This window comes from Hippopotamus amphibius, chromosome 12 (assembly GCF_030028045.1).
Source record: "Hippopotamus amphibius kiboko isolate mHipAmp2 chromosome 12, mHipAmp2.hap2, whole genome shotgun sequence".
Taxonomy (NCBI): Eukaryota; Metazoa; Chordata; class Mammalia; order Artiodactyla; family Hippopotamidae; genus Hippopotamus; species Hippopotamus amphibius.
The window spans coordinates 37,677,955-37,816,493 of record NC_080197.1 but is presented as its reverse complement, the minus strand read 5'-3'; the positions used below and the strand labels follow the sequence as shown (position 1 = coordinate 37,816,493).

Genomic DNA, 138,539 nt, shown 5'->3' with positions numbered 1-138,539 from the left:
GGCCCCGGGTGGTGCTGATGGCAGCGTGTTGCCCTGGTCCCGCACATCCAGCGGAAGCCTGGGGGTCGGGGCAGCGCCTTTGACTTGGGAGGAGGGGAATGTCCGGCTCGGTTTTGGTTTTGTGACAACACTCTCGGGTGGCCCTGGCCGAGACCAGCGATGCCAGGAGGGCAGACGGGAGGGGTTTGGAGCCAGTGCAGCAGACTGCCTCACTCCAGGGCCTGCCTGTGAATCAGGGCACCCTCCACGGGGGATGTGACGGGAGCTAGCAGGAGTGCCCTTCACCAAGGGAAGCAGCCCGCGGGAAAGTGACCTTCGACCTGCAGACGGGCCCCATCTCGCCCCGAGCCGAGGGGCTGTGCTGGCTGGGCCCCTGGTCCTCTGCTCTGGCTGCAGCCCCGCTTCTCCTGCTCACCTCTCCCCTCCCCTGGCTGATCCGTCCATCTCGGGAGAGGACCCAGATCTTTATCCCACATGCCTCGGAAACAGAAGAGCTTCACATTTCATTCCCGGGGCTGGAGGGGAGCAGCCCTCTGCTGGCCCAGGGCCATCCCGGAGCTCGCAGGTGGCCACCCTGCCCAGCCCCCACACAGGGTGGCCACTGGTGGCCACTCCGCACACTGCCAGTGCCTGGGTCTTGACCCTTTGTCCGTGACTCCTTCGGAGACCCTAGAAATGCACCTACTGGGTCTGAGTGTACAGACCACATAGAAAGGGGACCCCCCCGCCAAGGGGCACATGGGTGATGAGTCTGCACACCCCTATGGCCTCCCAGTCCAGCAGGGCCCAGAAACCAGGCAGTCCCCACACTGGCCCGGGTCACGGCGAGCAGACCTGTGTGGTCAGTGGTGACAGTGCCACAGTGGACATGGCAGAGCTGGGACGGAGCTCACGTCTCTGAGTCCAGGACTGGCCTGTGCTCTCCCCACAGCCCACTGGCCTTTGCCCAGGTTGGAGGCCCTGACCTCCCTGCGTCTGCTGCCCACGTGGTCCCTGGAGCCCCTGCCCCTGGACCTGGCATGCCCTGGCCCCTGGCCTTGTTTCCTGCTGGCCTGAGGGGTCTCCATGGCCCGGCCCAGGACTGAGCTAAATGGATTTCTTATTCTCACAGAGCATGGCCACGCCTGGTCACCAGGTGGAAAGGCCTTGTGTCCCTGCAAGGATGGAGGTAGAGCAAAGAGAGGGTCCCCCAGACCAGTCCTGAGCCTGGGCAGCCTCTGAGGCCACCCGACCTGTCTGGTTGGGCCCCATTTCCTTGATCTCCATGGACTCCTGGGGCCCCATGTTCCTGCGTCCCAGACAGAGGCAGATGGTGCTTGGGTCCAGGGTACACGGGGGCTTCAGCAGAATGGAATGGAGGCTGCAGGTCCGATCTTGGTGGGGCTCCTCCCATCCCTCCTTCCATAGGGGAAGAGACTACGCGTGTGTGTGTGTGTGTGTGTGTGTGTGTGTGTGTGTGTGTGTCTGTGTGAGAGAGAGACAGAGAGAAAACTCCAGCCTGGCATCTTATTTCATGTGGAGAGAAAGAAAGTGAAAAGAAGAGACTTGGAGAGACAGGTTGAAAAGAAGCGAGGTTAGATTAAATTTTTATACAAGTTAACACCCACTTAGAAATAGGCCTGTTTGGGGCATCTCTGTCCACACGGGAGGCAGACCTGTACCAACCCTGGTGGCAGTCACCCTGCCCCTGGCACTGTCCCCTTCTCGCCTGCTACAGACACCTGATTCCTGCAGTTCCCACCCGAAGAAGGAAAGACCATCCCAAGAGGTTGATAGCACAACGCCGTCTTTCCTAAGGTGCCTGCATATGCCTGGCGAGCAGAGGGGACGTGCAGCTGTGGGCTGACCTGGGTATCTGGGGTGTGCGGTGGGTCTGCTGCTCCCGCAGGGGGTGTCCCACCAGGGTGTCTTGGGGGCACTTTTGGATGGAGCCTTCCTGGCCTGAGTAGTTTTTAATCAGGTTAATTGTATTAGGTTAGGTAACATTCAGCCTATTTCAGATCCAAACGCTGGGCCCGTAGTTATGGGAGACTCCTGCGGGTGGGGGCAGAGCAGTGTTGGAGGAGAGCAGGGCACGCGGGGGTGGGCAGGGAAGAGAGACTGGGGGAACCAACCGGGGGGGTGGTTTGGAGGGGGGAAGGCAAGGGCTCTGCAAGGGGAATGTCACTTGTCCGCTGTCACCCTGGGTGGCATGGTGTCCCCAACTGTGAGAACTCAATTTGGAGGAAGACAAAAGAAGTGGCTTTTGAGTCTCGAGGCCTCAGCTGCCTGGGGTGGAAATGCTGAATCCCCAGCACCGCCAGGCCCTGAGCGAAACCCTGACCAGTAGAAACACGGTTTGCCTCCTGAATCGTACCCAACTCACGTTTAAAACAGCCTATTTATGTTAAAAATTTTCATTGTGGTAAGTGTAAATAAACTCTCTTATCTAAACCATTTAAGTGTACAGTTCAGTAGTGTTGAGTACATTCACGATGTCGGAAGGAAAGAGACACAAGCTTTTCATCCTGCAAAACTAAAACTATCCATTAAAGAATCCCCCCCTCACACACACCTATTTTTAATGATTCCTTTCTTTGAGGGAGTTTTATCTCCTGCTTTCATCCCTGTTTGTGTACTTCCTTCTCCCCATTTCCTTCTTCCTTCTCCCATCTCTCCTCCCTCTCTTCACACACACATCTGCATACCCACGCCAGTACACACAAGCACACACACCTACACACTCGTGCACACACATGCGCACACCTACACACACCTGCGCACATACCTGCACAGACCATACACCTGCATACGCACACACAGCTGCACACACCTGTGCACATACCTGCACACACCATGCACCTGCATACACACACATATCTGCACACACCTGCACACACACCTGCTCACACCTATACACCTGCACACACCTCACACACCTATACACCTGCACACACCTCACACACGTGCACCCACAGACACATGTGAACACTACTGCTTTCTCTGACGGCTCTGTTGCCCTCACCCATCTCCATCTGTGACCACTGTTGACATTTACATTAAAAAAAACACAAATTCTCCCAATTCACAGAGACCCCACCGGGGAGGACTGTTGCTTCTACCCGGAGGAGTGGCCCATCCACTCAGGACCCAGGGAGGAAGGAACCTTGGGCCAAAGCAGGCCTCCAGAAGGAACCTGTGACTGAGCACCTGCTGCGTGCAGCCCTCTGGAGAGAGAGGGGGTTACCTGCTCAAAAAGGGATTCCCTCCCAGGGATGCGGTGGGAAATGCAGTCAGACCTCACCCCACCCTTCGTGCTCAGCGACAAACGTTCCTGGTGGCAGGCCATCACGCTGGCCAAAGGCCAGCAGCCTCCTGTGAGGCCAGGAAGGAGGACTTGGTCCTGTCCATCTTTCGTTACCACCTGATATAAAACTAGAAAGAAGAACAGCAAGCAGGGAGACGCACGAGGAAAGCGTGTTGGTAACGGCTCACAGGCCATGGCTTTTTCACAGACAGAGGAAGGGGCGGCGGTGGGGACTCCAGAGCCCCTAGGCGTCTACACACTGCTTCTTCATCACGGTGAAATTGCCGTGCCACGGGAGCGCGCCCACCAAAAAGGTGCACTTTCGTCTCTGAAAAAGACCACAGCAAAAATCAGCAGTGGGCCAAGAGGAAGGGGAAAAGTGGCTCCGTGGCCAGGTGTCAGCTTAGGATGCTAAGGGTCAGCTTAGGAATATGCTGGAAGACGGGTCGTCACCCATCAAGGGATGCCCCCGGGAATCTGCTGGCTGGAGGCTGCAGACCTTGTAGCCACCAGCAGGTGCCTGGAGGAGTGCCTGTCCATCCCACCCACTGAGAGACAGCAAATACTAATAATCATCATATTCTGGTGGGAGATCAGATGTAAACTTGATTTTATTTTTAATTCTCTTTAATATTTTCTACAATATAAATTGTATGTAATTCTATGCCAGGTTTAAACTAATATAGGTCATCTTAATAATCAAATAATGCCCTTTGTGCTAATAACAAATGTCAGGATAATAGCAATTTAGAGGGTTCTAGGACCTAACATATCTTTTATCCCAAAGACCCATTCCCTCCCTTTCAAAATGCCATTGACAAAGGAGAAATGGTTATAAGGTCTGGCGCCAGTATCATAAAACAAGGTAAAGTAGAGTTGGTTTGGAGTTGGAAGGCAAATAATTGATAACTGCTACACTGATTGAGGAAATTTATTTTGATTCTAGTTTGCTGAGAATATATACCAAGAGTGGGGGCTGAATATTGTCAGATGTCTTTCCCTCATATTTTTGTTCATTGTGACCTTTTTTTTCTGTTAAGCTGTTATAATAGCTGCTCTATTATTTTTTTATTAAAATATATGTGATTTACAATATTGTGTTAATTTCTGCTGTACAGTGAATTGATTCAGTTATACATATACTTTTTTTTAATCTTCTTTTCCATTGTGGTTTAGCATAGGATATTTAATATAGTTCTCTGTGCAAAAAAATGTCACTGAAATGACAAATGAAATAGTCTATGTGTGGGTGATAGATGGATGAGTCAGGAGAGAGGTGGAGAGGTAGATGGACTGGCAGGTAGCAGTCCTGGAAAAAAAGCAACAAGCATCTTCAATAATTGACTGGAAACACTGGCGCATTTCAGGAGCAAAGAGGCAAATGGTGTCAGAGAGAAGGGCGTTAGGTCTCTGCTGAGTTCTGGACACACGCAAAGCAGGATTGTGGGTGCCTCGTTCCCCACAAACACACAAAATACCAAGTCAAGATGTTTTTATAGGCAAAGTACATCAAGCCTTGGGAACCCAAAGCTCTTTTGGTCTCTAAACTGATCTAATTACGTAAAAAGATGGAAAACCCTCATTCTCATAACCCCAGACCACAGAAATCCTGAAACCAAAATATAACTGAGAAATAACCCAAACTTACTTACTAAATATCCTTTAAAAAAAATACCAGCAAATTAAAGGCAGCTGCATATTAAACAGTTACTGTCCCTAATGTAGTGCTTTTCAGGGTCCCTGTGACATGAAGTGTGTGGGGTGTCATTACCAGCCATTCTGATTCAGTAGGTTTGGGATGAGGCCGGGGAACGTGTGTGTGCACCACACACTCCACGTCATTCTCTAGGGAAATTTGAGAGTACTTACTATACAAAAGCAAAATTCCTAAATGAAAAGTGGCACATCAACCCCTCTGTATTCTACGAGACAGGTGCGGACACCACCCACACCACCACTCCCTTCCAGCCTGGGCCCTGCAGAACGGCTCCACACAGGGAGGTGACAGGAAGAAGGGGCCGCCCTGTCATCAACGAGGTGGTGACCAGAGAACAGCCCACCCATGTGCACAAGCACGTCCATGGAGTGGCCTTCAGGAATCGCACCCCTGCACTCAGAGAGACCTGGAAATTTGCTATAAAAGAGGTGGGGATGCCAGGTGTGTCTGTGCTGATCAGGTCAGAGGAATAAGGACAGTCGCCTGCTGTGTCCATGTGCCATTGTCCAGAAACCTTGCTGAAGATGCAGATTCACCCCACAAGCCTGCACACTGGTGTCTGTCACCACTTTCTGTCAGTGCGGATGAGAACTAACCACGCCATTCAAAGAAAGTTATGGAAACAATCAAAAAAAGACATGTGCTGCATATTCCAGACACACAAGGATGACTCAATATTAGGGAATCTATTATTTGAATTTATTATAGTAATGGGTCAAAGAAGAAAAAAAATATTCGATGCATTTGGTAGACAGTGAGTGAATGGACTGGTAAGTAAATGAACTTCCTGTTGATAGAGGCTTCTAACTGATAGAAGAAGTTCTTAATTTAAAAAGTAACCCTTGGACTTCCTAGGTGGCGCAGTGGTAAAGAATCTGCCTGCCAATGCAGGGGACACAAGTTCGAGCCCTCCTCTGGGAAGATTCCACATGTCATGGAGCAACTAAGCCTGTGCGCCACAACTATTGAGCCTGTATGCCGCAACTATTGAAGCCCACATGCCTAGGGCCCGTGCTCCACAACAAGAGAAGCCACGGCAATGAGGAGCCTGTGCACCACAATAAGGAGTAGCCCCTGCTCTCAGCAAGTAGACAAAGCCCGTGTGCAGCAACGAAGACCCAATGCAGCCAATAAACAAATAAATAAATTTATTTTTTTTAAAAAAAGCCTAATTAAAAAAAAAAAGTAACTCTTGGTAAAGAGAAATTTGGAGGAACTTCAGAAATGAACAGTTGATAGAATATTTGGTAATAAGGTATAAATACTGAAAAGAATCCCAGCAAATCCCGCAGGAATAAGAGAGACTGCCCAGCATGACTCCTCTTCAACACTATTCCAAACACGTGGAAAGAAAGGAACAAAGTTTTCCTTATCGATGAATGCGCGCTTAAAAACGTGTGCTTTAAAACTGATGGGCCATGGAAAGCTTACACAGAATAAAAGAACTTCCTGAAGACAAGTTTCCTTAATTCTCTTTAAAAATTTCTACAAACTGGTAAAAAGAAACTGGTAAAAAGCAAACTGGTAAAAAGCCTTTACCCACAAGGCTCTCAGTAGAAAAGAAAAACTTCAGCCAACCATACTTGCACTACCAGGAAAAGATAAAGCTAACATAAAAGATCAGATGGCATCAGACACGCTCCCTGCTTGAATGTCCTCATGGGCCTCTGCTCTGCTGGAAATGATGGGATTTGTTCACCGTGAGCTCACAAAGGCAGCGTTAGGCTCCTGTCAGTGGGCCCTTGTGTTTCCCGCTCAGTGGCCGCACGGAGCGGCGATTCTAGTCCCAAGGCCAGAGCAGCCCCAGCCCCCGACCCCGGGAGCTCGCAAGGAATGCCAGTTCTTGGATTCCTCTCCAGACCTACTGAATCAGACTCTGCCTGGGGAAACCCCGCCATCCAGGTGTGTCAAGGCCGCCACATGATTCTGACGTGGCTCACGTGGAGGACCACAGGTGTGAAGGAAGGGGCCCACCTGCAGAGAGCCTGGGGCCTTCACCAACCTCAGAGGAAGCCCTCAGATGGCCCCGGGCAACCCCACCGCGAGTCAGAAATACAAGCTTGAGACCAAAAGCCCCTGAGCCACGTCAGCCCTCTGCTGGGAGCCTGGGGCTCTTCCCTGACCTTCCTGGAAACTGTGGCTGAGCCTGGGAGGGTGGGGACACCACCTGGCCTGGTCACTGCTTAATCTCCAACACCCAGAATAGCGCCAGGTGCCAAGTAAGCTTTGATGACAAGCAGCTGAGTGAGTGAACAGACTTCCTGTTGTGCCTCCACGAGGATGGGCAGCTGTGAGGCTGGCAGCAGCTGGGTGGTGCATTCGGGTCCAAGAGGGAGAACCCCCAGTGAATGTGTGTTAGAAAGTTTTCCTGCACCAGGAGCGTGGAGGGATGGCGTTCTTGCAGCGAGAGTCATCTTGACAGCATCCTGCCCCAGGACAGGGGGTCCTCCACATTCTGCTGCCACGCAGTCTCTGCTCTGGAGGCCACAGGGCTGACCACTTCTGGGGCTAAACACTGGGACTGATGACGACCTCGACAGGGTCTGGGTACCCCAAGTTCTGCCTGAGGCTCAGAGCAGCCAAGGCCACCACAGACAGTTGGTTTGTCACCTACCTTTTCCAGTTTGAAGTTTTCCTTAACTATGCAGTTTTCACTACTGTTTGGAAGCTTTCTGCAGTTGGTGCGGGCAATTTCAGCATCAATAAAGTATTCCAGACAATCTGTGACCTGTTGATTAGCAATCAGGCAATTTTGTTCAAAAAAGCTTTATTCTACTTTCTAAAGATTTTAGCAAACCCTGAAAAACACTCTCATTCTCTCTCCCTATCTCCTCTTCCCCTCATCCCCTCCTCCTCTCTAAACATATCTTTAGGGGACAGCCTATGGTGCCCACCACACGTTGGTACCACCACCTGGAGCTGGATGCTCCGGGAAGGCTCCATCCTGCGTGGGGCCTTCTTGAAGGCAAGATCTTCTACTTCCAGAACCATTGGCTCTCCTGGGCCAGGGATGTTACCAGTTCACACGGATCAGATGGAAACAGGCCCCTTAGCCACATAGGATCCCCTCCCTAAGTCCCTTGCCACACACACCCCCCTCAGATCCTGTCATCTCAAATCCCCCACCCTTGGGAGCTTCCCCACCCAAGGCCCCTCCCATCATCCCAGGCCCCTCCCGCCACCCCAGGGGCCCGTGTGGCTGGGTTTGTCTTCCTGTTCTCTGAGTATTGAGGAAGCAGAGCAACAGTGATTGACAGAATTAGCTAACAATTGAGTGAGGTGAAGGCTGTTCATATTTAAATCTGTTCCTGTCTGGTTCTAAAAGATGACAGCAGGATTTAGAGATAGCCAAGCCCGCCATCCAGAAAATGCTTCTCCCATCAGCTCTTGGAATCACAGCAGGAATAAGGGCTGTCCTTCCACAGTGGTGTTCTGGGCCTTCGCAGGTGGGGTCCCTGTACCAGCAGCAGCAGCATCACTGGGGAATTTGATGGAAATGCAGTTCTTTGACCTCCTGAGTCAGAAACTCCAGGGGTGGGCCCCACAGTCTGTGTCTGAACACGCCTCCAGGTGATTCTAAAGACCAGTGAAGTCAAAGAAAGATGACAGCGGGAGACAAAGGTGTCTGCAGCTGGGATCCAGGTTCACCTGGACTCACCCTTTTCTGCCAGGCCTTCCCTCAGTGCTAACTCCAGCCTTTAACAAGGTCATGCGATGTCTTAGCTTTGTTCCAAAGAACTAACAAGGGCGACTGGGCTGTTGTGGGAGAAGCTGGTTAGCCAGCTGGTGGCCGACCCACGGTTGAGACGGGGGCATCGGGCATGAGAACATGCACCCCTAATCACCATCCCTGCTCCTCGCGTGGTCGTAGCCTCTGCTCATCCGGCCACAGGAAGGCAGAGGATGGCCGTGTGCTGATCCCAGGGAAATGGGAAACTGAATGCTCACACCCCTTTCTGGAGGTGAGTTAACCAGAGTGACAGATTCAAAGCTCACATCTGATCACGTGGATTCCCAAAACTCCCCGACCTAATGCTTCTCTGGCTTTTCATCCTAAGATAGCCTGAATTCTTGCCCACAGCCTGAGGCTCAGCCTGGCCTAGTCACTGCCCGCCCCTCTGGCCGCTCACACTGGCTCCTTAGGGTTGCTGAGATGGGCCACGCTCCTGCTTCCCCTCCCCCACACCCCTAAGCCCTCCCGGCTCCCCGCCTGCAGCAGATGCTGTGGGTGGGGCTCCAGGCTCCCACCCACACTGCCGCTTGCTTCCCGGGGGCTCCCCGCCACCAGCAGGGGCCAGGGGCTCTTGGAGCAGCTCTCAGCCAATGACGGGCAAGAGCTGGTGGTTGAGGAGCCCAGCTCCTCTCCTGCAGGGGGCCCGGCTCTGCACAGGTGCTGCACCCTCCCCCTGAGGCCACAGGGACACTGAGCCCCGATGCCCTTGGTGGTCACCTGCTCAGTGACTCCCTTGCACTGACCAGTTCCCTGCTCCCTCTCGATCCCCTCTGGCTGCCTGGTGCTTCCTGGATGGCCTCTGAAATAAACCCCTTCACTGGAATGCTAGCACTAGGGTCCATTTCTGGGAAGCCCCCCAAAAAACACTGCCCACCAGCCTCCTTCCCCTGTATCTTGTTTGCCCTCAGGCTGCACCTTCATCTCTCCCCAGGGAGGAAGTGCTCAGCCATGACTGTGCAAGGGACCCAGGTCCCACCCAGAGATTCTCACTTAATCGGTGGAGGTGCAGCTGGAGTAGGAGGAGACTCGCCAGCTGTCTAAGGAAGCCCCCTGATGCCCGGCCCTGAGCAGCACACCACAGACAGTGTCCTAGCTCTCAGGCCTGTCTTAACGGCTTGTCTACTAATTGGTCCCCTGGCTCCCTAAAGGCTGTGATCACTTGTGTCTATCTCAACCCCATCTACGGCGGCTGGCACAGAAGGGCTGGATGCCCATGCTGCGTCGGTACCAAAGGAGAAAACCATGAAGGGGGTGTGGACGTTACAGGACCTGGGAGGCTTTCCTTCAAAGGGCAGCGGGGGTACCCCCATTGGAGTGTGCAGTCATCAGCCTTGTGTGCTGGGAACACCATGCGGATGGCTCCCGTGTTCCCAGAGACATGTATAGACTGGCCCCGATCCTGCCAGCAGAGGCAGCGTGGAGTCCAATAACTGGGGTGAGTCTGTGGCAACAGCCTGTCTGCCGAGTGTCTTTATAACTCATCCCTGCAAACCTCGTGTGCATTTACACCCAGCCACACCCCAACCACCAAACTGAGGCTCGGAATCAGTGGAATTCCAACACCAAGGGCCCCATCTTGGACTTGGCAGGCGGGGCCGCGCAGAGCATCATCCACACGGGAATTGAGTGAGCAATGCCTTAGCCCTGCGAGGAGGGGTTCTGTGGACAGAATGTCTCCAATGCCACTAAAGAAATGTAGGACTGAAAGAATGAAGGAATCTGGGAGGAGGCACTTTACGAGCCTATCTATTCAATATCAATCCACATTCCATGGGACGTGGATAGATTGAATGTCGCCCGGGGCCACGTTATTGCAAAATATTCATGGAGTTCCACTTATCTCCCAACCTTAGCAAACACAGATCACGAATATGTGATTTGCAGTTTGGGGTTTAACTGAGTTCAGAGATTGGGGCCTCTAGGACAGAGGTCACAGCGTGTGGAGAAAGGATGCTGGGCGTGGGGTCCGGAGCTCGCGTGTCCGGGACCACTGGGTCCCAGCGATACTCACACACCCTCTCTCAGCCTGGCTTCAGTCTGTGCTGCCGGCACAAATATGCAAATTGGGAGAAAGCATCCTTACCTGCAGCTGGACCTGCAACACCTTGAACACCTGGAAGAGGAACTTGTCCTTGCTCTCCTTGTTGTATTCGTGCATGGCAAACCACAGACACTGCTTCACGTTGCCACTTGAGGCGCTGATGTTCCTTAATTCCCTCAACACCTTGCTGTTGTTCTTGTTCAGGAATGTGCTGTCCACCAGGGCCACCAGGATGGTGAGCAGGAGCAGGCAGGACCCCCAGAGTCTGGTCATGGTCCCTTCTTCTGGGGGCACAGGTGAACGTCCTTGAACTCCCAGGGCTGGAGCTGTGGGTGGGGTGGGGTGACCGCTGCTGCTACTGCAGGTCCAGAGATCTTACCCTGAGAGCATGAGCCCAGCTGGATCAAGACAGAAACGTCACAGTCACCTGGTGGGGCTCCCCCGTCCTCCAAGGAACCCCGCCCATGAGAAGCCAGTTCAGGAGTCCCGACCAGCCTCCCACCCTGCTCCTCCTGGGTAGCTCTGCAGCTCCAGGGAGAGGGCTTAGACCTGGCGGGCCCACACCTACCTTGGGCACCTCACCGCCCACTCCTGCTTCTGCGTCTCAGGCCTGTAAGATGTGGCCGTGAAGGGTGTGGCTGCGCCGAGGTCTCCTGCTCTGGCCCCGTTTCCAGCCCGCTCCCCTTCCTGTGGAGTTGGGTGCTGACCCACCCCAGCCCAGGGTTCTCCTGCGAACCCAGCACTTTCAGCTGCATCTACACCCTGGCCTGATGCCTCCTCGCTCCTTGATCCCTGGTCTGTGGTCACCTTCTGAGTCCATGCCCTGCAGGGAGGTCCCACTTTGTGATGTAATCCCACACCTGTGACCCTGCCTCAGTGAGGGCACCTCCCCCCTGCCGGCCACTGGCCCTCGGTCCCGGCAGGCAAGCCCCTCCTGCTTCTGACCTTGGGGTGGAGGGCCCACTCAAGCTGTGGCCCCAGCTTCCTAAGTGCCTGGCCTCTGCCTCCCTCCTCTGGGGCCCCAGCACTGCCCTTTGCTGTCCCGTCCTCCAGGGAGAGGGGGCCATAGCCCACCCTGCGGCCCAAGGCTTACATCTTATTGGGAGGGAGTGCATGCACCCCCAGGGTTCTTGGACATTCCTGGGGGTCCAGAGAGGTGGCCATTGGTCCCAGGGTGTGAAGGTTGATGGGCTCCTGACACTGGGCCACGTATGGGAAACGAGAGCCCGGCCATGTACATTGGGCGACTGGAACCATTGCTGGGTGGGAACCCTTCCTCCATATTGTATTTAAACTGTTGTTGGAGGTTTGGTTGTTTCTCATTTTCAGCTGCTGCAAACAGTGCTGTGGTGGACAACACTTTTCCAATATCTTTGCAAAATTATGCAAGTATTTCTGATAATAAAACACCAGAGAGAGAATTGATGCAAAAGCTTTACATGAATTTAAATTTAGTATACATGGCCAATTGCTGGTCACTTCCTAGTACAGTTGACTCTTGAACAACACAGAGGTGAAGGGCACCGAACCCCAATACAGCTGAAAATCCACTTATAACATTTGACTCCCCCGAAACTTAACTGCTAATAGCCTACGTTTGACCAGAAGCCTTACTGACAACCTAAACGGGTAATTGACACATATGTTGCACACTCAATGTGTCAGTTACTGTATTCTTGCAGTAAAGTAAGCCAGAGAAAAGAAAATGTTATTAAGAAAATCATAAAAAAGAGGACATTCATTTACAGTCCATATATGTACTTATTGAAAAAACAAATCCATTTATAAGTGGACCCGCCCAATTTAAGCCCCTGTTGTCCTGAGGTCAACACTAATACATTCATGATTGTTAAATTTTGCTGCATATGAGAAGCACCAGGGGAGTTTTAAGAGGTTCCCACCTTTAGTAAATATACAAAAGCGTTATCATATGAATAAAAGGAGCCTATTACGTTGACTGTGCAATGTCAACGATGTTGCAAAATGCTTATAAGAAAAGTTATGCAAGAAACGCCAAACATTAAATATGATCCAATTTTTCATAAATAAAAACGTGTCATGAAAAAATGTAGGAGAATGTTGATCGCACTTCCATCGTGTGTGCTGCCTCTTCACCCGTGTCCCTGGCAGCCTCTCCCACCGCACTGAGCACCAGGCTGGAGCCTCACCTGCCCCGCAGGGCACAGCCTCCTCTCGGGACTTGGGGGTCCCTCCCTCACCTCCACACAGCCGCTCACCCCGGCTCATCCCCCTGCAGGTCTCAACACAGACTGCCCACAAATCGCAAGTGCCTCTCCTGGCTCTGGTTTTCATCCTGGTTCCTGCCTGTCACGTATCATAACCTGCAGTTAGTTCCTGGTGAACATCTTTCTTGCCTGTCTTTCCCCAGGAGAAATCAAACGCACTTTCTAAGGACAGGGAATCCTTCCTGTCACTCATCTTGATGCCCCCAGAGCCTGGGGCTGGACCAGGCATGGAGAACGTGTCAATATTTGTGGAGTGAGTGAGCGGTGCTTTTGCTTTGATGAAAAAAATTCATTTCTGATTTTTCTTTATATTCTTTCAAGTTTTTCTATATTATATATGCATTGCTTCAAGAATCAGGAAAAAAAGAAAGGGAAGATAACTTTAGCAGTGGTATGGTGGTATGTAAATAAAAAAGGGGTTAGACCAAAGGGCAGTTCCTGGGCTCATGGAAGAAGATGGAAGAGGAGCTGGGCCTGAGGACTGACAATTTGTCACCTCCAGGGCTTCAGCCATACACACCCCTCTGCCCCTGCCACCCACCCCTTCGGGAGACCTCAGGCACCATAGCACAAGGTCTGACCCAGGGGAGCCCCAGCTCCGGGCGCAGATTAAGCTCCAGAGCCTACAGCAGCCTCTTCCTTGGGCCTCCACGTGCCTCCTGGGATGGGGTCACCTGGTCCCACGCTCAGTTCTGTCATGACTGAGAGTGTAAAGACAGGCCTTCTCTTAGGCTCGATGGTTCCTAGGACCCAGGGAAACCGGGGTGAGCAAGAACTCTTGGGAGGGGAGCCTGTGCAGGCTGGGAGGCGCCCGAGGCCCTACTGGGCCCCCTTAGGCTAGGGGGTCATGGAGGGTGAACCCCAAGACCCAGCCTGGCAGACGCAGAGCCCGCTTCAAGGGTCATCAGTGCAGGGAGTCCCCCCACCCCTGCGGCATCCAAGGCTGGTCTGATGGAGGCCCCAGCGGCTTCTCAGCCCTTTCCCCATTAACTACCAAGTTCAAAGCACATGCTGGATTTTTTCCCCAACTCCAGGGCGCATTTGAGGGTTTCGTTTGCTTGCCTTTTTCTTTTCTTATGAGCCCTAGTTGCCCAGAATTGGCTTAAACGTCATCTGTCTTGGTTTGTGGCACTCCTGGCACTGGTCCACGCATGGCTGTAGGACACGATGGACACCCATGAAGCCATCACCCAAATGGAGAGCTGGAATGTTATCAGTCTCTGGCATGTGCTCCTCCGCTGCCCAGTGACTCCACCCTGGATGTTGCATTTCTCACCCCTGCCTTTACTCAGAGCTTAGTCACCGGTGTCCGCACCCCTGACGTGCCCAGCTCTGCTGGGTTTCGTACTTTGGGAAAGGACAGATAACCATCACAGCACATGCAGCGCTGGGACCTGGCTAGTCCGCTCAAGGTGATGGTACCAAGTGTTGCACATGAAGCATCACTGTGGTGCTTGAGCCCCCCTGATTTAGACTAGCTCATCTGCACCCTTTGCCCTGACCTCCCAGCCCCCTGTGGTGGTGGGCCTGGCACATGGCTGGTTTCCGCCTGTGCCATGGAGGCAAAGTTGACAGCAGAAGGACAAGACATGAAGATTCTTCCTACTCTCGGGTGGTCTCCCAAGGTGAGGGGTGTCCTGGGGGTACCTAGCCTGAGAATACATGGTGTGGGAGCTCCTAGCATCAGGTAACCTGGTCTGGGAACTATTTAAGGTCCAACTGTTTGGAAACACCTCGTCGGGGCCCCAGAACAGGTGGAGAAGGCTTGCCCCAACCCTGGGTTGAGCCCAGCTGTGCTGACCTAAAGGGAAGATGCACAGCTATGCCTCCTGGTCAGCCTCAGACCCATGACCTGATAATGGACTCTTGCTGTGACTCACTGCTGAGGTCAAAGTGGGGGTTGTAGCATTCCTGTGCCAAGAGCTGACTATTACAATAAAATTCACCAAATGGAAGCAGTATTTCTAGGGTTTGGATATTTTGTAGAAATATGTGGTTACTGTTGTTGATTTTGTAAAAGAACCAAAATTTATGCCCCTAATACTCTCATAATCCTTTGAACTTCATAAGCATGTGGAAACACACACACCATCAGCATGTTGATATCACCTAGAAAAGTTTAATTCTGGGTGGCTCTGAACATAATTAGAGATGGTCCTCTATTCTGCACACCTGTCAGGAAGGAGTAACTCTTACTGCCACATATAACTGATATTTTGAGGCTGCTTCTTATGCAGCAAGAGCTAATTGATACAAAAATCTTTGTATTGTGTCTTTCTTTAATTTTGGAAAATGTATCTCCATTATTTCGTCAAATATTTCTATCTTTTTACTTTTCTCTTCTTCTGGGGTTCCCAGGTTCGCAGTTCTACAGATGTTTGTACTACTACGTTGTCCTTAAATCACCTGACTTTTCTCTCTCTTACCCCCTCATCCTTTCCTGCTGCCTCTGCACACATTTCCCAGTGATGAGACTTGGATTAAGGAGGCGTTCTCAGCATGTATATCCCAAAGGCCCTGCTTCTCCAAACCAGGTAATCCCAGAAAACATTCTGGGTTTCATGGAAATCAAGAATTTCTGAAATCTGTGTCCATTTTTCTATCGTGTGCTTGTGCTGTGTATAATTTCACTCCCTATTGATCTGGGACAACTAGTGACTAGGCTGAATCTGGAGAGGTTCCTCCAGGACACGGTGACATGCGACAGGCCACTCCTGGTTGTGACTGACCTTAGGGAGTGAGCCTCATCCACACCTGCTGATGGACACTCACCGATGAGCACGGCAGTGGGCATGGAACTCACCAGCCTCACCAAGACCCTCATGCAGCCCGTGAGCCTGCGCCACCGCTCAGGGAATGGTTTTAAGCCCATATTCGCAGAGAGCTGGAGCCAGAGGCAAGACTCAGGGCATGAACAAAACACCCTCACTGTGCTTCTCACATCTCTAAACACTGGCCTTCCTTAGAAAGCATTTCCCAACCTTGGGCACAAGTGCCAACCCCCTGAGGACTTTGTGTATTTCTGATGTCAGGCTGCAGAGATGGGGGAGTGGGTCTCTAGGAGATGAGTGAAATGAAGCCACTGGGGTTTCCAAGGTAGAAAATGACTGATGTAATGAAACAGAGCAGATACCAGGCCTTCCCCAGGGGGATGGGGGCTGAGCTGAGGATGCTCACCGCCAGCCCTCAGGGCAGGGCAAACTGTCCTGGGCCAACGCAGGGCCCGGAGCAATGACCCTCAGAACCAAGAGCTTGAAGCCAAGCGTGGGCAACAGGCCAGCTCTGCTGACCACAAGACTCACCCTGTCAGTGCGTACATGCCCCTATCAGAGTGTGAAGATGTTTCAGCCTCTACACACAGGCTGGACAAGGAGCCAAAGCTGACCCAGGCTGCTGTCTTTGTGACCTGCCCAGTGGAGCTGTCCTCAGTGTCCTGGGGAATGCTGTCCCATCAGCACGGGTGACCGCTTCATGAGAACCAATTGGCCAGGAAAGGAACAGACTAATGACCATGGACAAGCGAACCAGACCCCTGGACTCAAAGGTGGAGGGAAGACCCCTCAGCCCCACTGCCTCTGAAGTCCACCTCCAGATGGCATCCCACCACCTCTCTGTCCCAGTCGGGGCCGAAAGCCCCCATCCCTCACCCCTCCAGGTGTGCCCAAACCAGGACCCGGGAAGAGAAAGGTGCTCAGGATTGAGGGGAGTCTGTTACTTCAGGGCCTATCCCAGGGCTAGAGATCAGTGTTGATGGCTGTGGAGGCCAGGCTGGGCGCCAATGGGGGAACACAGAGGTCAGGGAGCAGGAGGGGCGGGGGTGACTGGAGCTGCTATCTACTGAGCCATCAGAGGCCCTGAGTAGATTTCTCATTAGTCAGGCAGCTCTGGGGCAGACGCCCTGATGGGGGTCCACAGAGGACAGAGCCTTCTGTCCTCTTACTCACCTACCTACCACCCCTGTGCCTGGGAACCCCCCCTCCCCACTGCAGAAGAGCCACCCACTGTGAATCTGGCCTCAGAGATGGACTCAGAAGGGACACAGGTGGCTGTCACCTGCCAAAACTGTCCAGGTTCCTTTTGAGTGGAATGGATGGGGGCTGGAAAGGTTGGAGGATGAATGAACAAAGGAATGGAAGAGTGGATGCATGGATGATGGGTGGAAACATGGATGATGGAAGGAAGGACGGATGGATGATCGACGGATGCCTGGATGGACAGATGATGGACAAATGGAGACTACATGAATGAATGAATGAGTACACACGCCAACCGTGAGGACCCTGAGAGAACCAGGAAGGGCACCCTCCCAAGAGCTGAGGAGTTGACTGACTCAGCACTCTGCACCTGCAGCCACGGTGAGAAGAACAGTGATAAACTCTCCATCATTTGTCACTGGCAGCAACATCCATGGAAACAAACCATCAGGGAGAATGCAAAACTGACAGGGACCCAGAACGTGCTCTGAGATGCCTTTAATTGCTCTGGTGCCATGCAGCCCTAGGACTCCAGACCCTCATGCTCCAGGGGAAAAGGAACTGCTGTGGGAGTTGTGAGCTCCTTCTCCCATGTCTGCTGGCAGGTGCTGTTCAGGAGGGTGAACTGGGTAAACCACGGCCGTGAGTCCACAATGAAAGTGCAGCTCACCTGAAAAAGGTAATTCTAGGTAAGACAGAAAATCACAACAATGAAACAATGAGAGTGCCTAGCAAGAAGGACTTAACAGGCACTCAAGGTGCATTAAAAACTAAAGAGGAAAGAAAAGCAGAATCAAACAGTGGCCTGGGGCCGGCCTCCAGAGCTCAAGTCTTAGCCATTAAGGCAGGGGCTCCAGAGAGGGGGCCTGGTGGGGCCATCACCTGCCCCTCAGGGTCCCCCCGCCCAGGACACGTGATGCTGCCTGCAGGGTCTCTGCCCTGTGAGCTCTGGGGGAGCCAGCAGGCTGCTCAGCAGATGGCCCAGATGGCACCCACCCAACCAGCAGCAGCTACAAACCCACCCTGAGGAGAGGCCGCCCCAAGGCTGGGGTCTGGGAGGACCCCAGCCCCACTGAGGGCATCTGCCTGATGGAGGCCCATCCCCAAGGTTTCAGTCCAATGGACCAGATGTCAGCTCACAGGGCGAGGACACAAGGACTGACAGACAGGACTCGTCCTTGCCGCCAAGGGGACCAAAGGGAGGAGTGGGGTGACCAGCAAACTAAACAGTCCTCCTGGTCCAGAGGAACCGAGGCAAAGGAAGGAGAGGCCCTCGGGGAGAACAGCGTCTGCCGGAACCTGAGGTCTCAGGAAGCTGGAGGCTGGCACCCAGGGAAGCTCCATCCAGGCGGAAAGGACCCGTGGGGGTCTGTGGGGGTCTCTGGTGGGCCAGCCGGGCTGTGAGCACAGGGCCCAGCTTGCTGCTGTGCTGGGAGCATCTGCGTCCAGGGGGAGCCCTGGGACCTGGCGGGGAGGGGCCGGGACCTGTCGTTCTGCCCCACAGTCATCCCTGAGGACTTCCAAGCCTCCTCTCCTTCTTCACATTATTTTTCATTCTCTGAAGATTTGTGATGCTTGGGGTTGATTTTACTCTCAAACCTTTTTCGCTTCTGGGCCTTCTTGCAACGGGCAGTTGTCAGTGTCTTCGTCGTGCTTTTTACAAATTGTGCGGCCCAGGTCCAGGTCCATTAAATATATCCAACTATACTTCTGTCAAGGAGAGATTGCAGGAACTTCTGTAAAATACTTGCTTTGCAGTAATGAGAAAAACACAGAGAGCCAAGTAGAAAATGGGCAAACGGGGTGAACGTGCATGGGTGTATAAATTGGGACAAACCTCGGTGCATTTTTCTTACATTTTCTTATTTTTAATTTATGCATTATTTCACTTTTTCATTTTAATTCTTTACTCTTCTTACAAAAAGATGTCCCTGAGTGCAGTTCCAGCAGTCTGGAATGGCAGCTCTCTGCTGTCACCATCCTCCTGACGGCTGGTCCCAGGAACCACGGCACCAGTACGTGGCAGTGGGGGAGAGGGGTGGTCACAGGAGGGAGGGCCCAGCACTGAGAGCACACACACAGCACACCTGACACGAGACCCAGCTCTCAGTTGCATCAGCCACACACACGGAGGGCATCGCTCGGCTGCTTAGGAGGGGGACAGGGATGCTCGTCCACTGAGCCGCCGTCAGAGCGGCCCTGTCCCTCAGGGGGCAGCATCCAGACCAGGATGGGAGCCTGGGGGCTGGACGCTCTGTCTCTCCTGGGGCAGCTGCGGCACCAAAGGGCTCACCTGGCAAACCTTCATCCAGGTGGATGTCTGTGAACCGGCTGCTGCTCTGTGTGTGCCTCAGCTTCTCTAAGAAGTTATCGCAAGAGAGGATTTCATCCCCTACAGAGAGGTCGTGAAAACTCGGAAGAACTCAAACACAGAGAGGCATGTAGCCAGAAACCTCCATGGGGAGGAGCACAGCTCTGACCTGGAATTGTCTAGAAAGCTGGCTTCCTTGGGGGCTCAGGAATGCCTGCAGCTGACACCACCAGCCACACCACACACACACACACACACACACACACACACACACACAAACACAGCCTGAGCCCCTTGCACCTTGGTCAGACCCTGGGCGAGGACAGGCTTGGGGTGGGGCGTAGGGGGCGCAGCTGAGTCCACAGCGATGCTCCAGGGGCCTTCGGCCTCCCCAGGTCCAGGGCTGGGACACAGCCCAGTGAAAGGCCAGCTGGTCAGGAAGTGAGGGCCTATGAGGGAAGCCGGGGCCGTCTGAGCAGGGAGGGGGCCAACCTCCAGCCCCTTCAGGTGTCTGTGCAGCAGGGGAGCCTCACACCAGAGCCCCGCTGCCCCGGGCTGGCTCGGGGCTGGCCATCCAGGGCCAAGGTTGGGTCTGGGCTCAGGACTGCTGGACAACAGTTAATTCAGCCAAAGGATCTGGGGCAGGGGAGATATGAGTGTCAGCAGGAAAGCGCTGCACAGCCAGGTGCTAAGGACACCCACACTCCCATAGGGCTGCCCTCTTCCCACCCTGAGGCTCTGTAACTCACAGCCTTCCTGACCTTCCCAGGGCTGCCTCGAGCATACTGACTGTGACAGCCATCTTCCTGTCTCCCCAGCCCCTCACTCTGCTCTCTGCCCACCTGCTCAGGGCAAAGACCTGGGGTCTGTGCCTGACCCCCCACACACCTCCATCAACCTGCAAGCAGACTCAGAAGCCAGCTCTTCCTCTGCCTCCTAGTGACCAGGGCCCAGCTCCTGCACCCTGGTCTCAGCTTGCCCGCAGGCCGTGGAGTCCACTGCCCCCACAGCGTCCAGAGAGATGCTGGACAAAGCTAAGTGACCTCCTGCCGTGAGCCCCCGCTGCTGCAAAGATAGCATCCTGACCCAGCCCGGCACATCGCTACCCTGCACACCCGCCTCTCCACACCTCCTTCCCTGTGACACAGGTCCACAGACCTCAGGCTGGCCCCGCAGGGCACTCACGGCTCGTCCTGGTTCAGGGCCCTCTCTGGGGCTGCCTGCCCTTCTCGTCCCCAGTCTTGCACGTGGCCAGATCCTTCCAGAAATGCCCGACGTGAAGAGGGCTTCCTGCCCCCCACACGCCCCTCCCAGAGGCCCTGCAGTCCTGCAGTGACCTCTCTTGTCCACATCTCCCACTATCTCACCCGAGAACTTGGGGCCTGTTTGCTTATTGTCACCAGCATAACAGCCCCACAAGAACACACCCTGTCTGCCTCCCGCTAGGCCGGGGCACAAGGTGGCCTTGGGGTCAAGACTGGCCTGCTTCACCAGGGGCCTCAGCCCAGCACCCGGCCCGTGATCCTGGTGGCCGAGGTCTGCAACCTGCTCTGCTCTGGGCGGCCTGTCCTTCCTGGGCTTTGATGTTGGGGCACTGCCTCCCTTCCATCTCCCTCCTCACCTGTCCTCTGCCTCCCTCTCCTTCTCTCCCTGCTCTAAGCGCTAAGCTAACACATCGGGAACTAGGAGCCCTTCTAATGGCACCTTGTGTTTTAAACATCCTTGACCAGATGAAACATCCCTCGCCCTTTCCTTCAGACCACAGAAGCCCCCCCCCCCCAAGCCACCCATCCCAGGTCCCTCCCCCACTCCCATCCCCCTCACCTCGCGCTGGCTCCGCCCCACCCACAGCAGCTTGTAAGCATACTCATCTGGCTCCTGTTGGTTGAAGTGAAACACAGCAAACTCCACACACAAGCCAAAGTATGGCATGCTCTTACTGATGTCCTCAAACTTCAAGCCACAGACGCGGGGCCCCAGAGCAAGAAGCCCGAGGAGCAGAGGCAGCTGCAGGAACATGCTGTGTGGTGTCCCGTGTCAGCTTGGAGGCCAGCAGCACTCGGTGGGCCGCCCTCCCCAGCTCCCTCCCCAGCGCTGCCCCGCCCCGCACAGCCCTGTGCTGCTGAGCAGGCCCTCTGCCCAGCTCCTCCTCTCAGTCCCTCCCATCATCGCAGGATGGGAGGCAGAACGTGGGGGGCGGGGGTGGGGTCCTCGTCACGTAAGCCTTGGCCCAGGGACACACAGGCTCTGCTCCTCCTCATCTCAGCTTCATAGGGCCTGGGTGAGGGTCTAGAGCCCACTGGGGTTGCCCTCATGGCAGGGAATCCCAGGACTGGCAGAATCACAGCAATGCTTAGGAATACTGCTGGGTCCTGAGTCCTGGGAGCCAAGGAGAAAACCAGATCTATCTCTGACCTTGGCTGCAGCTCGTGACCTCTGGGTGCAGCGGGAAGGTCCAGTGAGGGGCAGCACGGGGGGCCGGGGTACCATCCTCTCCACCACCGCCGGCGACTGCTAGCTTGTGTGTGTGCCAGGAGGCCTGGCTGTGCTTGGGGACGGGGAGGGGACAACGGCGAAGCCAGCCAAGGCAGAGGCTCTGCTGCAACGGATGTGAACGGCAGCTACAGGCAAGAAGGGGTCGGGGGCTGTGGAAGGTCAGGCCCTGCCTCACCCCGCCGATGTGCATCCTCACGCAGCTCTGCTGTCTGTGGCACCGTGGCCTCTGTTGTGTGGCCGTATTAGGCTCTTCTCACGGGAACCGAGATACAGGTGTGCCCCGCCTGGGACACACCCCAGGCCGTGGGAGCGAGCAGGCCGGGAGGGTGGCCTGTGCTGGCTGTGGATGTGAGGACGCGCCACCCTGGACGCTGGGGAGGGGACCCTGGTACATTAACGATGATCCCAGAGAGGGTGCGGGGCTTGGGCCATCACCGTGGGGACGGGCTGTAGGACAGGACTGGGGCTGGCCCAGGAAGAGAGGGGACTGTGGACACAGTGGGGACACACTTGTCACCACCCTCACGGTCATGCCTCAGTGGACGGCTGATGGCCTAGGGTCTAAGGGACACGTTGGGCTCCCGTCAGGGCCGTTCCAGTGAGGACGCAGCAACCTGCTCCGAGGTGTGTGCGGTCTGATTATTTCCTCCACAGCGGCCCCCATGCTGGTTCCCCACCCCTGGCAGCAGTGACTGTAGCACCTGTTGTCTTCCGAGATCTGCAGAAGCTGTGAGGAGACCCCATTTTCCTTCCCACTAGGGTCACGACTGCCTTCTCCATGTCTAGACACCTCCCGCCAGGGGAGCAGCCCCGTGAGACTTTGCTAAGGGTCGGCTGTTGAATTCCTCGAGTGTCTCCATCAGGCTCTGTTTTCTCTCTCGTTCCTTCTGCTTCCTTGTGGCAGTTTCCTTCCACTGAGGGAGGGACAGATCACCGGCCAGCGCCCTGCCCACCCTCAGGCGCCTGCAACGTCCAGATCTCATATCCCTTGAACACAGACATCAGCAGCTTCTCATGTATGTTTCAGCTTAAAGTTTTTCATCATTTACTTTAAAAAATACACCCCATCCTGAGAATGGATACAAGCATATGTGTGGCTGAGTCCCTTTGCTGTGTACCTGAAACTGTCACAACATTGTTAATTGGCTATACTCCAACACAAAACTTTAAAAAAAGAAAAAAAAATTTAAAAGAAAAAGAGAAATATACTCCATCTTGAATCAAGAGGGCTTCTCCAGCCCGCTTGTTAGCTAGGGGTGTGTTGCTGAATTTTCAAACATTTTCTTCCTTAATTTCAACCTAAACTTCACTGTGCCCGGAGAACTCGGTGATGTAGGTTCTTCAGAATCCACTGAGATGTGCGTTATGGATCAAAATGTGTTGAATTTGGGTAAATGTTCTATCAGCTCAAAAAGAACACACGTTCTGCAGCTGCTGTGAATGTTCTCCATAATTGTTATTAATCTGTCAAATCAACACTGCGGTGCAGCCCGGGGGCTTGGTGGTGAGTCGTGGCTCAGCAGAGACCACAGAGAAACTGAAACAGAGATGTTTTCTGCTCGCAGGCCCTGGAGGAGGTACCGGCAGGGCCCGTGCAGGGTGGAGGGGGCGGGTCACGGCCCGGGGCCAGACACACAGCAAGAGGCACACAGCTTCAATGGAGGCCTTGGGCTCCCAGCTAAGGTTGGATTGGTCAACTCAAACCAAGAGAGCAGGTTCTAGAAAACTCCGCAGGTGTCTTCTCTAAGTGGGGGCCACAGGGCAGGCCCTGGGGGGCAGGAGAGCCTTTGGGGGAAGTCACACAGGCCTTTCATTTGCTCTCTCGGGCGTGCGCTCATATGAGGGGCTGGTGTCAGTGTGAGGTCCCTGCAGGCCGCCTGGCCACACAAACTGAACGCCCCATGCAGTAGCTTAGTTACACTTTCCACAGGAAGCAACATCAAATTTGTTAAATTAATTCCTACCTTTTTGTAAATATCTTCTGGTTTCCTCCTGGAGGCCTATGTCAGTTATTGAGAAGGTGCTTTCACTCTCTCCTGGGACTGGGAGTCTGATTGTTTCCCCTCTGGTCCTGTCACCAAGTAAAGTGGTGCTTTACTGCTCCGGAGATCAGGAGAGGAGGTGCCCCCACCCCGAGAGACCTGTTGTAACTTCCTTAATCAAGCAAAGCTGTGACCATCGATTCTCCAAAGGCGATGTTTCTGATCCCATGTGCATTTAGAGCCACAACCAGCAGATGGAGGCTGCAGTCAGCGTCGGGCCCCTGCATGTGTACCCGGGTGCCCCACAGGAGGCTCGTGCTCGGCTTAAAATCACCCCGCAGCTAGGTCTGAATGCTCAGGGCCGTGCCGCCAACACAGGGACACGTGCAAAGCCCCCCTGCTGTAGTTAAGGTGCATCTGAGCTCAGACCACAGCAGAACTAAAAAGACCAGGACACAGGCCTTCCGATGGGAAATGGGAGTTGAGGTGAAGGTGGCCGCTGTTGCTCAGGGGGTCTGGCTGGCCTTGGCCAGCACGGGGCCCAGGAACAATGGCTCCACCCCTCTGAGCCCATGTGCCCTCAGAGGAAGCTTGGCTGACCACACAGCCACCATTATCAGTTGGTACTTGCCCTTATCAAATTGTGGGGAAATGTGAGAAACCCCAAACCTGGGTACTAAAGGACCAAAGCCGGCTCAGGCCAGCGCTGCTCGTGGAGCTGCCCAGAGTTGGGGGGAGGGGGACCTGTCTCACTGGGGCTTACAGCCACATCATGGGAATAGGTCGGCCAGGAAAGGGACAGACTGCCAAACACGGGACATGCAAATCAGATCCTGAGCTCAAAATGTGGAGGGAAGACCCCCTAGCCCCTCCCTCTGACGTTCTCCTCCAGAGGCATCCCACAGCCTCTCTGTCCCAGTCAGGCCCTCACAACCTGATCCCCTCCAGGGCTGCCCCCACCAGGACCCGGGAAGAGATAGGTGCTCCTGGGGAGGGAGCGGGTCTGTCACCTCAGGGCCTGTCCCAGGGCGAGCGATCGGTGTTGACGGCCATGGAGGCCAGGCTGGGTGCCAGTGGGGGAAACACAGGGGTCAGGGAGCAGGAGGGGCGGGGGTGACTGGAGCTGCTATCTTCTGAGCCGTCCCAGAGGCCCTGAGAAGATTTCTCATCAGTCAGGCAGCTCTGGGGCAGATGCCCTGATGGGGGTCCACAGAGGACAGAGCCTTCTGTCCTCTTAGTCACCCACCTACCACCCCTGTGCCTGGGAACCCCCCCTCCCCACTGCAGAAGAGCCACCCACTGTGAATCTGGCCTCAGAGATGGACTCAGAAGGGACACAGGTGGCTGTCACCTGCCAAAACTGTCCGGGTTCCTTTTGAGTGGAATGGATGGGGGCTGGAAAGATTGGAGGATGAATGAACAAAGGAATGGAAGAGTGGATGCATGGATGATGGGTGGAAACATGGATGATGGAAGGAAGGATGGATGGATGATAGACGGATACATGGATGGAAGGAAGGATGGATAGATGATAGACAGATGCCTGGATGGACAGATGATGGACAAATGGAGACTACATGAATGAATGAATGTGTACACACGCCAACCGTGAAGGCCCTGAGAGAACCAGGAAGGGCACCCTCCCATGAGCTGAGGAGTTGACTGACTCAGCACTCTGCACCTGCAGCCACGGTGAGAAGAACAGTGATAAACTCTCCATCATTTGTCACTGGCAGCAACATCCATGGAAACAAACCATCAGGGAGAATGCAAAACTGACAGGGACCCAGAACATGCTCTGAGATGCCTTTAATTGCTCTGGTGCCATGCAGCCCTAGGACTCCAGACCCTCATGCTCCAGGGAAAAAGGAACTGCTGTGGGTGCTGGCCTATCATGGCTGGTAGGTGCTGTTCAGGAGGGTGAACTGGGTAAACCACGGCCATGAGTCCACAGTGAAAGTGCAGCTCACCTGAAAAAGTAATTCTAGGTAAGAAAGAAAATCACAACAATGAAACAATGAGAGTGCCTAGCAAGAAGGACTTAACAGGCACTCAGGGTGCATTAAAAACTAAAGAGGTTTCATCAGTACCATTTCTTCAGATTCCATATATATGTGTTAGCATACAGTATTTGTTTTTCTCTTTCTGGCTTCCTTCACTCTGTATGACAGACTCTAGGTCCATCCACCTCATGACATATACTTCAATTTCATTCCTTTTTATGGCTGAGTAATATTCCATTGTATACATGTGCCACATCTTCTTTATCCATTCATCTGTTGATGGGCATCTAGGTTGTTTCCATGTCCTGCCTATTGTAAATAGTGCTGCAGTGAACATTATGGTACATGTTTCTTTTTGGATTATGGTTTTCTCTGGGTATATGCCCAGTAGTGGGATTACTGGGTCATATGGTAGTTCTATTTTTAGTTTTTTAAGGAACCTCCAAACTGTTTTCCATAGTGGCTGTACCAGCTTACAATCCCACCAACAGTGCAGGAGAGTTCCCTTTTTTCCACACCCTCTCCAACATTTATTGTTTCTAGATTTTTTGCTGATGGCCACTTTGGTGTACCTCAGAGACGGGTACAAGAGTGTAAAGCAAATATATTCCAATAAAGAGTTAAAAAAAATAAAAAAAACTAAAGAGGAAAGAAAAGCAGAATCAAACAGTGGCTTGGGGCCGGACTCCAGAGCTCAAGTCTTAGCCATCAAGGCAGGGGCTCCAGAGAGGGGGCCTGGTGGGGCCATCACCTGCCCCTCAGGGTCCCCCCGCCCAGGACACATGATGCTGCCTGCAGGGTCTCTGCCCTGTGAGCTCTGGGGGAGCCAGCAGGCTGCCCAGCAGATGGCCCAGATGGCACCCACCCAGCCAGCAGCAGCTACAAACCCACCCCGAGGAGAGGCCGCCCCAAGGCTGGGGTCTGGGGGGACCCCAGCCCCACTGAGGGCATCTGCCTGATGGAGGCCCATCCCCAAGGTTTCAGTCCAATGGACCAGATGTCAGCTCACAGGGCGAGGACACAAGGACTGACAGACAGGACTCGTCCTTGCCGCCAAGGGGACCAAAGGGAGGAGTGGGGTGACCAGCAAACTAAACAGTCCTCCTGGTCCAGAGGAACTGAGGCAAAGGAAGGAGAGGCCCTTGGGGAGAACAGCGTCTGCCGGAACCTGAGGTCTCAGGAAGCTGGAGGCTGGCACCCAGGGAAGCTCCATCCAGGAGGGAAGGGCCCGTGGGGGTCTGTGGGGGTCTCTGGTGGGCCAGCCGGGCTGTGAGCACAGGGCCCAGCTTGCTGCTGTGCTGGGAGCATCTCCGTCCACGGGTAGACCTGGGACCTGGTGGGGAGGGGCCGGGACCTGTCGTTCTGCCCCACAGTCATCCCTAAAGACTTCCCTAGCCCGCTCCCCTCGGCATGCCATGAGATAAAGAAAATCTGTATATTGGTCTCTGCCCAGATTCCTGGCACAGAGCACCTGGATCCCTTGTAAATTTCTAAGTGATAAGAACACCAGGAGCATGTTTTGTTCTATTGAGGTGACTCTGGATGGGCCCCTGGATGGGGACTGGTCATCAGAAAGACTGATGATAACCAATGACGGGGCTGGAGAGAGTCATGTCTACGTGAGGAAGCCTCCCTAAAATCCCAATAGTGTGGCATTCAGAGCATCCATGTGCGTGAACACATTCACATATTGGACAGGGGAACGGTGTGATGCACCTAGATCCTCAAGTTCCTGTGTGCAGGACCCTCCCCCACTCGCCCTGTGTATCTCTGCATCGGGCTATTCATCTGTTTCCTTTCCCAAATTCTTTAACAAGATGGGAAACATAAGTATTTCCCTGGGTTCTATGAGCCCCTCTAGCAAATTAATCAAACCTGAAGAGAGGGAGACGGGAGCCTCTGGTTTGTGATCAAATTGGACAGAAGTTGTGGGCAACGTGGGGACCTACTCCCTGCCACTGGCATCTGAGTGGGTGGGGTGTCCCAGATAGTTGTTTGGTGGGGAAAAACCCCACACATTTGGTGACCAGGAGGATCAGGAGCGAGGTGTTCTGTGTGGGAAATAAGGAGACACGTGGGAGCTTCGGGTTTTCCTAACACACCCCCCTTGATATGATTTTTCCTTCTCAGATTTGTGATGCTTTGGGTTGATTTTACTCTCAACCCTTTTTCTCTTCCGGGCCTTCTTGCAAGGGGCAGTTGTCAATGTCTTCATCATGTTTTTTACAAATTGTGCGGCCCAGGTCCAGGTCCATTAAAAATATCATTGTCCAGTTCTGTGAAGGAGAAATCAGAAAAAAGAAAGGCAGAGAATTCAGTAGAAAAGTGGGGAAAAGACTACAATATGCATATGAACAGGACACACAAACCATGTGCAATTTCTCTGCAAGCACATAACAACAAAAAGATGTCCCTGAGTGCAGCTCCAGCAGTCTGGAATGGCAGCTCTCTGCTGTCACCATCCTCCTGACGGCTGGTCCCAGGAACCACGGCACCAGTACGTGGCAGTGGGGGAGAGGGGTGGTCACAGGAGGGAGGGCCCAGCACTGAGAGCACACACACAGCACACCTGACACGAGACCCAGCTCTCAGTCGCATCAGCCACACACACGGAGGGCATCGCTCGGCTGCTTAGGAGGGGGACAGGGATGCTCGTCCACTGAGCCGCCGTCAGAGCGGCCCTGTCCCTCAGGGGGCAGCATCCAGACCAGGATGGGAGCCTGGGGGCTGGACGCTCTGTCTCTCCTGGGGCAGCTGCGGCACCAAAGGGCTCACCTGGCAAACCTTCAACCAGGTGGATGTCTGTGAACCGGCTGCTGCTCTGTGTGTGCCTCAGCTTCTCTAAGAAGCTATCACAAGAGAGGATTTCATCCCCTACAGAGAGGTCGTGAAAACTCGGAAGAACTCAAACACAGAGAGGCCTGTAGCCAGAAACCTCCATGGGGAGGAGCACAGCTCTGACCTGGAATTGTCTAGAAAGCTGGCTTCCTTGGGGGCTCAGGAATGCCTGCAGCTGACACCACCAGCCACACCACACACACACACACACACACACACACACATACACCCCCGAGCCCCTTGCACCTTGGCCAGACCCTGGGCGAGGACAGGCTTGGGGTGGGGCATAGGGGGCTCAGCTGAGTCCACAGCGATGCTCGAGGGGCCTTCGGCCTCCCTGAGTCCAGGGCTGGGACACAGCCCAGTGAAAGGCCAGCTGGTCAGGAAGTGAGGGCCTATGAGGGAAGCCGGGGCCGTCTGAGCAGGGAGGGTGCCAGCCTCCAGCCCCTTCAGGAGTCTGAGCAGCAGGGGAGCCTCACACCAGAGCCCTGCTGCCCCGGGCTGGCTCGGGGCTGGCCATCCGGCAGTCTGGGCGCATAACTGCCATTCACCTTTCTCTGGGCTCGCCTGACCTCCAGCAGCTTGTAGGCGTGCTCTTCCTTGTTGCCACTGTTGAACCAAGCCAGGGCGAACTCCACAGACATTGAAAAATAATCGTGGTCCGTACTAATGTCCACGAATTCCTTTTGAATGGTCCAGACATGAATGTCCACGACAGAGAGCCCCAGAAGCAGAGCTGCCTTCAGGAACATGCTGTCTGGTATCAGCATAAAAGACAGGTGGTGGGGGCGAGGAGGGCGTTGCCAGTGAGGGTGGGGTCCTTCCTCCACAGATTACAGCCCACAGCCCACAGCCCACGCAGCCCTACCCCACGCAGCCACGCCACTGCTGGCCTCCTGCTTTGAAGGTGCCTCTGCCCAGCTCCTCCTCTGCATCCCGTCTCTGTCCCTCCTGCTGGAACCAGAGGCAGAGCAGGGGGTCACATCCCACCCCGTCACAGAGAACCTGGATACAGGGACACTCACACAGTAGGGTCTGTCCCCCTCATTTCCAGGGCTTCATCCTGGGAGGGTCCCACTCCTTCAGGGCCCTGACTGCCAGAGTCATGTGATTGCCTGGGAGCTCCAGGAAGCCAAGCCTGCCTACGACCTTGGCTGGAGCCAACACGACCAGCCAGGCCCAGGGGAGTAAGGGGTGTGCAGCCAGCAGTGGGGTGTCTAGGAGGAGCTGTCCTTATCACTGCCCTGATAGGAGTTACTAGCCATAGTTGATTTCCTAATCGTCTTTTCTTTTATCGATGTCCAGTCCACTACAGTCAGAGAACATTCTTTCTCTTCTTTGAAATTTATTGAGATTTGTTTTATGGCTAATATTACACAGCTGCTTCTTCTTCTTCTCCTTCTCCTTCTCCTTCTTCTCCTTCTTCTTGATGTGGACCATTTTTAAAGTCTTTGTTTTATTTGTTGCAATATTGCTTCTCTTTTGTGTTTTGGTTTTTTGGCCACAAGGTATGTGGGATCTTAACTCCCCAGCCAGGGACTGAACCTGCACTCCCCGCATTGGAAGGCAAAGTCTTAACCACTGGACTGCCAATGAAGTCCCCACAAGTTCTTGAAAAGACTGTATGTTCTGCATTTTTCAGGTGCAGAATTAAGTATTGACGTATCTCAGGTCACCCATGTGACCAAACCTTCCACATGTTGACTCTCTTTACTTTGTTTCGTTTTATTGAGTTTTATTTGGTTTGGGTTTGGGTTTTGGTCTGTTTTACTGTTCGTTACTGAGAAATGTGTTAAAATCTCTCACTGTGATTATGATTGTGGATTTTAGTCTTTTCTCATAATTCTTGCTGTATTCATTTGAGACTCTGTCATTAAGTGCTTGTACAAACAGAACTGTTAGGTCATTTTATCCTCATCAATGATACCTTTGCATCCAAGTGATGCTCTTGCTCTGGAGTCAGCTTTGTCTGACATCAGAGTAGCCATATCAGCAACGTTCTCATTAGCGTTTTCATTTAGTATCTTTATCCATCTTTTTACTTGCAGATGGTATCTTAATAATTAAGATGTGTCTTTGTAAACAGCGTGTAGGTTTTTAAATCAATCTAACATTCTTTTATTTGGAGAATTTATCCCATTTGTGATGACTCTTACTACTGATCATTATCAGTATATTCGGGTTCAAATCTACCATTTTACTGTGTGTTTTCTCTTCATCTCAGGTGTCTCTGTTCCTTCTTTTCTCCTTTCTTTCATTCTCTTGGATTATTCATGGTCTTTTCATTGTTCCATTTTTTCCTCTCAATGGCTATATTTGCCCTTATTTCTCTTCGCTCAGTGGTAACTCAAGGGGTTGTAATGAGCACCACTGACTTAATTGAATCTACTGTAGATTCAGTTTCAAGGATGGTGGGAACACTGTTGCTCTTAACCTCACTTCTGCCTTGTGTGTTATTGTTGTCATATTTGGAAGTCCGTAAGACAATATAATTGTTTCTTGCACAGTCACTATTTACTTGGACTTAGCAACATCCATACTCTTCTGTTGGACTTCACTCCCTCAACATAACTTTTCTTCCACAGAGCTCATTTCCCCTCCCACTAAAGAACTCCCTTAAGGATTTTGGGGGAGGGGGGGTGGCTATTGTTTTAGCTTATGGAAAAAGCTGTCTTCTCACTAAACAATTCTATTTCCATGGAAGCCCCTTGTTCTAGGGGTTCAGCCAAGTCTCCTTCCTCTCTCCTCCCATTATTTTGAGTATATGAATTTTAAGACCATAAGTTTTCCTCTAAGCCCTGCTTTGGCTGCATCTCAAAAGATTTGCTATGTCATATGCTCACTATCCTTCAATTCAAAGTATTTTCTTATTTCCTATATGATTTCTTCTTTAATCCCTGGATTATTTAGAATTCTACTGCTACATTTATGGGCAGCTAGAGGTTTTCACATTAAGTTTTTTTTGAAGTTGTCTACTGTGAACAGAGAACATACTACGAACCATGTCAATCTTTCAAAATTTTTGAGATTTCTTTCCTTTGTGGTTGTCTGAAAGGTTTTTACTTTGCATTCAATTTTGAAGAATATTTTTGCTGGCTATAGAATTCTAGGTTGTTACCTATTTGATTTCAGTTCTTTGAAAATTCAAAGTGGGGCTTCTGAGAATGATCTATTTCCAGTTGAAATCCTTTTGTTCATAGGATGCAGCCCTTCATGATCTCAACTGAAATCCTGGGATATTTACCACAACCCTTCTCCTTGGCAGGTTCTGAACCCCAAGTTTTGTTCCTCCAGTTAAAGCAAAGAAGATGCCTTTTCTCCAGTGGCATTTCTCCCCAGCATCTGGCAAAATTCCATTGTGAACATCATAGGGAAACTTGCTGAAAGAGAACATGGTGGATAGAAAAGACAGAGTTGCTGGCTAAGGCTGTTCAAAAACCCGAGGAGCAGACCAAGGCCAGCAGGCCTCTGCTTTCCTGCCTCATCCTATACCTCGGACCTTGTCCCTGGGATGATTGACCTGTGACTAAATATGCGACTACAGGACATGCCTAGTCCTTAACCCTCAGCGGGTCTGATTGTAACTATTTCAGAAGTTGGGAGGAAACAGGACAGCTGGCCAACAACCTGCTGGAAGAACAGAGCTGCTGTTTCTCGGGGCAGCAGGGCTGGTAGGGGGCCTTGGGCAATGTCGGGGGGTGCAGGATGAGAGGGTGCACTCACTGAGGCCAGTGGGCACAGACAGGAGAGATGCACAGACCACCCTCTGCCCTGAGAGAGCACAGGCCATGGTGCCAGGCTACTGTGCACATTAGGGAAACACAAATTTAGGGAAACTCTACAAAATAATGACCCTTCAAAAACATCAAGGGGACTTCCTTGGTGGCGCAGTGGTTAAGAATCCGCCTGCCAATGCAGGGGACACAGGTTCGATCCCTGGTCCGGGAAGATCTCATGTGCTGCGGAGCGACGAGGCCCTCAAGCCACAACTACTGAGCCCACATGCCTAGAGCCCGTGCTCTGCAACAAGAGAGGTCACCGCAATGAGAAGACCATGCACCATAACAAAGAGAAGCTCCCGCTTGCCACAACTAGAGAAAGCCTGCGTGCAGAAATGAAGACCCAACGCAGCGAAAAAAATAAATAAATACAAATTAAAAAATTAAACAAACAGAACCCCCCCCCAAAAAAATCGCCAGCATCCAGGTCATGCAGTCAATGAAAGACTGACCGTTCCAGATGGAAGACGATCAGTACATCTTTTTCTACAGGAACTTTTGACAGGAAAGGTGCTTCCATGTCCTGGTGCTCAGTCACTGGCTGAGGTGGGGGGTATGTATGTCCCCTGATACCAGATGGGTCTGAGGACCAGCAGGGGGATCCCCTGGCTGCACTGTGGTTGGAGAGGAGGACCCACCTGTGTATGGGCCTCACTCACTAACACGCTGGGGGTGATGGGCATCACATTGGCAGCTTCCTCTCCGACATCTCAGGGGAAACACTTCCTCGCATTATAATTACAGCATTTCCCTAAGTTTGAGATTCTTTTAAAATGAAACCTATTTTTCAAAACACAGCAGGACTGGGGCCTATCAGTCCCTTCGGTGCGCGGAGATGGATCAGAAGGGGGAGATGCGCCCAGCAGGATGGGGTTGTCCCTGCCCTGGGAGACCCCAGCTGCATCAGGGGTGTGCCTGGGTCATCCTGGGACCACCATCCCTGATCCAGCAATGGGAACGTACCTTGCTGCTCCTGACACAGAATCACATGTTGTTGTGGCTGGAGGTGCCTTAAGTACAGACCAGTGCTACCTCCACGGAAAGGGGAGCAGAGCTCCGTGAGGGCATTTCTGGCCGGAGTCCCCAGGCCATCAGAGGTGCCCCTGAGCAGAGCTTCAGGCCAGCCTTCTTCAAGCAGGTGGAAGCCCCACAGTGCTGGTGGCGCTCAGGGCTCACGGTGAGAGTGGGAGAGGGAAGCCAGTCCAGGGATGCTGGTGAGCAGGTGACACTGGCGACAGAGGCTCCTGGGACACAATGTGGAGCATGTGCCTCTAGGGGGCCCACCTGAGGGGGGTACTGAGTCCCCAGCTCCTGTCTGTCGTGTATAGAGGCTACTTTCACCGCCTGCTGCTTTGGCCAGTCCCACTGGTGGCAACGTGTGCCCTGGGGCCAGAGAAACCTCAGGCAAAGCACAGGCACATGTTAGGAGGCCCGGGGAGCACCTGGTTCTGCTGGAAGGCACGGCGAGTCGCTCTCGCTCTGCTGCTCTGTCCCCCACGGGCAGGCCCTGTCCCTCGCCTGGCACTGCTCTGTCCTCCGGGGGCTGGCCCTGTCCCTTGTCTGGCAATGTCCTGGGGCAGGATGGCTGCACAGGCCCAGCCTCTGGCCCTTGCTCCTCTCCCTGTGGGGGGAGAATGGGGGCTTCTTGGAAGTGTTCAGGGGAGGGCAGGCACACACCTCCCGATGCCCCATCACAGCCTGGGGGTGGGGCAGGCGTGCCCGTCCCCATGTATGTAGCCGGGGCTGAGCTGACAGGTCCGGGAGAAGCCCTCCAGGAGTAGGATGGGGAGCTCGCAAGCCCAGGGACGGGGGACAAGTTCTGTCTTTTTTCCCCTTAGTCCTCTCCCACCCCAGCCCCCGTGAGGTCCGTGGTGGTAGCACTGACAGCAGAGCAGGGACGGCAGACACTTCAGACACATAAATATTGAGTGGGGGGAGCCTCTGTCCCTGATCAGAGCAGCCGTGGTTCTGAGACGGGGGGACAAACCTATATTGCTTTTTCCTGTCTCTGTTCTCCTGCTCTGTGGCCCCAGAATTGGGTGTAGATGTGGGCCTGCAAAGTTGAGCAAGGTGGGGAAGTTCCAGGGAACCAGAAAGGACCAGAGGGATGGTGGGAGCTCAGGAAAGTGAACCTGAACAGCACGAGTGCGGGTCTTACCCTAATGGCACCCGGAAGACGTGAACTGAAGGAAGAGACAGGCCACCACCCAGCTAGCCCAGCCGCTGGAAGACACACATGTGCAGACCCAAACAGCCCTGCAGAGGGCTGACACAGAGCTGACCTGACGCTGAAACCACAACCCACAGAAGGCTGATCAGAATTTGCACCCTGGACGCAGCTGGGTGAACCACCAGCTGAAACAAAAATACCAACATTCCCCAAAGAACATAAATAAGATACAGAGCCTCATAACACAATTTTCAAAATGCCAGGGATACAACCCAAGATTACTCAACATGTGAAGAATCAAGAAAATTTCAGCTTTTCTGGGAAAAAAACAATCAATAGATGCCGATGCTGAGATAACTCGGTTGTTGGAAATATCTGACAAAGACTTTAAAGCAGCTATTATCTAGAGGCTCCATGCAGGGTAAGCACCCTTCAAAGACTGGAAAGATAGGAACTATTAGTAAGAAATAGACAATACCCACAAAAACCAAATGGGAATTTTACTGATAACCTGGAAAAATACAAAAACCAAGATAAAAATCTCATTGGATGAACTCAAGAGCAGACTGAAGATGTCAGAGAAAAGGACCTGTGAACTTGAAGATAGATCAATAGAAATTATCCATTGTGAACACTAAAGAGGAAGAAAACATTAAAAAGCATGAGTAGAGCTTCAGCAGCCTATTGGACAATATCAAAAAGTCTTTCATGTCATTGGACTCCCAGAGGGAGAGGAGAAAGTGTTGTGGCAAAGAAGGAGAAGGAGAAGAAGGTGAAGAAGCAGGAGAAGCAGAAGCAGGAGAAGCAGGAGAAGAAGCAGAAGCAGAAGAAGAAAAAGAAGAAGAAGGGGGGAAGGGGAGGAGGAGGAGAGAGAATGGCTGAGACTTTCCCAAATTTATCAAAGACACAGATTTAAGAAGCTCAGTGAACCCCAAAACAAATAAGTTTCAAGAAATTCACATCAGGGAACATCATAATCAAACTGCTGAAAATGAAAGACAAAGGAAAAAACCTGAGAGCCATTAGAGAAAAGACATAATTTACAGAATAATAAAGATTTGAATGACTGCAGATTTCTCACCAGCAACACAGAGGCTAGAAGGAAGTAGAACAGGATTTTGAATTGTGAAAGATAAGAATGGCCAAACTGAAATTCCATATTCAGGGAAAATATATTTTAGGAATCATAGTGACATAAAGATGTTATCAGATGAGGAAAGATTAAGGTATTTCATTGCCAACAGACCGGCTATAAAAGAAGGACTAAGGGGAACTTTACTGGTGGTGCTAGTGGTTAAGAATCTGCCTGCCAATGCAGGGGACATGGGTTCCATCCCTGGTCCGGGAAGATCCCACATGCCGCGGAGCAACTAAGCCCGTGTGCCACAACTACTGAGCACTTGTGCCAAAACTACTATAGCCCGGGCGACTAGAGCCCGTGCTCTGCAACCAGAGAAGCCACTGCAATGATAAGCCCTCACACCACAACAAAGAGTAGCCCCCACTCTTGGCAACTAGAGAAAGCCTGCGCAGAGCAACAACACCCAACACAGCCAAAACATACATACATACATACATAGATACATACATAAATACATATTTAAAAATAAATAAATAAAATAAAAGAAGGGCTAAGGGAATTCTTCAACAGAGAGAAATTTTCTTGGTTCTTTACAGGCTGAGTAATCTTGGATTGTATCCTGGGCACTTGAAAATTGTATTATGAGACTATCCTATTTACGTCCCATGGCGAATGTTGATATTTTTGTTTGGGAGGATGAAGGAGGGGTCTCCAGGCTGAGAAATGCAGGGGCGTCTGGAAGGAGTGCAGCCCTGCCCACACCGTGATTTTAGGACCTCCGCCCTCCAGAGCTGTGAGGTGGTAAATGTGTGTCGTCTTAAGCCACTGTTGATGGTCACTTGTCACCACAGCCACAGGAAACTAACCAGCTGCCAAGAGAGGAGAGGTCACTGCCGTGGAGGCTGGGGGAGAAGCAGCAAGGGACCCGCGCAGCAGTCAGCTCCCCGCAGAATCCCGCCAGGGTGGCAGCCCTGCAGCCAGAGCTTCCCAGTCTCTCCCCTTCCTCTCCTCGTCCAGACCAGGAAGGTCTAGGACCTGCAGGTGGGGAGACGGGAGGCAGGGCAGACAGAGGGCAGGGGAGAAAGATAGAAAAGCTGTCTCTCCCTCCCCCAGGCAGGACTCTGGGATAGAGGAGGGCAGCTCCAAGTGCCTTGCAGGCTCTGGGCATCTGAAGGCCCTGGCCCCTTCGTGCTGGACCGAGGCTGCTTGTGTGGTCCGTGTGCCACAGAGGGTCACAGCGATGGATAGTGCAGCCGGCCCATCCACAGGGACAGCAGGATGTGAACACAGAGCCACGTTGTGACCATGCCCGCAAGCGTCCCATACGGGACACACCCTCTGTTTTCTGGGGAGCATCAGCTTCTCCGAGGAGGCCCAGGTACCTCCCACAGTTGAGAAATATTAGCAGGAGGAAGACGCCAAGGCTTGGGTTTGTGGGGCAGCTTGCATCCCGGGCAGCCCAGGGAGTAGGGAGGGGACGACCAGAGGAAAGTCCGAGGAGGATCACGGGGACAGGAGGACGCAGTGTTCAGGGCTCCGTCTCACTCCACTGCCCTGGGAGCCAGCTCCCCCGCATCCCCGTTGCTTCCTGCCGCTCCAGGCCTCCCACCGCCCGGCTGGGCTGAGCTCTGTGAACTGAAACCCCCAGCCTGGCTCCCACCCAGAGATGCTCGGGCAGCAGGAGGGTCTGTGCTGCTGAGAGAGCAGCACCCCCACCCCAGCAAAGAGAGGGGAGGTTCAGTGGGTGTGTGCATGTGAGACGCAGAGGCCTGCGAGGAGGACGCGAGTCTGCCCTGCTGTCCCGGCAGGCTCGGCTGCACATCACCAGGAAGGAGGACACGCGTGGGTGTCCCCTGGCCGCCTTAAATCCGGCTGGGCAGAGTGGCCCTGGCAGGACAAGCCACAATGGCCAGACCCCGGCAGGGCCCCCGGCTGCTGCTGGCCATTGTGGGGGCCCTGGTGGCCCTCACCTACCAAACAAGGAAGAAAACCTTCATACGTGTCCAAGAGGTGCCCGTGTCAGATCCTACCGTGGAGAACACCCTGGACTTTGTGACCGAGGACTTCAACAAGAAGAGCAAAGACACCTACAACTTCCGGATCGTGCGTGTCCTCAAGGTCCTGGAGAGGGTCAGTGTCCCCCTCCCCCTACACAACCCCCCCCCTTCCCCGCCGGGCTTGGGGCAACCACACACGTGAACTCAGCCTTGTTTAGTCTAAAGTGGGTGTTTTAAGAGAAGCAGAAATCCCCTGGAGAGGATGAAGTGGAGCCGCTTAACCGATACCCAGGACCAGGGCTCCACATCCTGGCCCGAGGAACCAAGTCACCTGAGGCCCCCGGGTGAGGGGTCTCCTGGGCGACAGGGGCACCACACGCGGGCATGTCAGGGGGCTGTTTCCACATGGGGCGGCAGGGCCAGGATCCACAGCTGAGACGGGCTGGCCCTCAGAGCCTAGGCTGCTGCTCTCTGCCCTTTACAAACCATTAGCATCATGTGGGTCACTCAAGGGTGACTTTGCCCACAGAGTGGCTTCTGGGGAATTCTGCTCAAATGGCAGACAGGGAGGTGAGGGGGAGCCCTCGGGTCTGTGCAGGGTGGGCCCTTGACCTGGGGTGCCACTCAAGGAGTTCCCACCCCTAGAAGCTGCAGAGAAGGGAGAAGAGGTCCTTTATCCCCTGTCCTTGCCTCCCACAGCTGACCGACCACATGGAGTATCACGTAACCCTGGAGATGCAGCGGACGGTCTGCCTCAGGATGGAGGCAAACAACTGCTCCTTCCAGGAAGGGGAGCTCTACAAGGTACTGGGCACGTCACCCAGGAAGAGCTCACTGCTCCGTGCTCTGCTCCTTTGTCACTGGAAGAATGATGGGGAGGTTGGGGGGTGCAGAGGGAAAAGCAGAGGTGGCTGAGCTGCAGGGTTGGGGGGTGGGGGTGCCCTCTGGGCCCAAGGGAGGTAGCTGATTATAATAATACTCTAGCAGCCCAGGGGACCTCGCTGGTGCACCCACTGAATATCTGAATGTGAACACACAATCACTGGGCTACAAACTCTATTGCTCTCACCCAGCCGTGTTTAGGCAAAAAGGAGGAGGAGATGGGAAAACGGGCTCAGAAATAGTTCAGCCAGTGGTGGGGTGGGTCAGGGAGGGGACAAGCCTGTAGGCACGTGACCCAATGAGGAACCACCTCCCCAGCAGGGGCGTGGCCCCCACCCAGTGCTGTCACATCGGGGAGGGTGTCTGGGCCATCATCAGTGCAGGTGGTGGACCATCACACACACCCACACACGTACCTCGGGAGGGACCATGTGCTCAGGGGCCTTGAAGATCTCAGGTCCTACAGCCCCTGCAAATAGCTGCTGTTTACCCACAGGAACTAACATGAGGGTGATCACATGACCCACCTTGCCTGGAACAGTCCTGATTCGTGCCCAGGGTCTCAACGTCATTGTTAATAGCAAGCCCATCTGCTTACAACGTATCCTGGTTTTGTTCATAGATTCCGTGGCCACCCTAGTGCTAATGGCCTGGGTGTTCTCAACACAAACACATGTCCATCCCTGGGCTCCCCCCTCCATGGAGAAGTCTTCAAAACCTAGCATGTTAGACTTTTTTTGGTTCTTCCCTGAAGAAGATCATGAAATCTATGAAAAGAATAATTGATGATAACAGTAAAGCAAACTTAGAGAGTCTCATCACTGTGAGATATTAAATTGTGGAGTCAGTACTCTGAATTCTACTTTAGGAGAAATGTTAATACTTATCCTCCCACCTTACCCCTGCCCTGGGCTTTCCAATGAAGAGCAGGAGAGCAAAATCACACTATAAAATGATAATACTGTGCAAACCATGTTGATTGATCTTTCATCGTGAGAGAAGAGGGAGGTGGAAAAGAAAGGGGTCTTGGGAGAGAACAGGGAGGGGGAGGAGAGGATGTGATGACGGGTGGACGGAAGAGAGGGAAGGAAGGAAGGAAAGAAGGAAGGAAGGAAGGATGGGAGGAGGGAAGGAGAGGTGATGGATTGGGTGGGAGGAAGGTGAAAGAAAGCAGGAGGGATGAGGTGGGAGAGTGGGAGGAGGGAGAGAGGGAGGGAGCCAAGTGAGGGTAAGTGTGATGTGAATAGCACAGGTGTAGAAAAGAAGAGGAAGAGTCAGTCGTTCCCACGGTGATGCGGGCGGGGGCGGGGGGGGCGCTTGACTTCCAGTCTCCAATTTTAACCATGAGCAGAAGGACATTTTGTGGGGTGGTTTCAGCAGTGACATTATCACATCATTGAAACCAAAATACAGGTGGACCCACATGTGTACTGGAGGCAGGTGAGGCAGGGTCATTTTCCCCATCCACATGTCTTACACCTTCTTCTTTCCCCTTCAAAATTTTCACCCTGCATGTTGATCTGTTTTTACATTTTGTTTTGTTGTGTTTTTCAGAAAATCGATTGCTTCTTCTCAGTATTTGTTATTCCCTGGTTTGAAAAGTATAAAATTCTGACCAAAAACTGCACGGATGGCTAGGTGTCCCAGAGTGCAGCCTGCATGCAATCACTGTGTGTGAAACTGGAGCTCTCAATATAGAAAATAAATGTTGGTCAGCCTATGCTCTTAATGCTCCGAGTGTTTATGATTCCACTCTTTTTTCCCCCAAAATTCTTCAGCTCATAATAATATGATCTGAAGGTCTTCCAGGCTAGGGCAGTTTGGGGATCCAAATGAGGTGACACGTATAATTATTGGCCTTATAGTCGATACCTGCAGGATAGCAGACCTTCAACATCATCCTCATATCAAGTAGGATTCTTTAGATTTTAAAATAAGGAGATGAGAAAAGGGAGAAGGAGAACGAGGGAAGATGCTCTACTTAACTGAACAGCTAAGAGATATTGGCAAGAATGCCTGTGATGACATCTCTGAGGGGCCCGATGAATCTTCCTTGCCTAAAGTGGGAAACAAGGGGAGACAAGGAGAAATAATGCAAGTAGTTGAAAAGAGGAGGGCCTCTGTTGCTGGTAAGAGCTAGGTTGGGAGACATGATACCAAACTCCAGAATTAGACCCACACCCCCAGCATCAGTAACATTGGCCCAGAGAAGGTCTCTTCCCAGAGGGATTCCTTTCCCAGAATTGGCAAGGAAAACGTGGGCACCTGTAGGAGGAGGAGGACGTGGATAGAACGCCCCGTTTATTCTTCCCAAACAGACCCATCTGATGAATTCCTCCAGGAGGGGAATGACCAAGGGCAGAGAGAAAGCAGGAATGCCGCGTTCAAGGGGCGGCCTTTACACAGAGGTCACGTGAGCAATGAGGAGAAAGCATCCCCTGCCCATCAGCTTGATTCAGGGGTTCAAATAATGTCATCAGGCTCCGCTCTCCACTTGACTTCCTCCATGTGGTCTGAAGTGCCAGCAGTTCACTGGGTCACCTCTGTCCTCGTTCATATCCAGTACAGAAAGGACGAGCCCATCCCCAAGAGTGCGGGCAAAAGCCTTGGGGTTTAATATCGCAGGGGAATTCTAGGGACTCTGTGGCCAACACACAGGCACACACAGCATCTGTTGACTATCAGAGAGAGGGAGTTGGTGCCTTTATCTCCAGTTACAGGCTGCAGGGCAGCTCCTGAGGGGCATTAATTCCCTGGAACCTCAAGGGCACAGCAAGCAGCCAGAGGTGACGGGGCACAGGTGTTGGCATCTGGAGCTGCTGTGCTCAGAAGGATGAGACGTGAGAGGACACAGGCAGAACACCAATGGGACACTTGGCACAGGTGAATTGTGAGCTAACAGCGGCCACCCGTGTCCCCACTAGCTGGAGAAGGCTGGAGTTTTGAAAGAACAATGTCTTTGAACTTCCACTCTCCCTTTGAAAGTTCTGGAATCCTCAGGACCCTGCTTCATGTGGGGCCCAGATGAGAGTCCCCTCCCCCAACTGTCTGGGAAAATGCTAACCTACAACTTCCTCATCTTTAAACGAGAATGACAGTACCTATTTCTTGGAATAGTTGCAAAGATTAATGATGATAATGCATGCAAGTTGCTTGACACAATGCCTAACACAAAGCAAATATTCACACAAACAGTGATTTGTAAGAATACAGGCAGTAACAGCACGATTTAATGTTAATCAGCCATGCAACTCTCTTCTGGCACTTTGGTTACTTTGTCTGGAGGTGGGCAGGAGCGGGGAGAATAAAGGAAAGGTAAGACATTTGTGCTCGTTGATCCTGGATTTCTCAGCCCAGTGGGTTTTGGAAATTTTTATTTTGAAATAATTGTCGATTCACGGGAAGTTACAAAGCGTACAGCGCGGTCTCTGGTCCCCTTCATCTAGTTTCCCCTCATGGTTACATCTTTCGTAACTACATAAAAATATCTCAAGCAGGAAATTGACACCATGCAGTGTGTATGTGTGTCATTTTGTCATATGCGTAGATTTGTGTGGCCACCACCATGAAGACATTCCGCACTAATCCCTCTGTAGTCACACCTTTCCTTCACCATCTCAAACTCCCAGTAACGAGTAACTTCTCCATCTTTATTATTGTGGCAATTCAAACATGCGTAAATGGAGTCAGACAGTGTGTGCCCTTTGGAGACTGGTCACAATGCCCTTGGGATCCATCCAAGGTGTTTCATGCCTCAGTAGTGTGTGCCTTTTAACTGCTGAGTGGTACTCCATGACACGCTCAGCACCACGGTTAACTATTCACCTATTGTAGGTGTGTCAGTTGTTTTCAAGTTTTGGGCTATTACAAAAGAAGCATCTGTGTAAGAGCACGTAAGGTTTATGTGTGGACCTAAGTTTTCGTTTCTCCAGTGCCCAGGAATGCAATTGTTGTGTTGTATGCTAAAGTATATTTTAGGATATTTTTTTAAAAGAAACTGCTGAACTTTTCCAGGGTGGATGTATCATAATGTTCCTCTCTATCCCTGGTGATGGTCTTTGCCCGAGGTCACCTTCATCTGATATTAATGCAGGGTCTCCTATTTTCAATGAATGTTTGCATAATGTAACCTTTTTCACCTTTTTACTTTCAACTTACCTATTGTTATATTTAAAGTAAGTTTCTCGTAGACAGCCTACAGTTGGGTCACTTTTTTAATTCACTCTGTATCAATCTCTGTCTTTTAATTGGCTTGTTTAGACAATTTACATGTGGTTTGTATGTGCCATGCATGTAATTATTAATATGTCAGGGCTTACGTCTATTTTACTGTGAGGGTGAGTCAAAAATTATCTGCCCTCTGGCTGTTGAATTTATAGAAGTTTTAATATAACCAGAGTTATATTAAATATAAATGTAGATAATTTTTGACTCACCCTCGTATTTGTTCTATCTTCTCTGTCCTTTTTATTTCTGTTTTCTTTATTCTTCTTGTGAGTTTCTTGTACATTTTTTTTGAGAATTCCACTTGTACGTATCTATATGGTTTTCGAGTGTGCCTCTGCATATCATTTTTAGTGGTTGCTCTAGATGTTACATTATGGGTATATAATTTGGTCCACAGGTGTCAATATTCTACCAGTTTGAGGGAACGTGTACCTCCCTTTACATTCCATTTCTAGAAGTTCAGCGAACAGGCCAGCCTCGGCTGGGGTGTTAGGATCTGGACGGAGGTTCCTTTGGAGGCGCCTGGCCTGTGATGTGGGGGTAAGCTGCCATTTCACAGGGCTGTCAGCTATGCTAGTGAGGGCAGCAGGCAGCGCCAGGACCCTGGGAAGCCCCCCGGAGATGTCAGATTTGCAAAACCAGATGCTTCCAGATGCCCCCTTTGTGGCACAAGAATTTCACCACCTTTAACCCTTTACCTCCACCCTCCCCTCTGTCTCAGGCCCCTCTGCCAAATGTGGGTTTCTGGCTTGTGTGTTTACTCTTCCCCTTTGGAAACCCTCTCTCTTGAGTTGCCATTATGCCTATGCTGGCAGGACCGCTCCCTGGGAGGAGACCAGCTGGTCCGGGGGCAGCTCTCCTCCCACAGCTGCTCCCTGTGTGTGGTCCAGGGCGCATCTTCTCTGCTCGCCTGTGAGTCACATGACGGAAGATACTGTGGGTCTCACTCCACCAGCAGTGAGCCTGTGAGTGGCTTGAGAATGCTCTGTCCAGAGAACATCCCACGGCCAGCCCAAGACACGGGGTCCTTGAAAAGGCCTGCTTGCAAAGTCGGCCTTGGCTGGAGCCTGGGAACTTGGATGGTAAACCGTTCCCAGTGCTGATACAAAACTTTCCCTAAATGATAAGAGGGCCTCACTAGGTCTACAGTGTTTATACAAACAATGGAATTTATGCTGAGCACCTGCCGTCTTTCTGGGAATCTGAAATTTCAGTACATGCTGGGCAGAGGCTGCCTATGTGAGCAGCTCCAGTGAAATCCCAGGGCACGGAGTCCCCAGGGAGCTTCCCTGGCACACATTTCATTTAATTCCTGGAGGAATGAGGCACGTCCTGTGTGGCTGCCCCAGAGGGGACCCTGGAACCAGTGCCTGGTTTCAGGGACTTCTCCCCACAAGCCTCTTCCCTTTGCTGGTTTTGTCCTGTGTCCTTCGCTGTAAAAATCACAGCCCTGAGTATGACTGGATGCCTGCCAGGTCCTGGGAGTCCTCCTAGTGAATTCCTGAGCCCGGGGGTGGGCGTGGGGACCCCGACACACTCACAAAGACGGGTGTCTGTCACAGAGTTGTGCGTGCATGTGTGGGGCAGAAACCGGGCTCTCCAAGCTCAGGCCAGAGTCAGGATGTGCCTGACTCGTGAAAAGCCTCAGAGCTGTGGGCTAGAGGAGACACTAAGTTATAAGTTCCCCGCAAAGAGTTAACAACTTTCTGCTCAAACTGCACTGGCCGCCTAAAGACCATTAACCATGTTCATGGCTGTGTGAGTGCATGTGTGTGAGGTTTGGGTGGCTGTGAGTGTGCATGCATGTGTGAGTGTATCCTGAGGCCCTGACTGAGGGATACAGGGGCCTTTCAGGTTCTACAATACAAAGCACACAGCTCGGCCGTCCAAGGTTTCATTGGGGATTGTTGGACAAATGCACCTAGGCATCCAGACAGGAGTTGTTCCAGAGCTGGTAATGGTTCATCCACGGGATAGTGTATACTAAAAAGTCACAAATGAAACTCTGTGGAAGGAGAAAAAAAACAATCAGCTTTCAGGGAAATATTTTTTGAAGGCAACAAAAAGTTTCTGCCCTGCCCCGCCTGCCCTGCCTGAGGAGCCTGGACCAGGCACTGAGGCTGAGGCCCGACACATGGTCGAGCCCAGGGAACAGATGCTGGGGGCAAGGGGGGTGGCCAGGCCGGCACAGGAATGTCACCCGGGGCTCCTCCGCCTAGTCCTCCTGCACCTGCCGGGCACTGGGAGAGACCCTTGGGCCTACCAGCTTGCAGGAGTGGTGCCAGGAGGGAGCAGGAGGAGGAGGTTGGGAGACAAGGTGACTGGATAATGCACTGGGGGTGCAGACGAAGGCAGAACAAGGTCCCCGAGGAAGGTAAAGCCACCTCCACCTGAGGGCCAGGGAGTGGGCCAGGCAGGCGAGGGGTCCGGTGGCCTGGTGGCCCGGGACCAAGGCTGTGCCAGCGAGGGGTGGGGAGACACCCAATCAGAGGGCTTCCCTACCCCCTCTCCCCGCTCCCCCCGGGCACCACCAGTGGCATCAGGCAGCCCTGGGGCTACATAAATCCTCCTTTCTCCATCCCAGCCACACAGCTGCCAGAGCTTCCGACATCCTGTCGTGTTTGCTTGTGAAACGTTTATCCCCCCCTTGATTGCAGCCCCTTCTCAGACCGCTGCCAGCACATACCTTCTGCAGCTTCTTCTTGCTCTGAACGGGGCATGAAAGTCTGTTCGTGTTGTTCCTCTTGCACTTGGTCCGGCTAATCTTCACGGTGACCAGGTACTCCACGCCCGTCGTCAGCTACCAAGAAGCAAAAGCTGTTAGTTTTGACTCCAAGCATTGCTGATGCTCTCCAGGAGGAGCCGGGACAGAAAGTGAAGAGCCGCAGGAGCCTCTGTCCCCGTTCCCAGAGCTCAGCCACCTCCTCTCCCGACTGGAGGATACCCAGTGGCCCCCAGTCAGTGCAGTGTGTGCAGAGCCCGGTCACTGCTCTGTACCAGCTACACTGCTGTAGCCACAGGTGGCTTCTCACCTGTCTCCCTCGCATCCTTGGGACCAGGGAGGCCACTTGGCTGCAGCCCCATCGTACCCCCTGATCTGTGCAACGGTCCTCAGAACGCATGGATCAAGCCGCATCTGGTTCCGCCTTGTCCCAAAGTCAGTGGTCAAACCAGTGAGAAGGCTGAGCATTCTCTAGGGTGGCCCCCGGGAGGACAGCCCCCCAGAAAGCCTCAGGGCAGAGCAGCAGGGGAAGGGACCTGGGGCAGGACCACTGCCCCAGTCCCGGCATCCACTGGAAGGACCTCAGGATGCAGGGCTCCTGGCTCTTCATCAAAGGACGACTCCATTGAGCTTGCAGAGCTGGTGCCAAGAGGCTTCACATGGACCCTCAGCACACCCAGCACGTGAGAAGAAACTAAAACACTGGCCACAAAGTTAACTAACATTTCAGTGTGCACCGTGTTTTCTTATTCATTGCTGAACTGGTTTGTTCAATAATAACAGGAATAATCGTGATGATACAATGTTTTCACAGATGCAGTTTCACTCTTATCCTGCCCATTTTGCAGGTCAGGAAATTGAGGCCTGGAGAGTACGGATGGCACTGGACCAAGACCCCACAATTAGGGGGAGCTGGGCATCAGACCCAGAAGGGGGACCGGTCGCCCAGCAGAGACGGCCGCTGCGTCCCCTCCCTACCTTCCGTGAGGTACACGGACGCAGTCACACAGCAGCACGTGCGGGACTGCCCAGGGGCCTGGGCCCGGGTCACCCGGCTGCCCAGGGGCACACCGCTCTGTCCACAAATCCGGCTGAATGACATCAAAAGATTGCTTGTAAATAATGATCTCAGTTAACTGTTAGTGATAAAGGACCACCTCCACACAAGTAGCCTCCTGGGGTTCCAGCTTCACCCCAGAGACTAATGGGGGAGAAAAGGCCCACTTGGGCAGAATTTGGTGGATGGCCGCCACCTTGTGGCCATGTCACCTCAGTGTCCTGGGCCGCGTGTGCCGCCGTCTCGCAGCAGGAGTGCGTGATGACTCAGGCGGACAGGCTGCTGTGCACGGCCGGTGAGGCCCTCAGGGTCAGGCTAGCACTGCTCGCCCGCCCTGCCCCACCCTTGCTGGCTTCTCTGTTCCCACCGCCCTTCTCTCTGGCCAGAGCTCTTTCCTCCTAGTCAGTTGTTTTTCCCAAATCCAGTTAATTGAACAAAGGGGCATCATTGCCTCTGCCCTAGCTCATACAGTTTACTATCTAACCTGGAGGGTAGGTTAGACCAACAAACGTGGTTTTTAAATGTCTTTTCTTTCCTCTATTATCCTTCAATTGCTGAGCTTCAGAGAAACTTCACATGTAAAACAAAACGAGAGAAGATGTGTAGTTCCAGGTTCCTACAGAACACAGCTAGAGGCCCTCTGGGTCATTCCGGGTTTTGGAAGGACACAGCTAGAACATTCAGACTCAGATTTTACAACCCTGGACAGGGGAAAACGATTGTTGACAGAGCAATAGTGCAAGAGCAATAGTTCTCTTGACAGAGGACACATATTTTGCCAAACGAGAGGAATAATAAAGGAAACAAAACCATCCTCGTTTGCCACCCCTCTGGCAAATTTCTGAATGAAAGCAATTCTTCCCCCAAAAGAGCAGCTGAGAAGCTCCAGGAACAACTCTAAACAAAAGAAAGTAACCTCGGTGCCCAAGCGGTTCCGGGTCCGAGCAGCCCTATGGTGCCCGCTGGTGGGAAGCGCCCCCTGGTCCCCTCTGCAGGGAGACATACCTGTGCCCACCAGGCCCCACCCCCGCGCTCTCACCTGCACCTGACTGCGGAGCAGCTTGTCCATGCGGAACAGGTAGGAGTCATTGCTGTTGTTATTGTAGGTCTCCATGAAGAAGTTGAGGGTGGAGTTCACGTTCTTCAGGCTCATGGACTCCTGGAAGCCATTCCACTGTTGAAACTGACCCAGCCTGGCTGCCAGGGCCAGGGCTGCCAGCAGCAGCAGAGGGTTCCCGCAGCGTCCAGCTCCCATCTCCGCGGCCTCAGGAGCCTCCTTTCCACGGGACCTTCCAGGTAGAAAGATGCCAACCTCGTCCACTCACCCGCTCTCTCCGCAGCCCTCGCCAACGCAGGCTTCCCCAGGAGACGCCTGCCTGCGGTGAAACAGAGACTGAGGCCCCAGTCCCTTCCCTCCAGGGCCTGCCTGGGACTTGACCGGAGGACCTGCCAGGGAAGCCTCCCTGCACAGCTGCCCAACCCACCATCCGCTCGTTCACCTTTCTCACCCCTTGCATTCTTCGGGGATTGAGGCAAGTGTGATTTCTAAACACACACCAAGGTGGGCAAGACCCTCTCACTACCTTCACACCCAGTGAGGAAGAAAGCCCCCGGAACAGACCCCACAGGAAAGAAGGGCTGGTGTATCAGACAGAGAAGGGCCATTTGTGGGGCTCGGGGAAGACCATGGAGAAGGTAATGTTTAAACTGAGATTCAAGGAATCAGGAACACAGAACAGGGTACATTCCATTCACCTACAGTGGGTTCCAGCTGTCCAGCCCAGCATCCACTATTCCGTGCTTCCTCTAGACACTGGTTCTCTGCCACCACTTACCACGGAGTTTGGCTTGCTGGACCCCACTCTACCTGCAGGCCTCAGCGCCAGCTCTTACCATCTTGGTGTGACCCCAGCGGAGCTTTGTGAGGTAACCCCAGCCTTTCTGTGAGGGAGGAATGAGCTGTGGGCCTTATTCAGAAGTTAATCCTGCAGACCCCTGAAGGTTAGGAGTTGCCGTGCAGGGAAGGCAAATTTCCTCTCCGCTCTTTGGGTCTCTGGTTGGGCCTAAGAATTAAACTGAAAGAAGGCAGATGAATAGGAGACAAGTATACAAACTTTATTGACTTTTACATGTAGCTGGGAGCCTTCACAAGAGACTGAAGACCCAGAGAAGGGACCAGAGCAAGGAACTTTCATACCTTGTAGACAAAGGTGGGCTCCTGAATGCTGTTCTGTCCAGAAAAAGACCATTAGGAGGACAACTGATGAGATGTGGATAAAGTCTGTAGAGTAATAGCATAATACTATTGACACAAATAATCAATAACCAATCTATACCAGGAATAGAAAAGAGCTTTATTTGAGCCAAACTGAGGACATTAGCCAGGGACACAACCTCTCAGATAACACTGAGGAACTGCTTCAAAGAAACATGGTTTTCAGCACAGTTTTATTACCTTTTCAGAACAAAGAACATCAAGCAAGTCAGGGATACATTCCTCCAAGGTTTCAAAAAAAAGTGGATCAGACGTACACAGAGTCAGTACAGAAGGGAGTCTTATCATCAAAGGAGTCCCAGTATCGGCTTCCCTGAAAGGGAGGCATTTAGCTCTGTCTTCAGACATTCTTTACTTCTGGACAGCACACCCTTTTCTTTAATGATTAAAGCAGATGCGCAGTGTATGTTTGATGGACCACAAACAGGCTGTTTTAATCAGCAGAAAATTCAAGTCAACTCAGGTACACGCCAGAATGACTACCTCCTATCTCAATATGTGAACATTTCTTCCATTAGTAAGAAGGTTAACTCCCGGGATTCCACTCTTGTACTGGAGTTGCGTAGGATGTCAGCATGCAGGGAAGCGGGGTACAGGGTATTTGAGAACACTACGCTATTCTTGTAACCTTTTTGTAAGTCTGAAATTATTTCAAAATAAAGGTTAAAATGTTCACATATAAATAAATAGGCCCAATCCACAAATGGGCGGAAGACCTAAATAGACATTTCTCCAAAGAAGACATACAGATGGCCAACAAACACATGGAAAGATGCTCAACGTCACTCATCATCAGAGAAATGCAAGTCAAAGCCACAATGAGGTATCACCTCGCACCGATCAGAATGGCCATCATCACAAAATCTGGAAACAACAAATGTTGGAGAGGGTGTGGAAAAACGGGAACTCTCCTGCACTGTTGGTGGGAATGTAAGTTGGTACAGCCACTATGGAAAACAATTTGGAGGTTCCTTAAAAAACTACAAATAGAACTACCATATGATCCAGTAATCCCACTCCTGGGCATATACCCAAAGAAAACCATAATCCCAAAAGAAACATGTACCATAATGTTTATTGCAGCACTATTTACAATAGCCAGGATATGGAAACAACCTAAATGCCCATCAACAAATGAATGGATAAAGAAGATGTGGCATATATATATACAATGGAATATTACTCAGCTATAAAAAGGGATGAGATGGAGCTATATGTCATGAGGTGGATAGACCTAGAATCTGTCATACAGAGTGAAGTAAGTCAGAAAGAGAAAGACAAATATTGTATGCTAACTCACATATGCGGAATCTAAAAATGGTACTGATGAACTCAGTGACAAGACAAGAACAAGGACGCAGATGCAGAGAATGGACTGGAGAACTCGAGGTATGGGGGGGCGGGGGGTGAAGGGGAAGCTGAGACGAAGCGAGAGAGTAGCACAGACATATATATACTACCAACTGTAAAATAGATAGCCAGTGGGAAGTTGTTGTATAACAAAGGGAGTTCAACTCAAGGATGGAAGATGCCTTAGAGGACTGGGACAGGGAGGATGGGGGGGACTCGAGGGAAGGTGGAGGGGGAGTCGAAGGAGGGAGGGAATACGGGAATATGTGTATAAAAACAGATGATTTAACTTGGTGTACCCCCAAAAAAATAATAAATTTAAAAAATAAATGAATAAAAATTAAAAATATAGGCACTAACTAAAAAAATAAATAAATAAATAAATAAATAAATAGGGTCTTGGTTTTTGAGAAGCAGCACGATATTGGGGGTGGGGGGCTGTGCAGCTGCAGCCTGCCTCTCCGGGGTTCTTTGCTAGGCTCTAGGAGAGTTGGTTCATCTCCCCAGGCTCAGTTTCTTCATCTGTAAGATGAGAACAGGGAAAACGACTGATCTCCGATTGAAGTGGAGACCATCAACGCAGGCGAGGAATCTGTTCCCAGACAGGCAAGAACACCCTCCACGTAATTCTGCGATGACTCTGAACCACACGCCGAGGCCCATGGCCTGTCAGACCCCAAGTGTCCTGGAACTCAGACCACCGTCCAGCGTGAAAGTCCTGCTAGGACCTGTCATGGCATCCTCCCTGTCCCCATGGCCTCTTGGGGACGTGTCCAGCTGGGGGAGGTGGCAGCTTTGGCACACGTGAGCTCGGGCGGCAGGAGTGCCATCATGAAACAGGTACAGAAGGATTGCGAGTGACGTGTGAGAGTGCTCGGGCCTGGACCAGCTCAGCTCGCTGCAGATGTCTGGGTGGACAGCCAACCCTGGATGTGCCGTCAGACTATGGACCTGAGGAGGTGGACAGTGACATCCATGTTAGAAAACCCGTGAACATGGGGCTACATACACACCAAATAGATCTGCTTAATAAACGTGGGCCTTGAGCTTTTCTCAAATTAAGAGAAAATGGGATTCTGGTGATTTCCATGGAATGAGAGGAAAATATAGACCCTGGTTATGTCCAAAGAATAAAACTAAAAGAAGTGTAGTCATGTCACTCCTAGAGTTCTTGGGCTTGTGGCAGTGTCACTCCAATTCATGCCTCCATCTTCGCACGGCCTCCCCTGCGTCCCTCAGTCTCAAATCTCTCTCTTCTTCCTCTTATAAGAACATCAGTCTTATATAATCTCATCTTAACATCCTTCACTTCATTAGATCTGTAAAGACTCCGTATCCAAGTAAGTTCCCATTCACAGGCACTAGGGATAAGGATTTGGCTCCATATTTGGGGGAACACAGTTCAACCCACTGAAATGCCCAGGAAATAAGAGGAAAATTGGGAGCACAGGGCCATGTGTATTCATTTCTGTGGCTACTGTAACACAGTGCCACCAACTTGATGGCTTAAAACTACAGAAATGTATTTTCTTGCGGTTCTGGAGGCCAGAAGTCTGAAGTCATTTTCACTGGACCAAAATCAAGGTGCTGGCAGGGTGGGGGCTGTCCTCCCCCAGAGGCTCCAGGGGAGAATCTGTTCCTTGGCTCTTCCAGCCTGTGGGTGCTGCCGGCATCCTTGACTCGTGGCCTCATCCCGCAAGTCTCTGCCTCCATGGTCACGTGGCCTCCCTGCTTCTGTCTGCCCACCTCTTATGAGGACATAGGGGCGGCACTTAGGGCCTGGCTAGAAAATCCAGGATATCTGCCCACCTCAAGATCTGGAACTTAATCACTTCTGCAAAGTCCCTTCTTTACTTTTTTTTTTTTTTTTTTTAAAGTGGCCACACCACCTGGCATGTGGGATTTTAGTTTCCTGACCAGGGATCGAACCTGAGCCCCCTGCATTGGAAAGTGGAGTCTTAACCACTGGACCACCTGGGAAGTCCCAGTCCTTTACTTTTTAAGATCACATTCACAGGTTCCCAGGGTTAGGATGTGACTATCTTGTGGAGGGGAGTTATTTAGCCTATCACGCCATAATTAGAGGAACATGGAAGGCAGATTATGTCCATAGAACAAGGAGAGGACAGGGGCCCTGGTCACTTCCTGGGAAAGGGAGAAGGAGAATGAACACATCTAAGGAAACAGGAGGAAATAGGAGTCCCCATCATAAGGGAAAAACAGGAGTCCTGGTCATGTCTGTGGAATGAGGAAAAAGCAGGGTTGCAGTTCTACCTGGGAGTAAGGCTGCAGGTCATCATCTAAGGGGAAAATGGCATCCTGGTCCCATCCATGGAAGGTGAGGAACAGGGGCCGGATGCCATCTACAGGGCAAGATGAATCAGGCAGCAGTGGTCCATCCGTGAATCAGAGGGAAAATACAGAGGACAGATTGTTTCCATAGTTGAGGGGGAAATTGGGAACTTGGTCATGTCCATATGATAAGTAGAGGATAGAGAGTGGTCACGTCCACAGTAGAAGCGGAAGCAGAGGCTTGGTTAAGATCACAGAATAAGGAAAAATAGCTGGAACACACTGCGGGGAAAGGCAACAACTTAATGTCTGTAAAATAAGGGGAACCTGGGGGCATGTCACGTCCATGAAATACAGTGGAAATAGGGGCCTCTGTCCATAAATTAGGAGAAAAATATTGAGCCCAATAAAATCCATAGAAAGGGAAAGTATGAGGCCTGATTGCTTTGTGGAGTCACGGGACAGTGGAGGCTTTGGTGTCAGGCAGTGAGAAGAAAAGAGAAGAAATGGTCATGTCTGGGGCCTGGGCGAGTCCATGAAGTCAGAGGAAGGGCCCTGATCACGTCCATTGACAGGGCTAACATGGAGCCTGGGCGTGCCCATGGGATTGGGAAAAAGAGGGTCTCCAGACGTTTCCACGGAAAAGGGGAAAATCAGTATAAAGGAAAAGTTCAGCTTTCCACCTTTGTAGGAAAAACCCAGTTCTTCCCTACTGTGTCCTTCTGGCCTCTGAGTCTCCTTTACTACTCCCACACCTTCTGACACCTCTGGTTACCAAATATGTGGGGGTTTTCTCCACAACAAGCAACTCTCTGTGACACTGGCTGGGCGTCCTACAATTCAACTCCATTCTGACATCTACCTGGAGACGGCGTCAGACCCCACAGGGTAAGGGCTCAGTCCTGCAAAACCCACCCCCCCACTTCTAGAATAATCGCAAGTCCAGGTCATCACCTGTGCTTCTGACTGACCTGCTGTAGATTGGAGGTCCCCACAACCCTGTCCTTGGGATCAATTTGCTAGAGAGGCTTACAGAACTCAGGGAAGCATTTACTTAGGTTTACCTGTTTATTATAAAAGGGTATGATACGGCTTCCCTGGTGGCGCCGTGGTTAAGAATCCACCTACCAATGCAGGGGACACAGGTTCGGGCCCTGGGCAGGGAAGATTCCACATGCCGTGGAACAACTAAGCCCATGTGCCACTACTACTGAGCCCACGCACTGCAACTACTGAAACCCGTGCACCTAGAGTCCATGCTCTGCAACAAGAGAAGCTACCACAATGAAAAGCCTGCCCACCGCAATGAAGAGTAGCCCCTGCTCTCCACAACTAGAGAAAACCCGTGTGCAGCAACAAACACACAACACAGCCATAAATAAATAAATAATAAAATAAATCTTAAAAAAGAAGTCTAAGTAGTACTAACACAACAAAAATAACAATAAATATTTTTTAAAAAACGGTGTGATAAAGGGTACGGACAACCATCCAGATGCAAGGGCTGTGCAGGGCAGGTGTGTGTGTAGCGGGCGTGGCGGGGAGCTTCTAGGCCCCGCCCAGGCACCACTCTCCCAGCACCACCACATGTGTGCCAACCCTGACAGCCTCTGAACCACATCCTTCGGGGACTTTATGGCAGATTCACCATGGAGGCATGATCGATGGTAACTCCAATTTCAGCCCTCCTCAAAAGAAAGCAGAGGTAGGGCTAAAAATCCCAAGCTTTCAATCATGGCCTGGTCTTTCTGGTGACCAGCTGCCACCCAGAAGACACCCAGAGTCACATCAATAGAACAGAAGACACTCCTGTCACCCAGAAAGTTACAAGGGTTCCAGGAGCCCTGTGCCAGGGACCGGGGCAGACACAATACATATATTTTCTATTATTTCACAACAGGGAACTTGGTTATGTCCACGAAATTACTAACCTGGAACTAGAGGCCCTGGCTCTGAATCTGCCCCAATCATGTCCACAGAAAAAGGAGAAAATAGAGGACCTGTTTATTTCCATGGAATAATAGGAAAATATGTTGCTTGATTACAGTCATGGGATAAGAGGAAAATAGGGAGCCTGACTATTTCCAAGGAATAGGGGTGCATTCGTTAGTTATGTTCATGAAAAATGAAAAATAGGAACCCAGTTCTTGTCAATAGAAGAAGGGGAAAATAGGGCCTGATTATAGCATGGAACCATAGGAAATACAGGGCCTGCATACATCCACAGAAGAAGGGATGTAAGGGAGGGGATGCAAAGGGGCGTGAGGAAAGTTTGGGGGGTGGATGTGTTCATTGCGTGGACTGTACTGATGATCTCATGGGTGATTCGTATGTCAAAGCTCGTCAAAGTGTGAGTTTAAATATGTGAGTTTACTTTATGTCAATTACACCTCAAAAGAGCAATTTGGATGGACAGATAGATGTATAACCAAAAGTGGGGTCTGGCTGCTTGCCACTCAAAAGGCAATAAAGAGGCCGGGTTGGTGGAAAGGAAAGTTTGTTTTATTTTGGATGCCGGCAGATGACGGGGGGCGGGGGGAGGGCAGACGCCTGTCCAAAGGCCGACTATCCCCCAACCCCCCCCAATCAGGGGGCAAGAGCTTTTATACACAGAGGGAGGGGGCTACATGCAGAACAGCACAGTCAGCTCAGACAGTCATCTTGAAATTGGTCATTGGTGGTCTGACCAGCGTCATCTTGATTGTTTTAGGTACTGTTAATCTTCCGTTCCAGGGTTGGCTTGTTTCCATTTCTTTGAGGCCAGTTCTCAGAATTGTGGCAGCTTATGTCATGGCTACAGCCTGGTCATCATATAGTTAACTTCTTCCACCTGGTGGGGGTTTCAGTATCTACAAGACAGCTCACAGGACATGGCTCAGAATATTATCTATAGACCTTGAGAAGGAACTAAAGGTCCTTGACTATGCTTAATGATTAAGTTATTATTATTTGGTCTCCTTTGACTGTTTTCCTTTGTTTCTGCATTTTCTCTCTTCTCTGATTAAAATTATTCTTTGGCTAAAGTTTTTCCACAGACAAAATGCAGGCTGAGGACATGGCAGGGGTGGGGAGCAAGGACCATAGGGTCCTGCTGTGTTTCAGATGGATGGATGAGTTGGTGGGTGGACAGGTGGACAGAAGGACAGAAGGATAGATAGACGGGTGGATGGAAAGATAAGCAGGTGGATAGACAGGTGGACAAATGGATGAGTGGGTGGCTGGACAGATGGATGGATGGATGGATGAGTGAGGGGGTGGACAGGTGGATGGATGGATAAGATAGGTGGATGAATAGATGGATGGATGGACAGTTGGGTAGATGGGTGGATGGGTGGATGGATGGATGGGTGAAGGATGTGCAAAAATAAGCACAGGGCTTCCTGTGGAACATGCACTTGGCCTGAGGTCCCCCTCCTGCCACCACCCCTTTTCCTGATTGGTACCTGGGGCACTGAGTGGGAAAGGGCTGCCCCTGCATATCCTTGCAGGGGCAAGGATGAGAACAGTGAGGCCTGTACCTTGGCCTCTCCCACCTGCCTGGACCCAGGCTACCTTCTCATCTGCTGCCACACCACCCAGAGGAAGACAATAGTTCGTTCTTAAGAAAGAAGAAGCATCTTTCCCAAGAGTCCAGGAAACCTGACCTCCTGACTAACCAGCTGAACATGGTAGCAGAGCCGCGGCTGCACCAGTCACTGTGTCAGGAGGATGGGATGCATCTTAGATGAGCCGGTGGCTGGCTGTGTGTGGGTCAGCTAGCAGAGGTCCGAGGGGGGCCCTTTGTGAGCTGCACAACTTCCTGGTTTTGCTGTTGCCAACCAGGCTTGGGATTTCTTTATCAGCTGCTTCCGGGGGAGGGGGGAATAGGCAGGAAACGAAACTGCCTTAGCACTCAGCAGAAAGGCTCTGCTTGTGAGGCTGGGGTCTAGACACAAGAGTTTCCTGGCTGTGGCTTTTAACCCACTCCCTGGTCCTACCTTGGCCATTGCTGCAACCCCCCATCCCCCCATGAAGTTCTCAGGCTCCTCCTTAACCTCAGCTCTCTTGGGCCTGCACAGACCACACTGGTCATCATGTTATGCTCTGACTGGATATCTGAAGTGGGGTGCCATTGCTCCCCAAAGTGGGGAGGAACCTGGAGGTCATGTAGCAGATGGGAACCCATGCCCTAGGGTGCCCGGTGTGTTTCAGGACAGGTGTTCCAGGGTGGGTAGTCAGGTAGAGCATCCCCGGCCTGCCCACCCTGGGGTCGGACATCCGTGCCAATCAGTCTGGTCTTACCGTGGAGCCTGGGGTACTGTGAGGGGGGCGGGCCCAGCAGGGGCCAAGAGGGGCAGCCTCGCCACTGTGGTTTGGCCATTGCTTCATCTTCTGAGTCTGTTTCCTGGCCTCTAAAATCAGTATCATAGTAAACACCTTGGAAGACTGTGAAAGTGAAATCATAAAAGGTGCAGAAGTGCCAGCTCGGTGCCTGGGGCAGGGCCTCAGCTGTTTCAATAGGAAGGGGGAGGGGAGGCAGGTGGACTGGCCCTGGGCTCCTGGCCATTGCCTCCCTCCATCCCTCTGCCACTGCTGGCCTAGGCCTGGGACTCTTAGGGACCTGCATCCGCTCCTGAGCCTCTTCTCCTCCCTCTGGGAGAACAAACGAGCCTCTACAAACAGCAGGCTGGCCTCCTCTGGGTTCTTCTCTCCACCATCCTTTTGTTTGATTTTGTTTGTGTTTGTGTTTGTGTTTGATAAGCTCCTCCTTATGCCCTAAATACTCCTGCTCTGGCCTGGCTGTTGACCTGGATGTAACACAGGCAGGAAACCAATCTCTTTGAGGCTGTCAGAAACCCTTCAAAGCGAGCCCAGCAAGGAGCAGCCCCAGGATAGAAGGGTGTCTGCCCAGCAGGCTCCTGGCAGAGGCTGCAGGGGGCATTGCCAGCCGCCAGCGGCAGCCCCGGCCTTTGGGCTGCAGCAGAAGGATGTGGCTGACCCTGGCTGGAGAGGCCCACTGGTCCCCAGGAGCAGGCCGGCAGCAGAGCACCAGCAGTGATAAGGCGGTGCTCCAGATAGCTTGGAGCTGACACGGCCCCAGAAGGCCAAGTGGACGTCTGCTCTTTCCAGACTAAGACACCTGAGAAACAATGGGGCTCAGAAGGTCAGAGAGGTCACAGGGGCTGGATGTTCTGTCTCCACTGGACTTCCATCTGGGGACCGAGGGTGGCGGGTTGGTCACACGTCATTGTCTTTTATCACACTGCCTTTCTGCAAACAGTGTCCATAATCCTGCAGTATTGGCTTACCAGCTCCTAAGCAGGCTACACCACTTCCACAGCCATCAGGCCCCATCCTGAAAGCAAAGAAAAGGCACCCAGGCCCTGCAGGCCACCGGCTGCTGCCTGCTGTCTTTCTGGTTTTCTGTGGACAAACCACCATCCCCCTGAGGCAACGAGCAGCCAAAGCTGGAGAGGACCTAGACTCTGTTGTAACCTCCAGGTCTTCAAGTCCTTTGCCCATATTTTCTATTTGGTTGTTGGTCTCCCATTGATTTGTAGACTTTATCCTCAACAATAATTATTTGGTGGTATATGTGCTGCAAATATCTTTTACTGGGATGTGGTTTTGTCTTTTCGTTTGAGTCATGCTAAGTTGGTGAAAATAAATCTTTAATCTTAATGGAGTGAATGTATCGATTTTTTCTCTTATGGTGTACAGTTTTGATGTCTATTTAGAAAATCAAGGTCATAAAGCTACTTTCCTGTATTTTCACTTGAAACATCTTAAAGTTTTCAAGTTTAGCATTTCACATTTATGTCCATAACCATCAAGATTTTTTTGCAGGGTGTGTTTGCTAATGTTGGTTTAGAATTTTTGTATCCACGTTCCTAAGTGAGACTGGCCCAAAATTGTCCTTTCTCACACTGACCTTTCCTGGTCTGGGTTTTGAGGTTATACCGGCTTCAGACAATGAGCTGGGGAGTGTGTCTGTAAGGGTTTCAGCAGTACACAGGACACACTAGCAATGGGAGGGCTTATTTATGGGGATACCTACAATGCTGCAGGGGCAAGGGAGCCCAGGGCACAGGGACAGTATTTGCTGCAGGATGAGGGGAGCCTCAGCTGCCTGCCTGGTCAGGGGACCAGGGGACAATGCCATGATGTCCCTCACCTTCTGCCCTCCACCTCAGGCTGGGCACCTTTTGGGCCAAACACAATAGGAAGTCAGAGGTCACGGCCCCATTGATGGAGTCCATACAGGTCAGCACTGCAGGTCAGCCAGCATCGCCCAGACGGGTGGTGAGTGGGGCTGAGGGCAACATGATCTGACACACAGAGGTTTCTCTGTCTAAATGAATTCTCAGGAAGTTGCTAGATTTTTTTTACTTTATCCATTTTTTTTTTAGGGAGTGGGAAAGAGAGAATTCCTGACCTGACTTCATTTCTTTGTCTTTATCAGACACCCTCCTGATGTAATCGATTCTCATCACTGGAGGAAGTTCCGTTCTGTAAAGTCAGCACAAAACCTGAATTAACAAAGACCAAACCATCGCCCCACCCAGGGTAACATGTGTTTGCTTCTTGTGAGCGTCTGGCCACCCATCAGTACATCACCTTCCTGTATACGACGTGTATCGTTTTCACATTTCATTGACTCATTAACATGGACTCACAGCAAACAGCCCTGTAACTTGTGCCTGAAGGAAGCTTATCCAACAGACATGTTTTCTCTTGAGGGCACAGCCCAGCCTTCTCCCCTGAGGACACTAGATAGCACTTCAGCATGGTGCTCGGGTAGGGGGTTGGGGCAGTTTAAATAGTGAAATCACCAACAGAAAGTACAAAATATGAAAACGTGGCACTAAATAGACTACGAGAAAGACACTCATTTACAACATGAGAGCAGAGTGTGGACTCGTCCTCATGTGCATAACAGCACGCCCATATCTCCTGTTCCGCAAGTGACCGCAAAAGTGCCCTGGGTGTTGCTTTTGGTCACAAATAAATGTTAGGGAATGGGCACAGCTGCAGGTAGAGAATCCATGGACGGCGAGCATCACACCTGTTTCCCGATCCCGTCACCGGTGCAGAGGGACAGAGTGTGAAGAGGGGCCGGCACCACACCCTAGAGAGGCTGAACCCATGTGACTGCTGCTGGGAAAACCCTTCTTGCATTTGGGGACTGACCTGAGCATTTTGGTAATAGCCAAATGTGATGAAACCCAAATACGCTACAATGGGGAACAGATCCCCACGAACAGTCAATTACAAAGACTTGTAGCAATGTAGAAAATGCTTCTTTCCTAAAAATTCAAATATACACCCTAATAATTCCTGCATATTTGTAGGTTTAAAAGATAAATATTTTAAAATTTTATTTTCTTTATTTTTTAAACTCTTTTATATTGGAGTATAGTGGATTAACAATGTTGTGATAATTTCAGGTGTACAGCAAAGTGATTCAGTTATATAGTTTCCCATTTAGGTTGTTATATAATATTGAGCAGAGTTCCCTGTGCTATACAGTAGGTCCTTGTTGGTTATCCATTTTAACTATAGCAGTGTAAAAGATAAAGATTTGATAGGAAAACACATACATAAAAAAAGAAAACAGTGTCAGGTAAGTAGAAATATCGGTGAAAATTTTTTTCGTAAAATTTCCTTTAATGTGACATTAAATAATAATGTGAAAGGATGTCAGAACTGTCCAGGAAATAAACTACTTTTTCCCTTTAAGCCATTGTGCCTGTAGCTCAGAATTGTAACTTTGAAAAGAATTATATTAAGCCGACATAAAAGAGAGGTCTTAGAATAAATCATATGAATAAAAGTTGTGTCATCTTTGTTTTCATGCTTATTTGCCATATTTAAAAGCATCGTTAATTTCAAAACGTTTTTGAGTTTTATATCAATTAAAAGAACATTAACAACAATACTATTTTTCATGAGTATTAATTTCAACTTAAGATTTTCTGTTTCTTATATTTGTGTATTAAATTAATTTTATTTTTTCTAATTCTTTGTTGTAAATTTTATAATTTCAGTAATATTATTAACAAAGCCGCCTTTGGGAATATTTGAAGAAATTTTGACATGGTGTGAAATGTCTCAAACATACACATACACAAATGTTGTTTTGAAAGGTAGAAAACAGTTGTAATAAAAAACACAGATCTAATGATTCCTCTGAAGCTCCCCATTCAACTGCTCTTGTGTCTTGCAAGTCCATGAGGAAAATGAAAAGAACCACTGGAGAGACTTCCCTGGTAACGCAGTGGTTAAGAATCCTCCTGCCAATGCAGGGGACACATGTTCAAGCCCTGGTCCAGGAAGATCCCACATGCTGCGGAGCAACTAAGCCTGTGCACCACAACTACTGAGCCTGTGCTCTAGAGCCATCGAGCCACAACTACTGAGCCCACATGCCACAACTACTGAAGCCTGTGCACCTAGAGCCTGTGCTCTGCAGCGGGAGAGGCCACCACAATGACAAGGCCCCGCTCGCCTCAATTAGAGAAAGGCCGCGCGCAGCAACAAAGACCCAACGCAGCCAATAAATAAATAAACAAATAAATAATACTAGTTTAAAAAAAAGAACCACTGGAAATAAAGTAATTAAATTCTATCCTTAATGCTGCACCAAGTACAGAAGCCCAACCTCATTGACATGAATGGAGAACATTTGTTCTCATCAATTCAGTACTTTGATGTTTCTGGATGAAGGGCCTTTTGGAATGGCTTCCTTTTTCCCTCTTTCTAAAGGGGAGCAGTGGACAGGGCCTGGCTCTGACTAATTGCCTCTGAGTCACTTGTGCTACAGATGGAAGCGAGGCTGAGATGTCCTTGGAGGAGGCAGCTGAAGATGGGACAGAGCCTCTCGGGGCTTCAGGGCCCTTAGAGGCGAGGGCAGCTCCCAGCCTGGGGGCTCCCACTTCACGGCTTTGTCAGCACAACCAGAGTGGACCAGGGTGGGGACTGGCCCCCTGGAACCTAACTGCGGTGGTTTTAACACATCTGCAAAGACTTCGAGACCCTCCCTTTGAACATGGGTGAGTGATTTCCTTCCAGGAAACGGAAGTGATGCCTGGAAACTTTGGAGACTAGGTTAAAGGTGATGCGGCTGCTGCCTGGGTGCCGCCCCCAGCACCTTTGGAGCCCTGGCCACCACTATGAGTCCAGAGAGAGCCTGCGATGGGCCATGTGAGTCTTCCCACCCCAGGCACCAGACAAGTGGGAAGAGCCAACCGAGGCTCGAGCTACGCCCTCACTGAGAGACCCCGAGGGAGACGCCAGGCATCCCAGGCAGCACCTCAACCACAGGTGATGATAGAGACAAATGGCTGTTGTTGTCTTACACCAAGTTGGAAGTGGGAACTGGAGTCCTGCGTCTGCAGTGACCCACAGGTGAAAAGGCCATTTGATGAACTTGCAATGACCACATGGGCCGGAACACGCGTACTGGTCCTCAGCACATGCTCTCCCTGTTCTGGCTGGTGTCCTCCCAGAAGCAGACCTTGACACAAGAATTCTAGTGAGTGCAGTTTGTGGGGAGGTGACACCAGTAGGAGCGCCAGTAGGGGTGTGCGGACAGGGCGGGGAAGGAAGCCAATGAAGGGCATGGAACAAGCAACCTTCTCCTTTTGGCAGCAGGGCCCTCGGCAGAGAGTGTAGAACATTCCTCAGCTGTCCCACCAGAGCGTTTATCCAACTTCTAAGTTATTGATTGATGGTTGCTCCCGGGAGGCAAAGAGGCATGAATTTCCCTGTTCATGAGCTTAATTACTCCCTCCTCGCCTCCCTCCAGCATCCAAGCAGAGCAGGCTGGAAGGCCAGAGAGAACCATTGGGAGAATTGCAGGTGCTGGCAGTTGGGACCAGCAGGCACAGGAAGATTAAGTGCTAATCACAGTCACAGGTTTCTTACTGACTTTGGAATCAGAGGGTGACACTAGGGGAGCTATACCTGGCAGCTGCTGCCTGGCCACTGAGGAGTGAGGGCACCCTGAGGTAGGTCACACGGGAGCCTGCTGTCCCTCAGATGCTGGCTCCACACGGGACCCCCCACGCTGCAGCCCCTCTGCAAGCACATGCAGACACTGCAACCAGATTCCCACGTGGACCACATCCTGACCTGCCTCTCTCAGAGCTGCAGCTGTCACCGGGCCTGCGTCTGCCTTTGCAGACCACCTCTCAGATGGGTGGGTGGATACGACATTCCATCTACTCCTGTGTGTCCGTCACCTGACCTGCTCACAGGGTTAGGCCTGCAGTTTCTGCCTAGTTCTGCCTCATTTGGGGTGAAGCTCCTCTTTCCCAGCTCCGTCTTCTCAGAAACTCTGAAGCCTCCTTCCTCTTTTCTTCCGAGTGTCCAGAGCTGCCAAAAGGCAAAGCATGTACAGGTCATTGTTGTCCACTGGAACTCTGCAGGGTGATAAAATGGCAGCCACTAGCTACACGTGACTGTTGAGCAGTTGAAATGTGGCTAGTGTGACTGAGGGGTGAAGTTTATATTTTATTTCATATTGTTTGATCTCAGTGTAAGTGGCCATCATCCTGGTTGGCACAGGTGTGGGCCATGGGTCCTTCGGATCTACTCCAGGGCCTCACCGCCTCCCTGGTCCACTCCTCCTCCTCCCTCCTGCTTTGAGGATCCCTCCTCCGTCCCTCTGGTCAGCGCTCATTCTGAGAGGTCTGTCCCTTTGCCCTGCCACCTCCGTTCACCCAGCTGCTGGGAGAAGAAAACATGCACTCCACACAACGAGGCTTTGAAGTTTTCTCCCACTGGGGTGTGGTATGGGGGGAAGGGTGGGAGTGCCTGTGAGAAAGAAAAGAACGAAAAACATCAAAACTGTCCAGATGTCCCCCTGCCACCCGTGGCTGCAAGTTCTAGTTTAGGGAAGGCAGTCCATCCTGCCTCCTTCTCAGCTGCCTGCAGATTTGAGAATCTGGAATTGTATGCTTTAGAATAGTGGTGTTCTTTCTTAAACATACACTTCCTAGAATCCAACTCCAGGAGAGTCTGATACAAAGAGCTACGGGTTTAGGGATCAGTGTTTCTTGAACATTCTTTGGGAACTGCTTTAATCAGCACACTGATGCCGCACTTGAGCTTCCGAGTTGGCCCCTGCACCAAATCCCCACGGACTGCTCTGCTTCTCAAATGCTCACGTCCACTTTGTGCAGTTTTTCTCTTTACTCCCGCATTTACTACTGCCTCTAATTTCCTGCCTCCTTCTTCCCCAATACTACTCCAAATTAGCTTTTTGAAATTAGAATAATGCATGTAGTAAAAGAAAATAAACCCTGCCTGAGAATCTGAGGCTTCCTCCCGTCTCTAGAGTGGCTGCACTGTAGGGACTCTGTGACATACGCTTTAGTGACCTTTCTCTCTAGGAGTTTGGCCCTTCTTGCCTTGCTCTCTCAATTCAGGCTTCATTTCCTTAGATGTATTTTGTGTGCCAGTGCCCACAGTGTATTTATTAATAGTTTGAAACTGTCGCAAGTTCTCATTTGGCAGTGATTTTCATATTTGCTTCACCACCTCCGCTTTAGCATTGCCAAATGTAAATGGTCTAGACTTTGCATTAAAAAATATAACTCCCTCTGGGACAGGTCTGGAAATCGTTGGCACAGGATAGGTCTATCTATGGATACTTCTCCTAGGAGATTAGAAGTCTTCCTGGCAGGCAGAAGTGTGTCCCAGGGGACCCACTCCACTCTATGGCCAGCATTATGTAAAGAATAAGGAGCTCAAAGGCTCACATCCATTGAAAAGAATTCAGTTAATAAAAAGAGTATTATGCACATATGCCATACATGCAAGTCTTCTGTAACCAAGGAAGAGGACGTCGAGAAGTACTGCCCAGAAAGTTACAATATGCGGAGACTGAAAAACAGCTATGAATTTATACTGAGGCCAACGCTCTCTTCTTAAACGCCTTGCTCTGGAGATAAACGTGGTTCCCCCTGTCGCTGGAGCTGGAGGGTGGGTGGGAACCGCAAGGTTAGTGTAGCTGCTTTCCGTGGCCGCCTTACATCGCGTTCGCGGAACTCGCGCGCAGTGGAACTTTCCAGCCTGTCACCCGCCATGTCCTTGTCCACCCCGTTGTCCCCGCGTCCCCGTCCATCCCCTGACCGCGGTCAGTCGTGCTGGGCAGAGACTCCAGATCCAATGTGATGCTCGAGCTTGAGGCGGTCTTCCCTTTAAGCCACCGGCCCTTTTCCGTTCCCCGCCTCATCCTTAAACGATTAATGTTCTCCTTGGCAGAGGGCCCCACAGAGGGTCAGGACCCCGGCCTCGAGGCCTCCGACGCCGGCCGGCTCTGCTGCCTTCTGGGAAGTGTAGTTGACTCCTCGCTCACTCCCGCCGCCGGAGTGCGGCCTGGACTACAACTCCCGATAGGCTGCGCGCCTCGCCGCCGCGAGAGGACGGCCCGGGAGCGGCCTAGACTACAACTCCCGACAGGCCGCGCGCCCCGCCTGCGCGCCCCGCTGCTGAGAGAGGACGGGGAGACGCGGGAGGCGCGTCCTACCCGGGGAGGAGGTTGTGGCGGCGGCCGCGGCGGGCGAAATGGACAACGCGGGGAAGGAGCGAGAGGCGGTGCAGCTGATGGCGGAGGCCGAGAAACGAGTCAAGGCCTCCCACTCCTTCCTCCGAGGGCTCTTTGGGTGAGCGCCGGACCGCCCGTGCCCTGAGGGGGTGGTGGTCTGCGTCCCGGGCCGGCGCCCCCCACTCCTCTCGGGGGTCCCCCAGAACGCCCCAGGGGCCTTCCACCTCCACACGCTCTCCAGAGATTCCCCTAGGGCCCCCGGCGCCGCCTGGAATCCCCAGAAGGCCCCAGGAGCCCCCACATACCCTCCAGGGACCCCCCCCCCCCCAGGACCTCCCGGAGCTCCCCCACGCGGCCCCTGGAACTCCCACGACGCTCCGGGAATCCCCTAGAACCCTCAGAGCCCCCCCCCCCCCCACGCGCACCCTGGAATCCCCGGAACGCTCCAGGGGCCCTCAGCCCCCACACGCCCTCCAAAGATGCCCTAGGACTCTCGGACCCCCCCTCTTCACGCGTGGGTGTACGTGACCCGCCCCGCGGCCGCCACACCGGTTTGTTATTTCGCCCCGAGTTAACCCACGTCGCTTGGCAGACCCTTGTGGGCGTGAGGCGCCGGTGAGGGTCGGGTCCCGGACCCCTCGCCAGCGCCTGGCCCGCGGGTCTGTCGGGGATGTCGGGATTGGGGCCGAGGCGCCCGCATTCCACCAGCCTGAGCCCGTGCGCCTTGCGCCAAGTACACGTTTGATAAATATCCGTGGGAGGAATGAGTACGTTTTCTCAAACTGGTGTCTTTCCTTCCCCGGAGATTGATGTGATACCCAGGGCCTCCTGTTGGATTAGGGATAACGCAGCTTCTCTAAGTCTGCGTCTTTTGGAAATCCCATTCATTTCCTATAATTCTTCTGTGCTCTCCTAGGGAAGGTTTTACGTTCCGACTTCCAAAAAAGCAGAGCCTGCACTGACAGTCCTTGGAAGAATTCTGGGCGGTTGAATATGTGAATGATTCAGCTGTTTAGGATGAGAGGAGCAGAAAATTCGTGGTGGTTTTCTGTTTTTCCTTTTGAAAGTGAAAGGGCTTCAGCCAACTTCCAGAGCATATTTTTATTCTGAGAAGGACCAGGGGTCCATGCTTAACTGTTGCATTATTAGACAGTTCTATTTCTGTGCAAATTCGGTTTGGAATCTGCTAGTTTTGCCACCTTCATTCTTTTGGTAATACTTTACGTTTGTTGATAACCTCCAGGAAATGCTGAAATGCAGGTTTCATGCAGTGCGCCTAGTGCAGGATGCAAAGATGCAGAATGGTAAGGGTTTCTGTCCTCAGGAACCTCTCAGGGCATTTATTCCAGCTGGTTTCTAAATTTCTCATGTGCTGCGTGGTTTAGATTATAGCAGTGAATTGTAAATTTGTTCCCTTTTAAAAGTTACGACAATACATAAGGAGCACTGGTAGTACTTGATGCTAACACCAGACAGAAGCTCCTTTTTCTGGTTCACAACACAATTACAATTTATTTAGATACAATTTAATGTCATAGCGCCTCAGGCTGGGAGGTGATCTTAATGGCACAGCGTTTCAAGTCCGGATGTGCTTCCCTGGAAGAGAATCTGTAATTGGCAGAGGAAAAAAGCCTGACTGCACTTGATGCTCTCTCAGGGGAGTGCTCCTTTCTGTGAAGAGGTGTTGTGTTATTGTTTTTGTGAAACTAGGCCGGATCTTGAAGCAGTAATCCTTGAAGGATTTTAAAAAGGTCTTTTGTCTTTTTCCTTCTTGACTGTTGATCACCTATTCCATTGACAGGCCGTGTAGGGAGACGTCATCCTCGCCCCTCACACTCAGTTTGCATGGAAGCCACTGCACCCTAGGTCTGACCTGGATCCAGCAGGTCAGTTTATTCTTGCTTTGGGACCTGGGGCAAGTTCCTTAGCCCCTCTGTGCCTCAGTCTTCTCTGCTATAAAATGAGAGTAAGAGAAGTATATCGCATAGTGAGTGAGAGTTCTGTGAGTATATGCTTGTAAAATGTTTAGAGTCTTGGAAGCTAGGGATTATGAAATACTAATTAGTATCTTCATCAAAATTGTCAGGCTCAGGTATTTATCAAGAAAGCAGAGAGCCAGACAGATCAAGTGACTGTCAGGATATCAGAGCCAAAGACCTTGTGGACTGCATCATTGGTCTTTTAATGAAATAAAATATTTGAAAGAGCTTTGCACCATGTAAGGGTTATTTATACTATGCGGGACTGTGTTTTTAGTAATACTTGGCTCCAGAAAAGCTTGGGGAAGAAGGGTACACAGAGTTCTGTGAGGTTTAATAGCATTACATAATTCTTTGAAGGCAAAAACCAGGCCTAGTTTCTCTGCCAGTGACAATGGGAAGACAGATTCTGTATCAGTTTTAGGTGTTCAGAATCTTATATTACATCTAGCATCACTCGCACCTATCATCACCCTTCTAGGCTGGGATGCATGTTACCCCACTCTGCCGCGACTCCCTTAGCCAGAGAATTTGCCCATCTACTTGTTTTCCTTTATTTAAACCACAGTGTAATCCATCTTCATGTCAGGCTCCTTAATTAACAAAACATACTCACATGAGTATCCTCAGGATCACGGAACTGGTCTGTTAAGAGCTGACAGTGCTTTAAAGGGGCGGGTCATGCTGTTTGGGGCTGTGGCAGCCATTGCAAGATGCTCAGTGTACTTTACTGCAGATGTTTCACACAGCAGACTCATCCCAACTGCAGGGTAAAACCTGCTAGAAGTTGCTCCCCGTCACTCAGGGTTGATCCACCACCTGCGCTAGTTTTGTGGCAATGCTGTAGTCTCACTACTCTTCTGTAGCTCTTCCTTTTTTATTGCTTTCAATAAAATTAGATGAAGATATGCATTGTATAGTCCCGAGAAAAAGTCAGTCATGCTTTCTTCTGTGTGTAAGGCACAAGTCCAGGCTTGTCTGCGAGATGTCAGTGTTCCTTCCCCGCATCTCACTGCAGGAAAGGAGCAGCTGAGGGATGCAGCTGTCACAAGAAGCCACTGTCGTGGTGGTCTTTCTGCTTGACTGCCAGTTAAACAGTGCTGTGTTTTTGTAGTTGTGGAATTAAATTAAAACTTACTCTTTCTCTGGCTTAGCTTAGTATACAAATATTACCACCAAAAGAGTTGTGTTTTGATTTCATTTGTTTCCGGAGATGAGCTATTGAATTTTGTAGTTAATTTCAAATTTTAATTTAGCATGTTAAGGAACTGCTGGTATGATCCTTAGCTCACCTGAGTCTGACAGCAAGCTAGCTTTGCATTTCTCTTGTTATAGGAGGCCCCATCGGGGTACACTGCCCAGCACACGTGGAGAGAGTGGCTTAAGACTGACCGTGGGAAGATGTTCTGGATGGTTAGTTAACGCTACCTTCTCGGGCTCTTGAATGTTCCCCAGTCTCAAAGCTTGTAAAGGAGCTGTAAATCTGGCAGTGTGGAAGTAAATTTAATGAAGGGCCCTCTGGGGTTATCTTGAAATAATTATGAGTCTATAATTTCTTAGTTGTGAAAATTGGGAATATTTCTTAAGCATTGTAGGCTGTTATTAGTGTTCTTCACCCAGCTTTATTTTGACAAAGTTTGTGTTTAAATTTTGCCAAAATATGGTGGGGACATGTGGTAGCATTCAGGTCTGCCTCAGTTACGGTAGATATTCAAATGCAGATTAAACTTTAAAAAAAAAAGTCATTAAGCTCAGAGTTACAGACAGGTGGTATAGTATAAGAAATATATATATGTATACTTATATATTTATGTAAAAAGAAATAGAGTAACCTGTATATTGAATAATATGTACTTTTATGTGTAAGAAGATATAGTATATATTCTAGTTTACTATCTTGTGACCCTGGCCAAATAAATCATACTTGGAGCTTCTGTTTTTTTCAGCTTTTGAATGGGCAGAGGGAAAGAATTTACTTGTCAGAGTTGTAAGGTTTCAGTGAGGTGTCAGAATTCTTATAAAGCTGCACAGAGTTGTATTACTGTTAATTATGATCACTTACTTTTCTAATTTTAGTGTCAAGTTACAGTTTGTATATCAAATGATAAACTCTCACAAGATTGGCTTTTTTCAGTTTGCATTTTTGCAGTGTTCACCATGTATTCTCTCATTCTAGTGAGCCCTGTCAGGTACAGAGTCCTTTACGAGGGAGGACCATGGTGGCCTGTGGCTCCAGGATGTAAGATCCGGGTTGGGGGGGGGGGGGGTCTGCCTTCTTTTGTGGCTGTGGCCCAGCACCTCCCCCAGCATGTGGCCCTGGCAAGTGCTGGGTAGACTATGGTAAATGTGGATACAGATGTTCATTTGTTTTCTTGTACTTTTTTGTCTGGTTTTAAGAGCAAAGGTAACAAAGTGAAGGGGAGTTCATGTTGCTTTCTTCTGTTTTCTTAAATATATGTTTGTTGTAAATCCACACATGGTACGAAAATGCGAGGAGTACAGAAGGGTTTCAGTTGAAAAGCACAATTTTCCCTGAGTCCTTACTCTCCTAAATCTTACTCAGCAGAAGTAACCATTTAACTTTCTTTTTGATTCTTTTGATGGTTGTTACCATAATTCTAAATAATTTTAGAATACTTCTACCTGATTGATTGATTTTAGATAATATTTGTCGATTCCGCTAAAAATGAAGAAGGTAGCATAGCTTACGTGGCAGTGCACTTTCTCCTTTACCTCTTGATTTTAATTAATTCTCAATCTTTTGCATTATGAAGTGAATTTCTTTATTTCATTTGATACTTTTGAGCCCAAATTCTACCTTGTCTGATGCCAGGGTAGCAATCCCTGCTTTCTTGTTACTTGGGTTTGCCTGTTTTAGGGCTGTGTTAGGTAAGAGGTTTATACCTGATGCCTGTTGCCATGTGGCCTGTGCTGTCTGGCCCCAGGGAGAAGGCAGCTCCCCTCCCAGCTGAGTCCAGGCACGGTGGCCTGAGGCCAGGTGAGGTGGGTGGGAGTGAGAGCAGAAGCTGCAGGGGTTGTCTATGCTTCTGTCATGAGAGGAGTACACCTGATGGGGGCCACATTCCAGAACAGAGAGAAGACCCACAGAGAAGGAGACAGCAGAGCCCCAACCAGCACAAGGTAGAATGAGCGAGAGAGGAGACTTGGGGATATTTGTTGTTGCAGCAGATCTCAAATGCTGGTTGACGTATTTGGTAAACTTCTGACCATCTCTTTATCTTGAGGCTTTCAAAATAGCTTTATTTTAGTTGTGTCTTTTGTATTGAGCACAGAGTTGGGTTTTGTTTTGTGAGCAGGTCTACAGATCTTCAGCACATTTACATTATGGGTGTGACTGGCATATGGATGATTTTTAGTTCTCTCATCATGCCTTGTTATATTTGTTTCGTACAGTTGACCCTTGAACAACATGGGTTTGAACTGCTTGGGTCCACTTATCTGCAGGTTTTTTTCAGTAGTAGATACTGCAGTGCTGCCCAAGCTGTGGATTCCAAGGGTGCAGGCGGGGGACTGTGTGTTCGGAGGGCCGGCTGCACCAGGGTTAGCACCCCAATCTCCCTCACTGTTCAAAGGTCAACTGTATTATGCTTTATTTGCAGTTTTTTCTTCATGTGATCTCTTTTCTTTGCCTTTTATTTAGGAAATTTCATAATTTTATTCTACTGGTTACCTTTATACTATGAATCTTTTTTAATACCCTTCGCTCAGTTTCCTTACTTAGGCAGCTAAGTAATTTGTCTGCCCTGGAAAATACCCATTACCTACCTACGTACCACTCAGTGAGTGTGTTCAACTTACCCTTTATCCAGGGTGTAAGATCTTCCTCCGCTTACAGTGGGGTTATGTCCTGATTAACCCATCGTAAGTTGAAAATGTGTTTAATACACCTAAAACCTAATGTACTGAACATCGTAGCTTAGCCTGGCCTTCCTTAAACATGCTCAGAACACTTCCATTAGCCTACAGTCGGGCAAAACAATCTAGCACAAAGCCTATTTTATAATAGTGTTGAATGTGTCATGTTATTCATTGAATATGGTACCAGCAGTGAAAAGCAGAGTGGGTGTCTGTGTCCAGAATGGTTGTGAGTGTGTCAGTGATCACTTGGCTGACTACGAGCTCAGCTGGTGCCCCTGCCATACCCATTACAAGAGAGGGTCTACTGCCTATCCCTAACCTGGGGAAGGATCAACATTCAAAGTGTGGCTTCTCCTGAATACATGTTCCTTTTGCACCATCTTCTGTTGGTATGTCAGTGCATTTTTTTTGTTTTTTGTTTTTGGATGACTAGGGTCGTGGAGGTGGGTTGGGGCTTGCTGCCGCTCCAGTTCTGCCTCCTCCTCCATTTCCTAATACCCTGAGTTTATTTCTACCTCTGCTTTTTTTCCCTTCACTGCCAAGACTCCTCTCCCCCTCCCTCGCCCAGAAGCACGTCTTCTGGAGTCTGACCCCTATAGCCAAGCCCCCCTTCCAGCCTCCCAGGTGCTCCAGGTCTTATACCTGCCTCCTTGACCCCACTCTGCAGCCTCTCCTTGCCGGGGAACCCTGCCTCACCCCTTCTTGTGTCCAGATGTCCCCTCTTGATTTCTAGCAGGGACTGTTCCCTAGCTCTGTTAGTTTGGGTTTTTTATTTCCCCAGCTTTATTTAAATGAAGTCTTGTTGAATTCTGTCTGCTGGTTTTGCTGTTGAGTGGATTACGGGTGATTGTATCAGCTTCTTGTTGGTCTGTGTGGTTCTGGAGGGTGTGAGGACGCATTTGTATTTAGGCAGCCACCATTGTCCTATAGAAATCAGAAGTCTCAAAGGTTAAATTCAGTTTAAAAATGGAATTTTTATAAAGATTGAAATTAAATATAAACACTTCTCTTGGCAAGTCATGTTGTGTGTGAGTCATTTCTGAGTTTATCCAGTAATTCCTATTCTTGGCTTCCTTGTAATAGTTGTGTCTTGGTTTGTGTTACTAAAAGGTCCAATCTGTACATATCTCCCCTCTTCAAGAAAGGTGACTCCACATATCAAGTCAAGGCATTGGGACTACTACCAAATAAAGTCCAACTAGCTTTCTTTGCTATACCTGTTCTTGTAACTTGATTTCAGCCAGTTGTGCTTAAATGCAGATACTTTTGTCAAGACAGTCCTTAAATGTCTCAGATTGTTTCCTGTGTCTGAGAATTTGTGATTATTTTTTCTTAAATAAATGGCAATAAAGTGAGTTCTCAGAAGATGGAATCCCATGGTCCAAGGCAGAGCACTGACATGTGGTGGTCAAGATCAAGCCCCCTGCTTGGCTTCTGCTGGCTGCTCTGGGGAGCTGCACCTGCTCTTAGGGGAAGGGTGGGCATGATGGATGCCTGCATTTGGTTCGCAGTCCAACTCTGCCTTCGTCCTTGCCAGTACACCTCCTGTTACTGGTTTGTGAAAAAGCCAAGGACTTCAGTCAAGCCGTTACAGGCATTTGGTATAAGAATTCAAATGAGCATTAAGAAAAGTATCTCCCTGGGGCCTCTGCCTTCCACCTGCTGCTTATCTAGGAAACTCACAAGTTTTAGAATCTGGAGATTACAGATATGAAGTATCAGATGAAAATAAATTATTGTAGAAGAGTAAAAAATAGAATAAATAGTCATATATGGCTGTGATGTTGTGATATAATATGAAATACATATTTGTTCTTCACCCTGGGTTCCTGGCACAGAGCTTGTAAAGCCTTGTGAGACCCTGAGTGGTGAGGGTCTTACACTTGTGGTTCATAATAAGCCCCTTTCAACCCTCCTGGGGTATGCTGACGAGGTAACTCCTGGTGGGTCCCTAGAGGGCTTCAGGCTGGCGGCTGGTTGTCAGAGGAAACAGCCAGTGATTAGAGGGCAGGAACTTCCAGCCCCACCCCCGAGGGAGTGCACAGGGGGCTGGGGATTGAGTCAGTCACCAGAGGCCACTGAGTTAATCAGTCCCTCTGCCTTGAGCTTCGTAAAAACCCTACACGATGGGGCTCAGGGAGCTTCCGAGTTGGAGACACCGTGTGTCTCTCTCCCATTTCGCTGTTTCTCACCTGCGTCCTTGTTAAGAAACCAGCAATAGGAACATGTTTCCCTGAGTTCTGTGAGCCCTTCCAGCAAATTATCGAATTTGAGGAGGGAGTCGTGGGAACCCCTGATTTGTAGCCAGTTGGTCAGAAGATTGGGAGGCCCAGCACTTGCAGTGGGTGTCTGAAGTGGGGGGCTCAACCTGTGGGGCCTGCGTGGAACTGAGTTGAATCACAGGACACCCCATGGATGGCTGCAGGGAATTGGAGAGTTACTTGGCATGAAGAACCCACACGTTTGGTGACAGTGTTGTGAATAGAGAAACTGTACGCTTTAATGGTAGAGGTATTTTAAATAGACTTTGAATTTTTTACTTCTTTTCGGGGTACTTTCTATATTTGCTTGTTTCGAGGGACACGTGGGAAAACTTGCAAATCTATGGGTCGTTTCTTCCATGCAAACGCTGTTGCTTCCACGTCTCAACCCCACCCATGCATGTGTTTAGCAGCAGTTTCCCGGTGCCCGGTAGCTCACTCACCAGGAGGAAAATGCAAGACTTGGGATGAGTGAGGATTAATAGGCTTGTCTGTGTGTAGGTGTCATCTGAGCTCTTTGGAATAATGGGCTGTGATTTTCCCCAGGCTGATTTTTTTCCCTCCTAAACATCAGAACAGGAACATGCCGGGGTGGGGGATAGAGAAGAGAGGCAGGCGCTTGCAGGTGGGCTCCCAGGGGGTGGGGTGGGGAGCAGTGTGTGGCTCTCACCCCGTCTCTGTGGAACCTGGGGTGGGGGTGTTGAACACCCTTAGACTTTTCCAGCATTGAAATTAAATATTCTTAGCATTCTGACCTCCTCCTGGGTAAGGACTTCCTTTTCTTAGTGATTTCTGGCAGGTCAGTGGTATGTACTGTTCAGTATCACTTTATAAGATAGACTCCCTCACGGAAACTTGTTTGTGTTTTCGAGGATCTTCTGCCTCACTTATAGGGGCTCTGGATAACAATCCGTTGAATTATTTGAACGTGAATTCTGAATATTTGTCCTTAAAACTTATAAAAATCAATTTTCACAAGTATAGAACACAGTAGGCATTTGGAGTGACTTATAAGTATATTTTTTTCATGAATTATCTTTAAGTTATGTCTGTTTATGACAAGTGAGTTCTCTGGTGCTTTTAGTGTAAGGGTTTTTCTGGTGATTCTTTTTTAGGAGAGGTGAGGCAGGGTTCATTCATTATTTTATAAAAGATCACTGAACCTGACATCAGGTGTCAGCTCCACCACTGACCTTGGCTGGATGACCTTGGGCAAACCATTGACCTCCAGGTACAGTTTTCTCTTCTGTAACATGAAGATGCATCTTTCTTGGTCGTTGTAATAATGAAGATGATGTACGGCATGTGGAAATATGCAGCATAAAACCTAGCATAATGTAGGCGTTCTGTTATTCCTAGCTGAACCTGCTTCTGAAAATACTAGGATAAAGTACATTTTAATTAAGCTAGTTTTATTTGGAAACCTTTAATAAGAATGATTGCACTATAATTACAGTTCAAGATTCCTAGTACATTTTAGAAAAATAAGACAGAAAGTGGCAAGCCTTTGTTAGCTCCAAGGAGCTGTGGCTAAGATTGAAAGCTTTCTCAAGTTAGGAATTTTCCATTGGGATAATGAGTTCATTTTTTTTTTTTAACGTAGCTTTGAAGTGGAGAAAAAGGAACATGAAGGTGTGAGTGAGAGAAGCCTTTGCTTATCCTGCTGCTTCATTTTTGCTGTGGCTTGTTGCCCTCCTGTCACTGGCTGTGTGACATAGCTCCCAGAGGGGTTTTTTTTTAAAGGGGAGGGGTACAGCTTTATTGAGATGTAAGTCACATACCATGCAATTCACCCATTTAAAATGTCCAGTTGAGTCGTTTTTAGCATATGCAACTATCACAACAACCAGTTTTAGAACATTTTCATCACCCCAGAAAGAAACTCTGTACCCTCCCCCCTAATTTTTCTCCAGCACTCCCAGCTCTAGGCAACCACCAGACTGCTTTCTGTGTCCTTAGCCTGGCCTGTTGTAGATGTTTCATGTGAATGGTGTGCTCATCTGGGACTGGCTCTGCACTTCACATGATGTTTTGAAGGCTGGTCTGTGTTGTAGCACGATCAGTACTTGATTCCTTTTTATTGTTGGATCTACTCCATTGTGTGCGCGCCACCTTTATCTATCATTTGATGGATGTTTGGGTTGTTTCCACTTTTGTGTGTTGTGAATAATGCTGCTGTGAGCATTTTGTGTGGACTGTTTTCATCTCTCTTGGGTATGTACCTCGGAGTAGAATTTCTGGGTCATATAGTAACTATGTTTAACCTTTTGAGCAGCTGCCAAACTGTTATCCAAAGTGGCTTTTTATACAATTTGCCACTTGTACCAGCAGTATATGAGGGTTCCAGTTTCCATACGTCCTCCCTAACATCTGTCTTTTGATTCTAGCCACCCTAGTGGGAGTGAAGTGATATCTCCTTTGTGGTTTTGATTGGCGTTTCCCTGATGGCTAATGATGTTGAGTATTGTTTCATGAGCTTATTGGCTATGTCTTTTTTATTTTTTTTTTTAATCTTCTTTGGAGAAATGTCTGTTCAGATCTTTTGCCCATTTTTAATTATTAGTCTTTTGTTATTGAGTTGTGAGAGTTCTTTGTATAGTCTAGATACAAGTCCTTTATGAGGTATACAAATATTCCCCAAACTTTGTATGCCTTTAGCACATGAAACTAATTATAACAGTCATCCTGATTGGGTACCGACACTGGGTCCAGCCCTGCAGTGGCAACTGTGTATGGATTATTTCTTTTAATCTTCATAATAACGCAGAGGCATAATCATATTACCCTCAGTTTACACATGCAAAATCGGAGGCCCAAAGAAGGTAAAGAATTAGCCCTAGGTCAGACAGTTAGTGGTTACTGCCTCAGGTGAAGTCACGCGGGGTCTGTACCTGCCATCTGCTGAGCTTCCGGGAGCAGGCATGTGCCCCCCCCCGCCCCAAGCCTTGGCCTCACCCGTCTCTTAGTCCTTACGTCCATTCTCCACCCTGAGTTCCTCTTGGAGTGTGCTGTGTGCTGTGCACAGTCTGCCTTGTCCTGGTTATTCTCTGGTTCTTCCGTGTTTAGAGCGTGGACACACAAGACAGAGGAACATTGTTTGTAGAGGCCTTAGCTTAGTGTAGTGGAAACAGGGTTGACGTTACAGAGGATTATGTTTGTCCTTATGTAAGAAGACACTCCTAAGCAGCTCAGCCTGTGCCTCAATGGAATAAGCTGTGTGGTGAAGACCTTTCCAGAGTAGTATTTACTCAAGCAGCAGTGAAGTCCCCTCCTCTGGATGTTGTAAAGTGCATTTCCACAGGGGCGGGGGCTATACCCTGTGACTCCTTCGCCATCAGATAATACAGTCCTCGAACAGCCTGGTGCTTTCCTGCTCTGGCTTTGGGTTTTGTTTTTACTTTTAAATCTGAATAAACATTAGTGCTAAACTCTTGGTTGTTAAAAGTGTCAAAAATGTCTTTATCCTAATCTCCTTGGAGAAAATATACTTCTCATTTCTCAGAATGAGTAAAACTTCAGTTTTCATGCATGGAAAGGACTCTGGTTGAGGGTGTAGGTGCTGGGTCCCACCACATGTGTATCTGAGTCTCAGTTCTGTGGCATCCTCGCTGTGTGGCTACTTTCTTATGCCTCAGTTTCCTCATCTGGACAGCAGGGGTAATTGGAGTATCTCCTTTGAGCAGCTGTTAGGTTCTCTAATGCTGGTCTGGCACATAGTAAATGGTCATTAAATGTTCATTATTTGAGGGAGGAGGGAGGATTAGGGTGGTTGTTGTAGTAAAACTTAACTTCATTTTTAAATTTTTCTCAGAGGAAACACAAGAATAGAAGAGGCTTGTGAAATGTATACCAGAGCTGCAAATATGTTCAAGATGGCTAAGAATTGGAGTGGTATGTATAAAGTTTTTGTTTGTTTGCTTTTCAGGCAAATACCTTTAAAATCACTTTGAAGGAGGAAACCACTGTCTGCCTTCCCCTCAGAGAAACTGCTGGCTGTGGAGGGGGAAGGGGGGGCCTTGCTCCAGGGGAACAAAGCTTGAAATCCTGACTGAAGTTTAAGCACAGAGGCCATGTCTGTTTTAGTGTCTGTAAACCTCTTCATACAGTGGGCGTATAGTGATTAAAAAGGCCTAAATTTACTTGGAGTTGAGAAGAGTAATCTTTGCTTCTTACTGATGTGCTTAAATAAATTCAGTACCACAAGGAATGAAAATAGTAGTAAAACTTATTGGAAACAAGTAGGATAAATAGAAGAGCCTGCTTTTCTTTACCTAAACCTTGATGGAGAATTTCTAACCATTCCTTACTCTGATAACTGATTGTGGTCCACTGAGAAATGCAGCAGTGGGGGTGTTATTTCTGTAAACCCTGACAGACTCGTCATTTTCTAACATAATGCTTTTTACCCAGGAAAATTACACAGAATAAAATCAGAATTCTTTGCATTATTCTGAGAGGGGATGGCTCTTTCTAACACTGATTTGAGAAACAAATTCATCCTCTACCCCTGGAAAAAGTTCTGTGCTGGGGTTCTTCTGTAGTGAAGGTGGAGATGGCCTTCAACCGGGCAGGATGTGGGTCTCTGGCCACCCTGAGCCTGCGCGTGACCTGAGGCGGGGCCTTGCCCTCTGCAAGTGCATTTCCCCGTGTGCTTTCCCTGCTTGATCGAGGTGTCAGTGTGACGCGCGGTGTGACACTTTCCCTGCTTGCTTCTAAGGCTGAGACTTTAAAATCATTTCAGTGAAGAAAGTGTTGTTGAACTAGGTGACCCTGGAAGGTCCTTTCTGGCTGTAAAATTCTTTTCATAGGTTTAGTTTTAGGTAAAAAAAGGGTATGTTCTGTTTCCAAAATACATTTACACCTGAATTATAATGTACTTTAAAATGGAGGAGAAAAGTATATTAGCATTCATGTCTTTTGTTTGGTTCAGGTCCTGTAATCATATGTAAAAAGTGATCTTATCTAAAAAGACCTTTTAGTTATTTTATCTGGTGACCAGATGTTCTAACCTTTGGAAACGCCTTTCAGAGGGGCATTACCGGTTCTCTAACTGAGGGGGATGTGTGTGTGTACCCCCACCCCACCCCCACCCCAGTGATCTCTTGCCTGGGCTGGCATCTCCCTACTTGTCTACTGTACTAGTGTGTTTTAATGTAGAAAGCAAAGTAATCCTATTAAATTTTAAGTCAGGTCATGTTATTTCAAATCAGAGCAACAGTCCTTAATGGTGGCCTTCAGGATCTGCCTGATCTCCTGTCCCCTCCTGACTCCAGACGCTTCTCCTGCCCCCTCCCTCCCCCCTTCCCGGCTCTCTGAGCCTATGCCTGTGCTGTGCCCTCCCTCTGGCACTCTTTTCTCCACAATAGGGTGTGGCTGGTCCCTCTTTCCTCCCGGTACTTCTACAAATGTCGTTGTTGTCTTAGGTCTTTCCTGGCTGTCCCTTTTAAAGATAACAGTCCTATCTTCTGGGAGGCCCCTTTCCCTTTTCTCTGATGCCCTTACCATCATCTAGCAAAAATAAGCGGCGTACATTTGTTCATCTGTAGTGTCTACTTTCCTGTGTGCTCTCCCTCACTGGAAAAGGGTGTTTCTGCGCTTTCTCTCTGCTCTGCCTGCAGGGCCTGGACCAGTATGCGCAACACAGTAGATGCTCAGCATATTTGTGTAGTGAATTAATAAGCATTAGGTTCTGTGGATTTGGGATTAATAGATACGCACCACTATATATACAGTAAACAACAAGGACCTATTGTATAGCACAGGAACTATACTCAGTATTTTGTAATAACCTATAATGGAAAAGAATCTGGAAACGAATAGCTATATATATAAAACTGAAACACTTTGCTGTGCACCTGAAACTACCACAGCCCTATAAATCACCTATACTTCAATTTTAAAAAAGGCTAAAAAATGAAATAATAAACTGAAAAAAAAATTAGGTCCTTTGAAATTATTTCCATTTTGCAGTGGTGGTGATCATGACATCGCTGCATCTCTTTGTAGTTTTTTTTTTTTTTTAATAAATTTATTTATTTATTTATTTGCTGTGTTGGGTCTTCATTGCTGTGCACGGGCTTTCTCTAGCTGCGGAGAGTGGGGGCTACTCTTCGTTGTAGTGTGCAGGCTTCTCATTATGGTGGCTCCTCTTGTTGCGGAGCACAGGCTCTAGGCACATGGGCTTCAGTAGTTGTGGCATGTGGGCTCAATAGTTGTGGCTCGCAGACTGTAGAGCACAGGCTCAGTAGTTGTGGCTCACAGGCTTAGTTGCTCCGAGGCATGTGGGATCTTCCCAGCCCAGGGCTTGAACCCGTGTCCCGTGCATTGGCAGGTGGATTCTTAACCATTGTGCCACCAGGGAAGTCCCTATAGTTTTAGAAGTTCTTTTAGGAAGGTTACTAATTTGTCTGCTACTCTGATTTTGAGATCATCCTGGCAAGTGTTGGATGATTACAGTTGAGGAAATTGGGCCTGAGAAAGCGTGTAACTTTGGTTTAATATATGCTCCTTTAAAGACGTCCAGGTTTGGAGAGCTGGAACTGGCGTTTGTTAGTGGTGTTTGGAGAGGGTGCTCAGACTGAAGAAGTGAGCCAACAGCTAGTTTCAGAAGATGTAAGTGTGAAATTGTAAAATCAAAGCTCTTAATACTGTCCGGGGAAGTGGAGCCAGCCAGGGAGAGCCTGGATGCTGTGCTGTTATCCTCAGCCAGGGAGGGATGGACCACAGTCGGTTCTTGGATGGCCAGCATAGATAAACCGTCAAAAATGAAATTGCTGGTGGGAGAGGGAGGATTCAGTTGTAAAGGAAATGATGACATTTAAATATGGCAAAGCACAAGTATGCTCTAAGGACAGATTTACATGTGATAATGAAAATGGCCAACACGTCTGCACGTGCCTGGGGCCAGGCTGTTCTGAGTGCTTTACCTGTGCTGCTGTCAGGGACAAGGCCTTCCCCAGGCGTGGCCCTGGAGCAGGGGCTGCTCTGTGGGGTGCTTGCTCCTGTGTTAACTTAGTCATTTGTCTTCCTCAGCTGCGGGAAATGCATTTTGTCAGGCCGCCAAGCTTCATATGCAGCTGCAGAGCAAACATGACTCGGCCACCAGCTTTGTGGATGCTGGGAACGCCTACAAGAAGGCAGACCCCCAAGGTGAGCTGTGCTCCATCCCGCACCCCCCGGACCTCCTGCAGGCTGTGCTGCTGGAGTGAGATGCTTGCACTTCGGGATGGTGGAGATTTGGGGACTTTTAACTGCAATCCTCTGAAGCTTTTATGAGGAGAAAATCTGTTAAATTTATCCTCTTTAGTTGTCAACACCATTTTCTTAAACTCCATCTGTGCTGCATTGTGGACAGCTTTTTGGAAATTAGCTTTAATTTTATCTAAGTCTTAATTGTGTGAATGTATACATTGCTCACTAAAGGAAACGAGTGTTCCCTCGCTCCCGCATAGTGTGGAGATCCAGTTAACCGGAGGTTGTAAAATCCTAGAGTTAAAAACAACTTACTCACACAGCATTCATCTGATTTTTTTAAAAAGTGTTTTTCAAAGTATTGGTTTTGAGGAAAGAATGATCTCGGGTATTTAAAGTGGTGAAATTTTGCAGGTGCCCTTTCTTTCTGAGTTAGAGGAGTGTACACTTAGCGACTGAAGGCTGATCTCCTCCCTCCACATATGCACTGGTGGCTGTGGAATCTTCCTCGTTTCAGCAGCTTGTTTTAACACAGAAATCTCAACTCTCGTGAATATATCACACTGAAATAGGATATTTCAAGGGCTGTGGTATAAGGATTAGCCATAGTTTATTTCCCAAAGGGAAAAACTAGGCGTAGCCTAAGGGTGCAGTAGAATCACCTCACATCAGTATTTTCAGAGTGTGGTGCTGGCACTAAACCCCTGACTTTAGAGAGTCTCAGTGACCTGGGAAACATTCTCACAGCAGCTGAAGCACCACAGAGAGCCAAAATCTCAAATTCACAAAAAGTCGGTGCTCATAGAAATGCACCCAGAAAACACAGGGAAGAAAAGTGCATTAAGTTCCTAGCTGGGGATTTGAGCAGGATTTTATGGGTAGCTTTTCAATTTTCCTGTCTTCTTAAAGGCATAACAATCTGCAATTCTTATGCAGCTTAGGGGGAAATTGCTTTTATTTTCACTAATATACTTACTTTTCTGATCCTTCAATCAGGCCTTTTTGCTTTGTTGCCTCTTTAGAGCAAAAGCAGTAAACTTAGAACCGCCAACCACGTGCCAGCTTTATAAACGCCACTGTGTGGTGGGGAGCTGTTGGCTCCCTGTTTCAGGAAATCACTGTAATTCATTTAGCACTCTTGTTTATTAAATTTTTTCTTCCTGTTAGTATTTGTTAGCACACCGAAAGTTAGCATCTTTTAACACTGTACAAACAGTACTGTCTTCCAAAATTAACGTATACACATGATACCAGCGAGGAGTGCACTGCATTCAGGTTTTAGTGGATAGATTGACGGGTATGGAAGACAGCTCCACGGTTCTGTCTTTGTGATGTAGGCTTTCCCGTGGGGCCCCCAGGGTCAGGTTAGGAGTAACTGAGACAGCCCTCCTCCCCCCCGCCCCCGCCTCCCACTTTGGCACTGCAGCAGCTGTGAACAGGCTCATGGAGGGGCTGGGTGAGGGCTGACACATTTGTTTCCTGCCAACCATCCCGCCCCACCTCTGCCAAGCAGGGTCCCCCTTAAGGGTCTAGAAGCAATCAGAAGGACAGGCTTGGCAAACCCTCTGACTGAATGGATTTTTCATTGTTTTTCTTGAATGCCTTCGCTTCAGAGGCTATCAACTGCTTAAATGCAGCCATCGACATTTACACAGACATGGTAAGACATTTTCACAGACATGGTAAGACATGCCTTGCTTGAGCGGCCATGGGGTGGCGCCCTCAAGATGGCTCTAGGTTAACGGGGATGTGACTGCTTTGTTTCCTCCCCAGGGAAGGTTCACGATTGCAGCCAAGCACCACATCACCATCGCAGAGATCTACGAGACGGAGCTGGTGGACATCGAGAAGGTGTGTGGACATGGGGGGGAGGTGGGCAGCGGGCAGGGACCCCGGGCGCCCCTGCGGTGGGCTCATGAGGGCCAAGGGGTGTGCGCAGACAGGGTCACATGGAGACCTCAGGCTGGGGCCTTGCCAGATCCCCAGGATGCCTTTGCTCAGACTGGGGACAGCGTTTGTGCAGATCCGAGCGCCACAGGCAGCACCTTCATCCCGTGCCTGCTGCCGCGCTGGACCATTGACACTCTTGTCTCTCTTCCTCTCCTGTTTCACCTCTTCCCTCGGCCTCTGGAGCATGGTCCCTGCCTTGGCTGGTTCCCCCGCTTCTCCCCCCAGGGCTGGGCCCTCGTCCCCTCTCACCACGCTCGCTCCCGTGGTCTTGTCTGTGCTCACGTGGCATCACAGCTTGAAGTGTCCTGTGTGTGCCGGCAGCTCGCCATCCTCGTCAGCAGGAAATCAGATTGTTTCTCCACTGCTTACAACCTTGCAGGTGGCCTCCTGTGCCCCACAGATTGGCCCCTCACCCAGCGCCTCTCAGACTCTCCTCTCTCTCCTCCCCCTTGCTCCCCTGCTCCCCCTGCAGTGGCCACCCTGACCTCTGCTGACCCTCACAGGAGTGCTCTGCCTCAGGGCCTTCGCAGTGCTGTACCCTCTGCCCTGAGCCCTTTCCCCACACGTCAGTTGTCCTTCGGAGCTTTGCTCATTTGTTACCTTTCCCTTGAGAACTATCATAGCCACCTAGTTAAGATTGGACCTCAGCCCTCGCGAGGACACACCGAGCCACCTCCCCCAACTCAGCGGCCCCCTTACAGGCTCACTGATGGCCTGCTCACCGTCCCTGTCTCTCCGTCGCTTCCTCCACTGGAGTGGGTGCCCCACGGCACCCAAGCCTTCCTCTGGTTTACTGATGTGTCTGAGAGCCCAGGCTCTGATGAGTGGGCAGAGGATGCCCTCCCTGTCACACTGCACCTGCCAGAGCTGGTTAGAGTCTCGGGTGGGGAGGCCTCAGTACTGCAGTCGAACAAGCCTTGTTAATAACTTCACCCTCTGACTTCACATTGACACCTCTTGGTCACGCAGCTCAGAACTCGTTGGCTTGTTGTGTGGACTTCACATTGGGCCATTTTTGTCATACTGTACCATGCTCTTCTGAGGCTGCCCTCAGACCTTGACTAAATTAGGGCCATGTGCCCTGTCTTTTTGGGGAGTTTTTTCTGCAGACCCAGGAGGAGGCGATGAGCCCCAGACCTGAGCCCGTCTTTGTTCCCTGGTGCAGTCGATGGTGGAGCGGAAGGAGCCGGTTCTGGGTGGGTGGGATGCTTATTTGGTCAGGGTATCTGGGGTGGGCTCCATGTCTGAACCATCTTGGGGGGATGAGTGCTGGTGGGTGGAGCGTCTCTCCAGCCAAGGCCACTATGTCCTCTCCTGTCCTCGGTGGTCAGTCCTCCGTCTTCCAGGGTCGTCTTGGGCAGCGTCTTCACTATATGTGTCTCGGAAAGGTTCAGGGTGGATTAAAGGACCTTTGGGGAACTCTTGTTTTCCTTCTTCTTAACAACCAGACTTGACGGGTTGTCACGGGAACTTCTGGAGCCTGTCGCCCATGGTGTTCCTGCTGTTCTGCAATTGGCCTGTGGGCGGCGCCTCCGGGCACTGATGTGGGGTGCGTCACGGTGTTTCGTGAGAGCCACATCACTCATCACGCGCGTGGGGTCAGCTCGTCGTGTCCCCTCATGTTTGGTCTCCTGTGTCTAGAAACACCCTCACCCTCTCCTCCCTGGCAGGACTCTCCTGATAGTGTCGGTGACGCGTGATGTTTGTTTGAAAGATGAGTTACACTAAGGCACCTTGTGTCTGATTTACTACAGGTGAGTCTCTTCCCGGTTAATGTGGCTCAGATTTTAGCCGGTGAACAAGGAAGTGTGAAATTCCATAAATCCACGTTACTCCTTTGACTTCAAGTAAAATATTAATATAATAATAATCAGTAATAATCAGTGACCCAGAGGAGCTCTGACTCATGTCTGTCTCAGCCCCTGGAGAACATGATTTTGTGTTGTCTGTTACAGTGTAGAGTAAGTGTCTGTGGCAGGTTCTCAGGGTATAGTTTCTAAAACAGTGATCCTGTCTGAAGGCTGTTTAAGGCTGTTTCACCTGCAAAGTGGACTCCGGAGCTTAACTCTTAGCCGTGGCGTGTGCTTTAAGAGTCTGGTGGTGACCACAGTCCTAGAGCCCAGTCTCTGCCTTCAGGGCCCAGTGTCCTCCAGCACCGTGACGCTCACCAGCCTTTCCAAGGAGGGACATTGTGATTTCCTTTGGAACATTGCTCACATTACAGGCTAATAACTGACTTTTGTGTCTGGGTGTATTGTCACATGTGCTGGTGGTGTTGGCGGCTGTGTCCTGCTCTGGGTGTTTATTATCATCCTGGAAAGTATAAGATACTCTGGGCTGACTTCTAATGTGTAAGGGTCGACTCGTGCCTGGTAAATGTCACCAGATGTTAAAATTCCACACTGCGTCCAGCATCCACAGATAACCCATGCCCAGCCTCTTTCCTCTGAAAATGCTCTGTTAAGCTGCTAGGTAAGGTTTTTTTCCAACTAGTCCGTCGAAACTTGGAAATACCATGAAATTTGATTAGTGGTTTAATTAGCATTATTAAAAACCAAAACTTTAATTTTTTTCTTTTACTGTGATAAGTCTCGCTGTGGTTTACAGCTACAACATCTTGATGGACTAGTGTCGTTATTCACTAAGTGTCAGATTAAACCACATTATCTGCATTTGACCTTTCTTTACCCTCCGAGGTAGCAGTTCAGCCCAGCACCACTCCTTGAGTTTTGGGCAGGAAGAGCCGGGAAGGTGAGTAGTACATATGCTCCCTCCCTGGGAAGAGGTTATACAGCCTGATCCTCTTCACACAGTGATTTGGTCTTGTTTCCCGTACTTACCCTATTTATTACAAGGGGAAAGAGCGCAGAGTACTTTAGAGAATGAGTTCAGAAACAATGTTTGATTAAGTAGAAAGTCATGGGAAACCTTTCTTTGGTGGGCTTTCCACATCTGTCACCACGTTGGCGGTAGTGTCATAGGGACCGTCTGTTAAATGCCGCTGCCTGCGTCCCCTCAGCACCTGTTCGCTGTGCGACAGGCATCACGCTAGGCTCCGGAGCCAAGCCTGCCCGCCCTCAGAGCTCACGGTGTAGTGGGAGAGTAAAGCCCGCGCGCGATCGGGCGTGAGAGAGACAGCTCTGGCCGTGCTCCGAAGGGGTAGATTCCGGGTGTTTCCTCCACGTGTCTGTGTGTTTGTGTATGTTCTTTTACGGCTGTTTTTTAATTTACTATTTCATGAAGAACTTTCCGTATTGACACCTTCTATCATTATTCTTCATCTTAGCACAGTAGCTCGTCATGTTTAACCACTTAAGTTGTTCCCGGTTTTTCTCCTATTATAAATAATGCTCAGAAAACTTGTGTGGGAGCATGTTAGTGAGGGTAGGCTGCCTGGCTGACCAGTAGACCCCAAGCCTCGTGACTCAACACGGAAGTGTGTGTTCTTCACACACTCTCCCTGGTGCCCTGCAGTCCAGGTGAGGCTGCCGTGGCTGCAGAGGTGGCTCTGCTGCCTGTCATGCCACCACCAGGTGCAGCGTGGCCCGCTCTTTGTGTTCCCAGTGACCCCAGCCAGAGGGCTCTTCTGACTGGCTTCCCCTACGTCCCCGCACCCACCCCCCCAGCTCAGTGGGGCTGCCTTGCAGCCACTGAGCTACTGGCCTGAGTGGGGAGGCGGCCTGTAACCTGATGTTCGCGTGAGGGCACGCCTCCCCTCCGCCCCCTGGGAAGACCTGGATATTTAAGGCAGGAGTATGTACACATACCATCTGTTTATGCCCGCAAACTAAGAACAGTCTACATTTTTTAATTGCTGGTGGGAAGAACATTTCATGACACAAAAAGTATATGGGGTTGAAGGCCCACCGTCCTTAAGTCTCTGGGCATAGCCATGCCCATTCATGCACGTGTCCTCTGGTGGCCTCCGTGCTGCCGCGGGAGAGCCAAGGGGGGGCAGCAGATGGAATGGCTCACAAAGCCCGATACGTTTATTATGAGGCCTGCTGCAGACCAGCTTGGTGGGACCCTTGTGGAAAATGCTGTCTAACTTCTCTTGCCATTCGGGGAGTAGAAGATGTTGGCCTTTTTGATCTTATGAGGCACTGTCCTTTTATAATTGCCTACAAACCTGCCGAGTCTTTCCAGAGTTCTTCTCTCTTAGAAAACCTTACTGAAAACCAGGCACTGTCATCTGTCTCTTCCCGTAGAGTGCCCCAGCAGGCATGCGTTCTGCTTTCTGAGTCATCACATGCTTATTTCACTAAGTCTTATGCAATAGCACGACTGGGGCTTCTTGTTTCCAGGCTGCAGTCTCTGTCTCCTGCCCACTTGACCGTTCACAGCACCCCTACCTTAGGTGGAAGGCAATGACCCTGTTCTGGGTGGTCCTCGGTATCCGTGAGGAACATCTGTGCTGCTCCAGCAGGCCATAGCTCTGAATGCAACAGGGCCTCACATGCCTCTGAAATAGCAGTCCACTGTCACCGCTTGGGGTGTGGCAGTAGTGGGGGTACCACTTGGGAATCAGGCTGACAGAAGGCTGCCATCTTCAGTTTGTGGCTCCCGGCATCACTAGATGTGGCCGTTGCCTTCCAGCTCACGGGAAAGGGACAGGCCTGGAGAAGGCTGCAGGGTCAGATGTATGGGCCATGTCTGGAGGTGGGCCAGAACATGTCTGCTTACATCCCATTGAGAACGACAGGTCACGTGGCTGCCCCTGACTGCAGCGGGCCTGGGGAAATGGGGTGGCTGGGCATTTGTCTGGGGTTGGGGGTCGGGAAGAAGAGATTTTGATGGACAGCGAGCCATCTGACACCAGACTTCTGGAAGCACGTGCTTTCTTGTGTTCTCAAAATAAAGCAGGCTGGGTCGTGAAAGATTTCCTGCTGGAAAAGGTTTATTTATAGGAAAAATACCAGTGTAGATGTAGCTTTTAAATGCAACTCTTCAGACAAGTAGTTTGAACAAAATATGTGTGTGTTTTCAGGCTATCGCCCATTACGAACAATCAGCTGATTATTACAAAGGGGAAGAATCCAACAGGCAAGTATTATTTTTCTTGATATAATTAAATGGGTTTTTTTATTTGTTATAAATGACAAACCTTCGCTGTTCTGGGAGCCCCTTGTGTTACACCAAGTTAAGGTGCACTGAGATGTCTTGTCATTTTTCTGTGGGAGTGTTATTCTCTCTGCTCTGGTTCTTGGTTTCAGCTCGGCTAACAAGTGTCTGCTGAAAGTGGCTGCGTATGCTGCCCAGCTGGAGCAGTACCAGAAGGCCATCGAGATCTTCGAGCAGGTGAGGCTGCTGTCTGCGCGGCAGTTGAACCTTCTTTTTAAATTCAACTTTTTATTTAATAATGATTTTTTTTCTTTTTTTTTAAATTCTTTTCTCCATTGAGGTTCCTTGCTTCTTTATTTATTTGGCCACACCACATGGCATGTGGGATCTTAGTTCCTCAACCAGGGATCAAACCAGTGTCCCCTGCATTGGAAGCACAGTGTCTTAACCACTGGACCATCAGGGAAGTCCCTAATAATGATTTTTATTGAGATATAGTTCACATATCATGTAATTCAGCCTCTTAAAGAGTACACGTCAGTGATTTTGAGTATATCCACAAAGTTACGTAACCGGCACCACTGCCTGGTTCTAAAATATTTTCATCATCTCACAAAGAAACCCCTTTCTCCCCCCCTCCCAGTGCTGTGATGTGTGAGTCCATGGATGTGAAACCTCGGAAATGGGGGCCCGACTGTGGGACTTGAGCATCTGCAGGCAGTGGTGTCTCGATGGTCCTGGAACCATTCCCCCTTGGATACCAAGGGGTGATTATAATATTCCACAGTTTGTTTACCCATTTGTCAATTAATGGACATTTGGGCTGTTTTTACTTTGGGGGTATTATGAATAATGCAGCTAAGAATATTTGTGTTCAGGTTTTTGGGGGGCATGTTTGCAGTTCTCTTGTTTATATACCTAGGGATTGCTGGGTCATGTGGCAAGTCCCTTTTTAATTATCTGAGGAACTGCCAAATTGCCCCATTTTACACTCCCACCAGCAATGTACAAGGGTTCCAGGTCTCCACGCTTCACCAACACTTGTTTTCTGTTTTGCTTTGTTTTTAAACAATAGGTACCCTAATGTATGAAGTGATATCTCATTGTGTTTTTGATATCCATTTCCCTAATGATTAGTGATGTTGGGAATCTTTTCATGTGCTTATTGGCTATTTGTATACCTTCATTGGAGAAATATCTCTTGAGTTCTTTTGTCCATTTTTGAGTTGAATTGTTTTTTGATGTTGAGTTTTAGAAGTTCTTTGTATATTCTGAATATTAATCTCTTATTAGATATAATTTTTGTATGTGGTGAAGATAAAGGTCCAGCTCCATCCTTTTGCATGTGCATATCCAGTTTTCCCAGCACTGTTTGTTGAATACACTGTCCTTTTGCCATTGAAGTTTCTTGGCATCCTTGTTGAAAGTCATGTGAGCATGTAAGTCAGGGTTTATTTCTGGGCTTCCTATTCTGTTCTATTGGTTGTCTGTCTTTGTGACAGTACCACACTGTTTTGATTACTGTGGCTTTGTGTAGTAGGTTTTAAAATCAGGAAGTGTAAGTCCTCCAACTTTGTTCTTCTTTTTCAAGATTGGTTTGGCTATTCGGGGTCCCTTGCATTTCCACACGAACTTCGGATCAGCTTGTCAATCTGCTAAAAAGTCAGTTGGGATTTTGATGAGAATTGCATGACTCTGCAGACCAGTTTGGAAAGTATTGTCATTTTAACATTAAGTCTTATAATCTGTGAACTCAGGGTGCTTTTGCATTTATTTAGATCATCATCAATGTTTTAGAGTTTTGTAGTGTGCAAGTCTGGCATTTCTTTGGTTAAATATACTCCTCTAAGTGTTTTATTCTTTTTGATGCTATGTAAATGGAATTGTTTTCTCAATTTTCTTTTCTGATTTTAATTGCTAATTTTATGTACTGCAACTCGTTTACTACTCCTAATGAGTTTTCATGGATTCCTTAAGATTTTCTTTATACGAGATCATGTCATCTGCAAGTAGCAATAATTTTACTTCTCTAATCTGCATACCTTTTACTTCATTTTCCTGTCATTTGCTCTGGCTAGACCCTCCAGAGCAATGATCAGTAGAAGTAGTAAGAGCAGACATCCTTGTCTTGTTCCCGTCTTACAAGGAATGCATTCAGTCTTTCACCATTGACTGTATGTCAGCCGTGGGGTTTTGTAGATGCTATTTATCAGTTTGAGGAAGTTCCCTTCTCCTTCCAGTTGATCGTGGGTCTTTTTTTTTTTATTGGAATATAATTGCTTTACACTCTTGTACCAGTTTTTGAGGTACACCAAAGTCAATCAGCTGTATTTATACACATATCCTTGTATTCCCTCCTACCCGCGACTCTCCCTCACCCTCCCCGTCCCGGCCTTCTAAGGCATCACCCATCATCGAGTTGATCTCCGTTTGTTATACAGCAACTTCCCACTGGCTGTTTTACAGTTGGTAGTATATATATGTCTATGCTACTCTCTCACTTCGTCCCAGCTTCTCCTTCACCCCCCGCCCCCCCCCCAACCTCTTGTCCTCCAGCCCATTCTCTGCATCTGCATCTTCATTCTTGTCTTGTCACTGTCATCAGTACTATTTTTTTTTTCTTTTTCTTTTTTTTTTAGATTCTGTATATATGACTTAGCATACAATATTTGTTTTTCTCTTTCTGGCTTACTTCACTCTGTATGACAGACTCTAGGTCTATCCACCTCATTACATATAGCTCCATTTCATTCCTTTTTATAGCTGAGTAATATTCCATTGTATATATATGCCACATCTTCTTCATCCATTCATTTGTTGATGGGCATTTATGTTGCTTCCATTGCTTCCATGTCCTGGCTATTGTAAATAGTGCTGCAATAAACATTATGGTACATGTTTCTTTTTGGATTGTGGTTTTCTCTGGGTATATGCCCAGTAGTGGGATTATTGGATCATATGGTAGTTCCATTTTTAGTTTTTTAAGGAACCTCCAAACTGTTTTCCATAGTGGCTGTACCAACTTACATTCCCACCAACAGTGCAGGAGAGTTCCCTTTTCTCCATACCCTCTCCAACATTTGTTGTTTCTAGATTTTTTGATGATGGCCATTCTGACTGGTGTGAGGTGATACCTCATTGTGGCTTTGACTGATTGTGTTTTTATCTTCAAAGGGTGTTGGTTTTTGTCAGGTTTTTTCCTGCATCTTGAGAAGATTATGTGGTTTTTGTCCTTTGCTCTGTTAATATGGTGTCTTTCATTGGTTGATTTTTTTTTTTTTTAATATGTTGACCCAAACTTCCATCCCTGGGATAGATCCTACTTGGTTGTTGAAAAGTTTCTTCAGGGTCTCCAGGAGCACCTTCAGGTTTGATAATTCTCTGGAAGGACTCGTAGAGCTCAATGAAAGCTGCTATACCACAGTGATGGTTTATTATAACAGAATGATGCTGACCCAAATCAGCCGAAGGAATAGGCGCCGAGCAGGGTCAGGAGAGCCCTGAGTGTGAGCTTCCTGTTGTTTGCAGAAAAACCCAAACGAACTTTTTGGCCAACCCAAAATCTTACTCTTTGTTCCTTTATCTTCCCCCATTTAGTATATAATCGTCTTTCATGTTTCCTTTATATACTTAGAAACACCAGTCACTGTTACAATTTCTACTTCAGTCATCCGACTTAATTTAGAATACTCAAGAGAAGAAAAGCCCATTGTATTTTCTCATATTTTTCTTCATGTGTTCTTTCTTCCTGATGTTCCAGGATTCCTTCCTGTATTTCATTCTACTTAGAGAACAACCTTTTGCCATTCTTTTAAGGTAGGTCTGCTGGCAGCACATTCTCTTGGTGTTCCTTCATCTGGCAATGTTTTGATTTCCCCTTCACTCCTGAAGCAAACTTCCCTGGGTATACAGTTCTGGGTTGACAGCTTTTTCCTCTCAGTGCTTGAAAAATGTGCCCTTATGGATACTGTGGTTTCTGATGAGAAGTTTGATGTCATTCAAGCTTTTTTCACCATAGGTGAAGCGGTGTTTCTCTCTGCCACTTTCAGAATGTTTTCCTTTGTCTTCAGTTTTCAGAAGTTTATGTGGCTTAGCATGGGTATCTTTGCTTTTATGCTGTTTGGATTTCACTAAACTTCTGGAATCTGTAGGTTTATGTTTCTCGCCAAACTTAGGGAATGTTCAGCTGTTATTTCTTCAAGTGCTGTTCTAGCCGCTCCCTCTTCCTCTCCCCTTCTGTGGCTCAGGCAGCCCAGATGTTAGGCCTCGTCTTATCTTCGCATGTCCCCACACTCTGCTCCTCTTTTCTCGGAATATCTGCTCTCTGTTATGCAGACTGAGTGATGTCTAATGTTCTCCCATCAGTTCACTGAGCCCTTCCTCTGCTCCATGGGTTCTGCGGTTGAACCCATCCACTAAAATTTATGTCAGTTATTGTGTATTTCAGTTCTGAAGTTTCCATTCATTTCTTCTTTGTATCTTCTGGGGTTTTTTTTCGTTGCTGTTTTGGTTTTCCTTTGGTCTCAATTACTTTTGTAATGGCTTGTGGAAGCATTTTAGGAGGGCTCCTTTAAAATCTGTTGGATAAGTCTAACATCTCTGCTGTGTGAAAGCTGTCATTTATTAGTTGTCCTTTTTTTTTCATTCAACTTGAGATGTCCCCTTTTCTTATGAGCGACTTTTAATTGAAAACTGGATATTTTCACATTGTGTTATAAGACAGGATCTTATTTAAACCTCCTCTCAGCTGGTTTTCTTTGACATTGAAGGGGTGTGGCCTCCTTCCTGCCAGGTGGAGGTAGGCTTTGGGCTTCCCACCCAGCCTCCTGGTTACCAGCAGGTAATGGTGAATCCACGCCTGCCAGGAGATGAGGAGGTCTCTTTCCCGCTAGGAGGAGGTGAAACAGGCCCCGTGTGGTCTCCACTGCCTCTGTGGTGGGGGTGCGAGCTGGCTCCTGCTCAGGCCCCTTGGAAGGAGAGTGGAGCTCTCCCAGGAGGGCGGGCATCTTGTCTCCCTCTTTGGTTTTGCCGCTGTGAGTGGGGTGGGTCAGAGCAGGTGTCATCTGAACATTTTCTGTCTTGCTAGCTGCCCCTCTCATGGTCCTCTCAGTGGAGAAAGCAGACTTTGATCTAGTCTCTCTCTCTTTTTTTTTTTTGATGCACCCACTGGCATTTATGGGTTGCTGGCTTTTTCTGTTCCAAGTCAGGGATTTATGGAAGAAAAAGAAAAACCAGGGAACTCCCTGCCATGTTGTGTTTATCCTGTGTCCCTGGCTGGTCTTCTCTACTCTCCACCTAGCAGTCTCCCTACGTTAGTTTTATATAAAAGGACCAGGGCTTTTAGTCGTACTTAGCAGGAGGGACAGAGGACAGCAGGTCTGTTCCATCCTTCTGGATGTGGAATTCTTCCAAGTCATTTTTAACAGGTCAGCACTTTTTGTCTTTTTTTTTTTTTTTTAATAAATTTATTTATTTATTGGCTGCATTGGGTCTTCATTGCTGTGCGCAGGCTTTCTCTAGTTGCGGCGAGTGGAGGCTTCTTATTGTGGTGGCTTCTCTTGTTGTGGAGCACTGGCTCTAGGCGTGAGGGCTTCAGTAGTTGTGGCACATGGGCTCAGTAGTTGTGGCTCACGGGCTTAGTTGCTCCACAGTATGTGGCATCTTCCCAGACCAGGGTTCGAACCTGTGTTCCCTGTGTTGGCAGGCAGATTCTTAACCACTGCGCCACCAGGGAAGTCCCTATGTCTTAAAGATTGTTTTTTGTATGCTAACATTTCTGATACATGACTTTGGGTTAAAAGAATGTATTTCGTAACTTAACTAACGTAAGATACAGAGTGCTTGCTAAAGAGCAGATGAGGGTCACTGTGCCTAGTGTAGGAGGGCAAACCTTTTCCCTCTGACCTCACTGTTTTCTGTGCCTAGATTGGGGCCAACACCATGGATAACCCTTTGTTGAAGTACAGTGCAAAGGATTACTTCTTTAAAGCCGCCCTCTGCCACTTCATAGTGGATGAGCTGAATGCCAAGGTGAGGCCCTGAGGCTCAGGTTCTGGTGCGCTTCACCCTCGAGCACAGGTGCTGGGCCGTTGTCTGTGTTACCTGCTGGGAGCAAGACTGTGCTGTGTACATGAAAAACAGTGTTGAGGATGACACTCTGCCCTTGTCTTGCCTGTGCTACAACAGCTGGAATAACAACTGTTGAGGCTCTGCTCTTAAGGGAAAGCGCCTGGGGGCCATGCTTCCTTCAGTAGTTTTGGTTTAAAGAAATTAGGGGGCTGAGGGGAGACAGTAAAAGTAGAATCATGTCTTTATTTAAACTCAGAAATGGAGTTGGGGTGAGGATTGGGAGAAAGTGAAAAGCAGAGTGAGAGCTGGAGGCAGAGGCAGAGACAGGGCCGCCTCCGTGTCATCGGGGTCAAGGTTAGGGCCCTGGTGTCCGGGCAGAGCCTCCATCCAGTTCATAGAAACAGACACCTCTCTGGGAGGTCTGAGGATTAGATCTGTCTCACGTGGTCTTCTCCACAGGAACCTCATTCCGAAAAGCTGGTTTAGAAGTTTATTCTTAACTGAAATTGAAATTCAAAATAAGTAGGTTTGATCAACACAGGTTGATTTTTATGTTGAGTCTGTTAATTAAATAGGTGTAAATAAATCATACTGAAGTTAATAGAATATCAGAGCTTCGTTTCCTGGTTCAGTGCCTCAGATGTTAACAAGTGGTTTTCTTTCCCAGCTTGCTCTTGAGAAATATGAGGAAATGTTTCCGGCCTTCACTGATTCGAGAGAGTGCAAATTATTGAAAGTAAGTGGGTGGGGTTGGATTAATACAGTGCCGTTTTAATCCTGTGAATCTGCTCACAGAGCAGCCCCATGCCTTCCTGCTCTTGCACACTAGGCCGATGCCGTTAGGGTCAGGTATGCACTGCTCTGAACCAGGTGGGTCAGGAATGTTAGCACAAGGCTGGATCCCTGACTCGGGGTAACTCTTGACTTGTATTTGAAAATTTCCCCATTTTTGTAAGTCATTTGGCAACATTTAGTGTGATACGAAGGCTATTTCATTTTTAAAGTATCCATTCACAGATGGAACTTTTTAGCCTACCAGACTAATTTTTCCATATTTATGTTCCCAGAAACTTCTAGAAGCTCATGAAGAGCAGAACAGTGAAGCTTACACGGAAGCAGTAAGTTCAGTTTTGGGATTTAGCACATTCTCTGAGAGTTTACGTTACAGAAACAACTTCTTTTCATCGTGTGAACGCGGAACAGTTATTTGGACATTATTATATGTTTTGTTTTCCAAAAGGCATGTTTTTAGATCCCACCAGCCTTCACAATTAGACAGTTCTATGAGCCGTGCTGAATTTAGCTGTGAGGCAAATATATGTCATGTAGTGTTATGACTTGTTTGGATGTTTTCTATGGAAAATAATCTGACCCATAAATAAGTGTAAAGTAAAATCAGTTAAATCTAATCAGTTATATTTAAAACATAAAAACAAAGTGAGAGTTTGTTATATTCTGGGCATAAAAGGGAACATTTTTTTTACACTCATCAATTTCCTGTTTTCCCATCTTTTTCCATCTTATGTTTAGAATCAAGCCAATTTCTTAGTGTCCTTCATTAATGCATTCATCCTGGCTTTGAAGCAGTAGTGGGAAGGCGAGGCTTCCCCTTTAAGTTCTGCTGCCAGACCCAGTGAGTTAAGGGAATTCTGCTTCCACACATTCTCTCTCTGTAAATACCTTTGTTTGTGTTCAGTGGATACTGTGGCCACATTAATTTTCCATATCCCCCTGTTCTTATACAGGGTCTCATGTCCTTTGTCACATTAACTGTGCTCTTCATCCAGTTATAAAAGCTGTTATGGATTTTTTTCACTGCATGTTATAAGAGCAATATAAAAAAAGTTTTTAGTGAAGAAAGTTGTAAACTGGAATGAATGATTTTAAATGAAGAAAATAGTGGATCTGTACATGTTTAAGCAGCGTGGTTCTGTGTATGGTTGTATTTCCGTGGAATGATTCCTGTTCCTCTTAAACCAGGTGAAGGAGTTTGACTCAATCTCCCGCCTGGACCAGTGGCTCACCACCATGCTGCTGCGCATCAAGAAGTCCATCCAGGGGGACGGGGAAGGAGACGGAGACCTCAAGTGAAGCGCTGCGTCTCCGTGGCATGCTGCCTGAGTGCTCTTTACTTTCGTGTGAGGGCCAGTGATCATTATGGGATGCCCATGCAATGGCTTCATTTTGTTGCACATGAGCCTGACGATATGTGTGTGTTTCAGCTGCCGCGTGTCACCGTGCAGTGGACGGCAGGCAGCTCCTTTCTGTGTTGTGATTGTGACGGGCTGTTTCCCGCTTGTCAGTCCCCAGAGTTTTCCGAGAACTACTTCTGAATCTTACTCCTGTTTTGATGTGTGCAGAGCTCGTGTGTAATTTTGCCACATATTTGTATGTCCTTTTTCGTAGACTTGAGTACCCAACCCAGTTGTTCTAATAGATGTTTTGCATGTTCTCCGTGAACTTGCACTTGGATGGATTCTCTAAATGTGCGTGTTTGGTGTAGGGTGGTTGTTAGGAATGCGTTTATGACTTTTCTCATTAGAAATTATTTACCCTTTTTCTTACTTGTGATTCTTTTGATGGTGCTAGTGACCAGTTTCTTTGCTTTTTGTATTGTTCTGTAGCTAACGTGCATGTGAGAATTCAGATCAGCCGGGTCTGCTGGCCGCTTACAGCGGGGAGAAGAGGGAGCTTCCTGGCACTGCTTGCTTGTGTGGACGTGTGTGAAGGTGGGCCTGCTCTTACACACGAGTGCACACGTGTATAAGGTCTAGGAGGCGTGGGTGTTTTCCTCTCCTAGAGATAGGGCCCACTTTTAGTTGGAGCAGGACCCTTGCTTCATCTTCGCAGAGAGGTGTTTGAACTGGCACATCCCTTTGCTTGGGTGTTCACACACTTTTCCACACTGAGAGGGTGCCCCGTGTGCCCCCTGACGTGTATCCTCACCAGGCCTGGGAGGTTATCTCAGTCGAAGTTTGATTTTAATTTTTAATTGCGTTGTCATTCATTTTATCCGTTAAATTGCACGTGACGGGCTTGGTAGGCTGAGTATGGTACAGAGGTTTACTGTGCCTGGTCAGGAAAGCACCCCAGCTGGCTTCTGAGGGGGCCTGCCCTTAGCTGTGGGGTTGTTTTAGCTTGTGTGTTTGAATTCTGTCCTGTTGTTTTGGCTTATATACATGCTCTGTTGGCCTATGAATTTGATCCACGCCCATTATGTTACGTGCCGACATTGTACTTTAGACATGGTCTCATTTCCTGAATCTCCTCTGTGCATATTTTTAGTTGTAAATGATTTATGTTTGTGCGTTTATTGCCAGGTAATGACAATGTTGACAGAAAAATGGAATTTCCTGTGTCCTGTCAGATATTAACGGGTATTTGAATGGTGTTTGCGTTTTTGGATTGCCCTCGACTGGGATTGGTAGGTGCTGTTGGGCAGAAACAGCGGGTGTGCCTAGGCCGAGGGCTGAGTGTGGGGAGGAAGGCTTGGGGAGGGGAACAGGTGCATCTGGGATGAAGGAGAAAATGGCAGGAAAGGAGGCCGAGAAGAACCGGCAGGGCCCGATCGTGGAGCAGCCCTGTAGGCGGCCGTGAGGATTCGGTGGCTGTAGTTGTGGGGTCACCTGTGCAGGCTTGGCTGGTGACACGGCAGAGTAGTGATGTCACAGTGTTGGCCAAGGGCAAATGGACTAGGAGACACGGGCACTCTGACCTTGGGCCCTGGCATCCGATGAGGATTCCTTCCTTCCTTCAAAGGTCTGGGATCCTTAAAAGAAGGCTGGCTGGCGGTTACAGTACATTTTGGAACGGAGCCCGCTTGGTACTTCTTCACTTCCTGTTGGAACCTCTTATGAAAGAATGCTTAGAGAGAAAAGTAGTGTTTCGTTGCTCTCTGCCCAACTGGCCAGAAGCACTAGGGTGAGATGAGCGTGGGGCCTGTGTCCTCCGGCTGCAAGTCTGTCCCACCTGAGGGGCTGTAACCCTTGCCGCCAACGTGTGCACTTTGTCACTAGCCTGGAAAGTTTGTTCCCACTTTTTAAAGGAACCTTCTGGTCTGACCATATAAAGTAAAAACCAAATGATGTCTTTTAAGGCAATTTGTTTAGCTTTTCATCCTGCTCCCTGACAGAGCCCTGTCTGAAGACCTGTGGTTTTGAGAAATAGTATTGGCAGCGTTTTGTCACATCAGTCAGAGCTGTTTGTGTTGAAATGAACCCTGAGTTCAGTGCCTGGGTTAAAATGTTGTTGTTTTTAATACTTCACATGAAGAAGAGTAAAAAATAATTGTAATGGCTAGAACAGAGCTGCCAGAACATAAAAGGGAAGTGAGGAGAAGAAAGTCCCACTAACAGTATCCAGACTTTCTCCCTTGAAATGTTCCATTAGAGTGGGGTTCGGAGCCCGGGCTAGATGTCCAGGATTTATAGATCATTATGTATGAACAAAATATAATGACTATGTATGTTACAGTCCTTGTATTTTAGCAAATTGTGTTTATTAGTTCATTGTCAAAACGAGTTAAAATTTCTTACAGGAAAGCTTTGCTTTTTGTGGCAACGTTTTTATAGCTTACATGAATTCCTTTTTTATTTAATGATTTGAAAACAGTATTCTTGCATAGTCGTGACCATGTGTGATGGTATCCCTGTAAACACAGTGTGTGCATTTATTGTTTCCCCTGATACTGTGCATTTAAGATGCCCAGGTGCAACCCCTGTGGCTTTCTCGGGGGATGTGGCATGGCCTCTGCTCTCCCACACTGTTGGGGGGGGATGTTATTATGAAAACTCACCCTGTGATGATAAATCCACCTTTGCAGAGAGTCTTTGTGTTTCATGTGAATCTGTACAGTAAATAAAGTCGAAGTTACGAGCAGTATGGCGAGTCTTTCATGGCGGGTTTGCACAGGTCGGGAGTGGTTTGCTGTCCTGGAAGGTGTCCCCCAGGGTTCAGGGCAGAGGGCAGTGGGCAGTGGCCGTTGGGGCTCTGTGAAGACCCCTCCAGTCTGTTGGCGCAGCTGCTGGTCTGCCGAGGGCTCTGCAGCCTCCCCGTCCCCGTCCTTCCTGCTGCGCGGTCAGGGATCTCACTGGCAAGCTTGAGGGAGGAGCGGTCCCTGGAAGACCTTGGTGTGGGGGGCCTGGAGCCACATTGACTTGGTGCTGTCAGAGGGCCTTGTTCAGGTCCCTCAAAGATCATTTGAAGCAAGTTCAAAATGAATGGCCGAACAGGCTGTCCCATTTAGGAATTCTGCCCAGTTGTTGATATTCAAGGTTACTTTCTCACTTAAAAGTCTCTTCTCAGAATCTTTGTTTCCTAACAGAAGCTCCTGTGGTGGGTTTTGCTGAGGGTGCCAGAGGCCCGTGCAGACTGGTGGAGGGAAGTGGGCAGTTCCCGGGGCTTGGCTAGGTAACAGATGTGCCAGGTGGCCTGTGCCCGCATCTCTACCTGCCTGAGTCCATGTGCCCGTCTTGGTGCCTGTGGACAAATGGCCTTTCGCCTGAAATAATGTTACTTAAAGTGACAGGAACACCATCAAGTTCAATTAAAGGGACAGGCACTTGTTTGGTGTCACTGTCCCTGCTGTGGCAAGGCATACAGCTTAACAGGTTAGAATTAAATTATAACTTACACTCAAATCGGTCAGTTTAGATGAGCATCTTTGGTAGAACCAAATCTTGGGAAGATCACCTTTAATAAAGGTCTTCCCCCACCACCTGGCCAAATTTTTTTTTTCTTTCAAACTCTGTACAACAAATTTTGGTTAAAAGCAAAGGCAGGGGGAACTCCCTGGTGGCACAGTGGATAAGAGTCCATGCTTCCAACACAGGGGACCCAGGTTCGATCTCTGATCAGGGAACTAGATCCCACATGCGTGCCCCAACTAAGAGTTCGCATGCCACAACTAAGGAGCCCATGTGCCACAACTAAGACCCGGTGCAACCAAATAAGTATTTGTTTAAAAAAGGGGGGGGGGGGATTTCCCTGGTAGTTGCAGTGGTTAAGAATCCACCTGCGAATGCAGGGGACGTGGGTTCGAGCCCCGGGCTAGGAAGATCCCACATGCCGCGGAGCAGCTAAACCCGTGTGCCACAACTACTGAGCCTGCACTCTAGAGCCCGTGAACCACAACTACTGAGCCTGCGTGTTGCAACTGCTGAAGCCCACACCCCTAGAAGCCCATGCTCTACGACAGGAGAAGCCACCACAATGAGAAGCCCGTGCACCACAAAGACGACTAGCCCTGGCTCGCTGAAACTAGAGGAAGCCCACGCAGAGCAGCGAAGACCCAACACAGCCAAAAAATAATAAAGTTCTCTTTAAAAACAAAAAAAAAGCAAAGGCAGAGGAGCTTTGGATTTTGGACTGACAGCATCTCCCACATGATGGTCGGAAGGTGCAAAATGGCCGCCTGGATAGCCTGTCCTGAGGGTCTGGGGCTGACAGTCACTCGGCAACATGGCACCTAGACTGGGGGCAGGGGCGAGGTGCCCCACGCATCCCCAGGATGCATCTTTGGCAGGGTTTGGGGCGGGGCGTGGGGGGGCAGCCCTCCCCTCCCTTCCCAGGAAGTGTAGAAGAGAATGTAGATGGAGGAGGCTCTGTGATGCAGTCTCGCCGTGACAAGGCCAGGCCCTTCCACTCTGCCCCAGAAGAGGCCAAGCCCACGTGGGGCCAGGCCTGTCACATTTCAGGAACAGGCGTGCAGTACACGGAGGTGGAGAGATTCTCCGAGGACCATGAAATTAAGGAAGCTATTTGTTTTCAATCAAGAATCTTATTTCTATAGAACCTGAATTCTAATAATGGAAATAGACTTGCAAAACTATTTTTACAAAACAAACATTTATTAACACATTAAACAATTTTTTGTAGAATTTCTAAAACAAATTCAAGACAAAAATTATTCCAATAGGTAACAAAATAATCTATTATTTAAATTCCTTCTCATTAAGATGACTTTACCCCATGAAACAGTTCATCAGCCGGGCGGGTTCGTTCTGTCGAGAGTAAAATCTGTATCACTGTTTCGTCCTGTGAACACAAGTGGGCAATGCTGTCACAGCTGCAGGTGCGGGATTCAGTACCACCACCTCAGGAGCAGGCATGCAGCCTGTGTTAGCACCTGGGGTGCCTTTGGTGCCTTCAGTGTTGACATCAGCATCTCACGGGGAAGAAAGTGTCTTCGGTCTTTTTCTGGCTTTTTGTGCAGCTGTGTCTTCATCCTCGACTTACACATAAAGTACCCTTCCTCTCAGAAAATGAGTGTCTTCACAGCAAGTTTAATAAATTAAAATGTAAGAAAAAGAGCAACTAGTGACAAAAGAATTCTCTTTTTACCTGGGTCAGGTCAAAGCACTGTGCGCACATGGGCGACCTGCCCTCACCACTGGATCAAGAACCAGGCTGGTTAAGGACAGTGAAATTACAAAAGGCCAGTATGAGACAGGCACGTTTAAGACAAGGTTGGCGGTTCCGTGGTCCACTCTTAAGGCTAATCAAAGAGGAGTGTGCCGAGGCTTTTGGTCCCTGCTGCCGAATTTGCTCATCCTCCCGGGGAACACGTGTGCCAGTGTCTTCCTTGTGTCAGGTTCTTGATGTGCTAAATGAGAAATGCTGGGTTTCTGAAAATCACAGAAATAAAGTAAAAAAAATCTAGCAAAACTACCAATAGTCTGTGTCCTTAGATTTGCCAAAACCACCTGATTGCTATTCATGGATAAAATAACTACACCGTGTTTCAAGTGTGCTCAAGCCCCTGGCTTAATTTTTCACACCTCTCTGCAAACTACTACACTGTTTTCTGCTAGTCTTTGGTAGGACAGCTTTTATCTAATTGGATTTTACCTGACAGCCACACTTCATTTCAAGTCATTTTATGACAAACTTGCTAGCTGCATGTGTGCTGTGAGCAGCTACTTTACAAGCGTTTAGTGCCTACGAACGGGGGGTGGAAGGGGACAAGGACAGTCGTCTCTTTAGGCCCACTCCAGGGTCCCAGAGCACCTCTGACTGGCTTCAGTTCAACAGGAAAGAAACAGCTGAAAATAAATACATCGTCCAAGTTTTATTTCAGCTTGGTAGAAAAATAGCTTTAAAGTATCAGAAATAAACCCACAGGGAAGCCTAAGGCAGGAAGACCGCCCCAGCTCCAGGAAGAGGGTCGGTGCTCCACGAGGGAGCTGAGCAGTAACCCCAGCTCACGAATGTCAAGATCACCAGGCATTAAGATGATTCCACCAGAATTAAGGGAGGTTATGTTAACTGCTTGTTTGCTGATAAAGTGTGGCTGAGATCATGCAGATCTGGATTTTTAAGGGAAGGCTTGAGAAATGGTCTGATGAAGACGTGCAAGTTAGCAGAGATTCGGGAAACTGTGGAAGCCATTCTTGCCCACTTCTTTGCCTGCAGTTCTTGGCCCCCAATGAAAGCTCGCGTCTGGCCCTCACGCGCAGGCGCGGGTGCAGGCTGGGAGCTGCCCGGCAGGTGAGCCGCGCTCTAGTCCACGTGGGTCAGAGGGTGGAGCTGTGTGGGCCCGGGTCTGTCTGCGGTGTCAGCTCGCTGAGCTCGCCGATGGTGGTGGCCAGCAGCGTGTCCTGGGACCCCACGGGGCCGTCTGACTTGCAGGCCGGGTCTGCAGGACTGTCCCCGTGCACGGCAGGCACGCTGCCCTGCACGGTGGTCAGGTTGTGAAAATGGCCATTTTCTGTGAAAGACAACAGTTTATCGGAGAGTCTGGATGGCGCATACTCTTCATCAGGCTGCTCAGTCTTGTGTCTGTCGCCGTTCTTGGGAGAGCCGTCCACAATGACGAGGAAAGATTTCCACGGAGTCGTCTTATCATGGATCTGCGGACCAAACGCAGAACAGAGGTCACCCACTGTGTCCCTCACCAGGCTCTGCGGACCTCCCCCAATTTATAGCCACTCATTACCAAGCACAACAGCCTTCTCCAACCATCAGACACCTGTCTGCCACCACGGTCCCTACCAGAAAGGACTCAGCACGCCCTAGGCCCCACCTCACCCCCCTCGGCCACCCTCGCTGCAGGGGAGGGACAGCCCCGCCTTCCCCTGGGACCCCCTTCTGGACCGAGGGCCTCAGGGAAGGAGGGCGGGTGGCTCTGCCATCCGGGCCCACGCAGCCGGGAGCAGCGGCCATCCCCCGGGGCCAGCCTGGCCGCTCACCGAGGTGTGCCGCCGGAGAGTGGACTTGTCGGTGAACGTCCGCCCGCAGGCGTTGCACATGAATGGCTTCTCCCCCGTGTGGATCCGGTGGTGGCGCTGGAGGGCGTTGAGCTGTGTGAACTGCTTGCCGCACTGGTCGCAACAATAGGGCCGCTCCCCTGGGAGGGAAGGGGCGGAGGACACGAGAGCTACCGGCTGCCACGGGGAGGGCGACGCGGGCACGCACACCTGACCACGCGGGGGCCCGTGGCTGCACCACAGCTGGCGTGACGCCTACCTGGACAGCTCACCTACTTTCCGGTCGTATCTGACCATGCACATGTATGCGTGTTCACTAGCACGTGCAGGTCATCACCCCGATTCTAATCTGAAGGTGTTAAAACGTTCACACATTCATACCTTTCCAGTTTGTCAGAGCCGGAAACTAGAAACTCAAAAATGTTTAAATGCTATTACGACACACAAAGTAAAGTTAAATTCCAAATAATTTTCCAGTAAATCTAAAACCTTCGGGATATTTTCTTGCCACACTGACCTCCCTTCTCTGGCTCTAACCATACCTGTGTGGACCTTGATATGCTGGTAAAGCGAGTTCCGCTGAGCAAAAGTCCTGAAACACACTTCACATTTAAAGGGTTTGGACCCAGTGTGGATCCTGTTGTGATGTTTTAAATACTCCTTGGAAGCAAAACTTTTGCCACACGTCTCACACATGAAAGGCCTCTCACCTACACGAAGAGATGAGACACAGAGTTAGGAAGTTAGGAACGACACAGGTGCTAGAACACGTTGGGGGGAATTGGGTCTACACTCCCAAGTGCCCTCACAGGCAGCGTGTCACCTTTTCTAGTTAAAACTATCACAAAACATCTATTCATGTCCAGTGCTTGCTACCTGCTGAAAGTTGGTATAAAATGTCCCTGGAAATCCCAAGAAAGATTCCGGTAGGTTAGAAATGAAGAGCGCATTCAGCCAGCTCACGTTTTGGAAATTCAGTCATTGCAAACAAGAAAACAGTTTGACAACTGGTTTGGGTGGCAAGTTGGACTTTTTCACAGGGCTTCTGTGGGTCTCTATTAGAACAGAAGCCCCTCTTGAAAGGAAAGGAGTTTGTGGTGGACACGTGGGGCTGTCCGGGAGCAGCTCCCAGCTGCCCAGGGTGGGGGTCAGAGCAGGGAGGGCGTCCACCCTGCACCCTGTGCAGTCTGGGCCCTGTGGGCCCACAAACCAAACTCCTCTGTCCAGTGTGCCCCAATTTCCCAAACATCAAAACTACTGGCTTTAAAAAAAATCTTAATATATTAGCATGTTCATCAAGTGACTGATTCTAACTTAATCCTTCAGTGTGACCTGGTCTCCCCGACCCCAGGCTTCTATCAGACACCAATTCTGCTCATTTTAGTCTAGTATTTCACGTCATTAAGTGGCTCATCTATCTCACCATTTGAACTTCAAGCTCATAGGACAGTGCCAAGTAAAAATTTTTAAATGCAAGCGGGAAGGAACTGGGTTAGCGTGATAAGCACAGGACCCAACAACTAGACTCCGTACACCCCAGGGCTCTGAAGACCAGAAGCACTGCACAGGATCAGAATAAAGAGCTTAAGTGTTCTCCCTCACCTGATAAAACCGTACCACAAAAATTCTGAAAACCCCATAATTCCACCACCTTAATGCATCATGTAACTATACCTCTGCAGGTTTTCAATAAAGCTGGGCTTCACTGCATGCTTAACTGTGCATTTCTTCAAGTCGACAGCCAAGCACAGGTGTTTTTTATAATATTCAGAGACCTTAATCAGAAGGGCCTAGTCCTGGATGAGATGGGGTGGACTTACCCATTTACTGAACCACTTCCTTGGGGTTGGACAGTCAGGTTGTTTCTAATGCTGTTATTAGAAATAGCAGAAAGGGGGATAACAGCGCATAGCTTTTCCCAATATTCTGAGCAATTTCTTTCAGAAAGATTCCTGGAAAGGAACTTTGGGGCTAAAACACTAGGATACTGCTGGATGCCTAAGAGGCACATGCCAGTCCCACCACCAGTTTGCAGAGGTCATGGCCACAAGCACACAGCACTGGTGGCAGCGGGCGTGTTTCATTCGTTTACTTGTGCTTATTTCGGAGACGGGAAAGCCTATCAGGGCTTTAACCTGAACCACTGTGGCAGGCACCAACTCCTAAACTGATAAACTGCAGTTTCCCTCCCCCAGCCAGGGAAGACGTTCAATCACAACAGTGTATTTACCTGTGTGACACCTTTTATGATAAATCAGCATGTGGTTCTGAGTGAATCTTGCACCACATTCATCACAGACAAAAGGTTTTTCCCCTGTGTGAATTCTGAAAGCACAACATTCAGAGGGTGACTCAGGATGTGTTTCGAAGCTCGCTCTGCATTACCACCTCCTCCCTCACCTGCAGAGACACTTCCTCCGGGGGAGCCCGAACGCGAAGGGCTGAAAGGTAGCGAGGCCAGGGCTCTCCCCCCACCCCAAATCAGTCTCTGCCTGAGGCAAGACCGCCATGTCCACCCTCCACTGCTGCCCCCACATGCAGGCAGAGGCCAAGCCTCTGCAGGTTGTTTACAACACTAAACAGCACCGTGTGGTATTTGTAAAGCTCCCTCATTGAGGATAGTCACCCACGGACACCTTAGGACCATGGCTGACGAAGTACCACATGATCAAAGTGTTTACCATCCTTTCCTAGTTCAACGTAATAGTCTAGAAAGAACTGTTTTCAACACATGAAGCCAGCGGGTCCCTGGGGCGTGTGCGTAAGCACTGCATTTCAGGGTGAGGATGGAGTGGCCATCACCACATTTACAGGGCTGGGCTGTAAATGACAGGAATAGGACAAAGAACACCCAATGACCACCCCCAGACTGGCCCAGGGTGAGGGCAGATCTAGGGGAGAGTAGAAAATTGCTCTGTCTGGATTTCAAACATAAGTACTGAACACCTGAAGGGAATTTATTTAAAAACTGAACCTCACCCACCTACAGTTCAAAAATCAATAAATGGAAGCCCCAACTGTCCTAATTCTGGAGTTTAGACTGACTGGTGGCAGGCACTCTCCAAACCCAGAGGTGTCGCCCCGCTAAGGTCTTCACTGGCACTGCACCACCCAGCTGGTCACAGGCCCGAGTCCCAGATGAAGGAAGGGTCAGGATGGGGGGTGGGGTCTTTGGCAGCAGGGGTGGCAGGAGGTCTGAGCACCGGGGGCTGCGCGGGAGCAGGGAGGAGCCCCGGTGCCTGAGCCCAGGCCCGCACCCAGGGAGTTCCATCCCTGCATCTGTGTGTGGAGACAGAATCCAGAGGCTCAGGGCAGCCCCGGACATTGAGAGGGAGCAAACTGAGAAGTGACCCCTGTGGAGAGGCAGCCACGCCCCCCATGTCTCTGCCTAGTTCTGGGGTTCGCGGGCGGCCAGCACCTACCTCAGGTGGGTCTTGAGGGCCGAGGGCTGCGAGAAGGTGGCCGGGCACTCAGTGCAGCCATAGGGCTTGTGGCCCGTGTGCGTGCGCTCGTGCAGCCGCAGCGCCGTCTTGGAGCTCAGGCCCTTGCCGCACTGCTGGCACTGGTGCCGCTCACCGCCGCCCTCGTGCACCTGCACCACGTGCCGCTTCACGTCCTTCTTCCTCTTGAACTTCTTGCCGCACAGCTCGCAGGGGAAGTGGCGCTCGCTGCTGTGCACGTGGCGCTGGTGGCCCTTCAAGTTGCAGCGGTTGGCGAAGGTCTGGCCGCAGGTGTCGCAGCGGTGCACCACCTCGGTGGCCACGCCGTGGTGGTGCCGGACGTGCTTCAGGAAGCTCTTCTCGTACAGGAAGGCCTTCTCGCAGCGCGTGCACTGGAAGTTGCTCCTCCGCTTCCCCGCCCCCTCCTCCCCCTCCTCCTCCTCTTCATCCTCCTCCTCCTCCCCCGGCCCCGCTTTTGGCAGCGCTGCCTCTGCCTCAGCCTCCGAACCACGATCCTCCTCGTCTTTTGTGACCGGCTCCTTCTCCGTTCCCATGGCCTCCGCGCTGGGCTCTCGGGGGCCCCCACGGTCCCCCACGTCCTGCTCGGCACTCTTCTGCTGCTCTCGGAGTCGTCGAGTGTACTTTTTTTTAGGGATTTCCACGAACACCTTCCTCCCAGCCAGCCTCCCGCTAGCCCTCCTGAGCTTGGGGCAGGGGGGCTTAGCGACCTCTTTTCTTTTGTCTGGCTTCTCCCTGGACTTCCTTGAGGGTAGATCTGGCAACAGGCCGTTGCCGATTATCTCCGCTGGGGGATCCGAGGAACCCACGATGCCATTGGCCAGAGGGTGGTCCGTGGCCACGCCTGCTTGAGCCTCAGCGGCCACAGCAGCAGCGACCTGGGAGCTGCCACTCCTTTCTGCCTCCTGAGACTCCGAGAAATTCTGCAACTCCAAAAGTACCGACTCTAACATCTGTTTCTTCAACTGAAAACAAGTTTCGGATAAGTCCAAACATTTCAGCTTTTCAGCCATTTCCAGCATTCGCTGCACCCGATCTTCCTCCACTTGTACCTTCGCAGTGTAGACAAACTCAAGAAAGGAAGCGAAGTCAGCCACCTGTACTTCGTCTAAGTAGACATTAGTCCTCACGCCATCCGCAGTCTTCTCGTTAAGGAACACTTCCTTAAAAAACTTGCTGGTGGCTGCCAGCACCGCCTTGTGGGCCATGAATTCCTCGCGGACGCCCTGGTACTCCACGCTGACGGTCACATCGCACAGGTGACCCAGCAGGCGCAGCTGGTGCATTTCATGCAGAAGGTTAAACGGGGAGGACTTGGATTCCAGCAGAACTGCACCACTCTCCATGTTGCTGCTGCTTCCCAGGAACAGCTTTGAAAGCAAACCAAGAATTATTCATGCATGAGCAACCTCCGAAGCAGAAGGATTAAAAATTATGGGGATTATATCAGTTCTTTAGAGGATATAAACTGATTAACGAGCTAAACCTAACTTTTTTCACGTACACATTCAAATCACAAGTCACTTCTTAGCATTTTTCTGAAGCCCTGATGCACCTTCATGCGACATTTGCATGAAAAGATTGCTCAAAGGTAAAGTCATGATTAATGAAATACACTAAAGCAGCAATTTGCTTCTCTAGGTCATTCTGTAATTTGTTTACAGACCCAGACCCCCAAGCTAACAGAATTTATAGTAACAATAAATAATGTCTACTACTTTCATCAGGACACCAAATAAAACAAAATACACAGCAGCCACTGTCTGAGAGCAAACCTTTTCTGCTTTTGAAAACAACCAACTAAATAAATAACTACTTTATATGAAAAAAACTTCATGGAAAGTAACCCACAATCCACGGCCATCTCCAACCCTGTCAGTCCCTCCTACTGGAGTCACCGTCACTGCACCGGAGCGATGCGGGGCACGGCTGCGCTACAGCGAGCAGGGCCCTCAGCTCCTCCGAGCCGCAGCGGCTCCCGTGCTGGAGGCTGACAGGCCGTCGTGAGGGCTGCAGGCGCGCCGGGCGTCCCGGCAACCCTGGAGCAGGCTTCACGGGAAAAGCCCTGACAAGGTCAGAGGGCGGCCGGGCCGGACTCCGACCTCCCTGCCGCCCGGCCAGGACCGCCCGGGAACCCGTCCTCCCGGACCCGGCGCGGACGCTCCCGCATCTGCCGCCCTCCTCCAGGCCCGGCGCGGTCCCTGAGGCCGGCCTGCGCCGCCCCGTCCAGCCCCTCAACGCCCGCCACCCGGCGGGGCAACGGCCGCAGGTGGCCGCCTCTTGCCTCGCTCGCCGCCGGCCTGACCAGCCCCGACTCTTCGGCGGCCTCCCGGACCGCGCGTGGCCCCTGAGGCCGACTCAGAGCCCAGGCCTGCTGCCCTCCGCCCCGCGAGTCGCGCACCCAACGCCCGGCCGCCGCCGCCGCCGACGCGCTTCCGAGGACTAGGCCCGGGACGGACGCACGGCCAGACGGCCAGACGGCCAGACGGACGGGGGGCGGGGCGCGGCGCCGGCGAGAGCGACGCGGATTGGCCGCGGCGGACCTGGCCCCGCCCCTCGCGAGTCGGGGAGGGCCTGCGCACGCACGTCCGACTGCGGAGGCCGTTCAGGGAAGTTACGTGATGCGACACACGCTGCCGCCGCTAACCCTGCCAGCTGCGCAGGATTGCGTCACCCGCCGCGAGCCAGGGTCTGCGCCTGCGCAGAACATTGTGACGGCGGCACTGAGCTTCTAGCAACGCGGCGGGAGTAGGGCCGGCCCACTGCGGAGGTCACGTGACCTGCGGGCACTCAAGACCTCTTGCGCCGGTACCGCGCCGGTCCCTCCCCGGCCCCGGCCCACAGGCAGAACCGCAGGAGGGCGGGTCGCCGGGTGGGGCGGAGCGCCGCGGAGGGAGAGGGTAGGGTGGTGGAGAGGCCGGACCCCAGGAGGAGGCAGGAGGGGGCGGGCCTGCGGGAGAGGGCGGGGCGAGGCGCCAGGAGGAGGAGGGGGCAGGAGGGGGCGCGGCTCCGGGAGAGGGCCAGGCGCCACCACGTGCCACAGGAAGCGGTCGGTGGAGCCCGAGCCGCGCCTTGCGGAGTCGAAGGCCGGGTTCGCTGTGGGTACGCGGCTGGCAGGCCGGCGAGCGGTCAGGAGCTGAGCTGGAGCCGCCTGTGCTCCGACAGCCTCCGAGCCTCGGGCTCGGGCCATAGCTCCCGGGCGTGTGCGCGCCGTCGGCCGTCCGCCGTCGACCCTAGGGCACGGACCCTCGCATCCCGGAGGCTTCACGTTGCCGCTCCAAGTCTCCGGTTGTCCTAATTTCTCCCAAACGACCAGAGGACCCTGGGCCGACCTCTCATCCGGTGTCTTCTAGTTAAGTTTGCGCAGTGGAGACAACGTCCAGAAATGAGGCAGATCCTCTGCGTAGTCGTCATCTAGAACAACCTCTCTCCTACCATCTCTGTCACAGTCTGTAAAGCATCTGCCTGAAGCGGCTGGGATGCAGTGTGGACCCGGGGAGCAGGTCCCGGGTGAGAGGGTCCAGGCAGGGAGGCTTCAGGTAGCAGCCTCTTTTCCATGCTGTCAGGGCGGGAGGAATGGGAGCAATTGAAAATAACTGTACTTAACAGCAGCGTTTGTCTTTAGGGCTATAAACGCTCAGGTGTATCACAGAATGGGAGGCCTCGCCCTGATGGACGCAGTGTGACCATCCACCATAGTGGAAGGAGCCCGGGGCCAGGGAGCCTGGAGGCCATGTGGCAGTGGAGGGTGCTCAGCTTGCCTGGGCCTGGCTTTTCCATGCAGGGCACATGCCACACGCCCTCCTTGGCGCCTACGGTGACACCTAGCATTGTGCCCACCTGCCCTCCCGGGGTGCAGTCAGTGCAGAAGCCAGGGACCTCGGGAAGTGGGTCAGACAGTGGAGCCCAAACAGGACAAAGCAGTTCTACCATCTGTCTGCGCCCTACTTTCTAGCTTCTGATTTGTACAAACGCACATAATCTCTACTTTCTGATGCAGCTAAAAAACATGGCGGAACTCTGCTGGTTCCAGAACAGCCCTGCCCTCCTCACACACCTGTGGGCTCTTCCTCCTTCCAGAGGCACCTGCAAGTGGATTCTGCAGTCGCTCCCCTTCTCAGGAGGTCTACCAGAAGCCATCCCAGTTCCTGGAGGCCAGGCTCAGCCCCAGGTGCACACGCTGAGAGTTTAGTCTTTCTCCAGCGTAGGACTCTCCTGCCCTCCCTCACCCAGGGCCCCGATTTCTTCCTGCAACTTCCTCCAAACTGGTCCCAAGTCTCAAGATAATGAGAACAGAATGTGCTTGATGGTTACAGAAGGTGGGTCATTACTATCCCCCCACCCCCCATTACTGGTATTAGTGACTTCTCACAAAACTCTGTGAGAGGGTAGTATTATTACCCGCGTTATACAGTTGAGGAGACTGAGGCATAGAGAGGTTAGGTAACTTGCCCAAGATCACACAGAGAGCAAGACAGAGCCAGGGTTGAACCTCCACAGCTCAGCTCTGCATAGACCACATGCCTCCCCACCCAGCTACAGCAGAATACACTGTCTCCTGTCAGATCAGGTAAACATCAAAAGGGAACTATAGAGGGTGTGATTAAATAACATCCTAGAAGTTTCATGTCTGGTTTGCATGAATCCAAAAGTGAACACTGAGAAGTGTGGTTCCTAAGATGCTAGGGGGACATGGGGGGAACTTGCAAAAGCCAGGGATCCAGCCCTACTGCCTGACTGCCTGGCCGCATCACTGCCATCTCTCACCTCCAAGCCCTCCTGGGCATGGTCTGGGTGCGCGTATGCCAGTGGCTGCTATGAATGCTGGTGTACAAGTATCTGAGTCCCTGCTTTCATTTCTTTTGGATAGAAGTAGAACTAGAACTGCTGGGTCATATAGTAGGTCTGTGTTTACCATATCTGTTTTCCATGGCAGTTGCACCATTTTCCATTCCAACCAGCAGTGCACAAGGATTCCAGATTCTCCACATCCTTACCAATGGGCTGAAACGATGTTAAGCAAGACATTTTTTACACATGAACAGTGTCTTCAGCATGATAGTCTATTTATCAGAACTCTTGATTGTTTCAAAAAATAGTCAGTCTTCAGGATGTGAGCCCAAATAAAATGTGTCCAAGAAAAGCCTATATGATAATTCATGATAGGAGATGGGAAATATACAAATAGCACCTTCTTTTGGGGAAGAATTGATTCCATTAAAACACATATGTTTTAAAAGTACTTATATCCTGGGACTTCCCTGGTGGCACAGTGGTTAAGACTCCACACTCCCAATATAAGGGGCCTGGGTTCGATCCCTGGTCTGGGAACTAGATCCCACATGCATGCCACAACTAAGGAGCCCACCTGCTGCAACTAATGCAACTAAGACCCAGCAAAACAACAATGACAACAAAAAGTACATATATCCTCTTGTCGTGAGCATCACATTTGGATAAATTTAATCTGGCCACAAATGCTTTGAAATCAACTTTGCCTCAACACAGAATATCAAAATAGGTGATGCACTGCTTTTTATAGGACAATTTCATATAAAATGTTGTAAAACCACTGCAGTCTTACTTTGTCACTAACAAGGATCCTAAGTGTTTAAAAGAGCACATGAAGTATTTAGAATGTAGACATAGAAGCAGGATATGTGGGAAAGAGCAGCCAGGATTCTGTGTGCTGCCCAAGTTAGTTAGTGTTCAATGCTGAAAGGACTTCTTTATTTAGGGTCATAATAGCTTTAGTGATTGACCAAGTGAAGAAACTGGATATAATTATTATAAGTTTTATCTTCAGTTCCCTTTATAAAGGCTACCTGATCAGGTTCCAAGGTAGAAGTTACATTAGGCTATTCAAAGAAGCCAAGGAAAACAAGGAAAAAAACACCAGCAGCCCAATACAAAACTAACAAAGAACACAGACAACTCATCTACGTGTACACATGGCAGAGACAAGAGAATACTATAAAAAGCAATGATAAACCAAGGAATAGGACAAATTGACCCGAAGTTAAACATAACCTGTGATGCAGCAGAAGTTTGCATGGGAAATGCAATCTCAGGGGCAGTTGGAATAAAATGTTTATCTCCATGTAACGCCCTGTAGCCATCCTGAAGAAGTGGAGTGAACAACTTTCAGGTAATTATTTTAGTGAAAACTTGGAAACAACCTACTTGCCCAAAAGGAGACAACGTGCATAATTTATATCCATGCACTGGTCTATTATGCAGTCATTAAAATAACATTTTAAATGTTTAATGGAACTTGTGGTAATCCATTCTGCAGTGTATGTGGTTATCAAATCATCATGTACACTTTATAGACAATTTGTCAATTATACTTAAATAAACCTGGAAAAGTTTTGAATTACTTGAGGAAATGCTCACTATATTATAATGAATAAAGAAGGTAGGCTATTTTACCCAGCAAATGATCTGATTTAAAAGCAAATCTATAGAAACAGACCAGAAGGAACTCCCCACGTGCCATTCTAAACTACCCAAGGAGGAGCACAGAAGCCGACCGCCCCGCCCACCGGCGGCCGCCCCGCCCAGCGGCCGCGGAGGGGCGGGGCTGGCGCCCCTGGTTCCGAAGCACTCCACGCCTATCGGCTGTCACAGTTTTCCGATTGGTCCTGGGCCATCGCCGAATGATGATTTCGGTCGCCTTGTGCTCGGGGAGGCGCGGTTAAGTGGCCGGCGGACACGCAGAGACAGCGCCTGTGTCTGGGCCTCGGGGTGGCGGCCGCGCGGTTTGCGTTCGGGGCAGTCTGGTACCCCGTCCCACCCTCTGGGCAGACCCGCGGCGGCGGGCCAGGCAGGGGTTTTCTGGTGCGGTCCCAGCTGTGCGGTCCTCTGCGAGGTCAGGTGCCAGTGAGTCAGGCCAAGCATGTTAGGGCAGCTGAGGCTCCATCAAGAGTGTGACTTTGGGCACGTCTTCACCTGCTTTAGATTTGGGCAAAATATCCACACTTTACGCTAACTTCTCACAAGGCTAGGTGGTGATTTTTAAATGTTTAAAACATCCATTTTCCTGAGAAGCCAGGAAGTTTCAAAGCAGCATCTACTTGGAGACTTCACTGGTCAGGTTAGGCTCTGGTCAGGCTGCCCTCTGGGGGAAAAGGCCACTCCTCGAGATGCCCGCAACTTGAATGCCCCTTACTTCTGGCTGCAAAAACACAGTCCTGATTCTTAAGTGAGATTTTGATTTAAAAAACAAGATGCGCGCACTGTATAAAAAATGAAGTCTAAGCGGACATTCGGCAGCAAATGCCTTGTCTCCACGTTAAAACCCTAGAACCTAATTCCTAAGGACTGCCGTCCGTAACGTTTTTGCCACTCCTTCCAGAAGGTCCGTGCGTGTAGAACAAGCCTGTATGGAATCTTTTTCTTTTTTTTTTTTTTTAAACACAAAGCAATTTCCTCATTTGTAAAGTGAGGTTGAAAAGTAGTGCAAAGTACCTTGAGCAATTCTTGAGCTGTTGTTCTCGCTGCTTGTGACAACTGTTGTTAATATTTTATAAAATGTTTGAACTTCGTTTTCTGACTATCAAAGAATCTCAAAGATTGTTTCATATTCATATCACAGACAGGTCTGCCTCTTTTCAAGACTCCTTCTGAGGGGCTGCGAGCCCCTGATGTGCTGAAGTGCAGGCCTGAATGCTAGCTTTTAACCACCTATCTTTTTCTTTGCCCTATAGAAGCCTCTGGTTCTGAAATTCTGAATAAAAGCACAACAGGCTTTTGTGTTTGGGATTGGGGGTGGCTGGGGGAGTGTTTGAGGGAGGGGACACCTTGTGAGAGGGGAGGGCCGAGCTGCAGTAGCTGGGCCCACGGGCATGACAGGAGAGCTTGAGAGCATGTGCGGCAGTGGCACCATTCCTTAGATGGTGAGATAGCTCACTTCAGGGTAAATCTTCAGGCTAAAGCAGGAGCCTTGTCCCTTCCCCTCCCACCTGGCCTGTGAGAAGACAAGAGTGTTCATACTTCACGTGAGTCGCGGAAAGTAAGCTGACTGACCCATCCGCTGGCTCACCTCCATCTCGGATCTGGGAAGCAACAACTCAACAGTAATTTCGAGGCCACAAGCAAGAGCAGGGCAGAGGGCAGGCAGGGAGCGTCTTCACGTCTGGATCCAAATTGCATCTATGTTTCCTTTAGGGTGGTTTTCCCAGAGCAGTTTCAAGCCCGTGTTGCGCCTCATTTCAAGGAGGAAGCAGGTAAGATCCTGATGTAAGCAGTTTTGGCAGCAAAGAGCAGAGAGCTCTCTCTTCAGAGAGAAGGGACACCCTTTTTCTTGTCACTTTAGCAAAGCTATATTGTCACTAACCTTAAACTAGGTGCCCCTATGCTCTACTCATCTCCTGCCCTAGCACACCTATAGAATTTTGATCACACAATACATCGCCTAACCTGTTGGTTCTTTCCGTAGATCAAAGAAATAAAAATGAAAAATAATTAGCAGGTGAACAGATCTCTAAGTTCTCCTTCAGTAATTGCGTGAATAAACTGTGAACAAGACAGCATCTAATGAAAGATCACCACAAGAATTCCCTGGTGGTCCAGTGGTTAGGACTTGGCACTGTCACTGCCGGGGCCTGGGTTAGATCGCTGGTGGAGGAACTAAGATCCAGCAAGCCACATGGCACGGCCAAAAAAAATTTTTTTTAATTAAAAAATAAATAAAGATCTTGAGGATTGACAAGCCTGCATGCTGTGGGAGATGGCTACAAGTCTGATTCCCTAGCTCCGTGATTAACTGACATTACTTCCCCTTTTCCCTTTAAAACTTTCATGGCCAAGCAGAATCTTCAGAGCTGGTTTTCTAGGACACAAGTCTGCCCTCTCCCCAGATGGCCAGCTTTCTGATTAAAGCAATGTTTTCCATTTCTACCAATACTTCCCTCTCGAGTACTGATTTTCGAGAATCTAGTACCCAGAACTGAGTTCAGTAATACTGATATGCTTGGGAAGTCAAGGAACAAGATACTTCTGGGCTTGCCTCCTGATGGGCAGGAGAAATTCTCTCCTTAGAAGATGGCAGCTGGGGTCTGCGCTTCTTGTCAACCTGGTCGGTTCTGAGCCCCATTCCAGCTAAGAAGGGGTGCGTGTCTCCTCTGACTCCCAGGCCCCAGCCACACACATTTCTGGGTTCCAGCCACCTGTCTCTGGACGAGCATTCCGTTTTATCTCTGAACCAGTACAGTAGGAACCAGCCACCGTGCCTACCCAAGATGAAATTAAAGTATAAATCCAGTGCCCCAGCCACACGAGTCACATTTCAAGTGGCTGGGGGACATGTCCACACACCAGGCCCAGTGGGACAGCCTGATGCCCTCCTGCTCCCAGCACTAATGGCCCCACCCCACTCCCCTCCTCCCCTATTTCTAGAGGCCACCATACTGTTTAGAGTTTACTAGTCTGTGGCAGAAATTGGGCTGAGTGTAGGATAACCAACTAGTTCCAGTTTTCCTGGGATTTTCTTGATCTTAGCATTGACAGCCCCATTAGGGAAGCCCTAGTCCTGGTCAAACCAGGGTGCTCGGTCCACCCAGCCAAGACCCACAGAGCAAGTGATGTCTGACCGAGCTCTCTGTGGGATGGGGTCAGAGGTCTGCTCATGCTCTTCAGTGGGGGCACCCTGATGACACGTACTCACCTGCAGATGAAACAGTCCTGCATTCACCTAAATCCCCCTAAAGCCTCAAGTGTTAGAAGGCTCTGTGCCTGAACCTTCCCTCAGCCAGGCTGGCGCCCCTCTGGATCCCTGCACCCACCTCCATCACCCCTGAGTTTTTCTGTCAGGAGCCTTTGGAGAGGGGCATTCTGTAAGAAGAGTTGGCTGTCTCTAAACCTGGGATCTTTTCTCTACTGGGGCACTTGAGTGAGTTTTCTGAGACCCCCAACATTGCTGATATCTGTCCTTGGGTAACACACCTCCTGTTCTGGGGGGCTCTTGCTCCCCTAGTGACTCTACAAGCCCTGAGGACCATGTCCACCTTCCTCTTGGACTCTCCCCGAGGCCCAATCACCCAGTGCCCAAGACACCCCCCAGGCCAGGCTCCATGCTTAGGCCTGCATCTCAGCCTGGGAAACTGACCAAGGCTTGCCCTTAAGTACCTGCTGTCCCCTGTGCAGCAGCCACTGTCCCACCAGCTCTCCATCCAGTTCCCAGAGTCAGGCCCCTTTGCTCAGTCAGAGGGGACTGAGATCCTTCCTGACACAGCAGCAATGCCTGCCTTGCCCAGCCACCCCCAGTGGACGGCACAGCCCAGGCTAGAGTCCCTGTCATCTGTGCAGCCTACACATCGAGTTCTCCCAATCCTAATCCTAACCCACACCCCTAGCCCGACCTTTTTTCACAGATTTACCTGGGGAAGCTGTGTGTCTGCAAGAACTCATCTACTAATCAAAGGATGAGAGAAACTTCTAATTTCCTACTCTTTTTACTTTAGAGAAATGCAGTTAGAGCTGGTTCTCAGGGTCAGTAAAACTAGCATCTAATTCTGACGCCCCCCAGCCCCACCTCAGTACATCTTCTTCTTAAAAGCAGAGTCTCTGGGCTTCCTAGGTGGTGCAGTGGTTAAGGATCTGCCTGCCAATGCAGGGGACATGGGTTCAATCCCTGCTCCAGGAAGATTCCACACGCTGCAGAGCAACTAAGCCCATGCGCCACAACTATTGAGCTGGTGTTTTAGAGCCCATGAGCCACAACTATTGAGCCCACATGCCTAGAGCCCGTGCTCTGCAACAAGAGAAGCCATGGCAATGAGGAGCCCGTGCACTGCAAAGAGTAGCCTCTGCTCGCCGCAACTAAAGAAAGCCCGTGTGCAGCAACGAAGACCCAACACAGCCAATTTATAAATAAATTTATTATAAAAAAAAAAAAAAGCAGTTCTCCTTCTCTTTGTAAGGGAGTAGTCAGCGTAGCCGCTTCGTTTGCAAGCAGTTATTAACTAACTCCAGGTATCTCACCTGTTCTCATTCATGTAATTCCCAGCACAGGTGCTAACGGAGGGCCTGGCCACCTCATTAGGGGATTCTGATGTGTCTTAATAGCTAGGGTGCTTTTGTGAAATGCCAATGCCCAGCCCCACACTCAGAGTTTCAGGAAGTGTTGGTCTGGGATGTGCAGCCTAGTGATTTTCTAAGTGTCCCAAGGGACTGCTGTGTGCTCGGGTTGTGAGCCCAGCTCCGGTACACCTGTGTGCACACCTGTGCCTGGGGCAGGTGCTCGGCCCGGGACCTCAGCCTCTCCAGTGCCTTCTGCTGAGCTTGCTGCCTTTAACCGTCTTTCTCCTGCTCCCCCTCCCCAAAACCTCCCACACACATCAGCCAAGGAGAAAAGAAGCAGCATTCCTATTATCGTTTTATTCATCAGAATTTCCAGAACCAAGGTCTCTACTAGGTGAGTACAAAAATAGAGAATTTTACTACTTTGAAAAGGCAGCTATGACAAACAAGTGTACGTCCAGAAAGGGCCCCTCAGACTCGAGTGAGCACAGAGTTCAGGCTGGGGGTGTCTCCCCGCCCCACTAGCAGGCCCAGTCCTGGAACCGGAAGCAGTCGCTGGCAATCCTCCACACCGTGTTGCTAGGTGAAGCCTGCGCCGTCAGGATGAAGTTCTGGTTGAAGTCCCGCTGTTTGTTGCCCTCAAACTTCACTGTCCCACAGATCACCACGAGGACTGTGGTCTGGCTCGGGGTGGCTTCATCGTGAACGGGCTGGCAGTCTACCACGTTGATTTGGAACTCACTGGAAGGCAGCATCTCAAAAAACTCACTCAAGGACTCTTGTCCCGAAACAGCGTTGCCGTTCCACACCAGGGTGGCCGTGCCCATGTACAGGCGGGACAGCTGCCGCCGCCGCTTGTCCATGGTGGTGTAGTACACGTTCACGAACTCCTCGGCAGCGCGGCAGGCCTGGTCCACGTAGGTCTTGAAGTCCACGGACGCCATGTCTGGCCCCGCTGAGGGAGACCTCTGCCCAGCTGCTTCCTGTACCTGGGGGAGCCGGGCTGTGGGGCAGGAAGGTGGAAGAGACCCTATGTGAATGTCAACGTCCATCCTGCCCGACAAATGAACAATCTTCCTCCTCTGTTGGTGGCAGAACGACTACACAAGGTGGAGAGGTGAGTCTAGGCGTCATTGTTGCTGACGCCTGGTCTGACTAGGCCTCGGTCTGCTCACTTTAAACGCGACCATCCCCACCTGTGCAGAACTGCAGTGTAGGATGAAACGAAGCCACGTACACCACGCATTTAGTTAAAAAGCCCGAGACCCACCCCGTCAGCAGTGGCAGCTATTACTATGAATTTTAACGGTCTCATCTTATAAGCTGTAGTACATTGGACTGCGGAAGGCCGCTTTTTCCTGGAAACATGGAACAGATGTGACTGCCCTAGAGAAGCGGGTAAAGACACCGCACCCCAGGGAAGGGAACAGTAGCCCAACAAAGGCCAATCTATCTATCGTGAGCTCACCTACAGGGCCTGGGAGGGCGAAAGCAGATCTCCTAAGAGGATAAGAGAACAAATGGCATGAGGACAGCACGGGACCAATATGGTGGCCACAGCCCTCACGATGGGCTCTAAGAAGTAAAGCTGGCACTGACTGGAATGAGGAGGGCATACGCGGAGCTCCTGGGAGCACAGGGGAGCCCCGTGAGCCGAGGAAGGATGGGCCAGATGGAAGAAAATCTGTGGGGTGAGGGGTGGTAGCAGCAAGGAAGAATTTCAACTGTAGTCGAAGTATCACGTATCCTTAAAAAAAGGTCCAAAAGCACAAAGAAAAATTATTATTTGCTTTTTTTCAGTGTATGGTACAATTATTAGTGTTATATTCTTTTTTTGCATGATTAAAACATTTCACTAAACAAAAATCCAACAGAGGACAACATTACTAAAACAGTGGTTTGTGTTTAGATTTACAAACTTAAATACTGAATATTTTTTTCATTTCAACGACCTTAACTTAAAACAAAAACAAAAAAAAAACTTATGAAAGAGATGAAAGAACCCAGGCAGGACTGGGAAGGAGTCAGGCACTCTTAAGGGCGGAGGAAGGTGGAGGACTAAGCCTCCAGGAGAGAACTGGCGAGGCTGGGCGGGAGCTCTGGCCTAGAAAGGACCGCTGGGGGCCAGGCGCCAACGCGGGTCCTGCCACCCCCTCAGGGACCTCAAGTCCAGCCTCACACTCACTCCAAGCTATTTCCTAGCGCTTCACATACACCGCGACCTTTAAGGGTCACCGCGAACGGATGAGGCGTTATGTTCTAATGAGAAAAGAAAACTCAGGTGTGGATGAGGGTCGCTGGCGGGCACACCCCTGATCTGTCATCTACAGGAACTTGTTGCCGGGACAGCGCGGTCCTCTCACCGGGTCCTGCCCCTCTGGGGTCCAGTCTGAGGGCGCAGGGGTCCGGGACCGTCAGTCTGCCGTTTCCCTCTGCAGGCCCGTCTCCCTCGCTGGACTCCCCATCACCCTGGCGTCCACAGCGAAGAGGATCATTCCCGCGGGGCTGCGACCCGCCCAAGACCCGCTGCGGGACCAGCCGGCATCCCCACCACGCGGGGGCCACGGACAGAGGGGCACCTACCCGAGTGGGGGGCAGCGACCTGCTAGGGGCACCTACCTGCGCGGGAATAACGGCCGGACGGCGGCCCTGGTCAGCGCGGGTCAGCGCGGGCCTCAGTCAGCCGGGTCTGCGTGCGGCAAATGAGCCGGGTCGGCGTGGACGGCTCCGGTCACGAGGGGCGCGGCTCCGCTGAGTCCCCCGACGGTCGGGCCGGGACCGCCGAGGCTCCGCGCTCCTCCGCCGCTCGCCCGAGGGGGCCCAGGAAGAGTCGCCTCCACCGCGCCCCTTCCTCCCAGGACCTGCGGGGTCTCGTCAGCGCCTCCGCTGGTTCCCGCGCGCGGCCTTCCAGCTACGCGCAGACGCGAGTGACCGATCCCCGCCCCCACCCCGAGACGGGCAGCTGTGCCAGCCAGTGGGAAGGCGGAGCGCAGGCTAGCCCCGCCCAGGTGTGGCATAGTCAGGTCAGCTTCCGGGAGAGACGCTGTTCCAGAAGACAACGGCAAATCCGCGCTCGAGTCTTCATTGGTCCATCCGGGTCACAGACTCCGGCCCGAGATTAGGTGGGGCCCCTGACTGGGCAAAGCCTCACAAGTCCCGCCCCCGACTCTGGGGGCGGGGCTGCCTCGCGGCTGCGCTGAAACCGCCGGCAGGACTAATTTAATGATGCTGCCGCATCTTCAGGGTGTGTTCGTTCACCTCACCTTGGCTACGCTAGGGCACACCTTTGCCTGCTTTCTTAGGGGAACGCTTGCTCTCAGGGTTCAGCACAAGTTTAGAAACCGGGTGAACTCTTCCATGTAGGTGACCTCCCCCATGAAAAGTGTGGATTATAAACAAATAAGTTGCAGGCTGAGTGAAAAGGTGAATTGAACTGGCGTCTTTGGAGCCGCATTCACACTGCAATGTCTTTACAAAGCCCAAGCGAGTGAAATTGGAGTTTAATGTACAGAACTCCGAATCACAGTATCTCTAGAATGAATACGAGAGTTGACCTCCTGCATGACCCCTGGGTTGGATGTTGCACTGCTTTTAAGTTTCCTTATGTTTCCCATGTCAACCCTCTTCATTTCATTCTCATAACTTTGGGGGAGGCATCATTATTACTGATCTTATAAACGAGGAGTCTGAAAGACAGAAATTAAATGACAGCCTGGAGTCACAGAGCCACTCCAGTCCTAGAAAACCTGGTTAGGAGGACATTTACCCAGCGCTAAGTTCTGGTGAAAACACAAGACTCTAACCCTGAGAGGCAGTGGAGCCAGCAGTGGGAGGGTGGGAGGGCAGGAAGCGTTCAGATTTGTGTCTCTAGCATCTGAATTGTGCCTGACCCACAGCAAGGGCTCAATAAATACTGTCTGAATGAACAGGCTTGGGTTCAAATCATTGCTCCACAACAGTCTATTTGTGATGACTCCTGTCTAACATTTAAGCCATTAATCTTGGAAGCAAGTCTATGTTTTACTCCTCTCTGTGGTCCTTAAGTTGGGGAGGTTAGAGACACTCCTGGCTCCAAGAGCACAATTCTGGGGTGGTGGGGTGCCTGGTTAGAGCCACTGAGCCTAGAGAAGGAGTTTGCCAGGGGATCTTGGAAAAGATGCTGTTTCTCTTTCTCCTTCTGGACCTGTGATGTGTGGTGGTGCTGCTGCAGCCATCTTGCCACACTGAGGGGGGCGCCCTTGTACCATGAGGCAGACAGGAGAGATGGGGAGAAATCAAGATTTTGATGACTTTTTGGGGTGGGATGAATTGGGAGATTGGGATTGCCATATATACATTACTAATAAGAAAAAAATAAATTGTACACTTTAAATATATGCAGTTTATTGTGTGTCAATTGTATCTCAGTAAAAGTTCTTAAAGAAAAAAACAAAACAAAACAAAAAGACTTTGATGACTTTGTTAGGAACCAAATGAAGCCTGAAGTTTGGACTTTCTAGCTTCAAGAGTCAGTAAATTCCCTTTATTTTTTAATACTATTAAAAACTGGTCAAAAACAAATGTAAGTTAATTTGTAAGTAAATTTGTGGCTTAGTGCATTAGCAGAACGATTGTGCAAGTGAGTTATCCTCCTGGAGGCTCAGTGTAGAAGAGGGACAGTAATGCCATCATTTCTTCGGATTGATGTGAGGAGCGAATGGGAGAGGGTGGTCCGTGCTTAGCCCGGGGCCGAGCACAAAGCCAGCATCCAGGAAATGTTGGTGTGCTTTGACATTTTGCATTGACAGCAATTTCCTTGTTTGTCAGTGATCCTTCCAACAACTGGCTTTTAAACTTGGGACAAGTGTACTGACAAATTGGTAGGATTTGTCACCAAATCACATGGGCACCTTCTGGAAGATGAGCCTGGCTTGAGCAGCCGTGGAGCCAGTGGCCCATTTGCTTCGTGAAGTCTGTCCAGGGAGGAAGGACACAGCTGGTCAGATGCGCCAAGCTGCTGGCAGCTCTGAAGACAGGCTGGGATCTTTGCGTCTGTAAACACAGACGCGAGCTTTCCTCATTGTTGGTGTAGTTCTCTGGTGCAGGTTCTGACAGCGTTTGTTTGCTGCAAGAGGCTGCGTGACTTGGATCTAATCTCCTGGCGGTCTACAGTGATGGCTGGGAAGTTGTGCCTCCAACACATTGCCACCAAAACGATCATGTGTTGTTTTTCCTCCCTGCCTTAGAGGAATCACCCGAGCTGCTGCCGGACCAGAGTGAGTTGGGGCTGCATTTTTGGAAGGTCACTTGGGACCTGACTTTTAGGGAGATTCTGGGAAGGTAGGGAGAATGGAGGCCCATTAGCTTAGGAGCTGAGGTGTGTCCGGAGCCCAGAGGGGAGATGAGAGCAATAGAGGGGGAGGGATGGAGAAGGAGAGCTGGAGCGAGGTGTATGTGCACACAGCTACACACTCACACCTACACACTCACACACACACACACACCCCATCCCCCCCCCCACCCCGCCCCCCGAGAGGACGCAGCTGAGCTGCCCCAACAGCCAGCAGTCCTGGGATTGGGCTGCCTTGGCAAAGGACCCTCCAGTCCTGGTCAGGCTGCCGGGGCTGGTGTGGCTCAGGGCAGAAGTGAGCCTCCCTGCCAAGCCCTGCGCCGATGGATGAAAGATTCCTGAGCAACTAGGTTGTTGCCTAGTTAGACACTGAGGCGCGTGCGGTCTGTTGTGCGGCACCCTCAGAGCCCCGCTGAGGCCCCAGGAAAGTTTCCAGCCCAGCACCTCTCTTTTTAACTTACAACGGTATGACCCACGTGGGCCACTTGCTGCTAAAGGGACCCTGAAGACAGGGGCCCACCAGGGCTTCCACAGTGACACAGCCTCGAGGAACCGCCCGCAGTGCCAAGGCCGGCTTCCTCCTCATCTCTGAGATCGTGCCCTGAGAGGGAGGTTTGTTCATCTGCAACCAGAACCAGCGTCCGGGGTCTGGAATACCCCCTTTGAGACCAGCACATTCTCCATGTGAGCAGGGAAGAGGGGCCACAGCAGGGTGGCTGGCTGGGGTGGGGCGGCTCTGGAGCAGTGACCAGAAGAGCCAGGAGAGGCAGTGGATGATGTCATCCAAAGGGTCTGCGTTCCCAGCAGGGAACGTGTCCCCTGGGAGGGACCAGCTGCAATCCTGTGAGCACAGCTCCCTCCAGGAACGCCACCGTGTTTGCCCCGTGAGCGTCCCACTCCACTTTGGTGTTTCCCCTTGGCTGGTAGAGACAGGGCAGGTGTGATACTGTGATTTACAATAAAAGGTACAGATTCGGTCTTCTTCATCCCCTTCCTGGCACAGAACTGCTAAAACCCTTGGAATTTCCTAAGAGATGAGAGCAATAAAAGTGTCCTTTGTTATGTTAATGAGGTGATCACACCTAAGGGTGGGGTTGGTTTCCAGAAGAACCAACCAGGTGATTAGAGGATTGGAGGATAGAACTTTCAGCCCAAATCTGCACTTCTGAAGAGGCGAGCGGCTTGGAGGTTGAGTTCAATCACCTATGACCGAAGGTTAACCAATCATGCCTATGTAATGAGGCCTCCGTAAAAATCCGAAAGGACAGGGTTCTGAGAGCTTCTGGGTTGATGAACGCCCAGAAGGAGGCGGCTGGGAGTATGCAGAGCTTAGAGGAGGCACGGAATCTCCATGCCCTTTCTCCACATGCTGCCCTGTGCCCTTCACCTGGCTGTTCCTGTGTTCATCTTTTTTATAATAAACCAGTGATCTAGTAAGTAAAGTGCTTCCCTGAGTTCTCTGAGCCCTCTGGCAAATCAAACCTGAAGCGGGGTCGTGGGAATCTCTGATCTACAGACAGCTGGTCAGAAGCGCAGGTGACGACCTGGAAGTGGAGGGAATCTTGTGGGACTGAGCCCTCAGCCTGGGGGATCTGACACCATCTCCAGGTAGATAGAATTGTGTTGAACTGTCGGATGCCAGTTGTGAAGACTCCCACTTCAGCGAACCTCAGGGACGGTATTGCTGATCTTTTCTGACCTTTGTGACTTCAATCCACTAAAGCTTGGATTCTGTCGACATTTACCCCAATTCTGTGCTGAATTCTCCCACCCAAGCCCCTTCATGAGCCTGCATGTACCCTTAGCTTAACACTTTGCCAGTCTTGCTGCTGGGGAGACACTCCTTTGGGAAAGATCCTCAGTGTTCTCTTTACTCCCTGCAAGTAATACATCCTCCCTTCTCCCGCTCTTTGGCTTGGTTGTGTCTTTTGGCTCAACACCCACCAAGAGGGAGACCCAGTTTCTCTGGTAACAGTCCCACCTGGGGGCCAGAGAGGGAGATAGAGCTGAGGTATCCACACTCAGCACCTGAGGGTGGAGGGCTGGGGTGTATCAGGGAAGAGCCACATCTGACTGCATGTTGGATCTATTTCTTTTACTTCAACCTTTGCTTCTCATTGCTTTTGTTCACTAAAAGGATACTGTCTATACACAACGCCTGCCTCAGGGAACCCTGCCTCTGTGCCTGAATGTTAAACCAAAGTGCCTTTGTTCAGGGAAACATCTGGACCCAGTCCACCTGTGAATGGCTGCAAGACAAAAGAAATTAACACCTCCCCTCCCTGAGGCTGGCCACTCCAGGGGACATTTGCAAGACTTATGGCCTTTTTACTTTTCTTCCTCATCTCCTCCCCCTCTCTGTTCTATAAAAGAAACTGGCATCCAAACCCCAATAAGATGGTTATTTAGAGACATTATTCCACCATCCTCTCCATCTGCCAGCTTTCCAAGGAGCGTGAGCTTAGACTCGGGAATAGGGGGAGGGTGTCATTTCCTGGTACCAAGTTCTGGAAGAAATCTCAGGCATTTGAAAGTCAGTTGAAGCCCCCGAAATGGGAGGCCCCATGCCGTGGTGGGCACAGTGGTGTTGAGGAGGCAGGGCTTGTAAGGGAGGGGCAGTGACCCCCCCACACCCAGTATCCGTCACAGGCCACCCCTTGTGGACGTTGGGTGGGCCTGGGAGGTGGCTGGTGACAGTGTTATTGCCCGCAGATGCCCAGCGGGTGGGCTGACTGTGTCCCTCCTTAAGCCATGGCTGCTCCGAGCTGACCACCCTGGGAAGAGCAGAGCATTTCCTGTTCCCTGCCCTCAGTGAGCTGACTGTTCGTGTGAGATCCTCAGGGAGAGGTGGCCTTGTAAAACTACCTGTCCCCCAGGGCCCCACTTCGCACCCTCTTGGGTGACCCTTTACAGCATCTGGTCATCTGTGGAGGGGCCTCCTCCTCCCGAGGGCCAGCATGGCCCAGAGTCCAGGGAGATGTGCGTCTGGAGAGGCAGCACTCCACCTGGAGACGCCCAGGTGTCCAGGGAAAATGGGACCGATGCCGAGGAATTGAATAATGCACCAGAGTCTTAGAACGTTCCTTCTCCCTGGAACCTGCGGAAGCCATGTGGAGCTGACGGTGGGGGCCTCCATGCCCTCCTTCCTAGATGAAGGTCCTCTGGCCACAGGCTCCAGCCTCACCCAGGGTGGGGCAGGACACCCGGGGGTCAACACCCCAGCGCTGCCCTCAGCTGTGACAGATGGGGGCCGGAGGATAGATAGCCCAGCTCCCGAGCCCCTGGAGGACGTCTCCGAGGATGCCCACTGCATCCCCAGCTGCACCCCCCCCCCCCCCCGGGGCCGGCCTGCCTGTGACACCCCGCGTGCTGGCTTCTCCCCACACCCAACACGTGCGTCCTGGGGCCACCTCCCCAGCACTCGCTCACATGGGAGTGATTGTTGCGTTCGCCGCTGGGAGACCAAGCCTCAGTGGAGAGCAAGAAGCCAAGACTGTGTCAATATCAGCATCCTGGGGCATCTCCAGGGGGTCCTTCTGGCCCCTTGCAGGGTCCGTACCTTGGCTACCAGGTGTGTTGTAGCAACAGCAATAAACAGCATGAAACCCAAACACACCTAACAGACCACAAGCACTGGGACCCTCTGGAGGACTTGGTAACTCACAGAGGCTGGAGACGTTGCCTTGGTTTCTGCCTCAGGAGGACAGGGTGAGGCCTGAGTCTGCATTTCTAACTAAGTTCCAGGGCTCGCTGGAGCCAACGATGCTGGCCTGGGGTCACATGGAGAGGTGCCGTCCTGACCAGAGGACAGTGCCCAGGGATGGGGCTCCGAGGGGCAGCAGGGTGAGGGCTGGCGGAAAAGCCCCTTGAAGTGGACGCCTCCTAGATTCTGCCGGTGGATGTGACCCCCCCACACCCGGGATTCTTGTGATTTTAGCATCTTAAATTGGGCATTACTTTCCACTCCCCTGGCAATTAGTTCGGACCCGACTACCTGTCTGGTTTTCCCCACTTTTGACGCTGTCTGGACTTTCCTGCCCTTGGATTCTGAGCTGCTATTCAAGCAATGGCCACACGAGTGTGGTCCAGACTTTGGAAAGAGCCTCAGCGTGCACATCCACTCAGCTCAGTGGCTCCAGGGCTGCAAGGACAAAGCAGCTCTGCTTTTCCTGATCAAACCCGAGAAAATGTGGCAAAGTCCAAGACTATCTCTTGTGGCTTGGCAGTGGGTGTGCCGAGGGTCTCGGCAGGAAGTTTTGGGAAACTTTGGGAAAGCAGAGGATGCCCTGTGCCCTCCAGGAGCAGCAGAGCTGTCCTGAGAAGTGAGATCAAGCGAATGGTCCACCAGGGCTGGCTTCCGCTGCCTCCTGGAAGAGGAGGAAAAGCTGTCCCTGAGGGAGACGGGGGCAGACACACCGGGCCACAGCTTATCCTCACTGGCACAACCCCCGCCAACACCCCGAGATCTGCCCACAGCCCTGGGTTCTCTGTTCTCGTCAGTTTTTCTTAAAGCCCACATTTGTTGCTTAGAAACAAACCTCGTAATTTGGAAGTCAGATCAGATGATGCTTTACTGTAAAGAACTGTGTAGAAGGATTGCAAACTTATCATCACTCACTGTTAGGGTCATGACTGGCGACAGCTCCCAAATTGCAGATTTTTTTTTGGCGGGGGGGCAGTGGGGAGGCAAACAGATGCTCCAAACGGAAAATTGTTTCTCAGGATTCTGAGTGAGAAGCTGTTTTTACTCTCTCAAAGAATAACTACTTCCACCTCTGTATGGCTTTATCCAGAAATCTCCACAACAGTTCTGTGAGGGGGGTTTCACGATTACTTCCGTTTCATAGAGGAGGAAACACGGCTGGGAGGGTGAGTTACCAGTCAGCTTGGCCGCTGTAACAAAGTACCATGGACTGGATGGACTCACACAACAGAAATCTATGTCTCCCAGTTGTGGAGGGATGGCTGAGACCATGTAAGAGCTACTCTCTTAGCAACTTTCAAGCGTAAGCACAGTCTTAACTACAGTCGTCACGCTGTGCATTAGATCCCAGGACTTATCCAACTTATAACTGGAAGTTGGTGCCCTTAGACCAGCGTCTCTCCATCCCCGCCCCACCCCCAGCATCTGGTTCATTATCATTCACTCTCTGTTTCAATGAGTTTGGCTTTTTATTTTTCTGTTTTTCCTTAAGAAGTCTTTGAATTATTTTATTTATTTTTATATTAATTTTTATTGCAGTATAGTTGATTTCCAATGTTGTGTTGGTTTCTGCTGTACAGCAAAGTGAATCAGCTATATATATACATACATCCATCCCTTTTTAGAGTCTATTCCCATATAGGTGAGTCCAGCTTTTTAAAATTCCATATGTAAGTGGTATTACATAGTATCTGCCTTTGCCTAACTTATCTCAGCATAATGCCCTCAACATCCAGTCGTGTTGTGGCAAACTGGCAGGATCTTCTTTTTTTATGGTTGAATAATATATGTATATATACACGAATATTATTTGCATATGAATAAATTTATATATAAATAAATTTACATAGAAATAAATTTATATATAAATAAACCTATAATTTGTATAAAATGTAAAGCACCTTCTTTGGTTTCATCCTTCCCCCTGATGTTAGCTTATGAGTCATGCTTTTGGAGGGATGGGGCAGATGAAGGAGAGGAGAGGATGGGGGTGGAGTGAGTTCAGATGCAAGCACTTTGCAGAACGAGCCCTCAGTGAGTGGTCCCCATATCCAGCACCCATGTGATGGGCCCTCAAGGCTTCTCAGGGGAGCTCAGGCCAGCGATGTGCGCGGGTTTCACGCTGGGCTCGGAACACAAGCGGAAACACTGTAGGGACATCACGGGCCATCCAGAGTCACCTTTCAGGTGGGGGCGCAGGAACAGACATACAGCTTTGCGTTAGGTCCTCATTTCTAGGCAGGGCCTGGTCCCTGAGAGCCTTGTCTGCTCTAGATTTGCCCAGGGCCTGTCCGGCGTCCAGCGAGCACAGTGAGGTCTGGGAACCTGAAGATGCTCGCAAAATATTTTCAGAAGGTCAATTGAGAGGGTGGGGCCTGACCTCCTGGCAAGGCTAAGAGAGGAGGGGGCCTCCAACCTCATTAAACAATAAACACAGAGCCTTTTCCTCGTGGCAAACAACGCCCACTAGCTGGCTTTGCGTTGGGAAGAGTGGAAATGCAGAAGGAGCCCGAAAACCCCAGCCCCAGTTCTGATTCTTTGTCTCTTGACTCCTCCCTCCCTCCCTCTCTCAACTGTCAAGTCCACTTGCTGAGCACTTTAGAGAGGTGAGTGGAAGAAAGCGGGCAGGTGCCCAGACAGCTGGGGCCTTGGTTTCCCCGTCTATGTGGCACCCGACGCTGCCCATGTGGCCTTTTTGCTGCCAGTGGATGCCCGGCCAGGTGCTGGGGCCACCGTCAGCTTCTTGGCGTGTGACCTGGGCCGTCGCACAGGGCTCTGTGCTCAGAAGGTCCCTGAGCTTGGTTCCAGGCTTTGCAGTTTTGTCTTGGAATCTTAACAACTTCTGAGCAGGGGACCCCAGGTTTTCAGCCTGCACTGGACCCAGCAGACCCTGTAACTGTTCTGCCTGGGGCTTTGGTTTTTCCACCAGTGGAGGAAGGAGGGATTGGATTGGGCCTGGGGCCCCGAGAGAAGAGGGCAGGGCATCTGAATTCAGCACAGAGGATGGTCTTGAGCAATGCTGAGGGGATGCTCCTCAGAAAGGAACCTGTGCAGACGGTGGGCCGAGGCCCAGCTGCTTCGGGGTCCAAGTGATCACGTGCGGGATATAGTTGGAGAGGGGGGCTCCTCACTGCATCCAAACGGGGGCCTGCCCTGTCATCCAGATAGTGTGGGCGGCCTGGAGTGGACTGCGGGGTGCTGGCCAGGGCTCTCCTGGAGTGCCAGGTGGTTTGTGAGCAGCAGGAGACAGGGCATTGCCACAGAGGGGATGAGGGTTACAGTGGGCGGATGCTGCGCACATACCTGTGGGCCCACCGGGGGCCGTCTGCTGTGTGTGTGTGGGGGGGGGGGGTTGGCATTTGAGACCTTCTACTGGCACATTGGTGCACTGGTACCCTGAGAGCTTTGAAGCCCAGAGACTTTGGGGACAGGTTGTTGGGAGTCAGGGGCTGCTGGCTCACCATCACTGGGGGACTCAGAGCCTAAGGGTTGAGATCAGGAGGGAGGAGCGGGCTTCATGGACTCTCAGGAAACAGGAGCTACCTTGACGACAGCTCTGCAAACCTGGCCGTGATCCTACAAAGCTGACATCAGAGGCCGAAGAGCCTGGCATCTCTGCAGACAAATAGGACGTAAGACAGGCCGGGCCTTGAGAGGTATCGGGAACAGCTGCTCCCTTACCGGGAAGGAACTTAGGCCCAGAGCTGTGTGGTGTCATTTCCGGTGTCCCGGACAAAAACCCCCACCCCGTGGCCCCAAAGGATACTCCCTACTCCACCTGGAGATCAGACCAGACGAGGCCACTCAAGTAGCTCTCAGGCCGGCACGGCTGGTTTTCTCTGGTTACAAAGTCCAGCGCGGGGTGGGGGGGCGGGGGGGTGCTAGTGGGCAGGCCACTCGGGGTCATCCTCAGGTCTCAGTTCAGGGGTCATTAACTGGGACGCCTTCCCCGACCCTCCTGGCTGCCTGGTGGTCCTGAGAGTAGCACGAGACAGAGATTCTCAGCTTCCCGCCTGCTCTGTGGGCTCTGGTAGCCTTCCACGCAATCTCCCTTTTGGCCTAAGTTGTTAGGCTTCAGATTCTGTTGCTTGCAAACCGGACTCCTGACTGTTTCTGGTGGCAGGGACGGCCCAGGAGGAGGCGGGGGTGCATGGGGCTGGACGTGGGGACACGCAGCAGCGGCTCGGCCAGCGTGGGGCCCAGGCCTGGTGGCACGGAGGTCTGGCTGGGGAACCGTGGTGAACAAGGCGCCCGTCTGTGACTCGCAGGATGCTGTGGGTTTTGGCGAGCCTGCCTAGGAAGCGGGACGTAGGATGGTCAGGACGGGGCTCAGAGGTGGCGACGGAGGCTGCTTCTCACCTTCCTGCAGAGGTGGCTCGAGTTGTCAGGAAGGGCGAGTCTGTGCCGGTCAGACCTCTGGCTCTTCTGCACGTTTGCTCAAGAGTCTTGAGCAATTTCCCCCGTGGACCGAGCCTGGAACCAGAGCGTGAAAACACTCGCTCCAGAGAACAATCTGCAGAGGCAGGAGTTTTCGGTGCGCCAAGAACAGCGTGTGAGCAGGTCAGCCAGGGTCGGCAGGCGCCTCGGGCGGCCCCGTTCTCCCCCTGAATAACAGCGAATGATCTGACCTTCACCCCAAAGCCAGGCCAGGAAAGCGTGCGTTCTCATAGACCCGTTCACTGGGTGGAGGGCTGACGTCCCCTGGCTGGGCCATGTCTCCTGGACCAACACGTTTGTAAGCACACTTCTGAGCGCTGGAGCCTCAGGTGAAGCCATGGGAGGTATCCCCTGGCCCCCGGGCCTTTGCTCAGGAGTTTGAAGGAGCCGCTAACAGGCCCTTGAGAGACGGGGCAAAGGTGCAGCTTTGACGTGGGGTCAGGCTCCCCTCCCAGGTGTAGCAGCCCATCCCCTGGGCACCGGGGCCCTCCCTGGGGACACCTGCCTTCCTATAAACCTTCAGCAGAACTCCACACGTGCTCTGCTTGACACGAGAGAGGTGGTTACCATGGTGAATCTCTGCGAGTCGCCGCCTTGCGTCCACGCCCCTTGGGGATGTGGCTCTGCTCCTCCTCCCATATCAGGGAGGGAGCCTGTTTTCCTCTCCCCTCCGTTTGGGCTGCTGTGACCTGCTTTGATGAGTAGAACGTGGAGGACGTGACACTGGGCAAGTTCTGGAGCCTCAAGGACCCTGACAGCATCTGCTGTCACTCTCCTGGAGCCCCGAGGCCTCCAGGAAGGGAGGGAGCCTGGTCCAGCGGGAGGCAGAGAGACCACGTTCCGGAGGCAGAGGTGCCCGGCGGGTGGCCAGCACCACGTGCCGGCCAAATGCATGAAGATGCGTGAGTGAGGCTGTGGTGCTGCCAGCCCAGAGTCCGCTGGATGGAGTCTTGGGTGAGGCCTGTTGAGGACAGGATAGTTGCCCAGACAGCCCACGCGTTGGGAGAAATAGCAAAGCACTGCTATTTTAAGCCACAAAGTACTAGGTTGGTTTGTTATGCAGCAGAAACAGATACACACTTGACTGTCTTTTTGTAGAGAGACTGGAAATTTCCATGGGGCCATTTTTTGTACTTTGAATGTGGCATCAACCGCTGTGTACTGAGCGTAAGTGAATAAGCCACAGTCTACATGTGCTTAGAAATACCCGGCTTGTGAAATTCGTTCTCAATATCAACCCTTGATAGTTTTTTATTTTTTTAAACTTAGAAGTTTTGGACCAAAAATCCCATTCCTTTCACATGTTCTTTCTGAATCAAGGATAACGTTGAAGCGTTTATTTTTACCGGAACCCATTGTTGACATGTCTTCCTGCCAAGTATTTAGCGGTGACATATCATGACATCTGGGCGTTGCTTTATATATTTAGCAATTATTTTATAAAAAAGACTTCAGTGCATATTCTGAAGTTATCACAAGCATTAAAATCTTTTTTTTTTTGGCTGTGTTGGGTCTTTGTTGCTGCACACAGGCTTTCTCTAGTTTCTCTAGCTGCGGTGAGCAGGGGCTGCTCTTCATGGTGGTGCTCCTGCTTCTCAATGCGGTGGCTTCTCTTGTTGTGGAGCCTGGGCTCTAGGCGTGTGGGCTTCAGTAGTTGTGGTGCACAGGCTTAGTTGCTCTGTGGTATGTGGGATCTTCCCAGACCAGGGATCAAACCTGTGTCCCCTGCATTGGCAGGCGGATTCTCAACCACTGCACCACCAGGGAAGCCCCTAAAATCTTTTCTCAAGAGTTTATGAACATCTGCTAATGACGATGATGAGATGGTTACGGTGATTTGGGACCACACTCCCCAAATGTCCTCTCCATCTTCTGGGAGTGTGTTCCCTGTGAAGGTGCATAAGGCTGGAGTTTGGAAAGAAAGGCACAGGTGGAGAAGAAACTCACCCAATGACCACTCTGGTGTTACTCCTGCAAAACTCCAGGGCTGCGCGGTTGTTGCACCTGCAAGGTGACGGCATCCTCACCTTCACACCTTCACATCTGCCCGGGGTCCTGGCTGGGATTCTCTCCATGCATGCTTTGGGAACCTTGGTGAAGGAAAGAGCTCCCCAGGTCCTAGTGAAGAGGAGACATAGCAAATAAGACCGAGTCTCGGCTGAGTGCTCCTCAGAGAGACGATGAGACACCCTGACAGAGGCCAGGGTCCCTGTAGATGCCAGTCCTGGAGCCGAGAGGCTGGGCAGTCCTCTTAACCCCATTCCCCATCTGCCCAACCCTGACATCATGAACCTCCACCCCAGATGGAGTTTTCTGGAGCCCTCCCCTCCGCCTCCACCCTTGCTGCTCTCGCCCACTCCACGGGCCATGCTGACTCCACCTACAGGCAAGTTCTTGGAGGGCAGGGGTGTCCTTGGTCACTCCTGTTTCTCCGGCTGGAGCTTAGTGCTTGACCCAAGGCAGGTGCTCAGTTTAGAGACATTTGGAGTTGCTGAGCAAAGAGGTCGCAGTGGCTGGGGAAGGCCATGGCAGTGACAGTGGGGATGAGGGGCCATGGATGAGGTGCATTAGGGGATAATATGGACAGGACTTCCTGATGGGCCAGGAGAGGGAGGACTTGGGGTCTCTGCCTTGGAGGAAGCGGGAGCCCCATCTGAGCCTGTGTGAGGTGTGAGGTCCACGGTGTGGCCACGTGGGTGGTCCCGAGGCAGCTGGACAGTGAAAGCTGGAGGTTGGGGGAGAAATTGGCCCTGAGTCTGCGTGGTTAACAGATTTATTATTCCCATTCATGGGAGTAGATGGGCTTGTCTGTAGTGGGAACTTCAAGGGGTAAGAAAGAACGTTCAGGGTGAGGAACAGAGGGAGGGCGGCCAGCATCTGGCTCAAGCTCCAGAGGGCAGTGGGCACTGGTAGAGCAAATAAATTGGAGGAGGAGAGAGGGGAGCGTCAGGCTGGGGTGCCTGGATTAGACTCAGATGCAGTGGTGCAGAGCGTCCCAGGGGGTGACTTCCTTCTCAGAGTTGCTTCCTTTTCATCCTGATTACCCCCCAGGGAGATGGGTGGGGTGGCAGAGGCCTCCTCAGTCCTTTTGTCAGAGATGTCACCTCTGATTGGGATGCTAGACCACACCCAGCTGACCACACCCACACCCACAGGGATGCTGAGGCTGGAAACGGCATAACTGGCGACAGATGGACCCACAGACCGAGGGGGACGGCGCTGGGCCTGGGAAGCAGGGCCTTCAGGCAGAGGGGGTGGGGGAGGGGCAGGGAGGGGCGGAGAGTGGCATGGGGAGGAGGCTGGAGGGGAGGAGGGGACATGGGTTGGAGCTCAGAGATGCTTGCGGATCATCTCCCCTCCACCCGGGAAGGTGTCCATTGCCCACCACACATCTCCCCAGACCTGGAGTCTGAAACAGCAACGATGGTTTACTCTCTGCCATGGTGTCCCCAGGTCAAGAATGCAGACTTGACACAGCAGGACGGCTTGTGTTTGCTCCAGGATGAGGTCTCAGCTGGGAGATGTGAGGGTCAGAGACTGGAGTCACCTGAAGCACCCACCCACAAGCCCCCAGGGGCTGCTGGCTCTCAGCGGGGGCCCCATGGTGCCTCCATGTGGCCTGGGCTTCCTCATCACACGGCCATTCCCACGGGTCAGCGTGGGGGTGGGGCGAGAGATTGAGAGGGAGAGACAGGGAGAGAGAGAGACATAGACTGAGAGAGAGACAGAGTGAATGAGAGCGTGAGAGTGAGAGAAAGAGGGAGAAGGAGAGAGGGAGAGGGAGAGAGAGAGAGGCATGCATCTCTGCAGGGCCTGGGGGACGTTGGGGTATGTGTTGCCTAGGGTGGGGACACTGGGCTTTCACTCACTGGTCCTCGGCTCCTAGAAAACTCAGGTCACTCTCAGGGTGGGATTAGATGGCTGATTTGGAGTGTTCTTTCCTTCTGTAGCAAATGCGTGTCTGGAAAAGTCAGAGAAGTCCACTAAAAATCAAAGCCTTTATCTTTTTCCAATGCTTTCTATAGCGTTGCTATACAGTGTTCAGAATAAAAGCTTGTTGTATCTTTAATCCCTGATTTTCCCGTGTAGGAGTCACACAGTCTGGGATGTTGTGTTGATGAAGGGGGTCGTTTTTCTACCCCCTATCACAGCTCCTTGGCTTTTATGTGACAGTGCTAGGGCATCGTGTTTGGATCAGTGCATCAGCGAACCTGCTATGGCCGATAAAACTCAGACCTGATGGGTCACATGGCTACCCTGCATAAAATACAATAGCGAAGCAACCGACTACCTTGGGATTTGTTGAGTAATTTTGGATTTTTGTATGTTTCTCATATTTTGCATATTTTTCTTACACTTTGCAGTGATGGTGAAATTTCCTTGGACTCTTGCTCTGGTTTCAAGGCATTTGAGTGGGTATGCAGCAATCGCCAGGGATCTGCAGGCTTGGCATGGGTAGGGCTGTGGTCAGCAGGAAAACTAGTTTTGACCACAAACAGTGGGAGGAATGAGGCGGGTTTGGGCGGTACCTGACTTTTGGAATTAGCAGCTGTCAACAAGAGTCCACAGGGTTCTGTGGTTTGGTAAACATGTTCAGGAGGCCAAGGGTTTCTGCCCACGGTACAGTGTGTTGTAGGGATATGAGTTTAGGGTCCCCACCGGTGCCACACCCTCCATCTGGCTCTGGCTGATGGCACGAGGGGCTGGTGAGGAGTGGGGTGTGTTGGGTGGAGACCCCTGTGCTCCATCATGAGGCCTGGGGCGTGAACCCAGAGCCAGTGGGGAAAGTGTGAAAGTGAGTCTTAGGCTGAAATGTAAGAGTGACTATTGGGGGAATCATGGGTCAGATACAAAATGAGAGCAGCAGCAGGGGAGACGCCCAGGAGCACACAAGTGTGTGCCAAGGAAGGGACGTGGCAGTTTGGTGCGTGGATGCTGCCCTCTGCTCGCCTCTCCTGTCCGTCCCTGTCTGCCCAGCACCCAGCAAACGGCAGCCCCCGTGCCCCGCCCTGCTCCCGTGCCCCCACCTGGTACTGCCCCTCACAGTGGCTGCACCCTTGTGGCTCCAGTCCCCCGGGGCTGCAGGAACACAGCCCCCTCCTTCGACTTTAAGAGGTAAACAAGCTTCAGGTGTGTGTGTTGCGGGGGCGCATTCCAAGTGCCTCGTCGGTCCTAGTTTGTTTCCTCAAACCTACAGACGTCTCCCTCCATTCAAGGTTCCATCTGACCTGTTTGCATGGAAATCTGCTTCCTGCCTGCACCATGATCAAATGATAAGAAAGCACTTTTCATCACGCCAAAGAGGAGCAGGCGTCCTTGGGAGCTTTTGCCATTAGAGCTGCTCCAGGCGGAGTGCGGATGGTGCACCAGCTCAGGAAGCAGATGCCAAGACAGGAGATTTATTGGGGAGCAACTTGTCTGTAGAGGGTACGGGGTTGAGGGGCCTGCACAACGCAGCTCTGACACCTGGGAAAGGCGGGAGGCTTGGGTACATGCCCCCTTCCCCCTGCCTGGCCTTGCGGTCCTCGCAGTTCTGCAAACCTGCTTCTCAGCAGAGCTGTAAACACAGCTCCTCCTCACCCTGTTGGACTGGAGATATGGCCCCTGGGAGATGGTCTTAGCAGGGACCCTGAGGTCTCAGCTGCCACTTCCTGTTGGGAAAAGTCTCCTCCTCCCATCTCCCTTCAAGCTCTCCATCATCCGCCGCAAGATTTGTGCTATTTTGTTCTTTTAAGGTAAAATCTGTAGGGTAAGTAATCAGAGGTCCTCCAGGCAGTTTGTCCAAACACGGTTCTGCTGCACGGGTGGGTCAGCTCCCTGGAGCGTGCCGATTCCTCAGCCCTAATCTGGGGAGGAAGGGATTTAACATCCGTTGGAAGATGACCCCAGAGTCGTGTCGGTCTTAGCACGCTGCGAAGGCTCTGGCCAGTGGACTGTCGGTCACACCAGTACCTTGGCTCTGAGACAAGCAGGGTCTGGTGAGGCAGCCCCGCCCACACAAGGATGGGCCGGTTCAGGCGGAGCCAGTGGCTGAGCACCCACCTCCCTCTTGTCTGTCATGAAGCCGAGGAGAGTGTGTAAGAGGCACGGACTGAGCGAGACCCCGGAATCCCCGGCCACCCCTGGAGGTGGCGTAGTTCTTGGTAGTGGGAGTCCCTGCCACGCTGTAGGGGCTTCTGGCTCTTCCAGCACTTCTATGGCCCATTCCTGTTTAATGCTGTTTCCATGAAGCTGCACTTTAGCTCAAGTTTCTTCAACTGCAGTTCATGTCCCTGGACCTTTCCCTTAAAATAGCTGTCCCTCTGTGCCCCCGGGGGCTGGCCCCTTTTAGGTCCTGAGCGTGGAGAGCCTGTCCTCGTGGTAGGAGTGGATTCCTCCCGTCTCCTCTGACCTCGCTGTCTTTCTGTCGTTTTCCGCCAACAACAACACTTACGACATCACACAAACGCACAGAACATGCAAAGCTTGTGTGGCTGATTAGAGACGGCTGGACCCTCTGCTGCTCTTTCCAATGAGAGGTGGGGTCTGGTTCCCCTCTCTTGACTCTGGGCTGCTGGGCCCACAAATGGCAGCATGTATTTAAGTATGTTTTAGGCATGTGTTAGGTACAGTGTACACACTTTGCATTATTCAAATGAGAGGCAGCTGGCATCCGAGACAGGTCCCTTGCTATGGAAACATGTCAGTGAAAGTGACAGAAACCGCTTGCAGTCATAATCGGGCAGGTATTTTTGATTCAGAAAAATAGGGTTTACACAGCTTCCCTCAAAGCAAAGCACAATGGACGGTCCCCCCCCACCCCGTACCTTCCCAGTGGTCCCCAGGGACTCAGATGTCATTGCGGGGGGCATTGGATAGACATTGGGGTCCTTTTCCAGGGCAGAGAGTTGGTATTCTGGACAGTTCCTGTTCAGATGCTACCTGCCAGAGGAAGCTCTGATCTCCAGCACTCTGTGACTCCCAGGGCACCAGTGGTCCAGAGGTCATGCCCTCCACATCTGGCTGAGGGCTCACTGCAGGTCTGCATTAGTTTAAACACACCTCATCTCTCAGAGACTTATAAAGTGGGTTTCATCACAGATTTTTTTTTTTTTCCCAGAATATGCTTCCAAAAGCTACCTGCTTCTGAAGGAAGAAATTATTTCCCTAGAGCCTGGCTAGCCTCCGAGTCCCGTCACCACCGTGTTCCTCTCCACTGAGAGAGTTCCCTCTATGCTGGCGCCCCGACACCTGGATCCTCTCTGCATGGCTCAGGGGCCCCCCTTTCCTTCTGCCCCCAGTGCCCTGCACTCCAGGTTGGAAGGGCTGGGCTGAGGTCTGGGAGTGTTCACATGCCTGGGGGCAGCCTGGCTCCAGCTGTCCCAGGACAAAGAGCCTTTCCCCTGGCCACCTTCACTCCCCGGGTCCTCGTCCACCAGGCCCACAGCTGCCCCAGCCTGGCCCTTCTGATTCTCTGCCGGGGAGTTTCTCTGAGGGGTGGTGGGAAAGGAGGCGGTGGAGCCTTGGTGACCCTGCGTAGAGGCCAATCTCAGCAGAACAGCAAGCTGACTCAGGGCCAGAGCTGTCGGAGGATTCATGTCAATGTCCTGGACAGCCTTAGGGATGGGCATCAAGGTTGGGGCCTGTCTCTGGACTGCATGTGCAGCCCGAAAAGATGTGCAGGGACCGGAAGCCAGACCCCTCCTCGCTGTCCCTCCTCTGGGGCTCTGACAACACCCCGTGGCTGCACTCCTGTCTCTAGTTTGGCCCTGATTGAAGGGGCCTCCCTGCCCTGGCAGGGCCCTTCCCACCCTGGGTGGCGCCTCGGCTGCACACGGAGGCCAGAGCTGGCGTTTCCTCACCTGGTCCAGGCTCCTTTCACTGTATGGGTGAATCATCACCTGAAACTCTAGACCCAACGATGGAGGCAAGGCCCGAAGTCTGCCAGTTTGTGGGAAGGGAGGTTTTGGGAGAAGGATTGAAAGCAACAGAGAGAGAGAGAGAGAAAGAGAGAGTGTTCTCAT

At 50.7% G+C, this 138,539-nt stretch overlaps 8 protein-coding genes across 18 annotated transcripts; 2 read left to right on the top strand and 6 right to left on the bottom strand.

Moving 5' to 3' along the window:
• Positions 1 to 3,530: 3,530 nt before the first annotated feature.
• CST8 (cystatin 8) lies at positions 3,531 to 13,024 on the bottom strand. The gene is made up of 4 exons (XM_057704086.1): positions 12,946 to 13,024; positions 10,820 to 11,061; positions 7,618 to 7,731; positions 3,531 to 3,614 (listed from the first exon to the last, which is right to left on the bottom strand). The coding sequence occupies exons 1-4, from the start codon at positions 13,022 to 13,024 to the stop codon at positions 3,531 to 3,533; spliced, it is 519 nt and encodes a 172-aa protein (XP_057560069.1).
• A 4,431-nt stretch (positions 13,025 to 17,455) lies between these two features.
• Positions 17,456 to 21,382, bottom strand: LOC130833540 (probable cystatin-15). The gene is made up of 3 exons (XM_057703273.1): positions 21,133 to 21,382; positions 18,597 to 18,707; positions 17,456 to 17,667 (listed from the first exon to the last, which is right to left on the bottom strand). The coding sequence occupies exons 1-3, from the start codon at positions 21,325 to 21,327 to the stop codon at positions 17,521 to 17,523; spliced, it is 453 nt and encodes a 150-aa protein (XP_057559256.1). The 5' UTR covers positions 21,328 to 21,382; the 3' UTR covers positions 17,456 to 17,520.
• Positions 21,383 to 25,678: 4,296 nt separating this feature from the next.
• On the bottom strand, positions 25,679 to 29,379 carry LOC130832502 (probable cystatin-16). The gene is made up of 3 exons (XM_057700817.1): positions 29,179 to 29,379; positions 27,954 to 28,065; positions 25,679 to 25,770 (listed from the first exon to the last, which is right to left on the bottom strand). The coding sequence occupies exons 1-3, from the start codon at positions 29,377 to 29,379 to the stop codon at positions 25,679 to 25,681; spliced, it is 405 nt and encodes a 134-aa protein (XP_057556800.1).
• An 8,183-nt stretch (positions 29,380 to 37,562) lies between these two features.
• Positions 37,563 to 40,174, top strand: CST11 (cystatin 11). The gene is made up of 3 exons (XM_057704265.1): positions 37,563 to 37,787; positions 38,354 to 38,458; positions 40,091 to 40,174. The coding sequence occupies exons 1-3, from the start codon at positions 37,563 to 37,565 to the stop codon at positions 40,172 to 40,174; spliced, it is 414 nt and encodes a 137-aa protein (XP_057560248.1).
• A 4,510-nt stretch (positions 40,175 to 44,684) lies between these two features.
• On the bottom strand, positions 44,685 to 47,797 carry CSTL1 (cystatin like 1). The gene is made up of 3 exons (XM_057704084.1): positions 47,582 to 47,797; positions 45,450 to 45,563; positions 44,685 to 44,768 (listed from the first exon to the last, which is right to left on the bottom strand). The coding sequence occupies exons 1-3, from the start codon at positions 47,795 to 47,797 to the stop codon at positions 44,685 to 44,687; spliced, it is 414 nt and encodes a 137-aa protein (XP_057560067.1).
• A 17,163-nt stretch (positions 47,798 to 64,960) lies between these two features.
• NAPB (NSF attachment protein beta) lies at positions 64,961 to 98,252 on the top strand. 5 transcript variants are annotated; one of them, XM_057703465.1, is made up of 12 exons: positions 64,988 to 65,109; positions 66,793 to 66,877; positions 76,922 to 77,001; positions 80,143 to 80,259; positions 81,915 to 81,961; positions 82,075 to 82,152; positions 87,239 to 87,294; positions 87,465 to 87,549; positions 93,238 to 93,342; positions 94,049 to 94,117; positions 94,449 to 94,499; positions 95,362 to 98,252. In XM_057703465.1, the coding sequence occupies exons 3-12, from the start codon at positions 76,953 to 76,955 to the stop codon at positions 95,470 to 95,472; spliced, it is 768 nt and encodes a 255-aa protein (XP_057559448.1). In that variant the 5' UTR covers positions 64,988 to 65,109; positions 66,793 to 66,877; positions 76,922 to 76,952; the 3' UTR covers positions 95,473 to 98,252. The 5 variants fall into 5 exon arrangements, with proteins under 5 accessions (XP_057559447.1, XP_057559449.1, XP_057559448.1 ...); XM_057703464.1 differs by lacking the exon at positions 66,793 to 66,877 and having other exon boundaries at positions 64,961 to 65,109; XM_057703467.1 differs by lacking the exon at positions 81,915 to 81,961.
• Positions 98,253 to 100,253: 2,001 nt separating this feature from the next.
• On the bottom strand, positions 100,254 to 108,498 carry GZF1 (GDNF inducible zinc finger protein 1). 4 transcript variants are annotated; one of them, XM_057703278.1, is made up of 6 exons: positions 108,447 to 108,498; positions 106,010 to 107,415; positions 104,818 to 104,912; positions 103,130 to 103,297; positions 102,570 to 102,727; positions 100,254 to 102,230 (listed from the first exon to the last, which is right to left on the bottom strand). In XM_057703278.1, exons 2-6 carry the CDS (start codon positions 107,389 to 107,391, stop codon positions 101,895 to 101,897), a joined length of 2,139 nt encoding a protein of 712 aa, XP_057559261.1. In that variant the 5' UTR covers positions 107,392 to 107,415; positions 108,447 to 108,498; the 3' UTR covers positions 100,254 to 101,894. The 4 variants fall into 4 exon arrangements, with proteins under 4 accessions (XP_057559261.1, XP_057559257.1, XP_057559260.1 ...); XM_057703274.1 differs by having other exon boundaries at positions 108,330 to 108,462; XM_057703277.1 differs by lacking the exon at positions 108,447 to 108,498 and adding an exon at positions 107,955 to 108,066.
• Positions 108,499 to 117,393: 8,895 nt separating this feature from the next.
• Positions 117,394 to 120,002, bottom strand: NXT1 (nuclear transport factor 2 like export factor 1). 4 transcript variants are annotated; one of them, XM_057700783.1, is made up of 3 exons: positions 119,687 to 120,002; positions 118,536 to 118,814; positions 117,394 to 118,070 (listed from the first exon to the last, which is right to left on the bottom strand). In XM_057700783.1, the coding sequence occupies exons 2-3, from the start codon at positions 118,681 to 118,683 to the stop codon at positions 117,589 to 117,591; spliced, it is 630 nt and encodes a 209-aa protein (XP_057556766.1). In that variant the 5' UTR covers positions 118,684 to 118,814; positions 119,687 to 120,002; the 3' UTR covers positions 117,394 to 117,588. The 4 variants fall into 4 exon arrangements, with proteins under 4 accessions (XP_057556766.1, XP_057556769.1, XP_057556767.1 ...); XM_057700786.1 differs by having other exon boundaries at positions 118,536 to 118,567; XM_057700784.1 differs by lacking the exon at positions 118,536 to 118,814 and having other exon boundaries at positions 117,394 to 118,273.
• Between the last annotated feature and the right edge of the window lie 18,537 nt (positions 120,003 to 138,539).

Coding starts and splice junctions, on each gene's coding strand:
- LOC130833540 (XM_057703273.1), bottom strand. CDS start 21,327: ATGTTCCTGCAGCTGCCTCTGCTCCTCGGGCTTCTTGCTCTGGGGCCC. Junction 18,708..21,132: donor TGGGGCGGAGCCAGCGCGAG/GTGAGGGGGATG, acceptor TCTCCTTGACAG/AAGTATAGTTGGATATATTT. Junction 17,668..18,596: donor AAGGCCCAGAAGCGAAAAAG/GTTTGAGAGTAA, acceptor TACCTTTTTCAG/GTGAGCTGCACTTTCATTGT.
- CST11 (XM_057704265.1), top strand. CDS start 37,563: ATGGCCAGACCCCGGCAGGGCCCCCGGCTGCTGCTGGCCATTGTGGGG. Junction 37,788..38,353: donor TCCTCAAGGTCCTGGAGAGG/GTCAGTGTCCCC, acceptor TGCCTCCCACAG/CTGACCGACCACATGGAGTA. Junction 38,459..40,090: donor AGGAAGGGGAGCTCTACAAG/GTACTGGGCACG, acceptor TGTGTTTTTCAG/AAAATCGATTGCTTCTTCTC.
- NAPB (XM_057703464.1), top strand. CDS start 65,012: ATGGACAACGCGGGGAAGGAGCGAGAGGCGGTGCAGCTGATGGCGGAG. Junction 81,962..82,074: donor TCGACATTTACACAGACATG/GTAAGACATTTT, acceptor TTTCCTCCCCAG/GGAAGGTTCACGATTGCAGC. Junction 94,500..95,361: donor GTGAAGCTTACACGGAAGCA/GTAAGTTCAGTT, acceptor CTCTTAAACCAG/GTGAAGGAGTTTGACTCAAT.
- NXT1 (XM_057700783.1), bottom strand. CDS start 118,683: ATGCCCTCCTCATTCCAGTCAGTGCCAGCTTTACTTCTTAGAGCCCAT. Junction 118,071..118,535: donor CGCCCTCCCAGGCCCTGTAG/GTGAGCTCACGA, acceptor CCTGCCCCACAG/CCCGGCTCCCCCAGGTACAG.
- LOC130832502 (XM_057700817.1), bottom strand. CDS start 29,379: ATGTTCCTGAAGGCAGCTCTGCTTCTGGGGCTCTCTGTCGTGGACATT. Junction 28,066..29,178: donor TCAGGCGAGCCCAGAGAAAG/GTGAATGGCAGT, acceptor TCTCCTTCACAG/AACTGGACAATGATATTTTT. Junction 25,771..27,953: donor AGGCCCGGAAGAGAAAAAGG/GTTGAGAGTAAA, acceptor TTTCTTACCTAG/AATTACTTTTTCAGGTGAGC.
- CSTL1 (XM_057704084.1), bottom strand. CDS start 47,797: ATGGGAGCTGGACGCTGCGGGAACCCTCTGCTGCTGCTGGCAGCCCTG. Junction 45,564..47,581: donor TGCTCCGCAGTCAGGTGCAG/GTGAGAGCGCGG, acceptor GCTTCTTGGTAG/CTGACGACGGGCGTGGAGTA. Junction 44,769..45,449: donor GCAAGAAGAAGCTGCAGAAG/GTATGTGCTGGC, acceptor CTCCTTCCACAG/AGTTTCATTTGTGACTTTTT.
- CST8 (XM_057704086.1), bottom strand. CDS start 13,024: ATGAGCCGGGGTGAGCGGCTGTGTGGAGGTGAGGGAGGGACCCCCAAG. Junction 7,732..10,819: donor TGTTGCAGGTCCAGCTGCAG/GTAAGGATGCTT, acceptor GCTAATCAACAG/GTCACAGATTGTCTGGAATA. Junction 3,615..7,617: donor AAAACTTCAAACTGGAAAAG/GTAGGTGACAAA, acceptor GGTCTTTTTCAG/AGACGAAAGTGCACCTTTTT.
- GZF1 (XM_057703278.1), bottom strand. CDS start 107,391: ATGGAGAGTGGTGCAGTTCTGCTGGAATCCAAGTCCTCCCCGTTTAAC. Junction 103,298..104,817: donor TCATAAAAGGTGTCACACAG/GTAAATACACTG, acceptor CTCTTCGTGTAG/GTGAGAGGCCTTTCATGTGT. Junction 102,728..103,129: donor GCATATCAAGGTCCACACAG/GTATGGTTAGAG, acceptor CTTCCCTCCCAG/GGGAGCGGCCCTATTGTTGC.